Source organism: Salvelinus fontinalis, unplaced genomic scaffold, assembly GCF_029448725.1.
Source record: "Salvelinus fontinalis isolate EN_2023a unplaced genomic scaffold, ASM2944872v1 scaffold_0420, whole genome shotgun sequence".
NCBI lineage: Eukaryota > Metazoa > Chordata > Actinopteri > Salmoniformes > Salmonidae > Salvelinus > Salvelinus fontinalis.
The window spans coordinates 279-129,133 of record NW_026600629.1 but is presented as its reverse complement, the minus strand read 5'-3'; the positions used below and the strand labels follow the sequence as shown (position 1 = coordinate 129,133).

General features: G+C 45.4%; 1 protein-coding gene across 2 annotated transcripts; it reads right to left on the bottom strand.

Annotated features, from left to right (window-relative positions):
- Positions 1-25,825: 25,825 nt before the first annotated feature.
- On the bottom strand, positions 25,826-90,824 carry LOC129845991 (Na(+)/H(+) exchange regulatory cofactor NHE-RF2-like). 2 transcript variants are annotated; one of them, XM_055913982.1, is made up of 7 exons: positions 89,709-90,824; positions 86,935-87,231; positions 86,445-86,489; positions 52,204-52,422; positions 30,054-30,207; positions 29,555-29,673; positions 25,826-29,193 (listed from the first exon to the last, which is right to left on the bottom strand). In XM_055913982.1, the coding sequence occupies exons 1-7, from the start codon at positions 89,913-89,915 to the stop codon at positions 29,026-29,028; spliced, it is 1,209 nt and encodes a 402-aa protein (XP_055769957.1). In that variant the 5' UTR covers positions 89,916-90,824; the 3' UTR covers positions 25,826-29,025. The 2 variants fall into 2 exon arrangements, with proteins under 2 accessions (XP_055769957.1, XP_055769958.1); XM_055913983.1 differs by lacking the exon at positions 86,445-86,489 and having other exon boundaries at positions 89,709-90,819.
- Positions 90,825-128,855: the final 38,031 nt, after the last annotated feature.

The following is a 128,855-nucleotide window of genomic DNA, read 5'->3' as shown; positions in this document are numbered from 1 at the left end:
ACACTGACATTTGGAAAGTTTTAGTTACACACGGAGAGATCAAAGTATTCAATTTGTATTGTTCGGATGACAGGAAACAGTGGGTACACAAACACTACCTGCTAAAACCACAAGTAAGACCAACACTTCAATTACAAGCACTGGGGAACTGGGGTCGCGCACGCACGCACGCACGCACGCACGCACGCACGCACGCACGCACGCACGCACGCACGCACGCACGCACGCACGCACGCACGCACGCACGCACGCACGCACGCACGCACGCACGCACGCACGCACGCACGCACGCACGCACGCACGCACGCACGCACGCACGCACGCACGCACGCACGCACGCACACACACACACACACACACACACACACACACACACACACACACACACACACACACACACACACACAGGAAACTGAGAATAGAAACTGTTGTGGATGACTATGACTTCTGTCTTATTTTATTCATGCTTGAATACAGTCCGAGAAGCATTAATGCACCTGGAGAGGATGAAAGACTTCCCACCTGGTCACACAGCCAGTTGATAGAGAGATAGGAGCGACCAACAGATCCATCAGAATCACAGACAGACATATAAACAGCCCTGATAATGTCAGGCCACAGTTTATTTAGAGAGTCCCAAACAGATGATCTGCAGATGGTTACGGGTAATGGATAGTTAGCTGAAATGTTGCTGACAGTTATTGAACATCTACAAGCCATCTACTTGGGACTATCCAAATGAAGTGTTACCTAATGTCATGCTTCAAATAGGTCCACCAATGCGTAGTATTACAATGGCGTAAACACTAACTGGTTGAACTTTGGCAATACTAAAGTCCATTCTTAGAGATCCAGGCTGGGGTAATTGTCCCAGTGATCCTCCCCAGTGCCCCCTCTCCTCTCCTGGGATCAGACATACAGGCTGTGGCCCCAGGGCGGCAGAACTTAACCACTGTGAACATGGAGGTAAACTTACAGTGTTCACATGTGTGCTAAGTCCTGCCGCCGCGCAACCAGGTGTGTGTGTGTATATATAAACGTTTGTTCACACACCTTTATTCCCATTAGATCCAGGTTGCATACTTCATGCCGGCCATTGGAAATCCCTGGCAATGTGATTCAGTCTTTAGTCTTAAAAATCACTCTACCAGGAATTCCCCTGGCCGGCAGCATGGTTGACTAGACGTGAGGCGTTTGTGGTGGAGGTGTGTGTCTGTGTCCATGGTAACTTATGGTAAAGGTGTAGGTCCATGGCACACTAAGACGTGCTTTCCTAAAAGACACCAGATGAAAACCCACAGATAGTTTCTGTATAAGTCCATGAAGGTGTTGTTCTGGATCTTTCCCTGGTCCCTCCTTTCATACTGTCTACAACTCCAGCCAGCTCAGTGTGTGTGTGTGTGTCTGTGTGTCTGTGTGTCTGTGTGTCTGTGTGTCTGTGTGTCTGTGTGTCTGTGTGTCTGTGTGTGTGTGTGTGTGTCTGTGTGTCTGTGTGTCTGTGTGTCTGTGTGTCTGTGTGTCTGTGTGTCTGTGTGTCTGTGTGTCTGTGTGTCTGTGTGTCTGTGTGTGTGTGTGTGTGTGTGTGTGTGTGTGTGTGTGCCTGGTTGTGTCTGTGTGTCTGTGTGTCTGTGTGTCTGTGTGTGTGTGTGTGTGTGTCTGTGTGTCTGTGTGTCTGTGTGTCTGTGTGTCTGTGTGTCTGTGTGTGTGTGTGTCTGTGTGTCTGTGTGTGTGTGTGTCTGTGTGTCTGTGTGTCTGTGTGTCTGTGTGTCTGTGTGTGTGTGTGTGTGTGTGTGTGTGTGTGTGCCTGATTGTGTCTGTGTGTCTGTGTGTCTGTGTGTCTGTGTGTGTGTGTGTGTGTGTGTGTGTGTGTCTGTGTGTCTGTGTGTCTGTGTGTCTGTGTGTCTGTGTGTCTGTGTGTCTGTGTGTGTGTGTGCCTGGTTGTGTGTGTGTGTGTTTCTTCAGCACTGTCATATCTTCGTCATTCACAGGTCATTGTTGATACCTTTTTCAGCAGTGTGTTGCGGCTTCTTGAAGACCCAGCTTCCTGTGGACTCTTAAAAATAGCTTTTCAATTATAGTGTAGAGAATTAGGTCAGAAGGAATTATAGCCAAGTGGCACTCCCATTAAGACGTTATACAGTACCCCCTGTGCCCCTCTCTCTGTCACTCCCATTAAGACGTTATACAGTACACCCTGTGCCACTCTCTCTGTCACTCCCATTAAGATGTTATACAGTACCCTCTGTGCCCCTCTCTCTGTCACTCCCATTAAGATGTTATACAGTACCCCCTGTGCCCCTCTCTCTGTCACTCCCATTAAGATGTTATACAGTACACCCTGTGCCCCTCTCTCTGTCACTCCCACTAAGATGTTATACAGTACCCCCTGTGCCCCTCTCTCTGTCACTCCCATTAAGACGTTATACAGTACCCTCTGTGCCCCTCTCTCTGTCACTCCCATTAAGATGTTATACAGTACCCTCTGTGCCCCTCTCTCTGTCACTCCCATTAAGATGTTATACAGTACCCCCTGTGCCCCTCTCTGTCACTCCCATTAAGACGTTATACAGTACGCTCTGTGCCCCTCTCTCTGTCACTCCCATTAAGACGTTATACAGTACCCTCTGTGCCCCTCTCTCTGTCACTCCCATTAAGACGTTATACAGTACGCTCTGTGCCCCTCTCTCTGTCACTCCCATTAAGACGTTATACAGTACGCTCTGTGCCCCTCTCTCTGTCACTCCCATTAAGACGTTATACAGTACCCTCTGTGCCCCTCTCTCTGTCACTCCCATTAAGACGTTATACAGTACCCTCTGTGCCCCTCTCTGTCACTCCAATTAAGATGTTATACAGTACCCTCTGTGCCCCTCTCTCTGTCACTCCCATTAAGACGTTATACAGTACACCCTGTGCCCCTCTCTCTGTCACTCCCATTAAGACGTTATACAGTACCCTCTGTGCCCCTCCCTCTGTCACTCCCATTAAGATGTTATACAGTCCCCTCTGTGCCCCTCTCTCTGTCACTCCCATTAAGACGTTATACAGTACCCTCTGTGCCCCTCTCTCTGTCACTCCCATTAAGACGTTATACAGTACCCTCTGTGCCCCTCTCTCTGTCACTCCCATTAAGACGTTATACAGTACCCTCTGTGCCCCTCTCTCTGTCACTCCCATTAAGATGTTATACAGTACCCTCTGTGCCCCTCTCTCTGTCACTCCCATTAAGATGTTATACAGTACCCTCTGTGCCCCTCTCTCTGTCACTCCCATTAAGACGTTATACAGTACCCTCTGTGCCCCTCTCTGTCACTCCCATTAAGACGTTATACAGTACGCCCTGTGCCCCTCTCTGTCACTCCCATTAAGACGTTATACAGTACCCTCTGTGCCCCTCTCTGTCACTCCCATTAAGACGTTATACAGTACGCCCTGTGCCCCTCTGTCACTCCCATTAAGACGTTATACAGTACCCTCTGTGCCCCTCTCTGTCACTCCCATTAAGACGTTATACAGTACGCCCTGTGCCCCTCTCTGTCACTCCCATTAAGACGTTATACAGTACCCTCTCTGCCCCTCTCTGTCACTCCCATTAAGATGTTATACAGTATGCCCTGTATAACTGCTGTGCCCCTGACTGGGGAAACTGACTCAGTGTACAGTGGCGCTGCTCTTAACTCCTAACTCGGCCCCAACCAAACCTCATAGTGGATCTGAACCTAACTCTGCCCTAACCATACCTCACCATGGACAGGACTACTCCTAACTCTGCCCTAACCATACCTCACCATGGACAGGACTACTCCTAACTCTGCCCTAACCATACCTAACCATGGACAGGACTACTCCTAACTCTGCCCTAACCATACCTCACCATGGACAGGACTACTCCTAACTCTGCCCTAACCATACCTCACCATGGACAGGACTACTCCTAACTCTGCCCTAACCATACCTCACCATGGACAGGACTACTCCTAACTCTGCCCTAATCATACCTCACCATGGACAGGACTACTCCTAACTCTGCCCTAATCATACCTCACCATGGACAGGACTACTCCTAACTCTGCCCTAACCATACCTCACCATGGACAGGACTACTCCTAACTCTGCCCTAACCATACCTCACCATGGACAGGACTACTCCTAACTCTGCCCTAACCATACCTCACCATGGACAGGACTACTCCTAACTCTGCCCTAACCATACCTCACCATGGACAGGACTACTCCTAACTCTGCCCTAACCATACCTCACCATGGACAGGACTACTCCTAACTCTGCCCTAATCATACCTCACCATGGACAGGACTACTCCTAACTCTGCCCTAACCATACCTCACCATGGACAGGACTACTCCTAACTTTGCCCCAACCAAACCTCACAGGAGCTGGGGTTTTGTCCTAACTCTGCCCCAACCAAACCTCACAGGAGCTGGGGTTTTGTCCTAACTCTGCCCCAACTAAACCTTACAGGAGCTGGGGTTTTGTCCTAACTCTGCCCCAACCAAACCTCACAGGAGCTGGGGTTTTGTCCTAACTCTGCCCCAACTAAACCTCACAGGAGCTGGGGTTTTGTCCTAACTCTGCCCCAACTAAACCTCACAGGAGCTGGGGTTTTGTCCTAACTCTGCCCCAGCAAAACCTCACAGGAGCTGGGTTCTTCCTCTGCCACAGTGAATGACACATCAAGACTGAGTTTGGTACATCCAGTACTACCAAAGTGCTATATTTAACCATTACCTAATGGACGGATATCAATTTTAGAGAGCTGTTTTATTCTAGTCTAGTGATTCTGGATCACACCATATGAGTCAGTATTAGAGCACATTTTGGGGGGAATTCCAGGCCATAAATAAGTTAGTCTGGTGTCTGTCATGTGTCTGTACACAAGGCCTGCCGTGCCGTGCCAGCCAAGGTACACCCGTGTTAGCATCGCTAATGCTAACATGCTATATAACTGTCGTCTGTATAGGCAGAGGCTAATGCTAGCTGTAGCACTGAAAGCTGTAAAGTTTCTAATACAATTTTACCAAGCTGGATCTGTGAATGAAGAGTAGTGTCAGACTATAATTAGCTAATGTAGTGTGTCATTGATGTCTAACAGACCGTCGGTTTTAACACAAACCAAAGATAATAAACAGTGAAATAAACACTCAGTACAAAATGTGTTCACAGCTCACTTGATTGTGTCCAAAATATTGATATACAGTCACTATTTATGTCTAAATGTAACTTGTATGTATTTGGACTACCTGAAGTAAATGGTCCCTCGGAGATAAGATTCCACAGAGAAAAAGATTCTATATTCCATACCTAGTCACGCTATGAACTGTGTATATAGCAGCCCTATGAGTGCTCACTGTTAGCTAATGCTAACAAACATCTCTGTGTAGCCTGCAGGTTGGCATGCTGCTAACTTTAACAAACGTATCTCTATTATCTCTGGGTAGCCTACAGACAGACCAGCCCAGCATGCTAATAATATCTCTTGATAGGACAGACTAGCCCTATGACTGCTTCCCTCTTTACCTACTGTATTTATTTATTAATTTATTTTGCTCCTTTGCACCCCATTATTTCTGTCTATACTTTGCACTTTCTTCCAATGCAAACCAACCATTCCAGTGTTTTTTTTTAGTTTTTATTTTACTTGCTGTGTTGTACTCACTTCGCCTCCATGGCCTTTTTATATTTTTATTTATTTATACATATATCTGTTTGCCTTCACCTCCCTTATCTCACCTCACTTGCTCACATTGTATATAGACTTATTTTTTTTCACTGTATTATTGACTATATGTTTGTTTTTACTCCATGTGTAACTATGGGTTGTTGTATGTGTTGAACTGCTTTGCTTTATCTTGGCCAGGTCGCAATTGTAAATGAGAACGTGTTCTCAATTTCCCTACCTGGTTAAATAAAGGTTAAATAAAAAAAATAAAAAAAATAAAAAAAATGCTAACAAACGTCTCTCGCTCTCTCTGTGCTGGTGCATAACAGCCCTATGAGTACATGCTAATGCTAACAAACATCTCTCGTTCTCTCTGTACTGGTGCATAAAATCCATATTAGTACATGCTAATGCTAACAAACATCTCTCGTTCTCTCTGTACTGGTGCATAACAGCCCTATTAGTACATGCTAATGCTAACAAACATCTCTCGTTCTCTCTGTACTGGTGCATAACAGCCCTATTAGTACATGCTAATGCTAACAAACATCTCTCGTTCTCTCTGTACTGGTGCATAACAGCCCTATTAGTACATGCTAATGCTAACAAACATCTCTCGTTCTCTCTGTACTGGTGCATAACAGCCCTATTAGTACATGCTAATGCTAACAAACATCTCTCATTCTCTCTGTACTGGTGCATAACAGCCCTATTAGTACATGCTAATGCTAACAAACATCTCTCGTTCTCTCTGTACTGGTGCATAACAGCCCTATTAGTACATGCTAATGCTAACAAACATCTCTCATTCTCTCTGTACTGGTGCATAACAGCCCTATTAGTACATGCTAATGCTAACAAACATCTCTCGTTCTCTCTGTACTGGTGCATAACAGCCCTATTAGTACATGCTAATGCTAACAAACATCTCTCGTTCTCTCTGTACTGGTTCATAACAGCCCTATTAGTACATGCTAATGCTAACAAACATCTCTCATTCTTTCTGTACTGGTGCATAACAGCCCTATTAGTACATGCTAATGCTAACAAACATCTCTCGTTCTCTCTGTACTGGTGCATAACAGCCCTATTAGTACATGCTAATGCTAACAAACATCTCTCGTTCTCTCTGTATTGGTGCATAACAGCCCCATGAGTACATGATAATGCTAACAAGCTTCTCTCTTTCTGACCAAAACCTGGGTTGCTCTGCCAAACCAATGTTCTGTCCCACCACTGCTTCTCTCTGTGGGTCAATTAACCAATCAAAGCTTGATTAACAGCTCAGGACTAGACGTGATAGGGTGGCTGCTGGGAAGAAACCGAGCAACTAGAAGCTGTATGTCATTCTTCTCTCTCTAGCTCTGGCTCTCCCTGCTTACAGTATGGAGTGTGACTGACTTCAATTTGGGGACAGATTCAATTACCTGCTGAGTTATCATTTTTGCATCATTGAGGGCCACTGTTATTGGTTCACATGTCAGTGGACACAGGGATGCTGCAAGTTGATTTAGAGAAATACTCAATTTTCTTCACAATTTAGGCTACAGTATGTCTAGCCTTTTATCATTGAGTTGTATCTGATGTCTTTTAGTGCATCTATGCTTCTAACTGTATGAGTTACATGTGAATAACTTTGCCTTCAAGACAGTTTCATGTTCATAATATTTACTAAAGCTTTAGTCTCCCGGAGACAGAAGGTCATTCAAGGTCTTTGTCAGTGCCCTTATAAGAAAGACCATAACTGAAACTCTTCTCTGGCAGAATATCAGCCAGTTACGCTTTGTACCCATTTGTCCTTTCATCTCCTAGCTGGATATCTCTCTCTCGCTCTCCCCATCTTTTCCATTGGCGCCTTCTTTTCCCCTTTCCCCATTCTAACCCCCAGCCGTTAGTACCTATGAGCTCATTCCTTCCCTCTTCTCCTCTTAATGACAGCATGGCTGGTGACGCACGCCGCTCTGCCGCCTCACCTCAAACACTTATTCAAAGGATAGACGGCTAATATCTCTCACTGCTTTCCCCCTCTCTTTCATTCTGAGTCAACGAGTTTTTGGCTAATTCTCAACTAATCATCATTTGGTAATTTGTGAATCCCGAGCGAAGCGGAGAATTGGAGGAAAATGTAATCACTGACTGAGTGATGTTCAGAAGCAGATGTATCCTAGCAATGACAAGCTGTTCCTGTGTGTGTGTGTGTGTGTGTGTGTGTGTGTGTGTGTGTGTGTGTGTGTGTGTGTGTGTGTGTGTGTGTGTGTGTGTGTGTGTGTGTGTGTGTGTGTGTATATGGAAAAGAGAGTATAGGGTGTGTGTGTGCGTGTTTCTCTATGTGTAGACGTGGACTCCTCCTGCCACCAATCTCCCTGTTCTCAGATATTTGGGTAGTGTGTGTGAGTTGAGCAGTAGCATTTACACAGCCGTTTACACAAGGGCATAACATGCTAAGTGGAAAACACCGTGTGAAGACAGCTGGATCTCAATGTGTGTTGTCTCAACACATATCTTTTCCCTGTGTGCCTATCCAAGCAGCCTCACACACACACACACGCACACACACACACACACACACACACACACACACACACACACACACACACACACACACACACACACACACACACACACACACACACACACACACACACACACACACACACACACACACACACACACACACACACACACACACACACACACACACACACACACACACACACACACACACACACACACACACACACACACACACGCTGCTGAATACACTTCAGAGTACAATGCACACACAGTATGCATATAATCAATATGCAAACAGCATTTGTTCACAATGTCCTTTAGAGCAAACACAGTGAGGTGTTAGCAGCACTCTGACCTTAGCGACTCATAAAAGGAGAACAGAATCCAAAGCGATACTGTAGCAGCCTGACATCATACTCAACTTGGTGGTGTGAACTGGCTCCCAAAGCCTAATACAGAACCAACTGGACCAACCATACCACTGGGGTCTACTTTCACCAAAGTGTAATACTGTGTTTTTACAGACTACAGCATACTGTACATCGGTGGAGGCTGCTGAGGGGAGGCTCATAATAAAGTCTGGAATGGAGTGAATGCTCCGTCCTCCCATCAACAGCCTCCACTGCTGTACATAGACAGATAAATATAGACTGTAACATAATGTCTAGTTCAATTTTGAAAATATTTGGATATTTCTATGTGTTACTATGGAAAACTACTGTATTCCCATGATCTTATGATGCTCAATACTGTAAATAGGCAGGGATCAGGGGTGTTGCTAAGATGACATCACAACAAAATGGATGAGGCCTACCGTAAATGACCATGAATCCTCTTAAGCCTTTCAATCAGTCCTTCAATCAAGAGAGCTGAAGTAGTGTGTGTGACACAGCGGAATCACTGTGTGGCACACTCGCTTTAACCTAGTTCTATAGACCTACACACCTTGATACACTACCACACCCGTTCCTTTGTGTGTGCTTGCCTCCATTTCCTCCCAGTAAGTGTGTGTGTGTGTGTGTGTGTTTGCATGCGTGTGAGGGCATAGTTAGTGCTGATTCCGTGACATTCAATGACATTCACAGAAAGATGTCAATGTCATTGTTATGTCTAACAGCGGTAACAGAATCAAAGCCAATTCAAAGTTCACTGGAAGTCGAACCAACAATCAAGGGAACACGTCACATGCGGTACATTAGTATGAAAATAAAAAGTATTTCCAGACAAAAAGCTCGATGGCTGTACCAGCCCAGAACCCAGCCCAGCTCAGCCCGGCCAATCCTTCTCTCCCTTCAGCCCAGCGGCCGTAACCCTACCCTGGTCCTTATTCCCTGCCAAACCCCACCACCACCGTGCTTCGCCATGGACGCCCACGCCGCCTTACACACACACACACACACACACATACACACACATACATACATACACACACACATACACACACACACACACACACACAGACTCCCCAAATTAGACACCCCAAACACCAGGCCTCGCTCCAGACCCTAATCTTCTACTTCTCCTCTCCCTCTTCCACCTTCCTGTCCGGCACCTCTTCTCTTTCTCCTCGCCCTCTTCCACCTTCCTGTCCGGCACCTCTTCTCTTTCTCCTCGCCCACTTCCACCACCCTCTCCTCTCTCTCCCTTCCTTCCATCTATTTTTCTCCTCTTCATCACCATCCGCCCTTCCAACTTTCCATCCCTCTGCTCCTCCACCCCTCCATCCCTCTGCTCCTCCACCCCTCTCCCCAATGTCCGGTGACACTTGCTGCCTTAATGAGCACAGTGTGAGAGGATAAATGATCACCTCCCCACCACTCCCTCTGCCTGGAGGTCTAGGACTGGAGGCCCAGTTAGCTCCAGTAGAGACCCATGCTGAGAGCCCCAGAGAGAGGGAGCCAGATAGCCAGAGACAGACATCCTGGCTGGCTAAACCCTTGACTAGAACCGTGATCTGTATAATTCCCTTTCATGGAGGTTCTCTCCTCTCTGGGCCGCTGTAGCAGACTTACAGGACTTCTGAACAATGACAGGAATGTTCAGAGCTCTCCTCTCTCTCCCCCTCTCTCTCCCTCTCTCTCTGTCTGCTCCACGTCCTTCTCTCGCCTGCTTTTCCAACAAACTTTTTATGACATCCGCTGTGCTCTGTCTCTCAGCCCCCAACTAACTCAGGGCTGGTTGACAGACGTAGACAGACAGACGGACGGATAGGCAGACAGTCTTACAAAAAGAGAGAGCGAGAGACAGACTAACAGATATACAGACAGACAGATAGATAGACGGACAGACATATGGACAGACTAGACAGACTGTCACAGACAATGAAACCATTTACAGCATGACCTTTGGGTGGATGTTCACATTGGCGGCAGAGATTACTCTTAGATCAGGGCGATATCTCGCATATCCAAACGACACTGGAGTAGCAGATCCAGATAAAGATATCCACCGGTCACCAGAAAAAGTAAAAAGCCTGATCCACAGGTTGTTGTACAAACAGCTGGTGAAAAGTGAAGGGGTTCCCTCCCCTGTTAGGAACAGACATCTAGGCCTACATCCTCACTTAAAAAACTAAACAGTCGTCAATAATCCAGTAAGACCATTATCTGGGGCAATGGTGAAAATAAGAACATCCTATGTGATAGAAGATATAAGTGTTACATACCTGAGAGGAGACTGTTTGCCTCTCTCTCACTCTCTCACTCTCTTTCTCTCCCAGAGAATGAGTTGAACTTCAAGGTTGCAGTGTCTCTCATTCTCTCTCTGTTCTGTCTCTCCCCCAGAGCAGACAGTGTGTGTGAGTGCGTGTGTGTCTGGGAGCCAGACGGGTTGAGTGAGTTGGGCAGCCCAGCCCCAGCCATTGAGGGGATTCCTTTTTGTAAACGTCAAAGCTTGGGTCCACCCCTTCCCCACATCGCTGTAACACACAGGAAAGGGGGCAGGGAGGCAATTAGCTGTAATGCTTGTAATAAAGGGGCAATGCTATTTCACCAAGACTTAGCCTGGGGCTGAGAGGATAACATTTTATGGGGTGTTCATTGTGTAATGTCTTGGCCCATGCTGTTTTAGGTTTTCTTTGCAATGGAAATCATTGACTTATGCTCTTCATTTTGTGTTACTGCATCAGTAACAGATTATGCTTGAGGTGGAACACTATGAACCAAAGTCCACAAATTCAATAAGCCTCTTTCTGTTGTTTTTTTTAAACATTTTTTTTAATTACACTTTTTTCCTCCCCAATTTTGTGGTGTCCAATTGGTAGTTACAGTCTTGTCTCATCGCTGCAATTCCCGTACGGACCTGAAAGAGGCGAAGGTCGAGAGCCATGCGTCCTCCAAAACACAACCCAACCAAGCCTCACTGCTTCTTGACACAATGCCCACTTAACCCGAAAGCCAATTAAGTTTGATTCTATCATGTGTTTCCACTTTCTGTTATTGTTGTGAAGCGACAGGTGCTCGTTTAGATGTTTTATCTTTATGAGTCCTCATGGCTCTGTGAGGCTCAGTGGTTGGTAACTCTTGGGGGGGCGGGGAGGGAAGGAGAGGGCCTGTGTGGTTTGGTCCGCACCTGTCCAGTGTTGACACAGCCTCCCTCCCTGCCTCCTCCTTCCTCTCCTCACCCACAGGTAAGACGCGCCTCTGAGAGAGGCTATTAGAGACTTTACGACTTTCCTTACTCTCTCTCCTCCTCCCTCCATCCACTCCTCCCCTACCGCCACAAGTCTCAGGGTGGGTACTGTGTGAGGAAAGAGCCTTACTTAGATGACCACGCCCCAGTAAGCACAGTGTGTACGTTACACATTCCTCACACACACACGCTCACACACACATATACACACACATGGGTTGTTTCTAAGCAACACTAACAAAGGCATATGCAATGATTCTTACAGTAAGGCAGATGATAACAGAGATATATTTGTCTTGAAATGGGACTTTTGGATGACATTACAGTTGACGAATTTGATAGTGTTCATGGATTTGTGTGGATTTGTTATGTTGTCATAGAACTTCTTTTGAATTGTGGGAAGTGTGTATTGTCTGTGTATGTCAGTAATAATGTGTATCTGTGTGTGTGTGTGTGTGTGTGTGTGTGTGTGTGTGTGTGTGTGTGTGTGTGTGTGTGTGTGTGTGTGTGTGTGTGTGTGTGTGTGTGTGTGTGTGTGTGTGTGTGTGTGTGCGTGTGTGTGTGTGTGCATGTGTGAGTGTATGTGTGTAAGACCTGTCTGAAAAAAACTTGTTGCGTGCGTGAGTGCGTCAGGGTCAGATGGGCTGAATTTGTCTGTAATGTCTCCCTGATACTGAATCAGTGATGTGTCTCAGCACTAAGAAGGCTCCTCTGTCGTAGCATATGAAATGTCATGGTCTAGACAGAAAAGTCATCATGTGAGTCCTAATATAGAATGCAGAGCTATAATCTAGAACAAAGTAGAGTGTGAGTGTGTCCTTGAGGGTCCAGGTTCACAGTGCAAGGTGCATGCATGGGATTGTGTGCTCAATGTGTGAGTCCGTGTGTGTGTCTGTGGTGTGTATGTGTGTAAAGGGTAGGGGGGTCATAAAGGAATGCCTGTTTTGCAACATGTAGGGGTCGTAGTTCAGTGTAATGAATGTGGACGTTATGTTACTGTACATGTTCACTCTGGGTCAGTTTGCACCTTCAGCTCAGAGTTTATTGAGAGAAATGTGTAACACATGATTCTTATGTGTGCGGTATGTGTGTCAGACCTGGGTTAAAATGTGTATTAGATTATTTGTTAGTTAAATACTATTTTTTTTGTGTATTTGAGCATTTTTAAATAATGTGGCCTGAATCAACTTCTTCTATTGGAAATATTTAAAGTATTTTCAAATAATTTCCTATAAATAGCTTACTTATTTTAAGTGCCTTTTTCAAATACCTGGGTTAAATGCATGGGTATGTAATAAGTGTATTTTAGTATTTTCAAATGCATTCCAATACTTTCCAAGTGTATTTCCAAGTACTTTCCAAAATTAAAATACTTATCTTTTCGAATCTGACTTTGAAATTAATGTGAGAGTAATTGTCTGGTGTGTGTGTGTGTGTGTGTGTGTGTGTGTGTGTGTGTGTGTGTGTGTGTGTGTGCATGTGTGTGTGTGTGTGTGTGAGGTAGTCATGTGAAGTGTCAGAGTCAGTGTGTCTCAGACAGTGAGTCACACAACTATAAGTGACTCTAAACTCAGCCCCGGGATACGAAGAAAAAAAGATCCCGTTTGGTTGTCATGACAGCAGGGATCTAATTATACAAGCATTCCAGAGAGGAAATAGGTCTTCCTCTGAGAGAATGGAGAGAGACCGTCCCTCCACTGGACCGAACTACAACCTGACTCCACTCCCTCATCTCTCACTCACTCTACACTGGGAATACACTGAGAATCAGTGAGGATGGGACCCAGATCTGTATGTGTTTCAGCAAACTTCTTTGAAGGCTTTACTAGACTGGTTCCAGATGTGAATGCATGCTTTCACCAACTTCCTCTGACTACCGTTGTCATGCAGAGGACTAATTGGCTAAAGCCCACACAGTGGCCTCCATCATTCTTAAATGGAAGAAGTGGCCCAGCCAGAGCCCGGACTTGAACCAGATCGAACATCTCTGGATAGACCTGAAAATAGCTGTGCAGCAATGCTCCCCATCCAACCTGACAGAGCATGAGAGGATCTGCAGAGAAGAATGGGAGAAACTCCCCAAATACAGGTGTGCCAAGCTTGTAGCGTCATACCCAAGAAGACTGGGGGCTGTGATTGCTGCGAAAGGTGTTTAAAAAAGTACAGAGTAAAGGGTCTGAATATTTATGTAAATGTGATATTTCCGTTTTTATTCTTAATAAATTAGCACAAATTTCTAAAAACCTGTTTTGCTTTGTCATTATGTGGTATTGTGTGTAGACTGATGAGGATTTTTTTAGAATAAGGTTGTAACGTAACAAAATGTGGGGTCTGAATCCTAAGGCACTGTATAGACCCAGACCAGACCCAGACAAGACCCAGAACAGAACCAGACCTGGGCACTTGGGGTCACAGTCTCTGTTCCCCTGGTACTACGTCAACAGAATGCTGTCCAGGCTCAGTGCAGGGTAGTAAAGTCAAGACCATCATGCCTCTCTCAGCCAGTCACTGAGGTCCAGATTGGGTCCCCTCAGCCAGTCACTGAGGTCCAGATTGGTTCCCCTCAGCCAGTCACTGAGGTCCAGATTGGGTCTAGTTAGCCAGTCACTGAGGTCCAGATTGGGTCCATTCAGCCAGTCACTGAGGGACAGATTGTGTCTACTCAGCCAGTCACTGAGGCCCAGATTGGCTCTAGTTAGCCAGTCACTGAGGGCCAGATTGGGTCCAGTTAGCCAGTCACTGAGGGCCAGATTGGGTCCAGTTAGCCAGTCACTGAGGGCCAGATTGGTCCAGTTAGCCAGTCACTGAGGGACAGATTGTGTCTACTCAGCCAGTCACTGAGGGCCAGATTGGGTCCAGTTAGCCAGTCACTGAGGGCCAGATTGGGTCCAGCTAGCCAGTCACTGAGGGCCAGATTGGGTCCAGCTAGCCAGTCACTGAGGGCCAGATTGGGTCCAGTTAGCCAGTCACTGAGGGCCAGATTGGGTCCAGTTAGCCAGTCACTGAGGGCCAGATTGGGTCCACTTGACTTTGGTGGGTAATGAGGTTGTCCTAATTTTCTCTCTTTTTGTTTCTTTCACTCACTTTATTTCTCTCCCTTCAACCTCTTTCCTTCTCTCTCTCTCTCTCACTCTATTTCTTTCTCTCTCCCTCGCCCTCTTTCGCTCACACTTTCTTTCTTTACCTCTTTCCCCCTCTTTCTTTCTCATTTCTCTCTCTCCCTCTTTTTGTCTTCTCTCGCTCTGGTATTTATGTGTTGGCAGTCGCCATGGAGACAAGACACACAAACATTGCAGCAGAGCAGAGACAGGAAGTGCTGTGGAACCACAATGACGTCACTGCGGCTCGGTGCTCGCTCTCCACTCACCGCTCCCCGGCCAGTACGCATGCTATTATCGTTAATGCTACTGAGACCGCACAGTTTTTGCCTCATTATTATTAGCATCACTTTTCAGCTGTGTCTGTCTTACTCTCTTTCATTTTCACCACGTTAGCTACATTTGTGTGAGGAAAACAGACTTGTAGACTGGCTCCTGACGGTACCCCCCTGTCCACTCCGTTTGTGGTGTCTGGGAGTTGAGTGTTGGTGGACGTGTTGAAAAGTCTCAAGGAGTTTTAATATTGAAATAAAATGGGGTCCACAGTTGCCTTGTGGTATTTGGCAGTCTAATATCTGTCTTGTGTTGTTAACTTGTTAGCAGAAGCATGTGTCCCTGATGAAAAGTGGGGTGTGTGTGTCCCTTATTGCACAGTGTTACATCAGACTGGTGGTCCTTCTGTACTGTAAGCACATCATTCATTTTCTTTCTCTTTTAGCGGAGGCCTAGCCTAAATATACCCTGGAAAACCCCTTGAGAAGAGACCGCCCTCTACCCCTTCACTGGCTAAATATATCCTGCCATAACCACCTTTCTCTCCTTCATCCCCTCTTTTCTCTCCCTCATCTCCCCTTTTCTCTCCCTCATCCCTCTTTTCTCTCCCTTATCCCCCCTTTTCTCTCCCTCATCCCCCTTTTCTCTTCCTTATCCCCCCTTTTCTCTCCCTCATCACCCTTTTCTCCCCCTCACCCCCCTTTTTTCTCTCCCTCTCTCAATCTTTCTGCCCCCTCTCCTTTCATCTCTTCCCCTCCATCCTCCTTCCCCCTCTCCTCTCTGACCCTCTCCCCTCTCCTCTCTCCTCCCCCCCTCCTCTCTCTGCCTCCCCCTCTCCCCTCTCCGCCTTCTCCCTCTCCTCTCTCTGCCTCCCCCCTCTCCCCTCTCTCTGTCCTTCCTCCATCTTTCTCCTTCCCTTTTTTAAAAATATTTCTCTTTCTTTCTCTATCCTGCTCCCCCTCTCCTCTCTCATTTATCCCTCACCCTTTCTCTGTCTCCTTCTCTACTTAGTTAGTTAATATCTGTAATTAAATGATATTGACTCCTGTCCCTCTGATAAGGGCTTCTCCACCCAGTCCCGAGACACACACACACACTGCATGTTATGAACACTGCACAGACTAATCTCAGCTCACTAATAGAGACACTGTGGTGTGGATGTTCCAGAGATGAGGTCATGTTGGGAATGATTAGAGAAGCTATTCTCTGTCTAGTCTAGTTATTCTATTTCTATGTTGACTACTCCAGCAGAGCTTAACAACACACTGGGAGGGGAGGGTGATGATGATGATGATGATGATGATGATGATGATGATGATGATGATGATGATGATGATGATGACAACTTTAATGATGATAGTGATGGTGATGATATGGTCATTTAGCTGAAGACTTTATATAAAGTTTGTATGTATTTTTCAAACAACACGTATTTTGTTATTTGTGGAAACCATATCCATGACCCTATGAGAATCAAACCCACAACTGTAGTGTTGCAGGCCGTGGTGAAACGGCAGTGACGCTGATGAAAAGGAAGGAAATGAAATGTGTTGTATTGAATGTATTGCAGTGGTATCCTAGTGAACTGACGGAGTTAATTGTAAAACTGTGTGGGCGTGAGTAAACTGTTGAGGTAAGGGGGGAAGTCTGTGTTCTGTTCCTCCATTCAACTGTCTGAGGTCATCTGTAATGACACAAGCCCAGTGACTTCCTCTTGTTCATTAATCAAATAGCTCTTGCAAGGTCTCTCTATCACACACACATACGAGCGTGCCACGCGCATACGCAGGCATCTGTGCAAGTAAATAGGCACACACACGCACACGCACACACATTATCTCTCTGTGTCCCTCACACACTATTTTTTCTCTCATGATCCCACATTCTCGCTCTCTCTTTCTCCCCCTCCCTCCACCTCTCTCTGTGTTAAAATCCATGTATTATTCCTCATTGCCCACTGACCTCCCACTCCAGTCAGAAGTCTTTGCTGTAACAATGTCAGTCCTGCATGGACAACCCCATGTTAATAGAATTGTCTGCTTTACCATTTCCATGATATACAACAGATGGATGGCAGGCCACACAGAACAAACAGTTGCACACTCTGTATGACATATTTACATTTCAATTAGCCTCCTGATCTAATGGACCATATGGTAGAACATGTAATGCCATCTTGCCGATGCCATACTGACTGGGCTAGAAGACTATTTATAGGGCCAAAATAGGAGTTTTTGGTGGTCAGGTCACATGGTCAGGAAATAGTAAAGACTTATAGCCATGCATGGCCTGCTATCTCATTGGCTGTCCTGCGAAGCAGTTGTATAGCATATATTAGCATCAGTTGAGGAGTCGGGGACACTCTGAGTAAAATGTATGATGTTCAGTGTTGAGTACTTGAGTATATCACTGCTTTTATAATAGTGTAAAAACAGGAGATGTATGTCACTGGAGGGAACAGGACAGAACAGAGCAGGGCTTACAAGGGCAGTATCCAGATTTCCATACCATTCCTGTACCATATTGTGGTATACGGGGCGCCATATTACAAGGGGCGCCATTTCTTTCAAACATAAAAAAGGACTCTATTTTATTTAGATTTTTATGCTAACAAATGCTATCAAATTACTAGTGAATTCCTATAGCTGACGCTAGCTAAATGCTAACTAGCGCAAGCAGACATAAACTAAATGCATGGATAGACAACCCAGCCCATAAAGTTATACAACTATCTCAAAAGGTTACTCACACCTGATCCAGCAGGGGATTGATTGTCTCTGCTGTAAACAAGAAGCTTGATCTTGCAAGCTAGCCTCCTATAGCGAGCAAGTTAGCAAACCAAATGCATAGCTGGAGCTCTGAGCTGGAGAAAATGTATTTGGTACATCTTAGATAGTTAACTAAGATACAGTGCCTTCATAAAGTGTTCATACGCCTTGACTTAATCCATATCTTTTTTTTACAGCCTGAATTCAAAATGGATAAAACACACTTTATCAAAATGTATTGATAATGAAATACAAAATAGCTTATTTACATAACTTTTCACAACCATGAGTCAATACATGTTAGAATCCCCTTTGGCAGCGATTACAGCTGTGAGTCTTTCTGGGTAATTCTCTAAGAGCTTTGCACACCTGGATTGTATATATTATTTGCTCATTATTCTTAAAAAAATTATTCAAGCTCTGTCAAGTTTATTTGTTTAACATTGCTAGACAGCCATTTTCAAGTCTTGCCACAGATTTTCAAGACAATTTAAGTCAAAACTGTAAGTCAAAACTCAGGAACATTCAATGGCGTCTTGGTAAACAATATTTGGCCTGGTGTTTTAGATGATTGTCCTGCTGAAAGGTAAATTTGTCTCCCAGTGTCTGTTGGAAAGCAGACTTAACCAGGTTTTTCTCTAGGATTTTGCCTGTGCTTAGTTAAGTTAAGAAAATATTGACTAAATAAACTACAGTAAAAAATGAAGAATAAAAAAGTAACACAGGGGGTGCCGGTACCGAGTCAATGTGCGGGGGTACAGGTTAGTCTAGGTATTTGTACATGTAGGTAGGGGTAAAGTGACTATGCATAGATAATAAACAGCGAGTAGCAGCAGTGTAAAAACAAAAGGGGACTTAAAGTTAATTTCTTTGCCACAATTTTTGCAGTTTTACTTTAGTGTCTAATTCCAATGCATGTTTTGGAATATTTTTATTATTTACAGGCTTCCTTCGTTTCTTTTTGTATCTGCCTGCATCTTTGTAGTGACTGGGTGTACTGCTACACCATCCAAAGTGTAATTAATAACTTCACCATGCTCAAAGGAATATTCAATGTCAATTTTTGTTTTGCTTTACCCATCTACCAATAGGTGCACTTTTTCGCGAGGCATTGGAAAACCTCCCTGGTCTTTGTGGTTGTGGAATCTTTGTTTGAAATTCACTGCTCGACTGAGGGCTAACATACCGTGTGTGTGTATAATAGATGAAATGAATTAAATGGTAGTACCGTGTGACCTCCATCACAATCTCCACTCTCTCTCATAGACATGTGAAACTCTCTCTTTCCCCCTGAGATGTACTGAGCCACTCTTCCAGAGGTACAGCAGCCAAAACACACATCAACTCTGTCTCGCCGGGCCAGCTCTGCTCTCCATAGGCCCTATGTATAAACCTCAGCCTACACAAGCCCTTCAGAATAAACACAAGAGATGATGATGTTTATGTGTGTGTGTGTGTGTGTGTGTGCACCGGGCTCCTCTGCTCAAACAACACGCCGTGGGAAAAGAAACACATCCAAAAAGGACAAAGGATATCAAAATGACAGTGTCTAATGCCTCTCTTTAACTCTACCACTCTTACCACACAGCCCTTCATAGAGTAGAACGTTTAAAAGATCTATTACATAGATTATGGTGTACATCTCTGTATAGGTGTGTAGGCGTAGGACTGTCTATATGATGAAGCACTGTCTATACAGCAGGGGCATTCAACTCTTAACTATGAGGTCTGGAGCGTCTGGTTTCCTGTTCTACCTGATAATTAATTGCACACACCTGGTGTCCCAGGTCTAAATCAGTCCCTGATTAGAGGGGAACAATGAAAAGAAGGAGTGGAACTGCCTTGTAGGTCCAGAGTTGAGTTTGATGGGTCTATAGGATAAAAGCAGAAACCTGTCTTTTATATAGATGATGGTGTTCATCTCTTGGTGTGTAGGTGTAGGACTATCCCTAACTAGAATGAAACACTGCCTAAATGATGACAAAAGCAGATACCACTCTATTATATAGATTAGGATAGGTCAATATGAACAGAAAAGGCTGTAAAAAAATACATGTAATTGTTGTTTATCAGGTTGATCTTAAACTCAAAATATAATTTGCATTGAACCTTTAATTTAGTTGAAAAAATCATTATTTTATTTGAAAACATAAATGTCACAATGATTACCACCCCTTCACTTAGTACATGTAGTAGTGTGAACCCTCCCTCTGCCAAGATAACAGCTCTGAGTCGTCTATAATGTTAGACGAGGTGGGAGAATACACCCTCCCTCTGCCAAGATAACAGCTCTGAGTCGTCTCCTCTAACATTAGATGTGGGAGAACACACCCTCCCTTTGCCAAGATAACAGCTCTGAGTCGTCTCCTCTAACGTTAGATGAGGTGGGAGAACACACCCTCCCTTTGCCAAGATAACTGCTCTGAGTTGTCTATAATGTTAGACGAGGTGGGAGAACACACCCTCCCTCTGCCAAGATAACAGCTCTGAGTTGTCTATAATGTTAGACGAGGTGGGAGAACACACCCTCCCTTTGCCAGATAACAGCTCTGAGTCGTCTCCTCTAACGTTAGATGAGGTGGGAGAACACACCCTCCCTCTGCCAAGATAACAGCTCTGAGTCATCTATAATGTTAGACGAGGTGGGAGAACCCTCCCTCTGCCAAGATAACAGCTCTGAGTCGTCTCCTATAATGTTAGACGAGGTGGGAGAACACACCCTCCCTCTGCCAAGATAACAGCTCTGAGTCGTCTATAATGTTAGACGAGGTGGGAGAACACACCCTCCCTCTGCCAAGATAACAGCTCTGAGTCGTCTATAATGTTAGACGAGGTGGGAGAACACACCCTCCCTCTGCCAAGATAACAGCTCTGAGTCGTCTCCTCTAACATTAGATGTGGGAGAACACACCCTCCCTCTGCCAAGATAACAGCTCTGAGTCATCTATAATGTTAGACGAGGTGGGAGAACCCTCCCTCTGCCAAGATAACAGCTCTGAGTCGTCTCCTATAATGTTAGACGAGGTGGGAGAACACACCCTCCCTCTGCCAAGATAACAGCTCTGAGTCGTCTCCTATAATGTTAGACGAGGTGGGAGAACACACCCTCCCTCTGCCAAGATAACAGCTCTGAGTCGTCTCCGATAATGTTAGATGAGGTGGGAGAATACATAGGAAGGGATTTGAGACCATTCCTCCATACAGAAACTCCAAGAGTCCAAGAGTCCTTGGTCCTTGCTTGTGGACTCTCCTCTTCAGCTCACCCCACAGGTTTTCAATGGGGTTTAGGTCAGGGGACTGGGATGGCATTGCAAAATCTTGATTCTATGGTCAGTGAACCATTTTCATGTGGATTTGGAGGTATGTGTTGGATTGTTGTCCTGCCGGAAGATCCAGCGACGACACAGCTTTAGCCTTCTGGTAGAGGCAGACAGGTTTTGGCCTAAAATCTCCTGGTACTTGAAGAGTCCATGATGCAAGGTATCCTAACAAGGTTTCCAGGGCCTTTGTTAGTAAAACAGCCTCACAACATCACTTATCCACCACCATACTTCACAGTGGGGATTAGGTTATTTTCTACATGACCATGGATCTTTTTACACCAAACCCACCTCTGGTGTTTCTTGCCAAAAAGCTCTATTTTAGTCTCATCAGACCATAGAACCTGCTTCCAATCAAAGTTCCAATGACATTTAACAAACTCCAGGCGCTTGTGGTTTGGTGACAGCAGAGGCTTTCTTCTGACAAACCTTCCAAATTACTTGGTGGCATGAAGGTGGCGTCTAATTGTAGTTTTGGAGACTTGGTGACCCCAAGATGAAACCAACTTCTGCAATTCTCCAAATATGAACCATCCTTCTCACTGTTCGTGTTGGCAAAACACACTTGTGTCCTCTTCCAGGCAGGTTCATCACAGCTCCAGTTGTTTAACATTTCTTAATTATTGCCCTAATAGTGGAGATGGGTATTTTCAGGAGTGTAGCTATCTTTTTATAGGCATTGCCTGATTTGTGAAGGTCAGCAACCTTTTGTATAATTTCATTTGTGTGTTCTCTGGCCTTTCCCATGTTGAAGGATGACTAAGGGAGTTTAGCCTGTGTGTCACCACATATTTATTCCCCAGTGAAACAGGAAGTCATGGATGACCACTTAAGAGTTGCCATAGAATCAGATCAACTTTAAAAAGTCAAATATTATTCGGAATATACATCAATTAGATTTTGTTCATAAGAATTTCTAGGGGTGCCAGTAATTGTGACACGCATGTTTATGAATGAAGTCATTTTTTCTTGATGATTTTTTTTCTTTAAACAATTTTAACTCAATTAAAGGTTAGAAGCATATTATATTTTGAGTGTAAGATCAAGCTGACAAACAACAATGACATTTTTTCACAGCCTTTTTTGTTCATATTTACCTAGGGTGACAATAATTCAGGAGGGAACTGTATATGTGTATGCATATGGGACAATCCCTAAAGGCAGTGCTTCCCAACTCCAGTCCTCCAGTATCCCCAACAGTACACATTTTTGTTGTAGCCTCGGACAAACTCATCTGATTCAACTCGTTGAGGGCTTGATGATTAGTTGACAAGATGGATCAGGTGTGCTTGTCTGAGGCTACAAACAAATGTGCACTGTTGGGGGTACTGGAGGACTGGAGTTGGGAATCACTGCCTTAAGTCAACTGTAGGATTAGTCAGCTAAGCCAAGGTGTGCACTAACAGGGTGTGTTCATTTCCGCCCTGACTCCCTGGTAAAGTGTGCCCCTGGGAAGAGGTATGTGCCCATGCCCTCTTCCAACCTCTCCCTCTCCTCCCCTCCCTCCCTCCACATTTGTCTGCTTGTGGTTCCACTCTCTTCTCTCTACTCCCTTCTTTTGTATTTCTCTCTGCATGTCTCTCTTTTTAATCGTTCAGCGCTTCTCTCTCTTTCTTTTTCATAGTCAGACTTACTTATTCCCTCTCCTCTTCATTCATGCTCCTTTCTCCTTCTCTCTCTCTACTCTCTCTGTGTGCATGTTAGTGTAGTTGTCCTTATTTGGCTCCACAGTGAGTTGGAGTGCATGTGAGTGTGTCTGTGTGTCTGTAGTTCCTCCGTGTGTGTTTCCTCCTGACTGTGACTCATCGCTCGGCTGACTCACGCGCCGCTAACAAAAACACACAGTCACCATGGCTACGGAGACTCCCGCCTCCTCTTCCCCCTTACTCTCCCCCTCCTCTACCCGTGTGCTTCCGTGGCTCGGCTCCGGTTTCTCCTCTTGGGCACAGCTGCCCTACTGGCACTACTGGGGCCCTACTCCAACCTGGGCAGGAGAGGAGAGGAAGGGAGGGATAAATGGAGGAATGGGGGAGAGAGAAATAGAGGCAAAGAGTGAGAAAGTCAGGAGAGAGATGTTCTTGAAGAGAGAGTGAGTGTGTGAGAGCACAATAGAGGCAGAGAGAGAAAGAAAAAGACAGACAGACACATAGGGAAGGAGAGCAATCACCCATCAAAACCCAACAACAATGAGAGTTTAAACATGCCTGCATAGACAGGGACAGACTGAATAGAAGAGAGGCTAAACATGCCTGTATAGACAGAGTGAATAGAAATGATCACCTGTGGATCCTTTATCCGTTTTTACTGCTCTGATAAATTGCTGCCGGCTTTGAACTTGTCCATCCTTTGATGTTGCCTGGCTTCACATCGAGAACGTAGTCAGTCTCCACCAGTGCCTCTGGGGGGTTTAATGTGTCCTCGTGTGGCATCTCATTACCACAAAGACCAGGTATGGCACTGGATGTACCGGGCTACTCACACACACACACACACACACACACGTTGGCAGGCAAGCATGCATGCGTGTACACACACACACACACACACACACACACACACACACACACACACACCACACACACACACACACACACACACACACACACACACACACACACACACACACACACACACACACAGCCTAGTTTGCACTGTTGCCGTTGCTCCACCTAGCTAACTGAATGTGTATTGTTGTCTTTCTGAGTGTTACTGTACAGTTGTTAGTGAACAGCTGAGGTAAATGTAGATAAGCCTAACTGTATGTGGCCAGAGAATGTCTTTTTAGTGGTTTCAATGTCTGTAACTCCGATGGTTCTGCTGATATAGGGATGTTATGAAAATGCTGCCCAATTCTTGAGGTTAGGATTTACAAAGTCAACATAACATCTTAGTAATCTCTTAGACACAGCCCACGTCTTGTCTATTTGTTGACCTGACTCTGGAAAGACGTCACCACCTCCACATCCATTTCAGACACAGCCTCAACAATGACACAATAGGTACACATGTACATGTCATCACTGTACTCCTACAACAGGGCCGTATTCACTAGGCACCAAATGGAGGGGCAGCAGGTAGCCTAGCGGTTAAGAGCGCTGGGCAATTAACCAAAAGGTCGCTGGTTCGAATCCCCGAGACGACTAGGTGAAAAATCTGTTGATGTGCCCTTGAGCAAGGCACTTAACCCTAATTGCTTCTGTAAGTCTCTCTAAATAAGCGTGTCTGCTAAATGACAAATACAAGGAAAATGGCCTGAACAGGGAGAGATTTGTTCAATTAGAAATGCTCCTTTTTGTTTTCAGTTTCAAAACATTCTGCTACTGTGTGTCCTAATGAATTTGACCCATGTAACCATGTCATCACTGTGTTCTCACTGTCTGACCGTTAACTTGACCAGTCGTAGACCTCTGACCTATGCATGACTGGCTTTCTGGGAAAGCGTAGGAGGACACACAGACTCTAGGCACCAGTCAGTCAGAGTGTCTCTGCTGAGTCTAGTACAAACAGGCTGGGAAGCTCTGAATGCCAGACTGCTGAGTCTAGTACAAACAGGCTGGGAAGCTCTGAATGCCAGACTGCTGAGTCTAGTACAAACAGGCTGGGAAGCTCTGAATGCCAGACTGCTGAGTATAGTACAAACAGGCTGGGAAGCTCGGAATGCCAGACTGCTGAGTCTAGTACAAACAGGCTGGGAAGCTCTGAATGCCAGACTGCTGAGTCTAGTACAAACAGGCTGGGAAGCTCTGAATGTCAGTGTGCTGAGTCTAGTACAAACAGGCTGGGAAGCTCTGAATGCCAGGCTGCTGAGTCTAGTACAAACAGGCTGGGAAGCTCTGAATGCCAGGCTGCTGAGTCTAGTACAAACAGGCTGGGAAGCTCTGAATGCCAGACTGCTGAGTCTAGTACAAACAGGCTGGGAAGCTCTGAATGCCAGTCTGCTGAAGCACCGTAGTAGACAATAAAGGACACACAATCTATAATGAGACTCTTCAGACTTGACTGAACACACACACACACAGATAGACAGACACACACACACAAACTCCTCCAAAACACACACTCTGGACCTCTGCGTGACCTCTAACGGGCCTGAGTACTCACGGCAGCTGGAGGCACAAGAGAATTCTGGAAACAGAGTGTAACTGTATGCCAACACTCACATAATCCTTAGGGATCGAGGGGGACAGACAGAGAGAGAGAGAGAGAGAGAAGGAGGACCGGGACAATAGGGAGGGAGAAAGAGGGGGACAGAGAGAGAGAGAGAGAGAAGGAGAAGGAGGACCGGGAAAATAGGGAGGGAGAAAGAGGGGGACAGAAAGAGAGAGAACGAGAAGGAGGACCGGGACAATAGGGAGGGAGATAGAGGGGGGAAGACCTTGAGAGAGACAAACGGAGAGAGAAGAGGAGGAGTTACTCTGAGAACTCCTGGATCACAGCTGTGGGAAGATTAGCTCATTGAACAGATGACCCCCCCTCCCCCACTAGTATCAGAGACAAGACAACAGACTTACAGAAGAAGAAGGGATGACACTGAGATGATGTCATATAGTCCAGAAGGAGATTGTCACACTTTATTGAAAAAATACAACCTGCCATATATATACCGTAGGGAGGCAGGTAGCCTAGTGGTTAAGAGCATTGGGCCAGTAACCGATAGGTCGCTGGTTTGAATCTCCAAACCGACTAGGTGAAAAATCTGTCAACAAACTTTTGAGCAAGGCACTTAACCCCAAATTGCTCCTTTAAGTCGCTTTGGATAAGAGCGTCTGCCAAATGACTAAAATGTGAATCTACATGGGTCATACACCATTCTGCTCAGGGTTTAACGGTCAGCTCATCATATGGACCAATAGTCAAAACCCTTATGCAAACACATTGGTGCTAGATCACAAATGGAAACCAGAGAAATAAAAACTGTTTTCTGTACTATTATGTGTAATAGTAATGACAATATGCTTATTAACCAAAAATTAATTGTGCAATATATGAAAACAGATCAGACATTTCTCTCCGTCCTAAGTGTGGTGTGGGCGCAGCATAGCACAGCTGACCCTGGCCTGTACCTCAGACCTAGCCCAACCAGGGACCCGCATTTCAGATCCTACCACAATATGAACCTCCAGGGGGGACCTGGGCCCGTATTCAGAAAGCATCTCAGAGTAGGAGTGCTGAACTAGTATCAGGTCCCTCCTGTCCATATAATCTTATTAATTATGATCTAAAAGACAAAACTGATCCTAGATCGGCACTATACGGACCCTGGGTGAATAGTAACAATGGATGACACAGAGACAAACTTTCCCTTCTATCTCCCTTCACCCCCGTATGAGATGTAGCAGTGGTTTGGTCTGGGGAGTGTTCTCTTTGTGTAGATCCTACCACAATATGAACGACCCGGGGGGACCTGAGATTACTATCCGTAACAGTGGATGACACACACACAGTAAGATAAACTTGACCTTCACCCCCTTATGAGGCGTGACAGTGGTTTGGTCTGGGGTCCGTCTGTGTCTGTGCGCAGGACAGCTGTCCCCATGCTATCCTATGCTAGGACTAATCTCCTGTAAGTCCTGTGGCTCCCCTGGTCTCATTCATTAGAGCATCTCTCAGTCTGACCTCCAGGATAGGCCTCTCCCACACACCCACTGGGCAGGCCCACTGATCAGAGCCCCTAGCCCCATAACTCAGAGTAGCCTGGTCCGAGATCGGTTTGTGCTGTCTTACCAACTCCTATGGCTATTGTTGTGTGACGCCTCTTGATAATGACCATAGGAGTTGGCAATACTGCACAAACAGATTTGCGACCAGGCTATACTCACATACCAAAGCCCCTGATACCACAGCCGGTCCACCATCCACAGCATTCAGGCATGTTGTACAAAAATAACTGTGTCCTTCCCTTCTGAAGTGCAACAGAAAGACAGCCCAGTCTGGAGTAGCTGATACTATGTCAGTCTGTCATCACTGTACCACAACATGAGCATAACATTACCACAACATCACATCAACACTGAATGATGTAAGCTTTCTTTGATACTCTGGGCTCACTTTCAATCCCGTACAATATCCATCTTGGTATTTCATACATTATTTGTATCTATACTTTTACATATAAAGGTGTTCGGCTCAGTGATGGAGATGCTCATAACAAGTAATACAGCATTATGGATGCTCATACTGTAGCAAGTAATAAAACATTATACATGCTCTTAGCAAGTAATATAGCATTATATTTGCTCATAACAAGTAATAAAGCATTATACACGCTCATAGCAAGTAATAAAGCATTATGGATGCTCATACTGTAGCAAGTAATAAAACATTATAGATGCTCTTAGCAAGTAATATAGCATTATATTTGCTCATAACAAGTAATAAAGCATTATACATGCTCATAGCAAGTAATAAAGCATTATGTTTGCTCATAACAGGTAATAAAGCATGATAGATACTCATAACTAGTAATAACACATGATACCTGCAGGCTTTACGTAAATGTTACAAGGTGTTACATAGATCTCATACATCTTTAAAGTGGTCATATCATCCCCAGACTATCTTCTCCTTCTATGGTACTTTCATGTCCCGATCCTCATACATCTCGGAGCAGTGCACTGTAGTGGCTTCATGTTGCTGTGTGTCTTATTAGCACCCCCTGGTGTACTAGACAGGCAGTGTAAAAAACTCAATGCTTGATCTATTCACTCTATTCACTCTATTCACTCTGTTGAACTAAAACTGCCTTAGAATGAGTGAAGCAGGCCTATAGGCTAGAGAATCATAGGGGGCTTGTGTGTGTGCATGTATGCATGCATTTAGTCAATGTAGCTTAAATGCTATCATATTGAGAGGGATGGATGGAGTAAGGCTTTTGATTGTCTATGCATTGTTAACACCATCTATGAATACCAGTTCATATCCAACATAGGGAGCAAAGTGGAAATGTTATGACATTATGAGAAAACAGGTGTTTTGATACAAACAGAGATGATACAGAAGCAATGCTATTTAGCCTCCAGTTTGTGCTTTTCCTGGTGAGTGAATCCTTGAAGTCTGAGGCGCATCGATCACACAATAAAATCACAGGAGGATCATGGGAGGAAAAGTTTTATCCATCTTTGGGCGTACGTTCCTTCTCTTACAGGGTCAAAACAAACCCCAATGTTTAAGATCGGGTCACAGTGTTCACAAACATCTCACATAGTCCATATTCCCCATACTCCTTATAGCTGGGCTGGCTAACACCTATTATGGTGCTTTTCTACTTTCTAAATACAAAAATAAGTGCCTCCTCTCTCCAGAGCAGTCCTCAGAGGAAGTGGGAGTTAGTGGTAGAAGAGGAGGGACATCGGATGGTTTAGGGAAAGAGCGATGATGACGGGAGGATTCAGAAGAAGCTGCTAATCTTGAGCCTCTTATTCCAGTCCAGTCCAGCAGACAAGTTCAGTCCAGCAGACAAGCTCTCTCTGAGGTGGGATGAGGGTATAGAGAAGGGTGGAAGAAGGGAGGATTGAAGGAGGGGTAAAGGATGAGATGCCCATCATTCCATCCCGTCCATTTTGGAAGCAGGGGGGAGTGGGTGTTGGATTGCCAACGTTCAAAGAACAACATTCTATCTGCGTATTCTCTTCTGTTGGATTGGGTGGTAGTGGTGGTGGGGTAACGGGTAGGGATGTTGAAGGTAAGTTTCAGAAATGTCAAATTCGACAGTCTTTCTGCTTCTCTCATTGGGTGGCAGAAAAGTTCAGAAGTTGCTGAAGAGCTGGTGTTTTTTGTCCCAGTCCATCTGAGGGGCTCTCTTCTTGGCTCTCTTAGCGTGGGCCTTCTCTTTGGCCTCAGCCGCTGTGGGACTCAGGAGCAGGCCCATCTCAGCAAAGGGGTCCATCAGACGGCTCGCCTCGTCCTCTCCCAGCTAGATACAAAGACAGACAGACAGACAGAGATAGATTAATATCGGAGACGACTTGGTAGTTATAGTGTGGGTTGACATACACACGCATGGCAGGGTTGAGGTTTATTCAATTTCAATTCAGTCAATTCAGGAAGTAAACGGGAATTCCAATTCTTCTAATTTGCTCAATGATTTGGAATTGGTCAAATGTGGGAATGGTAAAATTGGTAGACCTCAGTTTACTTCCTGAATTGAATGAATTGAAATAGAACCCTGATGTGTAATTCTGATAATATCTGTGTTAATGTGATATATGTGTTATACGAAATAACAAGAGGTTGTGTACTGTACGCTCCAATACACACACACACACACGTCTCACCTGCAGGCTGTTGTCTGGACTGCTCAGGTCAGAGTGGTGTGACTGGATGGAGCGGCTGGTGAAGCTTCCGTTGATCTGAGGACTGGGGGAGCCGTTGGATATGGACGGACCGTCATAGTCTGGGAAAGAAGGGACAGAATTACTCTCTATGTACAGATCTAGGATCAGCTTCTCCACCCTTTCCTCCCCCCAATCCTAACCTTAACCATTAGTGGGGGAAATGCAAAACTGATCCACCCTACGGGCAACTTCACCCAACACCCAGAATTACAGGCTCAGATTTTCAGTTATCTGATGCTGGTTTTGATGAACTACCCCGTAACATTTCACTATAGATTAGGATCATCAACACCATTACTGCCTTCTCAATATGCAACTGTAAAATGTAGATGTACAATTAGACTAGAGACTTGTCCTGAGCTGTACCTTTGGCGTGGTTTATAAGAGTACACTTTAAATAAATATTCTGTTTTCCAGATCAACAAGTGTGTAGGCCTACCTTTGACGTGGCTGGCCAACGGGGTGACGCCCATCTTCTTAAAGTGATGGTCTGTGTCAGGGTCCACCACCAGCAGCCTGGTCTCATCTCCTCCTCTCTTTATGAAGGCCACGACCTCCGCATGACGCATGCCCTCCACGTTCACCCCATTCACCTGAAAGGAGAGAAGGGAGAGAAAGGGGAAGAAAGGGTGTTATGGGTCAGTGATGTCAGATGTCTCCATCTATACTGTTGTCTGTGATTCTGTGATCTGGCCTCGTCACTGTCTCAATGTTTCAATGTCTGAAAGACCTTCAGGGCTGTCTGGTTGTGAATATGGATACAGTAGGAAAGAAACAGTGAAAACTCTAGATCCTGCTGCTGGTTCAGACAGGAACAACTAAGTATCCAAAACAAGTTCTAAAAAAGCACACTAGTGATGTTGGTCAGTCGGTCATCTGTCATTACTGGTGAGCAGACTTTACACTGGTTGATTTCTGATACGTCCACACTGGACCAGTGCAGCAGGTCACCAGTCTCAATCCAACAACAGCCTCTTTACCTGATCCAGCATTTTAGGACATTCACAACTGTCCAAAACCATGGTATAGCCTAAACTAAAATACTTATTTATTCAGACAAGGATCAACGGAATATGCGAACCGTTACTTGATCCAAACAGTAGAGGGTGCTATGCACCAAAACGATAATTTTCCACTGGACTCAATGAAGAGAGGACAAAACCTGTGAGGAATCAGACACACATTTTTGCAAGATGGTGCATAGAGAGAGAGAATATTCTGCATTCCTTCCTCAATGACGTACAAGCTGAACAGAATACCTTTACATTCCATACCCCATTACAACAAGGATGGAACGAGCATGTAAGCTAATGGGCTCTAACAGTATAACATCATTTATTTGTTTCCTTTTCAAACACTTTGTTTCTCTCTCTTTGGTCATAGTAAACCCTCTTTTATTGGTTCGGCAACTTGTGAATTCAGCTGGAAAAGAGTGGGGGGGGGGGGGGGGGGGGTGAGGAGAGAAAGAAAAGAGAGGGGAGCGATAGGTTCTGAAAGGTGAGAAGAAGCCCGCACACCTACACCCCAGTCACTAACACATCAACACGTTTCTGTCAGAGAGTTTCTCCCTGTGACTTTCCACAGACTCCTGTATATTCCATGAACTCTATTCAGCTAGTACTGTAGCTTTGCACGGTGCTGCCTGCCTTAATGTTGGTACACCATCAAATATTGATGCCTAGCTTCTGCTGAACCAATAGTGTGGGTTTCAGGTATCAGTGTCCTGAGGGGGATTTTGTTTTAAAATTCAGTAACGCTGCTACTTATGAAGTGAGGGCAGTAGGAGGTGGTTGTGACACAGACTGGTCTAATACACTGTAACAACATGGCTAGATACCAGACTGGTCTAATACACTGTAACAACACGGCTAGATACCAGACTGGTCTAATACACTGTAACAGCACGGCTAAATACCAGACTGGTCTAATACACTGTAACAGCACGGCTAGATACCAGACTGGTCTAATACACTGTAACAACACGGCTAGATACCAGACTGGTCTAATACACTGTAACAACACGGCTAGATACCAGACTGGTCTAATACACTGTAACAGCCCGGCTAGATACCAGACTGGTCTAATACACTGTAACAGCACGGCTAAATACCAGACTGGTCTAATACACTGTAACAGCACGGCTAGATACCAGACTGGTCTAATACACTGTAACAACACGGCTAGATACCAGACTGGTCTAATACACTGTAACAACACGGCTAGATACCAGACTGGTCTAATACACTGTAACAGCACGGCTAGATACCAGACTGGTCTAATACACTGTAACAGCACGGCTAGGTACCAGACTGGTCTAATACACTGTAACAGCACGGCTAGATACCAGACTGGTCTAATACACTGTAACAGCACGGCTAGATACCAGACTGGACTAATACACTGTAACAACACGGCTAGATACCAGACTGGTCTAATACACTGTAACAGCACGGCTAGATACCAGACTGGTCTAATACACTGTAACAGCACGGCTAGATACCAGACTGGTCTAATACACTGTAACAACACGGCTAGATACCAGACTGGTCTAATACACTGTAACAGCACGGCTAGATACCAGACTGGTCTAATACACTGTAACAGCACGGCTAGATACCAGACTGGTCTAATACACTGTAACAACACGGCTAGATACCAGACTGGTCTAATACACTGTAACAGCACGGCTAGATACCAGACTGGTCTAATACACTGTAACAGCCCGGCTAGATACCAGACTGGTCGAATACACTGTAACAGCCCGGCTAGATACCAGACTGGTCTAATACACTGTAACAGCACGGCTAGATACCAGACTGGTCTAATACACTGTAACAGCACGGCTAGATACCAGACTGGTCTAATACACTGTAACAGCACGGCTAGATACCAGACTGGTCTAATACACTGTAACAGCCCGGCTAGATACCAGACTGGCCTAATACACTAACAGCACGGCTAGATACCAGACTGGTCTAATACACTGTAACAGCACGGCTAGATACCAGACTGGTCTAATACACTGTAACAGCACGGCTAGATACCAGACTGGTCTAATACACAGTAACAGCACGGCTAGATACCAGACTGGTCTAATACACTTTAACAGCACGGCTAGATAGCAGACTGGTATAATACACTGTAACAACACGGCTAGATACCAGACTGGTCGAATACACTGTAACAACACGGCTAGATACCAGACTGGTCTAATACACTGTAACAGCACGGCTAGATACCAGACTGGTCTAATACACTGTAACAACACGGCTAGATACCAGACTGGTCTAATACACTGTAACAACACGGCTAGATACCAGACTGGTTTAATACACTGTAACAACACGGCTAGATACCAGACTGGTCTAATACACTGTAACAGCCCGGCTAGATACCAGACTGGTCTAATACACTGTAACAGCCCGGCTAGATACCAGACTGGTCTAATACACTGTAACAGCACGGCTAGATACCAGACTGGTCTAATACACTGTAACAGCACGGCTAGATACCAGACTGGTCTAATACACAGTAACAACACGGCTAGATACCAGACTGGTCTAATACACTTTAACAGCACGGCTAGATAGCAGACTGGTCTAATACACTGTAACAACACGGCTAGATACCAGACTGGTCTAATACACTGTAACAGCACGGCTAGATACCAGACTGGTCTAATACACTGTAACAACACGGCTAGATACCAGACTGGTCTAATACACTGTAACAGCACGGCTAGATACCAGACTGGTCTAATACACTGTAACAGCACGGCTAGATACCAGACTGGTCTAATACACTGTAACAACACGGCTAGATACCAGACTGGTCTAATACACTGTAACAACACGGCTAGATACCAGACTGGTCTAATACACTGTAACAACACGGCTAGATACCAGACTGGTCTAATACACTGTAACAACACGGCTAGATACCAGACTGGTCTAATACACTGTAACAGCACGGCTAGATACCAGACTGGTCTAATACACTGTAACAGCACGGCTAGATACCAGACTGGTCTAATACACTGTAACAGCACGGCTAGATACCAGACTGGTCTAATACACTGTAACAGCACGGCTAGATACCAGACTGGTCTAATACACTGTAACAGCACGGCTAGATACCAGACTGGTCTAATACACTGTAACAGCACGGCTAGATACCAGACTGGTCTAATACACTGTAACAGCACGGCTAGATACCAGACTGGTCTAATACACTGTAACAACACGGCTAGATACCCGCCTACTCACTCCTAACTGTTACATAGGAAATGTAAAAGTCCAGTGAGTGCATGTTAAGGCTAGGGAGAGACTAGGAGAAGGAGGGAAAGAGAGACAGAGAAAGGGAGGAAGGAATGTGTAAAGCCAAGAGAAGTTGAGTGTGTGTGTGATAGAGAGAAAAATAGAAAAAAAAGAGCATGAAAGAAAGCGAGAGAGTGAGAGTTAAGCAGTGATAAAGTTACAGTGCAGAAACACATCTCTATCTATTCTTTCTTTCTTTCTCTCGCTCTCTCTCTCCCTCTCTGTCTCTCCATCTCTGTCTGTCTCTCTCTCGCCATTAGAGTAGGTGTCAGAACATAAGGCTCAGTGGAGTCATCACACACTAATTGGTAGAGAATTGTCTCATCATACCAGCCCTAGTGCATGAGGAGGAACAAGCCCACTTTGTATTGGGCTAGGAGAGCAGGTGTTGTGTCATGTTCCATAGCAGCAGCAATCCTTCACAATCCAACAAAACAATCCAGCCCACTCAAGCTAATTAATAGGGCCCTTGTTCATTAGACGACTCCCACACAATACAACAGTCAGCGTAGTGCTAGTGGGCCAAACCTGTTTTTCATTGGAATACAGTGCTGTTTGAATGCTTTACAGAGCAGTCGATTTTCAAGGTACTATCATAATCGTCAGTGTTTGCTTAGGTTGCACACCCTGGAATGTTTCCAATGGTTTACCTGAGTGAGTGTGAGTGTGAGTGTGAGAGAGAGAATATGAGTCTTCACCTTACTAACGAGCTGCTGACAGATGGACCAAGCAGTGCACCGTGCCACACAGTTGCTTGGTCAGAGACATCCTCCATTAGCCACAGAGAATAACACACACATAATCATCCTCTAGTCAACCGCTGAGCCCACACACCTGCCTGGGGTTACCTAGGCCAAACCCCCGGGGCTCTGCCTGCAGTTTCAGCAGGTACAGTGACCTAGCCACTTAGCACTAATCCAGCTAGAACTAACAGACACAGCTTCAAAACCAATGACTGAGTGACACAGGGCTTCACTGACTACAGTTTACTGACACTGACTGTATAGGGGAAACTGCATAAGGTAAAAGTAGTCCTTAAACCTTAACCCCAGATCTAGGACCAGATCAGCCTACTCCTGATCCTAACCTAAATGATTATAGGCAGTGATGTAAAGTCACTACATGACCAAAAGTATGTGGTCACCTGCTCATTGAACATTTCATTCTAAAATCATGGGCATTAATATGTAGTTGGTTCTTCCTTTGCTGCTATAACAGCCTCCACTCTTCTGGAAAGGCTTTCCACTAGATGTTGGAACATTGCTTTGGGGACTTGCTTCCATTCAGCCACAAGAGTGTTAGTGAGGTAAGGCACTGATGTTGGGCGATTAGGCCTGGCTCGCAATCGGCACTCCAATTCATCCAAAAGGTGTTCGATGGGGTTGAGGTCAGGGTTCTGTACAGGCCAGTCAAGTTCTTCCACACTGATCTTGACAAACCATTTCTGTATGGACCTCGCTTTGTGCACTGGGGCATTGCCATGCTGAAACAGGAAAGGGCCTTCCCCAAACTGTTGCCACAAAGTTGGGAGCCCAGAATCGTTTAGAATAAGAGGCATAGCCCGAACCATGAAAAACAGCCCCAGACCATTATTCCCCCTCCACCAAACGTTACAGTTGGCACTATGCATTGGGGCAGGTAGTGTATTCCTGTCATCTGCCAAACCCAGATTCGTCCATCAGACTGCCAGGTGGTGAAGTGTGATTCATCACTCCAGAGAACGCGTTTCCACTGCTCCAGAGTCCAATGGTGGCGAGCTTTACACCATTCCAGCTGACGCTTGGCATTGCGCATGGTGATCTTAGGCTTGTGTGCGGCTGCTCGGCCATGGAAACTAATTTTTATGAAGCTCCCGACGAACAGTTCTTGTGTTGATGTTGCTTCCAGAGGCAGTTTGGAACTCGGTAGTGAGTGTTGCAACCAATGATAAATGATTTTTACGCACCACACACGTAAGCTCACAGAACGGGACCGCCGAGTGCTGATGTGGCCTACCACTTCGTGGCTGAGCTGTTGTTGCTCATAGACATTTCCACTTCATAATAACAGCCCCTACAGTTGACCGGGGCAGCTCTAGAAAGGCAGAAATTTGACGAACTGACTTGTTGGAAAGGTGGCATCCTATGATGCTGCCACGTTGAAGGTCACTGAGCTCTCCAATAAGGCCATTCTACTGCCAATGTTTCTCTAGGGAGATTGCATGGCTGTGTGCTCGATTTTATACACCTGTCAGCAACGGGTGTGGCTTAAATAGCCAAATCCAATCATTTGAAGAGGTGTCCACATACTTTTGAATATATAGTGTACTTAAGTAAAAATACTTTAAAGTACTACTTAATTTTCCTCCACTGTATGCCTAAAGAAAATGATTTACTTTTTACTGAAAACATTTTCTCTGACACCCAAAAGTAGTCATTACATTTTGAATGCTTAGCAGGAAGGAAAATGGTCCAATTCACACACTTATCAAGAGAACATCCCTGGTCATCCCTACTGCCTCTGATCTGGCGGACTCACTAAACACACGTTCTTCGTTTGTAAATGATGCCTGAGTGTTGGAGTGTGCCCCTGGTTATCCGTACATTTAAAAACAAGAAACTCGTGCCATCTGGTTTGCTTAATATAAGGAATGTGAAATGATTTATACTTTTACTTTTGATACTTAAGTATATTTAAAACCAAATTGTTTTTTACTTTAACTCAAGTATTTTACTGGGTGACTTTCACTTTTACATATTTTCTATCAAGGTATCTTTAATTTTACTCAAGTATGACAATTGGGTACTTTTTCCACCACTGATTATAGGGACGCTGAATCAGTGGGTAGGGAGTAACTTCACTTAGCGCTAATCTAGCTAACAGACAGGGTTTCAATGACTATAGACGAACCACTGAGCTGAAACTGGACACCCAGACTGTGTTCATTAGAAATCCCTTTCACTTGGTCCTGTCAAAACACAGCTGATACTGTTGAGCCCCATTCATACAGGAAGGGAGAAGGCCAAGGCTCTTAACTGTGTTGTGTTCAGAAGAGGACACCAATACAGGTTCTTGATCTACAAATACCTTTTTGAATATGATGTGGTGGAATGTCACAGATGGTTGCTGAATGCTGCTTTGCAGACATATTGTGGAAGGTAATGCATAGACGTAGAATGAGATTCTATTGTTATGAATTGAAGAGCACAGTAGAGACAGACAGTACTGTTTTGTCTCGGGTATTTGGGCTCTCTGAGTGCTTACAGCATCTAAGCAGTGGGGAGGGGAGTCCGTGGAATGTCCTACAGTACTGCATTGAACTATACCCTGTATTAACCCAATGGAGTCCATTGTATTTACTGTCCTGTGTAGTCATCTGTCTCTGTCTCTCTCTCTCTGGGCGTGTGTGTATTCAGGTTCAGGGCAGGGTATCTTAGTCAATTACATTTCAATTAAAGGGGCTTTATTGGGAACTGGACCTTTTTTGGAATACCATTATTTTTGTCTTACAGAGATTTACTGTCAGGGCCCTGGTCTCACAGAATCTGTGCAGAAGATCTAGGTCTCTCTGTCTCTCTCTCTGGATGTGTGTCTTCAGGTTCAGGGCAGGGACTCTTTAGTCTCTATATAAACATGATAAAACCTATTTATGGACTTTAGAGCATATGGACAGGGAGTGACCTGGCCTGTTATTGTCATCTAACAGACACAGGAAGCTAGCTCCCATAGCTACAGTTCTCACTCACTGTCTCCTGTTGCTGGACAGACAGAGGGACATCAAAGCATTGAAAGCAACTCCTCCCTCTAGTGCCAGTGTGTGTGCAGCCGTGCGTGTTATTCATACTGTATGGGCAGGACTGGAATGGTATAGCCGTCCGTGTTATTCATACTGTATGGGCAGGACTGGAATGGTATAGCCGTCCGTGTTATTCATACTGTATGGGCAGGACTGGAATGGTATAGCCGTCCGTGTTATTCATACTGTATGGGCAGGACTGGAATGGTATAGCCGTCCGTGTTATTCATACTGTATGGGCAGGACTGGAATGGTATAGCCGTCCGTGTTATTCATACTGTATGGGCAGGACTGGAATGGTATAGCCGTCCGTGTTATTCATACTGTATGGGCAGGACTGGAATGGTATAGCCGTCCGTGTTATTCATACTGTATGGGCAGGACTGGAATGGTATAGCCGTCCGTGTTATTCATACTGTATGGGCAGGACTGGAATGGTATAGCCGTCCGTGTTATTCATACTGTATGGGCAGGACTGGAATGGTATAGCCGTCCGTGTTATTCATACTGTATGGGCAGGACTGGAATGGTATAGCCGTCCGTGTTATTCATACTGTATGGGCAGGACTGGAATGGTATAGCCGTCCGTGTTATTCATACTGTATGGGCAGGACTGGAATGGTATAGCCGTCCGTGTTATTCATACTGTATGGGCAGGACTGGAATGGTATAGCCGTCCGTGTTATTCATACTGTATGGGCAGGACTGGAATGGTATAGCCGTCCGTGTTATTCATACTGTATGGGCAGGACTGGAATGGTATAGCCGTCCGTGTTATTCATACTGTATGGGCAGGACTGGAATGGTATAGCCGTCCGTGTTATTCATACTGTATGGGCAGGACTGGAATGGTATAGCCGTCCGTGTTATTCATACTGTATGGGCAGGACTGGAATGGTATAGCCGTCCGTGTTATTCATACTGTATGGGCAGGACTGGAATGGTATAGCCGTCCGTGTTATTCATACTGTATGGGCAGGACTGGAATGGTATAGCCGTCCGTGTTATTCATACTGTATGGGCAGGACTGGAATGGTATAGCCGTCCGTGTTATTCATACTGTATGGGCAGGACTGGAATGGTATAGCCGTCCGTGTTATTCATACTGTATGGGCAGGACTGGAATGGTATAGCCGTCCGTGTTATTCATACTGTATGGGCAGGACTGGAATGGTATAGCCGTCCGTGTTATTCATACTGTATGGGCAGGACTGGAATGGTATAGCCGTCCGTGTTATTCATACTGTATGGGCAGGACTGGAATGGTATAGCCGTCCGTGTTATTCATACTGTATGGGCAGGACTGGAATGGTATAGCCGTCCGTGTTATTCATACTGTATGGGCAGGACTGGAATGGTATAGCCGTCCGTGTTATTCATACTGTATGGGCAGGACTGGAATGGTATAGCCGTCCGTGTTATTCATACTGTATGGGCAGGACTGGAATGGTATAGCCGTCCGTGTTATTCATACTGTATGGGCAGGACTGGAATGGTATAGCCGTCCGTGTTATTCATACTGTATGGGCAGGACTGGAATGGTATAGCCGTCCGTGTTATTCATACTGTATGGGCAGGACTGGAATGGTATAGCCGTCCGTGTTATTCATACTGTATGGGCAGGACTGGAATGGTATAGCCGTCCGTGTTATTCATACTGTATGGGCAGGACTGGAATGGTATAGCCGTCCGTGTTATTCATACTGTATGGGCAGGACTGGAATGGTATAGCCGTCCGTGTTATTCATACTGTATGGGCAGGACTGGAATGGTATAGCCGTCCGTGTTATTCATACTGTATGGGCAGGACTGGAATGGTATAGCCGTCCGTGTTATTCATACTGTATGGGCAGGACTGGAATGGTATAGCCGTCCGTGTTATTCATACTGTATGGGCAGGACTGGAATGGTATAGCCGTCCGTGTTATTCATACTGTATGGGCAGGACTGGAATGGTATAGCCGTCCGTGTTATTCATACTGTATGGGCAGGACTGGAATGGTATAGCCGTCCGTGTTATTCATACTGTATGGGCAGGACTGGAATGGTATAGCCGTCCGTGTTATTCATACTGTATGGGCAGGACTGGAATGGTATAGCCGTCCGTGTTATTCATACTGTATGGGCAGGACTGGAATGGTATAGCCGTCCGTGTTATTCATACTGTATGGGCAGGACTGGAATGGTATAGCCGTCCGTGTTATTCATACTGTATGGGCAGGACTGGAATGGTATAGCCGTCCGTGTTATTCATACTGTATGGGCAGGACTGGAATGGTATAGCCGTCCGTGTTATTCATACTGTATGGGCAGGACTGGAATGGTATAGCCGTCCGTGTTATTCATACTGTATGGGCAGGACTGGAATGGTATAGCCGTCCGTGTTATTCATACTGTATGGGCAGGACTGGAATGGTATAGCCGTCCGTGTTATTCATACTGTATGGGCAGGACTGGAATGGTATAGCCGTCCGTGTTATTCATACTGTATGGGCAGGACTGGAATGGTATAGCCGTCCGTGTTATTCATACTGTATGGGCAGGACTGGAATGGTATAGCCGTCCGTGTTATTCATACTGTATGGGCAGGACTGGAATGGTATAGCCGTCCGTGTTATTCATACTGTATGGGCAGGACTGGAATGGTATAGCCGTCCGTGTTATTCATACTGTATGGGCAGGACTGGAATGGTATAGCCGTCCGTGTTATTCATACTGTATGGGCAGGACTGGAATGGTATAGCCGTCCGTGTTATTCATACTGTATGGGCAGGACTGGAATGGTATAGCCGTCCGTGTTATTCATACTGTATGGGCAGGACTGGAATGGTATAGCCGTCCGTGTTATTCATACTGTATGGGCAGGACTGGAATGGTATAGCCGTCCGTGTTATTCATACTGTATGGGCAGGACTGGAATGGTATAGCCGTCCGTGTTATTCATACTGTATGGGCAGGACTGGAATGGTATAGCCGTCCGTGTTATTCATACTGTATGGGCAGGACTGGAATGGTATAGCCGTCCGTGTTATTCATACTGTATGGGCAGGACTGGAATGGTATAGCCGTCCGTGTTATTCATACTGTATGGGCAGGACTGGAATGGTATAGCCGTCCGTGTTATTCATACTGTATGGGCAGGACTGGAATGGTATAGCCGTCCGTGTTATTCATACTGTATGGGCAGGACTGGAATGGTATAGCCGTCCGTGTTATTCATACTGTATGGGCAGGACTGGAATGGTATAGCCGTCCGTGTTATTCATACTGTATGGGCAGGACTGGAATGGTATAGCCGTCCGTGTTATTCATACTGTATGGGCAGGACTGGAATGGTATAGCCGTCCGTGTTATTCATACTGTATGGGCAGGACTGGAATGGTATAGCCGTCCGTGTTATTCATACTGTATGGGCAGGACTGGAATGGTATAGCCGTCCGTGTTATTCATACTGTATGGGCAGGACTGGAATGGTATAGCCGTCCGTGTTATTCATACTGTATGGGCAGGACTGGAATGGTATAGCCGTCCGTGTTATTCATACTGTATGGGCAGGACTGGAATGGTATAGCCGTCCGTGTTATTCATACTGTATGGGCAGGACTGGAATGGTATAGCCGTCCGTGTTATTCATACTGTATGGGCAGGACTGGAATGGTATAGCCGTCCGTGTTATTCATACTGTATGGGCAGGACTGGAATGGTATAGCCGTCCGTGTTATTCATACTGTATGGGCAGGACTGGAATGGTATAGCCGTCCGTGTTATTCATACTGTATGGGCAGGACTGGAATGGTATAGCCGTCCGTGTTATTCATACTGTATGGGCAGGACTGGAATGGTATAGCCGTCCGTGTTATTCATACTGTATGGGCAGGACTGGAATGGTATAGCCGTCCGTGTTATTCATACTGTATGGGCAGGACTGGAATGGTATAGCCGTCCGTGTTATTCATACTGTATGGGCAGGACTGGAATGGTATAGCCGTCCGTGTTATTCATACTGTATGGGCAGGACTGGAATGGTATAGCCGTCCGTGTTATTCATACTGTATGGGCAGGACTGGAATGGTATAGCCGTCCGTGTTATTCATACTGTATGGGCAGGACTGGAATGGTATAGCCGTCCGTGTTATTCATACTGTATGGGCAGGACTGGAATGGTATAGCCGTCCGTGTTATTCATACTGTATGGGCAGGACTGGAATGGTATAGCCGTCCGTGTTATTCATACTGTATGGGCAGGACTGGAATGGTATAGCCGTCCGTGTTATTCATACTGTATGGGCAGGACTGGAATGGTATAGCCGTCCGTGTTATTCATACTGTATGGGCAGGACTGGAATGGTATAGCCGTCCGTGTTATTCATACTGTATGGGCAGGACTGGAATGGTATAGCCGTCCGTGTTATTCATACTGTATGGGCAGGACTGGAATGGTATAGCCGTCCGTGTTATTCATACTGTATGGGCAGGACTGGAATGGTATAGCCGTCCGTGTTATTCATACTGTATGGGCAGGACTGGAATGGTATAGCCGTCCGTGTTATTCATACTGTATGGGCAGGACTGGAATGGTATAGCCGTCCGTGTTATTCATACTGTATGGGCAGGACTGGAATGGTATAGCCGTCCGTGTTATTCATACTGTATGGGCAGGACTGGAATGGTATAGCCGTCCGTGTTATTCATACTGTATGGGCAGGACTGGAATGGTATAGCCGTCCGTGTTATTCATACTGTATGGGCAGGACTGGAATGGTATAGCCGTCCGTGTTATTCATACTGTATGGGCAGGACTGGAATGGTATAGCCGTCCGTGTTATTCATACTGTATGGGCAGGACTGGAATGGTATAGCCGTCCGTGTTATTCATACTGTATGGGCAGGACTGGAATGGTATAGCCGTCCGTGTTATTCATACTGTATGGGCAGGACTGGAATGGTATAGCCGTCCGTGTTATTCATACTGTATGGGCAGGACTGGAATGGTATAGCCGTCCGTGTTATTCATACTGTATGGGCAGGACTGGAATGGTATAGCCGTCCGTGTTATTCATACTGTATGGGCAGGACTGGAATGGTATAGCCGTCCGTGTTATTCATACTGTATGGGCAGGACTGGAATGGTATAGCCGTCCGTGTTATTCATACTGTATGGGCAGGACTGGAATGGTATAGCCGTCCGTGTTATTCATACTGTATGGGCAGGACTGGAATGGTATAGCCGTCCGTGTTATTCATACTGTATGGGCAGGACTGGAATGGTATAGCCGTCCGTGTTATTCATACTGTATGGGCAGGACTGGAATGGTATAGCCGTCCGTGTTATTCATACTGTATGGGCAGGACTGGAATGGTATAGCCGTCCGTGTTATTCATACTGTATGGGCAGGACTGGAATGGTATAGCCGTCCGTGTTATTCATACTGTATGGGCAGGACTGGAATGGTATAGCCGTCCGTGTTATTCATACTGTATGGGCAGGACTGGAATGGTATAGCCGTCCGTGTTATTCATACTGTATGGGCAGGACTGGAATGGTATAGCCGTCCGTGTTATTCATACTGTATGGGCAGGACTGGAATGGTATAGCCGTCCGTGTTATTCATACTGTATGGGCAGGACTGGAATGGTATAGCCGTCCGTGTTATTCATACTGTATGGGCAGGACTGGAATGGTATAGCCGTCCGTGTTATTCATACTGTATGGGCAGGACTGGAATGGTATAGCCGTCCGTGTTATTCATACTGTATGGGCAGGACTGGAATGGTATAGCCGTCCGTGTTATTCATACTGTATGGGCAGGACTGGAATGGTATAGCCGTCCGTGTTATTCATACTGTATGGGCAGGACTGGAATGGTATAGCCGTCCGTGTTATTCATACTGTATGGGCAGGACTGGAATGGTATAGCCGTCCGTGTTATTCATACTGTATGGGCAGGACTGGAATGGTATAGCCGTCCGTGTTATTCATACTGTATGGGCAGGACTGGAATGGTATAGCCGTCCGTGTTATTCATACTGTATGGGCAGGACTGGAATGGTATAGCCGTCCGTGTTATTCATACTGTATGGGCAGGACTGGAATGGTATAGCCGTCCGTGTTATTCATACTGTATGGGCAGGACTGGAATGGTATAGCCGTCCGTGTTATTCATACTGTATGGGCAGGACTGGAATGGTATAGCCGTCCGTGTTATTCATACTGTATGGGCAGGACTGGAATGGTATAGCCGTCCGTGTTATTCATACTGTATGGGCAGGACTGGAATGGTATAGCCGTCCGTGTTATTCATACTGTATGGGCAGGACTGGAATGGTATAGCCGTCCGTGTTATTCATACTGTATGGGCAGGACTGGAATGGTATAGCCGTCCGTGTTATTCATACTGTATGGGCAGGACTGGAATGGTATAGCCGTCCGTGTTATTCATACTGTATGGGCAGGACTGGAATGGTATAGCCGTCCGTGTTATTCATACTGTATGGGCAGGACTGGAATGGTATAGCCGTCCGTGTTATTCATACTGTATGGGCAGGACTGGAATGGTATAGCCGTCCGTGTTATTCATACTGTATGGGCAGGACTGGAATGGTATAGCCGTCCGTGTTATTCATACTGTATGGGCAGGACTGGAATGGTATAGCCGTCCGTGTTATTCATACTGTATGGGCAGGACTGGAATGGTATAGCCGTCCGTGTTATTCATACTGTATGGGCAGGACTGGAATGGTATAGCCGTCCGTGTTATTCATACTGTATGGGCAGGACTGGAATGGTATAGCCGTCCGTGTTATTCATACTGTATGGGCAGGACTGGAATGGTATAGCCGTCCGTGTTATTCATACTGTATGGGCAGGACTGGAATGGTATAGCCGTCCGTGTTATTCATACTGTATGGGCAGGACTGGAATGGTATAGCCGTCCGTGTTATTCATACTGTATGGGCAGGACTGGAATGGTATAGCCGTCCGTGTTATTCATACTGTATGGGCAGGACTGGAATGGTATAGCCGTCCGTGTTATTCATACTGTATGGGCAGGACTGGAATGGTATAGCCGTCCGTGTTATTCATACTGTATGGGCAGGACTGGAATGGTATAGCCGTCCGTGTTATTCATACTGTATGGGCAGGACTGGAATGGTATAGCCGTCCGTGTTATTCATACTGTATGGGCAGGACTGGAATGGTATAGCCGTCCGTGTTATTCATACTGTATGGGCAGGACTGGAATGGTATAGCCGTCCGTGTTATTCATACTGTATGGGCAGGACTGGAATGGTATAGCCGTCCGTGTTATTCATACTGTATGGGCAGGACTGGAATGGTATAGCCGTCCGTGTTATTCATACTGTATGGGCAGGACTGGAATGGTATAGCCGTCCGTGTTATTCATACTGTATGGGCAGGACTGGAATGGTATAGCCGTCCGTGTTATTCATACTGTATGGGCAGGACTGGAATGGTATAGCCGTCCGTGTTATTCATACTGTATGGGCAGGACTGGAATGGTATAGCCGTCCGTGTTATTCATACTGTATGGGCAGGACTGGAATGGTATAGCCGTCCGTGTTATTCATACTGTATGGGCAGGACTGGAATGGTATAGCCGTCCGTGTTATTCATACTGTATGGGCAGGACTGGAATGGTATAGCCGTCCGTGTTATTCATACTGTATGGGCAGGACTGGAATGGTATAGCCGTCCGTGTTATTCATACTGTATGGGCAGGACTGGAATGGTATAGCCGTCCGTGTTATTCATACTGTATGGGCAGGACTGGAATGGTATAGCCGTCCGTGTTATTCATACTGTATGGGCAGGACTGGAATGGTATAGCCGTCCGTGTTATTCATACTGTATGGGCAGGACTGGAATGGTATAGCCGTCCGTGTTATTCATACTGTATGGGCAGGACTGGAATGGTATAGCCGTCCGTGTTATTCATACTGTATGGGCAGGACTGGAATGGTATAGCCGTCCGTGTTATTCATACTGTATGGGCAGGACTGGAATGGTATAGCCGTCCGTGTTATTCATACTGTATGGGCAGGACTGGAATGGTATAGCCGTCCGTGTTATTCATACTGTATGGGCAGGACTGGAATGGTATAGCCGTCCGTGTTATTCATACTGTATGGGCAGGACTGGAATGGTATAGCCGTCCGTGTTATTCATACTGTATGGGCAGGACTGGAATGGTATAGCCGTCCGTGTTATTCATACTGTATGGGCAGGACTGGAATGGTATAGCCGTCCGTGTTATTCATACTGTATGGGCAGGACTGGAATGGTATAGCCGTCCGTGTTATTCATACTGTATGGGCAGGACTGGAATGGTATAGCCGTCCGTGTTATTCATACTGTATGGGCAGGACTGGAATGGTATAGCCGTCCGTGTTATTCATACTGTATGGGCAGGACTGGAATGGTATAGCCGTCCGTGTTATTCATACTGTATGGGCAGGACTGGAATGGTATAGCCGTCCGTGTTATTCATACTGTATGGGCAGGACTGGAATGGTATAGCCGTCCGTGTTATTCATACTGTATGGGCAGGACTGGAATGGTATAGCCGTCCGTGTTATTCATACTGTATGGGCAGGACTGGAATGGTATAGCCGTCCGTGTTATTCATACTGTATGGGCAGGACTGGAATGGTATAGCCGTCCGTGTTATTCATACTGTATGGGCAGGACTGGAATGGTATAGCCGTCCGTGTTATTCATACTGTATGGGCAGGACTGGAATGGTATAGCCGTCCGTGTTATTCATACTGTATGGGCAGGACTGGAATGGTATAGCCGTCCGTGTTATTCATACTGTATGGGCAGGACTGGAATGGTATAGCCGTCCGTGTTATTCATACTGTATGGGCAGGACTGGAATGGTATAGCCGTCCGTGTTATTCATACTGTATGGGCAGGACTGGAATGGTATAGCCGTCCGTGTTATTCATACTGTATGGGCAGGACTGGAATGGTATAGCCGTCCGTGTTATTCATACTGTATGGGCAGGACTGGAATGGTATAGCCGTCCGTGTTATTCATACTGTATGGGCAGGACTGGAATGGTATAGCCGTCCGTGTTATTCATACTGTATGGGCAGGACTGGAATGGTATAGCCGTCCGTGTTATTCATACTGTATGGGCAGGACTGGAATGGTATAGCCGTCCGTGTTATTCATACTGTATGGGCAGGACTGGAATGGTATAGCCGTCCGTGTTATTCATACTGTATGGGCAGGACTGGAATGGTATAGCCGTCCGTGTTATTCATACTGTATGGGCAGGACTGGAATGGTATAGCCGTCCGTGTTATTCATACTGTATGGGCAGGACTGGAATGGTATAGCCGTCCGTGTTATTCATACTGTATGGGCAGGACTGGAATGGTATAGCCGTCCGTGTTATTCATACTGTATGGGCAGGACTGGAATGGTATAGCCGTCCGTGTTATTCATACTGTATGGGCAGGACTGGAATGGTATAGCCGTCCGTGTTATTCATACTGTATGGGCAGGACTGGAATGGTATAGCCGTCCGTGTTATTCATACTGTATGGGCAGGACTGGAATGGTATAGCCGTCCGTGTTATTCATACTGTATGGGCAGGACTGGAATGGTATAGCCGTCCGTGTTATTCATACTGTATGGGCAGGACTGGAATGGTATAGCCGTCCGTGTTATTCATACTGTATGGGCAGGACTGGAATGGTATAGCCGTCCGTGTTATTCATACTGTATGGGCAGGACTGGAATGGTATAGCCGTCCGTGTTATTCATACTGTATGGGCAGGACTGGAATGGTATAGCCGTCCGTGTTATTCATACTGTATGGGCAGGACTGGAATGGTATAGCCGTCCGTGTTATTCATACTGTATGGGCAGGACTGGAATGGTATAGCCGTCCGTGTTATTCATACTGTATGGGCAGGACTGGAATGGTATAGCCGTCCGTGTTATTCATACTGTATGGGCAGGACTGGAATGGTATAGCCGTCCGTGTTATTCATACTGTATGGGCAGGACTGGAATGGTATAGCCGTCCGTGTTATTCATACTGTATGGGCAGGACTGGAATGGTATAGCCGTCCGTGTTATTCATACTGTATGGGCAGGACTGGAATGGTATAGCCGTCCGTGTTATTCATACTGTATGGGCAGGACTGGAATGGTATAGCCGTCCGTGTTATTCATACTGTATGGGCAGGACTGGAATGGTATAGCCGTCCGTGTTATTCATACTGTATGGGCAGGACTGGAATGGTATAGCCGTCCGTGTTATTCATACTGTATGGGCAGGACTGGAATGGTATAGCCGTCCGTGTTATTCATACTGTATGGGCAGGACTGGAATGGTATAGCCGTCCGTGTTATTCATACTGTATGGGCAGGACTGGAATGGTATAGCCGTCCGTGTTATTCATACTGTATGGGCAGGACTGGAATGGTATAGCCGTCCGTGTTATTCATACTGTATGGGCAGGACTGGAATGGTATAGCCGTCCGTGTTATTCATACTGTATGGGCAGGACTGGAATGGTATAGCCGTCCGTGTTATTCATACTGTATGGGCAGGACTGGAATGGTATAGCCGTCCGTGTTATTCATACTGTATGGGCAGGACTGGAATGGTATAGCCGTCCGTGTTATTCATACTGTATGGGCAGGACTGGAATGGTATAGCCGTCCGTGTTATTCATACTGTATGGGCAGGACTGGAATGGTATAGCCGTCCGTGTTATTCATACTGTATGGGCAGGACTAGAATGGTATAGCCGTCCGTGTTATTCATACTGTATGGGCAGGCCTAGAATGGTATAGCCGTGTGTGTTATTCATACTGTATGGGCAGGACTGGAATGGTATAGCCGTCCGTGTTATTCATACTGTATGGGCAGGACTGGAATGGTATAGCCGTCCGTGTTATTCATACTGTATGGGCAGGACTGGAATGGTATAGCCGTCCGTGTTATTCATACTGTATGGGCAGGACTGGAATGGTATAGCCGTCCGTGTTATTCATACTGTATGGGCAGGACTGGAATGGTATAGCCGTCCGTGTTATTCATACTGTATGGGCAGGACTGGAATGGTATAGCCGTCCGTGTTATTCATACTGTATGGGCAGGACTGGAATGGTATAGCCGTCCGTGTTATTCATACTGTATGGGCAGGACTGGAATGGTATAGCCGTCCGTGTTATTCATACTGTATGGGCAGGACTGGTATGGTATAGCCGTCCGTGTTATTCATACTGTATGGGCAGGACTGGAATGGTATAGCCGTCCGTGTTATTCATACTGTATGGGCAGGACTGGAATGGTATAGCCGTGCGTGTTATTCATACTGTATGGGCAGGACTGGAATGGTATAGCCGTCCGTGTTATTCATACTGTATGGGCAGGACTGGAATGGTATAGCCGTGCGTGTTATTCATACTGTATGGGCAGGACTGGAATGGTATAGCCGTCCGTGTTATTCATGCTGTATGGGCAGGACTGGAATGGTATAGCCGTCCGTGTTATTCATGCTGTATGGGCAGGACTGGAATGGTATAGCCGTCCGTGTTATTCATGCTGTATGGGCAGGACTGGAATGGTATAGCCGTCCGTGTTATTCATACTGTATGGGCAGGACTGGAATGGTATAGCCGTCCGTGTTATTCATACTGTATGGGCAGGACTGGAATGGTATAGCCGTCCGTGTTATTCATACTGTATGGGCAGGACTGGAATGGTATAGCCGTCCGTGTTATTCATACTGTATGGGCAGGACTGGAATGGTATAGCCGTCCGTGTTATTCATACTGTATGGGCAGGACTGGAATGGTATAGCCGTCCGTGTTATTCATACTGTATGGGCAGGACTGGAATGGTATAGCCGTCCGTGTTATTCATACTGTATGGGCAGGACTGGAATGGTATAGCCGTCCGTGTTATTCATACTGTATGGGCAGGACTGGAATGGTATAGCCGTCCGTGTTATTCATACTGTATGGGCAGGACTGGAATGGTATAGCCGTCCGTGTTATTCATACTGTATGGGCAGGACTGGAATGGTATAGCCGTCCGTGTTATTCATACTGTATGGGCAGGACTGGAATGGTATAGCCGTCCGTGTTATTCATACTGTATGGGCAGGACTGGAATGGTATAGCCGTCCGTGTTATTCATACTGTATGGGCAGGACTGGAATGGTATAGCCGTCCGTGTTATTCATACTGTATGGGCAGGACTGGAATGGTATAGCCGTCCGTGTTATTCATACTGTATGGGCAGGACTGGAATGGTATAGCCGTCCGTGTTATTCATACTGTATGGGCAGGACTGGAATGGTATAGCCGTCCGTGTTATTCATACTGTATGGGCAGGACTGGAATGGTATAGCCGTCCGTGTTATTCATACTGTATGGGCAGGACTGGAATGGTATAGCCGTCCGTGTTATTCATACTGTATGGGCAGGACTGGAATGGTATAGCCGTCCGTGTTATTCATACTGTATGGGCAGGACTGGAAGGGTATAGCCGTCCGTGTTATTCATACTGTATGGGCAGGACTGGAATGGTATAGCCGTCCGTGTTATTCATACTGTATGGGCAGGACTGGAATGGTATAGCCGTCCGTGTTATTCATACTGTATGGGCAGGACTGGAATGGTATAGCCGTCCGTGTTATTCATACTGTATGGGCAGGACTGGAATGGTATAGCCGTCCGTGTTATTCATACTGTATGGGCAGGACTGGAATGGTATAGCCGTCCGTGTTATTTATACTGTATGGGCAGGACTGGAATGGTATAGCCGTCCGTGTTATTCATACTGTATGGGCAGGACTGGAATGGTATAGCCGTCCGTGTTATTCATACTGTATGGGCAGGACTGGAATGGTATAGCCGTCCGTGTTATTCATACTGTATGGGCAGGACTGGAATGGTATAGCCGTGCGTGTGTGTGTATCTCTCTTTGACCCTGTTGGGGTCTACTGTATCCAACTGCTCTGCCTGCCAAATTACACTTTGTTTTCACTGTTTCCAGCCTTGTGTTTTCACCACAACGCTGTGGTAACGTCATGGTAATGGTACGAGCCAGGTTAGGTTCAGTTAAACTAAGCTAGATTCCGTTTGGCTCTGTGTGACTTTCATTTGACCCTGTGTTTTTGATGCGGTGTATTTTACGTCCTGTCTGACTCTGTATTTGGCTCTGTCTGACCCTGTATTTGACCCTGTTTTGGCCCTGTGTGGCCTTGTTAGGCCCTGATGTACTGCTCTGGGGTCACGGCTCATGGGAATGTGTCTGGGGGTCTGATTGAGAGGGTGTATGGTGAGCAGGATCAGTATGTTCCACACGTCTGCTTTTCCCCTGTCTGTCTCCTTCTATCCCTCTATCTCTGACCCTCTGCTATCCCTTCATCCCTTCTTTCTCCCACACATTCAGGCCTCATATGTTTCTCTCCCGTCTGTATCCTGCTTTCAGACTGATGAACAATCTCTCCCCACTATCAGCCTGTCCTCCTTAATCTCAACTCAAACATGTGAGAGATGAGGCCGGGGTCCGGGCCGTGTTATAGCAGTGGTATCGTTAGAGGGGTTAAACTAGGCACATGTGGACCTGCACACGCATGACGGATGAGCATTGAGACTGCTGCCACACGACGTCACCCCTGTGTACACGCACACTGATAAGCACAAACCCAAACATTCACAAGCAAGCACACATACATTTGCATTAACATAGGGGAGTAAAAGGCCTCTTAGGGTCTCACTCTGTATCCCTTATCTCAGACACATGTTCAATCACCCCACTCCCTCTCTCTCTCGGACATGTTCTATAAACCCCCTTAATTAGGGTGTTCCAACCCCATTTCTCAAAGCCCACCTCATTAGGGTCTCATTAGGACCATTGTAAACTAGCTGATTGGAGTCTGTCTCCTTCTCTCTCACCACTTGTCTAAAGTTTACAAACCAAGCCTCTACTGGTCCATAGTTCCCTGATTATTAAGACATCAGACTCCCTCCTCCCTCTCACACCAATCCCCTGCACCTCTAACCTCCTCTTGGACTAGCCCTTCTTCCCGGTCTCCTCCTCATAAACCTGTCCTCCTCACCTTCATGAAAAATAAACCCCTTCATGGAGCTCCACAGTCCCTCACCCGTCTTCTTCAGTCTCTAACCACTTGCCCTCTTTCGACACCCATCCTCCCCTCCTCCACCCATCTCCCCTCCTCCACCCATCCTCCCCTCCTCCACCCATCCCCCTCTCCTCTCCCCTCCTCCACCCATCCTCCTCTCCTCTCCCCTCCTCCACCCATCCTCCCCTCCTCCACCCATCCCCCTCTCCTCTCCCCTCCTCCACCCATCCCCATCCCCCCTCCTCCACCCATCCCCCTCTCCTCCCCCCTCCTCCACCCATCCCCCTCTCCTCTCCCCTCCTCCACCCATCCTCCTCTCCTAACCCCTCCTCCACCCATCCTCTCTCTCCTCACCTCTATGAGTCTGTCCTGTGGTCTGAGCCCGGCGTGGTCAGCTGGAGACCCAGGGTCCAGGGAGCGGATGTACTGGCCCGGCCGGGACTTCTCACTGTGCAGGTTGAAGCCGTAGCCAGTCTCGGCCCGCACCAGGTGGCACAGCCTGGGAAACAGCTCCGATGGGTCCACTGGTGGCCGCGCCACATCGGCATGGGCATTAACATGGGCCAGAGCCTCCTGTAGTGAACAGAGAGAAAGATACACAATATCATCTACAGTCTAGTCATATACACTACTGAGTACTCAAAGAAGTATTGTCAAATTTAAGTGCAGAAAGAAGAAGTTTGGATCCCTCCAATAGTCTTGCTTGTTTGTGTTCTCTACCAAACAAACACAGGGAAATGAAATGTGCCTTCTGCTTGATCCCAACCCCTACCTATCTACTGTATATCCCGTTCAACTTGAGTCAGAGAAGCAGAACAGATTGAAGATACGACCCCTACCTATCTACTGTATATCCTGTTCAACTTGAGTCAGAGAAGCAGAACAGATTGAAGATACGACCCCTACCTATCTACTGTATATCCTGTTCAACTTGAGTCAGAAGCAGAACAGATTGAAGATACGACCCCTACCTATCTACTGTATACCCCGTTCAACTTGAGTCAGAGAAGCAGAACAGATTGAAGATACGACCCCTACCTATCTACTGTATACCCCGTTCAACTTGAGTCAGAGAAGCAGAACAGATTGAAGATACGACCCCTACCTATCTACTGTATATCCTGTTCAACTTGAGTCAGAAGCAGAACAGATTGAAGATACAACCCCTACCTATCTACTGTATATCCCGTTCAACTTGAGTCAGAGAAGCAGAACAGATTGAAGATACGACCCCTACCTATCTACTGTATATCCTGTTCAACTTGAGTCAGAGAAGCAGAACAGATTGAAGATACGACCCCTACCTATCTACTGTATATCCTGTTCAACTTGAGTCAGAGAAGCAGAACAGATTGAAGATACGACCCCTACCTATCTACTGTATATCCTGTTCAACTTGAGTCAGAAGCAGAACAGATTGAAGATACGACCCCTACCTATCTACTGTATATCCTGTTCAACTTGAGTCAGAGAAGCAGAACAGATTGAAGATACGACCCCTACCTATCTACTGTATATCCTGTTCAACTTGAGTCAGAGAAGCAGACCAGATTGAAGATACGACCCCTACCTATCTACTGTATATCCTGTTCAACTTGAGTCAGAAGCAGAACAGATTGAAGATACGACCCCTGCCTATCTACTGTATATCCTGTTCAACTTGAGTCAGAGAAGCAGAGCAGATTGAAGATACGACCCCTACCTATCTACTGTATATCCTGTTCAACTTGAGTCAGAGAAGCAGAACAGATTGAAGATACGACCCCTACCTATCTACTGTATATCCTGTTCAACTTGAGTCAGAGAAGCAGAACAGATTGAAGATACCTACACGTATTATGTACAACACCAGCACATGTACTAAGGCCATATGAGCAGAGAGAGAAATCCTCCATGACAGATCATCCTGATGTTATTACAGTAAGATGACTGTCAAAGAAATAAAACAGGAATGTTCATATGTAGGCCTGCATCTCCTTAACACTGCTAGCCTATCAGTGGAAAAAACATTCAGCAGGTTCTCTATACTGAGTCTATAGTTGTCATGTAAATGATTTGGACTTTAAGTATAGAAAGACAATCTCCAACTCAAAGACCTTCACCTTGTATAAGACTAACTCACCCCAACACCACATCATAACACTCACCTCAACCTCAACCACACATAACAACTGATTATCAGGAAAGTGATATGCAATCTTAGATAAAAGGGTCTCAAACAGGTTCTTTGGCTGTACCCATAGGAGACTGTTTGGTTCCAGGAGAAGCCTTTTTGGTTCCAGGTAGAGCCCTTTTGTGTTTAATGTAGAACCCTTGGTGGAAAGGGTTCTACATGAAACCCAAAAGGGTTCTACCTGGAACCAAAAAAGGTTATCCTATGGAAACAGCTGAAGAACCCTTTTAGGTTCTAGATAGAAAAAAAGATGCTAAGACTGTAGACTACACTGTACATGGGAATTGAGGTAAATGTTGTGTTGAGTATCTGTGTAAAAGGTCACAATGAGCATCTAGGTTCATTCACTAACAATACGTGTCACTGGTGTCAGAGTAATTGTTATTAATGACATGGTGTAACCTCACCTCCACTGTTGGGTGATAAGGAGTTGTTAGGGAGTGGTAAAGGGGGTGTAGGGGGTCTGGGCTAACCCCCATATGGCACCTTATCCCTCAAACACCCAATGAAGAACACATACCTGACACACGCTATCAGTGTGTGTGTGTGTACTATCACACAATATCTGCATTATACATCGCCTGTCATCAGACAATACATCCAGTCCTGCCAAGGTATTTTTAGCAGACAGACACACAGGGTGTGGTGCACTATGTTGGCTCATATGGAGGGAAAACAACAATGGTCAGCCACTCACTGGGCATAGAGGGAGAGAAGGAGGGAGGGATGGAAGGAGTAAGCAGATGTATGGATGTCAATTTTAGAAGTATTACGAGGTAGATATCTAATAGGGGAGGGAAAATCTGTTTTAATACTTACTAAATCTCTTCTGTCTCTGTCTGTCTCTCTCTGTCTCTCTCACACACACACACCAAAATATAGAACATGGCCCATTTCATGGACAGAATTCCATTAAAATTGCTTAAACCAACAGTGTTCTGGGAAGGAGGCCCTAAGAAAGTCACCCAGGCCTGGTGTGGAGTACAATGGAATGATTCACACTGATTTCATTCAAATGAATTCTTATTGGAGGAGAAGCAGGAAGTGACCGCAAGGCCAGGAGGAAGGGGTGGGGCTTAATACAGAGCGGTCACTTAGCTATTAGCACCCAGGGATCTGTCCTGGATCCACATAGAGATGGAGGAGGGAGGGAGGGGGAAAGTGAGATTGAGAGAAAGAGAGGAAAGAGGGAGAGAGGTATAGAGATGAAGAGAAAAAGTTAAGGAGAAGAAAGAGAAAGAGAGGTTGTGTGTGTATGAAAGAAGAAACGAGAGAGTGAGAGAGAGAGTGAGTTCTGGAAGGTCTGAGAGTAAGATAAACAGTGTGAACAGCCCTGCTGGTAGACATTAGCGGGGGGAGACGGCCGTCCCTGCCAAGCCAACCTCTGACTGCCTCTAGATGCCCGTCCACACAGCACTAACCACTCCCTGGAGGGTGGCCCATGTCATCGTCCCTCTGTACGTGTGTGTGTCTTCCTCTTTCTATGCCAAAGGCCCCCTCCGCTCTACCTTAGCCAGCACCGTCTGTGATGGCCAATCTAGGCTGAGGTGCAGCGAAACGGGATACGTCTTATTAAAGAGTGGTGATTGGTTAAGGCTTGGAGGAAAAACAATGCATCAGTTAACAAGAAGGGACTTGGAAGATATGAGAAGCCTTCTGAGGATCTGTCCAAGCCAAGTGGTCATAACAACTCTGACAATACTGTATATCTAAATGGGATTTCTCTATTTCTGCAAGCCAGATGGCAATGATCAAATGTCAGTACACCAACAGTCGTTCATGTGATTGTTTTCTCCTGTTTCTGAAGGGCAAGATAACATATATTAAAGGAAAGGAGGAAAAACGGAGGAGAAGTAAACAAAGGAAAATAATCAATGTTATGACACGATCATTATGAGACATGTATGTTATGACACGATCATTATGAGACGATGTATGTTATGACACGATCAATATGAGACGAAGTATGTTATGACACGATCATTATGAGACGAAGTATGTTATGACACGATCATTGAGACGATGTGAGACATGTATGTTATGACACAATCATTATGAGACGAAGTATGTTATGACACAATCATTATGAGACGAAGTATGTTATGACACGATCATTATGAGACAAAGTATGTTATGACACGATCATTATGAGACGATGTATGTCATAAAACGATCATTATGAGAAGATGTATTCTTTGACACAATCATTATGAGACGATGTATGTTATGACATGATCATTATGAGACGATGTATGCGCATACCTTACCATTAATTGGGGGTTCCGCTAGCGGAACGTTTCGACAACATCCGGTGAAATTGCAGAGTGCAAAATTCCCCCAAAATTATTTGAAATATTGAACTTTCATACAATCACAAGTGCAATACACCAAATTAAAGCTTAACTTCTTGTTAATCCACCCACCATGTCAGATTTAAAAAAGGCTTCACAGCGAAAGCTAACCATGCGATTATCTGAGGACAGCACCCCATCATTCAAACACATGACAATCATATTTCAACCCGCCAGGCGCGACACAAAACTCAGAAATAACGCTATAATTCATGCCTTACCTTTGAAGATCTTCTTCTGTTGGCACTCAAATGTTCCATAAACATCACAAATGGTCCTTTTGTTCAAACAAAACAGTCCACTTGGCTCTACACCCAGAAAGGAGAGGGCTACTTCTTCTTTTCTCAATGGAAAAAACATCAACCAATTTCTAAAGACTTGACATCTAGTGGAAGCCCTAGGAACTGCAACCAAGTGCATCATAAATCTAGATTCACTTAGAAACCAATTGAAAACAGTCACCTCAAAAAAAAGATTCCCAGGATGGTTTGTCCTTGGGGTTTCGCCTGCCAAATAAGTTCTGTTATACTCACAGACATACATTTAACAGTTTTAGAAACTTTAGAGTGTTTTCTATCCAAATCTACCAATTATATGCTGAGTAGCAGGCAGTTTACTTTGGGCACACTTTTCATCCGGACGTGAAAATACCACCCCCTAGCCCAAAGAGGTTTTAAAGAAGTGGTTGTTACATGTGGTGTACTGCACTGAGCTTGGTGTTACAACATCTTTCAGTTATAGTCACTCTCACACCTGTGACGGGTGTGGAGGGACTGGTTAGTTGAGCTGACAGCCAGCAGATATAGAGAATATAAATCACATCACTGCCAAATATGGCCGCCCTCCAGGCTTCACTCCTCCAACTCCACTTGGCAACAGTGTGGGAGTTTTGGAGCCAACTGGGAACAAGAATAAGAGGTATTTCCTATCTAGGTTAATGATGATATCTGGAATTATGGATGCATATAAAGTCAGTGTACATGTGGTAGTTTCATTTCCTACTAGATTAGTTATTTTTCAGGTGGGGTTAGGCAGTTTTCAACCTCCACCCCTATTTGTGAGGGAAAAATGGACTATTCCAACGTCAGTGGCTTTTAGATATTTTGATGAGAAACAGAACAAAATCGAGTTTTTGCTTTTCCCCTTCTGTCGGCAAACAAGCCTATAATCAGGAAATCACTTCAGGGTGAGAACTCCATCCTTGTTTTGGAAAATCGAGTGTTCTGTTTAGGAACTTTGTACAGAATGACATTCTCCACTCCCATTCCAATATGTGTGAGCTACGTTTCTGTTCTGAACACGGCCATTGGAAACTAACAGGCATAAATCCTAATGATTCCTAAAGGAAAATCCAAACAGAATATTTTCCACCTTCATGATATCCATACAACATAGTCAGACTGAGTGCAGGGCTTTTCCTGGTCAAGTCACATTGTCAGGAAACAGTATGCACTGTAAGTAGGGTCAGGAGTTTTCCTGACCATATGACCTGACCAGGAAGAACTCAAAGTCCTGGTATTAGAATAGAACTAGGCCCTGGTATTAGAATAGAACTAGGTCCTGGTATTAGGATACAACTAGGTCCTGGTATTAGGATAGAACTAGGCTCTGGTATTAGTATAGAACTAGGTCCTGGTATTAGAATAGAACTAGCCCCTGGCATTAGGATAGAACTAGGCCCTGGCATTAGGATAGAACTAGGCCCTGGTATTAGGATAGAACTAGGCCCTGGTATTAGAATAGAACTAGGTCCTGGTATTAGGATATTCCCTGGTATTAGAATAGAACTAGGCCCTGGTATTAGGATATTCCCTGGTATTAGAATAGAACTAGGCCCTGGTATTAGAATAGAACTAGGTCCTGGTATTAGAATAGAACTAGGTCCTGGTATTAGAATAGAACTAGGTCCTGGTATTAGAATAGAACTAGGTCCTGGTATTAGAATAGAACTAGGTCCTGGTATTAGAATAGAACTAGGTCCTGGTATTAGGATAGAACTAGGCCCTGGTATTAGAATAGAACTAGGTCCTGGTATTAGAATAGAACTAGGTCCTGGTATTAGGATAGAACTAGGTCCTGGTATTAGGATAGAACTAGGTCCTGGTATTAGGATTGAACTAGGTCCTGGTATTAGGATAGAACTCCTAGGGAAAAACTCCTGACACCTGCTCTAGTACCTACTGTCTGGTCTCTCTCACGACATGCATTCCTTCCATTTTCTGTCTGTCTGTCTGTCTGTCTGTCTGTCTGTCTGTCTGTCTGTCTGTCTGTCTGTCTGTCTGTCTGATGTGTGTGTCTCTGTTTGTATGAGGCCCCCAGTCCTGTACAGTATGTGTGTTTGTACAGTATGTGGTGTGTCTGTACAGTATGTGGTGTGTGTGTGTACAGTATGTGGTGTGTGTGTCTATACGGTGTGTGTGTGTCTGTACAGTATGTGGTGTGTGTGTGTACAGTATGTGGTGTGTGTGTCTATACGGTGTGTGTGTGTCTGTACAGTATGTGGTGTGTGTGTGTACAGTATGTGGTGTGTGTGTCTATACGGTGTGTGTGTCTGTACAGTATGTGGTGTGTCTGTACGGTGTCTGTACAGTATGTGGTGTGTGTGTATGTACGGTGTGTGTGTGTGTGTGTGTGTGTGTGTGTATGTACAGTGGGTGTGTGTGTGTCTGTACAGTATGTGGTGTGTGTGTGTGTACTGTATGTGGTGTGTGTGTGTGTACAGTATGTGGTGTGTGTGTATACGGTGTGTGTGTGTCTGTACAGTATGTGGTGTGTCTGTACGGTGTGTGTGTGTCTGTACAGTATGTGGGGTGTGTGTGTGTGTACGGTGTGTGTGTGTGTGTGTACATGTAACAGTATAACTTTAAACCGTCCCCTCGCCCCGACCCGGGCGCGAACCAGGGACCCTCTGCACACATCGACAACAGTCACCCACGAAGCAGCGTTACCCATCGCTCCACAAAAGCCACGGCTCTTGCAAAGCAAGGGGCAACACTACTTAAAGTCTCAGAGCAAGTGACGTAACTGATTGAAATGCTACTAGCGCGTACCCGCTAACTAGCTAGCCATTTCACATCCGTTACACTCACCCCCCTTTCAACCTCCTCCTTTTTCCGCAGCAACCAGTGATCCGGGTCAACAGCATCAATGTAACAGTATAACTTTAAACCGTCCCCTCGCCCCGACACGGGCGCGAGCCAGGGACCCTCTGCACACATCAACAACAGTCACCCACAAAGCAGCGTTACCCATCGCTCCACAAAAGCCACGGCCCTTGCAAAGCAAGGGGCAACACTACTTAAGTCTCAGAGCAAGTGACGTAACTGATTGAAATGCTACTAGCGCGCACCCGCTAACTAGCTAGCCATTTCACATCCGTTACATACAGTATGTGGTGTGTGTGTCTGTACAGTATGTGGTGTGTGTGTCTGTACAGTATGTGGTGTGTGTGTGTACAGTCAGTGGTGTGTGTGTGAGTAAGATTATGATGGAGCATGTGTCAATGTGTGTGTGTTTTCTCAAATGTGACCACTGGCTGTGTACGTGTGTGTGTGTGTGTGTGTTTGTGGTTGATGAAATTAGATCGCCGCTGTTGTTGAATTATTCACTAAGAGACTGCTGGGATAGTTGGATCATGACCACTGTTAACCCCGTCACTACCAAGGATCATTGACTCTCTGTCTAGTACCACTACTCAGGACGGTGCCAGCCAGTGTGTGTGTGTGTGAAGTGAATGTGTGTGTGTTCCTGTGTGTGTGAATGTGGTGTATCATAAGTGTGTGTGTGTGTGTGTGTGGACGTGTTTAACTATACTTGTGGGGACCAGAAGAAGGACCAGAAGTCCCCACAAGAATAGTAAACAAATTTGACCAACTGGACAGAGTTTGTTGGTCCCCACAAGGTCAAATGCTATTTCTAGGGGGTTAAGGTTAGAATTAGTGTCAGGGTTAGAATTAGGTTTGCGGTTAGGAGCTAGGGTTAGTTTTAGGGTTAGTTTTTGGGTTAAGGTTAGGTTATCGGGTTAATGTTAGGGTTAGGGTAAGGGTACAGGTTAGGGTTAGGTTTAGGGTTAGGTGTAAGGAAAAATAGGATATTGAATGGGACTGAATTGTGTCCCCACAAGGTCAGTTTTACAAGACTGTGTGTGTTTGTGTGCGCATGCGTGTGTGTGGTGATGCTTTGTCTGTAACCTAGTAGGGGAATCCCTAATGTGTGTGTGTGTGTTGTCATCAAAGTATTCAGCTGTATGATTTCCCTTAGGGGATTAATGTTACCCCAATATCCTCTGGAGAAGAGGATCACATTTCTTATGAGCCCTAAAGGTTACAGTGTGTCCTGAAAACCATAAACACCTTCATTGGGACGGACCGGCTCATAGTAATGGCTGGAACGGAATTAATGGAACGGTCTCCGACAGATCAAACACATGGCTTTACTATGAGCCGTCCTCCCCTAAGTAGCCCCCTGTGATACACACATACTGTATATGGAAACATTTGAGTAAAGCGGAAAACAGGCTGAGCAAGCAGAGCGAGGCTGTGGAAAGGACGGGACAAGCTGTATGCTAGCAGGATAGTCCATATCTCCAATCATCTTTGCTGATAGCGATGTTGTGTTTCCATTAGTGGATGAATTGGTCTAATGTACCATGGTAAAGCCTCAACACTTCGCTACCTCTTCCAGTTGAAATAAGTGAGACGCGTTGTAATTGAGTGAGGCATCAAAGCGGAGAACCCGCCCTCCCGGCTCCGGTTAGGTCATTATAATTCAAAACCATGCATTCTAAAATAAATCACACAGACGCCTCGCACACTCACCTTTAAGCCATAAGAGTCCAAAGAAATACCAAAAATGTAATATGAGATTTCCTAAGATTATTCCTGAATGTCAAGCTTGTCATTGTACTTTCCATGGCAAGTATTCCTGCTCAAGTAAAACTGGAGAAAGGGTTGTAACATTTTCTGTAAAGACACTAACTGCACAGGATAGTACAGAACACGTTACAACCCCTAGTGACATCATGGCAAGCTAATCATCATAGAGTGAACGTGCCCTCAGCAGTAGCACATTGCTGATGTCATGAGTACAAGGTATTGTCATGGTGACAGTAGTGTAACCAACACGGCCAGTTTAACTGATATCGACGGGTCTCACCTTGGGGGTGTGGCCTTCAGGTAAAGGGTCAGATAAGAGGTCATCAACGGGTCAACAGTTAGTAGTTTTCAAAATCAGACACAATCTCATTAGGTGTTAAAAGCAATTACAGGATAACCACAACACAAAGTCTATTCATATCTGTGCGGCTATGCATTAACATGACATTATGTGTAACTATAGTCATGGGCCTAAACAAAACTAGTCATCATAATGAGGGTAGTTTGGTAAGGCCAGTCTGAAATAGCAAAATTGCTGTATCTCTGAGATTCTGTGCATAGATGTTCTGTCCTCAAATAGAGAATGTGTGTGTGTGTCTGTCACACACAGTTCTCCCATTGCTGAATCTGAGGGGAGGGAGAAAGAGAAAGAGAGGAGAGAGAGAAAGAGAAAGAGTAAGAGAGGAGAGAGAGAAAGAGAGGAGAGAGAGAAAGGAGAAGAAGAAGAAAGGAGAGACAGAGGTCAGGCAGCTAATTGTTTTTTCCCACTGGCTGTATTACGTAATAACCCCCTGTATTACTGAGGCAGCGGTGTGTGTGTGTGTTACTGAGGCAGCGGTGTGTGTGTGTGTGTTACTGAGGCAGCGGTGTGTGTGTGTATTACTGAGGCAGCGGTGTGTGTGTGTATTACTGAGGCAGCGGTGTGTGTGTGTATTACTGAGGCAGCGGTGTGTGTGTGTGTATTACTGAGGCAGCGGTGTGTGTGTGTGTATTACTGAGGCAGCGGTGTGTGTGTGTGTATTACTGAGGCAGCGGTGTGTGTGTGTATTACTGAGGCAGCGGTGTGTGTGTGTATTACTGAGGCAACGGTGTGTGTGTGTGTGTTACTGAGGCAACGGTGTGTGTGTGTATTACTGAGGCAACGGTGTGTGTGTGTATTACTGAGGCAGCGGTGTGCGTGTGTGTATTACTGAGGCAGCGGTGTGCGTGTGTGTATTACTGAGGCAGCGGTGTGTGTGTGTATTACTGAGGCAGCGGTGTGTGTGTGTGTATTACTGAGGCAGCGGTGTGTGTGTGTGTATTACTGAGGCAGCGGTGTGTGTGTGTATTACTGAGGCAACGGTTGCCCTAGAGCACACAAAAAACGATACATACCTCGGCCTAAACATCAGCGCCACAGGTGACTTCCACAAAGCTGTGAACGAGCTGAGAGATAAGGCAAGGGCTTCTATGCCATCAAAAGGAACATAAAATGTGACATACGTACCAATTAGGATCTGGCAAAAAATACTTGAATCAGTTATAGGATCCATTGCCCTTCATGGTTGTGAGGTCTGAGGTTCGCTCACCAACCAAGAATTCACAGAAATAGGAATAACACCAAATCCTCAGTGTACAAGGTAAAACACCAAATAATGCATGCAGAGCAGAATTAGGCCGATACCTGCTAATTATCAAAATTGAGAAAAGAGACTTTCTATTCTACAACCACCTAAAAGGAAGCGATTTCCAAACTTTCCATAACAAAACGCCATCCCCTACAGAGAGATGAACCTGGAGAAGAGGCCCCTAAGCAAGCTGGTCCTGGGACTCTGTTCACAAACAGACCCCACAGAGCCCCAGGACAGCAACACAATTAGACCCAACCAAATCATGAGAAAACAAAAATATAATTACTTGACACACTGGAAAGAATTTGCAAAAAAACAGAGCAACTAGAATGCTATTTGGCCCTAAACAGAGAGTATACAGTGGCAGAACACCTGACCACTGTGACTGACCCAAACTTAAGGAAATCTTTGACTATGTACAGACTCCGTGAGCATTGCCTTGCTATTAAGAAAGGCCGCCGTAGGCAGACCTGCCTCTCAAGAGAAGACAGGCTATGTGCACAATGCCCACAAAATGAGGTGGAAACTGAGCTGCACTTCCTAACCTCCTGCCAAATGTATGACCATATTAGAGACACATATTTTCCTCAGATTACACAGACCCACAAAGAATTTGAAAACAAATTTTGATAAACTCCCATATTTATTAGGTGAAATACCAGTGTGCCATTACAGCAGCAAGGTTTGTGACCTGTTGCCACAAGAGAAGGACAACCAGTGAAGAACAAACACCATTGTAAATATAACCTATATTTATGTTAATTTATTTTCCCTTTTGTACTTTAACAATTAGCACATCATTACAACACTGTATATAAACATAATGACATTTGAAATATCTTTATTCTTTTGGAACTTTTGTAAGTGTAATGTTTACTGTAAATGTTTTATTATTATTATTATCTATTTTTTTTATTATTATTATCTATTATTATCTATTTCACTTGCTTTGGCAATGAAAACATACGTTTCCCATGCCAATAAAGCCCTTGAATTGAAATTGAATTGAGACAGAGCGACAGAGAGAGTGAGGCAGACAGATGGACAGAGAGACAGAGACCAGGGAGGCTGAGGATAAAGCGAGAGCAGAAAGACTGGATGATAGGGTCAGAGAGAGACATCAAGAGAGAGAGGAAAGTAATAGAACATGTAGTAATAGAACATGTCGCAATAGAACATGTAGCAATAGAACATGTAGTAATAGAACATGCAATAGAACATGCAATAGAACATGTCGTAATAGAACATGCAATAGAACATGTCCTAATAGAACATGTCGCAATAGAACATGTCGCAATAGAACATGTCGCAATAGAACATGTCGCAATAGAACATGTAGCAATAGAACATGTAGCAATAGAACATGTAGCAATAGAACATGTAGCAATAGAACATGTAGCAATAGAACATGTAGCAATAGAACATGTAGCAATAGAACATGTAGTAATAGAACATGTAGTAATAGAACATGCAGCAATAGAACATGCAGCAATAGAACATGTAGCAATAGAACATGTAGTAATAGAACATGCAGCAATAGAACATCCAGTAATAGAACATGTAGCAATAGAACATATAGTAATAGAACATGTAATAGAACATGCAGCAATAGAACATGCAGCAATAGAACATGCAGCAATAGAACATGCAGCAATAGAACATGTAGTAATAGAACATGCAGTAATAGAACATGTAGTAATAGAACATGTAGTAATAGAACATATAGTAATAGAACATGTAGTAATAGAACATGTAGTAATAGAACATGTAGTAATAGAACATGCAGTAATAGAACATGTAGTAATAGAACATATAGCAATAGAACATGCAGGAATAGAACATGCAGTAATAGAACATGTAGTAATAGAACATGTAGTAATAGAACATATAGTAATAGAACATGTAGTAATAGAACATGTAGTAATAGAACATGTAGTAATAGAACATGCAGCAATAGAACATGCAGTAATAGAACATGTAGTAATAGAACATGTAGTAATAGAACATGCAGTAATAGAACATGTAGTAATAGAACATGTAGTAATAGAACATGTAGTAATAGAACATGCAGCAATAGAACATGCAGTAATAGAACATGTAGTAATAGAACATGCAGTAATAGAACATGTAGTAATAGAACATGTAGTAATAGAACATGTAGTAATAGAACATATAGCAATAGAACATGTAGTAATAGAACATGTAGTAATAGAACATGTAGTAATAGAACATGCAGCAATAGAACATGCAGTAATAGAACATGCAGCAATAGAACATGCAGTAATAGAACATGTAGTAATAGAACATGTAGTAATAGAACATGCAGCAATAGAACATGCAGTAATAGAACATATAGTAATAGAACATGTAGTAATAGAACATGTAGTAATAGAACATGTAGTAATAGAACATGTAGTAATAGAACATGTAGTAATAGAACATGCAGCAATAGAACATATAGTAATAGAACATGTAGTAATAGAACATGTAGTAATAGAACATGTAGTAATAGAACATGTAGTAATAGAACATGTAGTAATAGAACATGTAGTAATAGAACATGCAGTAATAGAACATATAGTAATAGAACATGTAGTAATAGAACATGTAGTAATAGAACATGTAGTAATAGAACATGCAGCAATAGAACATGCAGTAATAGAACATGCAGCAATAGAACATGCAGTAATAGAACATGTAGTAATAGAACATGTAGTAATAGAACATATAGCAATAGAACATGTAGTAATAGAACATGCAGTAATAGAACATGCAGCAATAGAACATGCAGTAATAGAACATGTAGTAATAGAACATGCAGTAATAGAACATGCAGTAATAGAACATGTAGTAATAGAACATGTAGTAATAGAACATGCAGTAATAGAACATGCAGTAATAGAACATGTAGTAATAGAACATGCAGTAATAGAACATGCAGTAATAGAACATGTAGTAATAGAACATGTAGTAATAGAACATGCAGTAATAGAACATGCAGCAATAGAACATGCAGTAATAGAACATGTAGTAATAGAACATGCAGTAATAGAACATGCAGTAATAGAACATGCAGCAATAGATAAGAAGAAGAGGGAATGAGTGGTTGTCTTATTAGATTCCAGATATGGTTATGTTGTTACTACATTATTTATACCACCACAGTGATATATTCTCCTGAACCTTATCATTATGTGAAGGTCCTAACGGTTTTTCACTAACACGGATAGCTGGCAGGGAAAGAAAGACAGTATGTGTGTGTGTGTGTGTGTGTGTGTGTGTGTGTTATAATGTATTCTCCAAACACCTTCAGCCAAACTGTCACATGGTTTTGACTTTACAGTTGTCAACATGTGAACAGTCAGAGGAACTAGCTGAGTGTAATGTTCAGCAGTAGATGAATGATTTAAATGAGACTAATACAACTGATATGGCATTGCCCACTATCGCTACACACACACACACACACACACACACACACACACACACACACACACACACACACACACACACACACACACACACACACACACACACACACACACACACACACACACACACACACACGGCTTTGGTTCCAAGTACACTGTATCTTATTTCTGTGCAAAACAATCATGTTCACAAAAACAAGACAGGGTCAGACAGGTCAACCGGCGAACGCCAGACAATATTGTGATGGCAGCACATCTTATTCTTGTCAAAGCATGTCACCTGTTCAGCTTGGAAAGGCTCCAATCCCCAGTGATCTGGGAGACAGGGCTGCTGAAGCACAACAGAACACACGACTATAGAAACCCAGCCCAGCATCACACGCTAGCTAATTAACATGTTCTTTCTAGCTTGGTGGCTTTCTAGGACAGCAGCGCAGGGAGTCAGGGACACCTCTCTATGGTTGGATCAACTGGGAGCAACTAGGTACAGGGTAGGAGTCACATTCAACTCCATTAGGACATGTTCATTAAAATATCTCAATGAGAGAGAGAGAGAGATCCTCTGTTAGTCATGCAGATATGTTCCACCTCACTGAAATACTGGACCATGTTGCTGCATTCTCTCTCCCTCCTCAGTTATCTTTCCCCGTTATTCTCCATCTTCTTAATTTTCTCTCTTCACCACCACTCCACTCCCTCTCTCTTCCATTCACTCTTTCCTCCACACTCCCTCACTCCCCAGTTCCCTCTCTCTCTCTCCTCAGGTGCATGCTGATCACAGCCTTCTAAAACCCCTATAAGACAGACGGACAGACAGTCAGGAAGTCTGCACCGTGACCAATCACAACCAGGAGGATCCACGAGTCCCACAGTGCATCAGTCCATCAAACTTTGTTTATACAGTGCTTCTTTACAACACAGAACTAAAGGATAATGAACAGCAGACTGAGGAAAGGAGAAGAAAGAAGTCGTTGTGACCCAGCTAGGAGATAACACCAGGGTTGCATTCATAAGGACCAGCAACTGAAAATGTTTTAAAACTTTTTGCAGCAGAAAATAAACATTCGCGTTTCTCATTGGACAAAGTACATGTAGTTCATCACCGTTTCATTCTGTTTTCTTCCATTTGGTTAATAATGACCCTATGCCCCGTTTATTTGTTTCCTCAATGTCTCTTAAAGCCAATTGGAGGACAGCTAGGGCTTGATTCAATCTGTACATCTGCATTGTAGCACAGAACATTTGCATTGTAGCACAGTTGAATTTTAAAGGTAATTTCCGATTGAGCCGACATATGCAGCATTTTACCGCGAATGCAATCTCCGCTAATGTGGAAACATTGCTTTTCAATGTGAATCGTGCTATAACTCTGATCTTCTGCGCTACATATTGAATCGACCCCCTAGTAACCTTTCAGACACAGCCATTTAGCATTGAATAGATTTGACCATTTAAAACAAATCTAAGTAGCTAATCTTGGCATGCTGGGATGGAATATTCCATTGCTAACCATAATGGTGGGTTCATTCAGTTTCCTGTAGAATAACAATATCAGAGCTTGTATTCAAAAAGCATCTCAGGAGTGATGATCTAGGATCAGGTCCCCCCTGTTCCTATAATCTTATTCATTATGATCAAAAAAGGCAAAACAGTTCCAGACGGATTCTGAAAAATCGGTCAATTTCTGTGCATTCTATGTCTGACTCAACCAGTCATCAGTGTTACCATAGATATCTGAGACACAGCGGCCATCTTGAATACAAGAGGTTTGTTTGGAGGTCCTTATTTCCAAGAAATCCAAAGGCAGTAACTGACAAACTGACAAAACAAGCAGCTATGGACAGAGAGACAAGGTGTTGTCTCACTACGTAATCAGTGACTTACACATTGTCATCTTCCTGTCATTCTAGACACAGACAGACAGACAGACAGACAGACAGACAGACAGACAGACAGACAGACAGACTGACTGACTGATTGACTTTCTTTCTTTCTTTCTTTCTTTCTTTCTTTCTTTCTTTCAAGTTCATTGTGGATTACAGTTGGGGGCTAAAAGACTGCATGCATTTCTGTTCGTAAATCAAGCTAAACCATTGCCAGACTTGTAAACTATCAGATCTCCCTCAGCATCAGACTGCATGGAGATGACCTTGATATGAATATCATGTAACTGAAAACAGCCATATTGGGTTGACTAATTTTCTGTTTTTCTGTTTGGATTCCTCACTCTGTTGGAAAACTAACAGCTGGCTAAGACCTTTACCCTGGATTTATTTCCACCCATTTGTCTTTCTGTCTGTTTCTCTCTGTCTCAATATCTCTCTCTTTCTGTCTGTTTCTCCCTGTCTCAATATCTCTCTCTTTCTGTCTGTCTCAATAACTCAAATCTTCTGTATTTTTGTCTCGGTCTCAATATCTCTCTCTCTTTCCATCTAGCTCTCATTTCCCATCTATTTCCCTCTGTCTCAATATCTCTAATTTTCCAAATTTTTCTCTTGGCCTCAATATCTCACTCTTTCGCTTTATCTCTCATTCATTTTCAATGTCTCTCCATTTGAACTCCTCTCTCAACTACCTACTTTCTCTCCCCTGCCTCTTTCGTTCCCTCAACTCTAGTGTTATGATGTGTGTCACACAGGCAGCTCCACACCCATGTTATCAGTTTGGAGCAGCCACCCCTCTGCTGTGTGTGTGTGTGTGTGTGTGTGTGTGTGTGTGTGTGTGTGTGTGTGTGTGTGTGTGTGTGTGTTTTAGAGTGGGTGGGAGCAGACTGGGCCCTCTGAGGGGTGTTGGGTGACGAGGGGTGACACGTGACCTCGAAGAGACACAAGCACACCCCGGGAGGCCCCCAGATGACAACATCGGTCCTATGACAGCTGGGGACAGAAACCCTGGTTTGTGTGTGTGTGTAAGAGGCGAGAGCACCAACACCCCCTGCCAAGAAACATGAGGCCCAACAGCATGTACACTGATGGTAACTGAGAGGGAGTGATTGTGTGTGTGTGAAAGAGACAGCGAGAGAAAGATAGAGTGGGAGAAAAAAGAAAGAGTGGGTGAAAGAGAGAGAAAGTATATAGAGGGATAGATAGCGAGGAGGATAGATACCATCTACACCACTAATGTGTTAATCCAAATCCAAATTTACCTTTTCAATTAAAATCTGACAATCCAACCAGCATGGTTCAGTTTTAATCAAAGCATTCTTTCTTTCACAATAATATGACACCATGAATTTCAGGCAGTGCTTCCCAAAAATACATCTCAAAAAGCATGTTGAATCAATTAGGTTGAATTCCTCTCTGCGTCCACAATGTCCTCCCATCCACATTGCATTGGGGCCCATGTAATTCATGCATGTCACCTGAACGCCCCATGAGTTAATCCCTGAGTTTGGGAGCAGCTGAGTGTCTGTAGCATTCCAAAGCATTCCCACTCATCCATGGGGATAAAGAGCATTATTCCCATCCCATTTATCACAGTCCATGTACAAAACATCATTCCAATTTATCCCAGTCCAGTCCACACCCCGACACAGGAATTCAAAGCCTGATTCCAATCTGATCCAGCCCCCTCCACATTCCCTGGAACCCACAGAGGGATGGCTGGATCCATAGCATTTCCACTCATCCATAGGGATACAAAGCATTACTTCAATCTATCCCAGTACATACCTAAAGCGTAATTCTGGTCTGAACTCCACAGTCTCGTAGCCCTTTCCTGCAGTCAAATGATGAAATCGCCCTCTAGTGGCCCCATGGGTGGAATGTGATTAATATTTTTAATAACTTCATAATTAATACACTTTTTCTTTTACAGCTGAAACCCCGGTGTTTATGTGAAACGTTTTAATTACATGTCAGTCTTCTGTGACGTATATAAAGTGTAATATTGGGATGCAAACTATATCTGACATGGTACAGGTGTCTTTTTTTCCTTAAGCTTATAACCATGGTGTATACTTTGGTTTCAAAGTCGATTTGTTTAAGACTACCAAGAAACACTCTGTGTGACTTTGATGTAGCCCACTGCAGTAAAAGGTTAAATGCAGAAAGGGATTGCTGGAATCACACTGATCCCGAAGCTCCATCTGTGGGCTGAGACAATGGGATCCAGAGAAACTGATCCAAGATCAGAGCTGATGATATATAGGATCAATGTCTCTCCCTGTTTGGCTGTACTATAAGCAGCTGCGAGGCAGTGAGTATGATTTAATTGGTAATGGGGGTTTAACAGAGATGGAGGTTGGGAGATGGTGAAATTAAGAGGTTGAATGTGTGGAAAAGAGTGTGTGTGGTGGATGTTTGTATTTAACCCTTATTTTAGTTGTATTAAAAAAAGATCAGATAAGTTGACTGGGAAATTATTCTCATTTACAGCAACGACCTGGGCAACAGTTACAGGGGAAAGGGGGAGGGATTAATGAGTCAATTGGAAGCTGGGGATGATTAGGTGTCCATGACGTTATGAGGACCAGACAGGATATTTAGCCAGGACACTGGGGTTACTGTATGTTGGAGGGCATGCTTGTAGGGTGAGTAGGGTTTAAGAGGAGAGGTGCTTGATGGAGCAAGTAGTACAGCTGTATGGATCTCATTACAAAGACCTGTCAACTACAACTGAACAATAGATTCTCTCTCCCTCTCTTTCATAATTACAATAATAGCACAATCTATTTTAAGTGCCTTTCACAACACCTAAGAGCACGGTACATCAGAAACAGTCAAATACAACAATTCTCATCTCTCTCTCTCTCTGACTCGCTCTCTCATTCCCTCTATCCTTCCATCCATCTCTCTCTCTGCGGTTCCCACAGTTAGGTTATGATGAGTGGGCAGCAGTGTATCGATCCCTTCCTGGTTAGAAGAACCTACGCATTATTCTGAGAGCTTTATTGTTACATCACTATTATGTGTGTGTGTGTGTGTGTGAGAGAGAGCCTGTGTGTGGTTAGCAAACATACCTCTAAACTACATAGCTGTGTGTGTCTGTGCTGTGGGATCCATTCCTAATCACCAGGGCAGACCAGAGCATAGAGGGGTAGGGGGGTGTTGAGCAACCATCTCCCCTGATGTGTGCCAAAGGCCACACAAAACCTAAACATTCAACATTTCAACACAGTGTATGTTTGTGTGTGTGTCTGTTGGGTTAACAGGGGGAATGACCCCGGTGCCGGCCATGCAGTCATGCCTGGAGAGATAACAGAGGGAAGACACGTCTGTATTCACACACACACACACACCCCAACGGGCCAAATTCCACCCACACTCCCCCTAAACCCCTCCCCCCAACCAGCTCCAACTCCAGGCATTCCTCAGCCCTAGCCCCAGGCCCCCCTACCCCCCTTGGCCCCTCCAGACGCCCACATCTGGACATAACACAGCTGGCTTTCAGCAGGGACTGGGGAAGAGGGGGCTGGAGAGGAGACTGGAGTGGAGATGGAGGGAAGAACAGAAGAGATGGGGGAGAAGGTGTATAGCACTGGGACTGATAAACACTGGGTTACTGGCGTTCATGTTTTAGAAAGAAATAGGACACATTGCTTTGCCATGACTCACCATTACCACAGTACAGATGAGGAAACACTACATTATTCCATATGGGACATGATTATATATCTATAGCCTTCTTTTTGGGTGGAAGAGAGTCACTGAGCGATTAGGTAAAGGTGAGACATGAGATCAGTCTCAGTGGTTCAGTGACAGCCTACAGACCATAGCCTGTATTCACAAATAGTCTCAGAGTGCTGATCTAGGATCAGGTCCCACCTCTCCATATAAATACATATACTAGGATCTAAAAGCAAAAAAAAACTGATTTCAGATCAGCACTCTTACTCTGAGACACTTAGTGAATATGGGCCCAGGAGATGAGTGTTTTAACCCAGCCGCTTTGTGCTTTCAGCTCTCTTCTCAGCTGAGTGGCTCCAGACTCCAGAAGACTCCTGTACTGTGTCCCTCTCGAGTGGAGCCGACCCCAGTCATCTTTATCCCATTACTGAGAACTGACGTGAGACAGACTGAGACCCAATGTGAGACAGCAAAGAGCCAGATGATACTTTACACAAGTTCTCACACAGAGAAAAACTGGCAGAAAACTACCCACACAATTACATCAAAACAATGAGGCAAGACAAAAACAACATTAGCAAAATCCCTTTGCAGATGGAGAGATGAGAAATGTGGGAATTGGAGAAAAGAAAGAGAAGAGGTGAAAGAAGGGATTTATGAAGTTCATATGATCCAGAACAACCTGTTGTGCTTCAACAGATAAAAGAGAGAAGTGTGTGTGTCATCATTGTACTCTACAACTGTATTTACAAAGCAGTTGTCCACTGGATCCATTAGTCATGGATCCTCTATCTGCTTTATAGCTGGCACCCAAGAACACATCCTCTAACACACAACTCTCTCTCTTATCTCTTCCCTCTCTCGTTCTCTCACCTCCTTCCTCTTACTGCTTCAGTCTTTTTCTCTCTCCTTCAACACAACACTCTTTCACTCTACTCCAGCTCTCTATCATTATTCTCTCCCTCCCTCCCTGCCTTGTATCTGTGTTTATTCAATCCTAACCTCTGACCTTGACCCTAACCCCACACCATGTTCTCTACATCCATTTATTCCCACGCAGATTCTCTTCCACTGCTGCACCAGCAGCCCTGCAGAGGAGGACCGAGGAGGACACATGAATATGGATCAGATTCCCATCTTAAGCTCCATCATTTCCTACTGAGGTATCATGCAGTGATATGGTATCATGTAGTGAGAACTAGGGATGAGACTTGGAAATGATTTCACTATTCTTATAATATCCTGATTTTTCCCCCTTGGTAAATCTGGATAGTTGAAGTACATGAGTGGGGACTTGCGCGACTCAGGAGAGGTGGTCCACGGTGCTTGTTGTTTCAGCAGATAGATGGGGGAGGGGTGCTAGAGGAGAAGGGGCTGGTGTGTCTGACATAGAGAGAGAGAGATCATCCTATCTGCTCGTGTGTTTCTTGACTGCATCAAATCGATATAAAGAAACTAGCTAAGTACACAAGCCAGTTAGCTAGCTAGCAAGGCTAATTGATGTTTTCTGCTGCGCTCCCCGCGTCCTTGTCTACAACAACTCCAGTCATATTAAACAACAGTCTCCCTGTTGGTTGATCATTGTAGCCCACTCCTTCTCATTTAGCCAACTTCATTCTGTAATTCTAATTCCATTCAGCATTATTAGAAATCTCCCACTTCACTTGGAGCCTCACTGTGGTGCTGCTTTGATTAACGACGATAACAAGCTACGCGTGAAAAACTGTCAGAAAACCGTTGCTTTATTAAAATGTCTGTCCTTGTATGTAGCAATGTCATAGATAATTGAATTAGATTTTAGACAAAGCCTTTTCATTAAAATCGGCCTATCTTTTTAATATATATATTTTTTATACTCTCCCGGGTAATTGAATACTGAAGTCCGTTTGGATATTGGAATAACCGTGCCCATCCCTGGTAAGGACTGACAGCTAGCTGCAGATTGTAGCTATTCGTTGTTTATTCTCTGTTTGTGGTGTTTAGTCTCTCTGTTAGTGTTTAGATTCAGATCAGTGTCTGTTTGACCTCACCATCACCTGATACACACGTACATATACACCCACACGCACACGCACACACACACACACATATACACACACACACACACATTACGACACACACACATACACACATATTAGGACACACACACTTATTAGGACCACCCCCCGGGTTGTTTATATATACAGATGTGAGAGGTAGAGAAGAGCAGATGTTTCCAGTTAGGCCTTCCTTCATAAAGCCTCAACATGATGTTGTAATGCAGGAGGAGGGTTGTGTGTGTGTGTGTCTGGGTCTCTACGCTGCAAGAAGAACATCCAAGCTTATGAGGGAGTAGGTCAATCACTAGTCTAACCCTGCCCTGGTCCAGACACACGCTTCAGACTGGAGAGTGTGTCAGTGTGTTCTGACACAGTGGATGGCGACACCTGGAGAGATACTAGCACCTATTCAACCAATTGCATATGACCGTACCAGTATACAACTCACATAGGGCACGAGTACAGCACACAAACACACACAGGTGATTGCACTAAGCTAATGTTACTTTACAGACACTGGGAAAATGGAAGTGGGGTACATACGGTAACTGTCCACTTGGCAAAGACTGCTTGAATCACATCATTTACACAACAAAAAATGATCAATGTGATGAAGTTGAATCAACTGATTGGATTTGCAAAAAGTCATCAACATAAGGGAATGTTGTATTTTCTTCAGCCAACTTTTAACCTAAATCCAATGACATGGTGAATTGTTTTGTTGCTTTCACGTTGAATTCACGTTAGTTGACACTCAACCAAAAGGTAACTAAAAACTAGACGTTGAACTGACGTCTGTGCCCAGTGGGGGAATGAAATCACTGGAGACATAAGCAACGACCTCAATCCCACAGAAACAAGTGGATTTACCAAAAGCTCAGAGGATTTGACAGTAAACAACTTACTCTGTTCTGTCAACTACATCAAGACTTAGACACCAGTACAGAGTCTGACTGGGGAGAGAGGAGGGGGACAGAGAGGGAGGGAGAGTCTCCAAAAGGCATTAGGGGTTGCACAAAAAGATGCCCAATTTTCACAGCAACTCACAGTTCAGAGAGAAAATCACCAGTACAGAGTCTGACAGAAGAACAACAAAACCCTCACAGTGTGTGTTCTGACAGAGAACGCTATGCCCAGCTGTGGCTAGGGGTTTCTGGGTCAATATGGCTTCAAAACCAGCAGAAGCAGTGTCGTAAACTCAACAGAAAATCCCTGGCCTCAACCACTGTGGGAAGAATAGCCACATCAACGCCACATCAATAGCAACATGTCCCTGGCTGGCCTCATAATCATCACTGAACTAACAGCAGCAGACGTAGGGACTTTGAAGACAGGGCAGTTTGTCAGTGTTTCCACCTCACCAGGTTCCACCATGTCTTCCTCACCAGGTTCCACCATGTCTTCCTCACCAGGTTCCACCATGTCTTCCTCACTAGGTTCCACCATGTCTTCCTCACTAGGTTCCACCATGTCTTCCTCACTAGGTTCCACCATGTCTCCCTCACTAGGTTCCACCATGTCTTCATCACTAGGTTCCACCATGTCTTCCTCACTAGGTTCCACCATGTCTTCCTCACCAGGTTCCACCATGTCTTCCTCACCAGGTTCCACCATGTCTTCCTCACCAGGTTCCACCATGTCTTCCTCACCAGGTTCCACCATGTCTTCCTCACCAGGTTCCACCATGTCTTCCTCAATAGGTTCCACCATGTCTTCCTCAATAGGTTCCACCATGTCTTCCTCAATAGGTTCCACCATGTCATCCTCACTAGGTTCCACCATGTCATCCTCACCAGGTTCCACCATGTCTTCCTCACTAGGTTCCACCATGTCTTCCTCAATAGGTTCCGCCATGTCTTCCTCACTAGGTTCCACCATGTCTTCCTCATCAGGTTCCGCCATGTCTTCCTCACCAGGTTCCACCATGGGTTCAGTATTAGGTATATATATACAGTCTTAGTATTAAGAGTGGATGGGAAAGGGTGTATGTGCGTGCTTGTGCATGTGTGGGTGAAGAGGTTGTTTATCAGGCGGATGTGAAAAGGCTCCTGGTCAGCTTCTACCCCCAAGCCACAAGACTGCTGAACAGTTCATCAAATGGCCACCCAAACTATTTACATTGACCCCCTTATTTGAGTCATATTTCTTTGCACTGAGTCTCTCGCACAGGCTCGATGTATACCCACTGGATGCTAACCACACACCGAAACATACTACACTGACACTCCAACACACACACACACACACACACACACACACACACACACACACACACACACACACACACACACACACACACACACACACACACACACACACACACACACACACACACACACACACTTGCATATTGACGCCACACACATACATTCACATTTCTCACATACGGTGCTGCTACTCTCTGTTTATTATCTATGCATAGTCACTTTACCCCCACCTACATATTACCTCAACTACCTGGACTAACCTGTACCCCTGCTCATTGACTCAGTACCGATACCCCCTGTAAATAGCCTCGTTATTGTTATTTCATTGGGTTACCTTTAGTTTATTTAGCAAATTGTTTTCTTTTACTCTGGATTGTTGGTTAAGGGCTCGTAAGTAAGCATTTCACGGTAAAGTTTACACCTGTTGTATTCAGCACAAGTAACAAATAAAATTGTATTTGCTTTGAAGATGTTAAGAGGTGCTTGTGAACATTACTGTGTGTGTGTGTGTTAGCGGTGTGCGGGACAGCTGTTTGTTCACCCGCCTGCAATTGCTAATAAAACATCGTCAACTGCCCAACTATATGTGAAAGTCTGAGGCCAGCACCCGACCCCAAACATAGAGCATGTGGCTACAGTCCCATACTTTTTGATAGGGGGGCAGGACTGTTTTTTTTAAATAATTGAGATATTATGTTTCTGCTTATAATTTTCTATATTTTGTCTATAATTATATACACATAGCTTCTCTCATATGTTGCCCTAGATGACTAAATAAACACTTGCTCAACAGAATAATGTAATAGATCGATAGAATGAGTGCTTCAATCTAGTTGACGTCAGTAAAGTTCTCTCTGTCATCTTCCTTCGCGGAGCAAAGACATTTAGTGACTGGGGAGAAAATGCAGTAACACAAAGAAACAGAAAGATTTTCTGTGAAAAGATGTCCAGATGACATCAGTCTGACCGATTGTCAGGAAATAGAAAGCTGTGAAAACAAACCGATGAGTTTCTGATCAGATTTCAGTTCTGATTGGATGCATATTTTATGTGGCCGAAATACTATCACATTTTATGATGCTGATGAAGACAGCACCTCTACAGACGGTATCTAACTGCGCATTTGCTTTCTCTCTCAAGACGCTGAAAGAAAGAAATCCTATTTCTCCAGTCCTGTTCCCAAGTCCAAATTGTGCCTACATTTGGTGTATGATTTTACTGCAAGAAATGCTTAATTCTGCAGGAGTTAATAATAAAGCTATTTGAGAGGTTATAGACCTACAGTCAGCGTCCAGATTTCAGTTTCCAGTTAACCCATCTAAACAGTAGGCTACAGTTCCCTTGACATGCCACAGGCCTATTTGAAGTCTGTCTTGTGACCATCGAATTTGCATAGTGTCTCAGAATCATCACACATAACAACAATATTTAATGACACGAAACCCGCCCGCCCCGTGGATATAACATCGGGGCAAGCGGGTTATGAGTCAACCCACATATCACTAGTGTGTGTGTCTCTTTCTCTGTGTGTGTGTGTCTCTGTCTCTGTGTGTGTCTCTGTGTTTGTGTGTCTCTGTCTCTGTGTGTGTGTCTCTCTGTCTGTGTGTGTGTGTCTCTCTGTCTGTCTGTGTGTGTCTCTCTGTCTGTCTGTCTGTGTGTGTGTGTGTGTGTGTGTGTGTGGGTGTGTGCGCGACACAGATATGGAGGTCAACAAGTTTTTTTTTTTTACCTGTTTCCCCCCAACACGTACACACTCTACTGACGTCATAATGAGTGGCGCCAACCCCCACACAACCAAGTGACATAATAGTTTTGCTTGATGCCAACACAGTAAGGTGATATAACTGTGAATGAGCACGCACACAGACACAGTCCTAATGATGTCACACACCTGTTCTCAACCACCAGCACCACAGACGCATGAGAAGAGTAGTGTGTGTGTGTGTGTGTGTGTGTGTGTGTGTGTGTGTGTGTGTGTGTGTGTGTGTGTGTGTGTGTGTGTGTGTGTGTGTGTGTGTGTGTGTCTGTCTGGCTGAGGCTGCTCTGTGTGATGCTGTGAGAAAGTGACACCTGACACTTTATCACGGGTGCTGGTGACAATACAAGACTAAGCCCCGCCTCTTCTGGAGAAGGTGAGAGAGGGGGGTGTGTTTGTGTGACTGGGTAAGTGTTAAGGTGATAGCTGCTGACTAAGCTGTGTGGAAAGGTAAGGGATACATCCTCATGACCACATGGTTCCGTTTTCATTTCCTTCGCCATTTCACTGGCAAGTTAAAACCTACTCATTCATCCAATGGTAAGGTCTGATTGGCAAGTGTGTGAATCGATTTTTTTATTGTTGATTTCACTTTTGTTTATTATCTATTCCACCTGCTTTAAAAAGAAAAGTCAGTTAAGAACAAATTTGCCGCCCTATGGGATTCCCAATCACAGCTGGATATGACACAGCCTTTTGATCGAACCAGGGACTGTGGTGACGCCTCTTGCACCGAGATGCAGTGCCTTAGACCTTTGCGCCACTTGGGAGCCCCCATTTGCTTTGGCAAATCTAAACAATAAAGCCCTCAAATTGAATTGAAATTGAGAGAGAAAGAGAGAGAGGCAAACAAAAGATGAAACTGTTTCATTCGATAATGACACAATCTTCTCTCGTCGCCCCTCTCGTCGCCCCTCTGTTTGGGTGTTCTGTTTCCTTGATTTCTTTGATTATGTCTCAGGAAGCTGTTAGCCGCTGTTAGGCCCTGGAGTGAGTCTCTTTACACCAGTCTATATATATACACCTGGAGGAAATAGTCTTGGCTAGGTTAGACAGAGCAGCCTACTGTAATATCTAGACCCCTGTCAGTGTGTGTGTGCGTGCGTGTGTGTCTCTCTTTCTCTCTCTTTGTGTGCGTGTGTGAGTGCTTGTGTTTGTGTGGAGAGCAGCCTTCAGATATACCCACACCCCCTGTTAATTAAGCAATAAGGCCAGAGGAGGTGTGTTATATGGCCAATATACCACGGCTAAGGGATGTTCTTATGCAACGCAATGCGGAGTGCCTGAATACAGACCTTAGCCATGGTATATTGGCCATAATATACCACAAACCCCCAAGGTGCCTTATTGCTATTATAAACTGGTTACCAACGTAATTTGAGTTGTAAAAACAAATGTTTTGTCCTACCCGTGGTACACGGTCTGATGTATCACGGCTGTCAGCCAATCAGCATTCAGGACTCAAACCTCCCAGTTTATAATATGTGTTATATAACTGTCCCACTCCCTCTGCAGCTCCAGTCATTGTCCTCAGTAGGATTCTATTAAAGTCGTTAAATAAGACTTTTTAGAAAGCTGGACACGACTCACATTACTGTATAGGTAATCCTGCTGTGCTTATGGATGAAAATGAGAAAACGTTCTCCTTCCTGTTTTGAGTTTTATGTCCACCACTATTTACATATGTACATAATATTACATCCCTCCCTCCCTCCCTCCCTCTACTCTAGCTCTCTCTCTCGCTACAGACACACAGTCAGTACAGCTACAGTCACACAGTTAGTACAACTACAGTCACACAGTCAGTATAGTCACACAGTCACACAGTCAGTGCAGCTACAGTCACTCAATCAGTACAGCTACAGTCAGCACAGCTACAGTCACTCAGTCAGTACAGCTACAGTCACACAGTCAGTACAGCTACAGTCACACAGTCAGTACAGCTACAGTCACACAGTCAGTACAGCCACAGTCACACAGTCAGTACAGCTACAGTCACACAGTCAGTGCAGCTACAGTCACTCAGTCAGTGCAGCTACAGTCACTCAGTCAGTGCAGCTACAGTCACTCAGTCAGTGCAGCTACAGTCACTCAGTCAGTGCAGCTACAGTCACACAGTCAGTACAGCTACAGTCAGCGCAGATACAGTCACACAGTCAGTGCAGCTACAGTCACACCGTCAGTACAGCTACAGTCACATCGTCAGTACAGCTACAGTCACACAGTCAGTACAGCTACAGTCACACAGTCAGTACAGCTACAGTCACACAGTCAGTACAGCTACAGTCACTCAGTCAGTGCAGCTACAGTCACACAGTCAGTACAGCTACAGTCACACAGTCAGTACAGCTACAATCACACAGTCAGTACAGCTACAGTCACACAGTCAGTACAGCTACAGTCACACAGTCAATACAGCTACAGTCACACAGTCAATACAGCTACAGTTAGTACAGCTACAGTCACTCAGTCAGTACAGCTACAGTCAGCACAGTTAGTACAGCTACAGTCACACAGTCAGTACAGCTACAGTCACACAGTCAGTAAAGCTACAGTCACACAGTCAGTACAGCTACAGTCACACAGTCAATACAGCTACAGTCACACAGTCAATACAGCTACAGTCACACAGTCAATACAGCTACAGTTATTACAGCTACAGTCACACAGTCAATACAGCTACAGTTATTACAGCTACAGTCACACAGTCAGTACAGCTACAGTCAGCGCAGCTACAGTCACACAGTCAGTGGAGTTACAGTCACACAGTCAGTACAGCTACAGTCAGCGCAGCTACAGTCACACAGTCAGTGGAGTTACAGTCACTCAGTCAGAACAGCTACAATCACTCATTCAGTACAGCTACAGTACAGTCACTCATTCAGTACAGCTACAGTACAGTCACACTGTTAGTACAGCTACAGTACAGTCACACTGTTAGTACAGCTACAGTCCCACAGCCAGTACAGTCACCCAGTCAGTACAGCTACAGTCCCACAGCCAGTACAGTCACTCAGTCAGTACAGCTACAGTCACTCAGACAGTACAGCTACAGCTACAGTCACTCAGACAGTACAGCTACAGTACAGTCACACTGTCAGTACAGCTACAGTCCCACAGCCAGTACAGTCACCCAGTCAGTACAGCTACAGTCCCACAGCCAGTACAGTCACACTGTCAGTACAGCTACAGTCCCACAGCCAGTACAGTCACTCAGTCAGTACAGCTACAGTCACTCAGACAGTACAGCTACAGTTACACAGTCAGTACAGCTACAGTCACACAGTCAGTACAGCTAGTCACACAGTCAGTACAGCCTGACATCAGTTGGTTCTGAGTCAATCTCTTCTTCTGGACTCTCTTAGCTGTCTCTCAAATCTACAGGAGTGTAAACAGTAGAGGAATGCAGGGAAACAGAAGATGAAGGGAGATAAAACCCAGAAAACCCCAGTGAGAATCGTATAACTTCTACACACACAGACGCACCGATGCAAAAGGTGGCACGTGGACATACAGACAAGCATGCATACACCCACTTACACAGGCAGTAATACACACACACACACACACGCACACGCACACACACACGCACACGCACACGCACACACACACACACACACACACACACACACACACACACACACACACACACACACACACACACACACACACATTAGGTCAATGTGTTAGTGATTATGGTTGGTGACAGGGGGTCTGTGGAGGCGCTGCCTGCACTACTTTCCAGCCTCAGAACAGACTGGGCTGCAGACTGGAGCCTAATACCCCAGCTCCTCCCTCGACTCCTCCCCCCAGGAAGTCCTGGAATTCAAGGTAACCCTAGGAGTCTGGCTGCCCTGACAACACTTACTGTAGCTAACTGGGCTCACTGCATACACAGTAGAGAGGAGAGGAAAAGAGAGGTCCGTTCGTGTTCTAGATAACTGAGTAGCCAAAACAGTCACATCTAAAACTGTGGTTGAGTAGCCATCCTGTGAAAGACTGAGCAGCTGCCCTGCTACAGAGCCCCTCCCTCCCTGTCCCCCATCCATCCAGCTGGTCAGACGTTTATACGTCTGTTTTACGGACCACAGCGGAGGCCAAGGCGGGAAAACAGACGTGTGTGGGAGACAGGGTGTGAGACAGACGGCTGGTACTGACAGCTAGGAGGGACGTTCCAGTCGTACCCCCCCCCCCCCCCCCCCCCCCGCTCACTCTACGTCAGCCTCTGGAGTCTGCAACGGAAGTTACTGATGCATGGCCCATGTTTTATATTGCATATCTAGACTGAAATCCATCTCTTATAAAACATGGACTCTCAGTTGGGACACACAGAGTACAGGCATTGGGGTCAGCTAAAGGCTGCAGACCGGATACTGTCCCCTTATTATTTTATAATGAGTCCTGGCCACCAGCTATACTATATCAACAAATAAATACATTATTTTAGCTCTGTGGATTAGAGTGGACACACGCATGCACGCACATATCACACAAACACACTATGATCCCTTTGTGATGAAACAGGAAATATCTCCTCCTCGTCCACCCAATGCTTGTTACACATTACCATAGGCATGTCCAGCTGCAGGACCCTAGTCCTACGTGAGAGTGTGTGTGTGCGTGCCGTGCATACATGAGTGTGTGTGTGTGTGTGTGTGTGTGTGTGTGCGTGCCGTGCATACATGAGTGTGTGTGTGTGTGTGTGTGTGTGTGTGTGCGTGCCATGCATACATGAGTGTGTGTGTGTACGTGCCGTGCATACATGAGTGTGTGTGTGTGCGTGCATACATGAGTGTGTGTGTGTGCGTGCATACATGAGAGTGTGTGTGTGCGTGCCGTGCATACATGAGAGTGTGAGGGTGCGTGCCGTGCATACATGAGTGTGTGTGTGTGTGCGTGCATACATGAGAGTGTGTGTGTGCGTGCCGTGCATACATGAGAGTGTGAGTGTGCGTGCGTGCCGTGCATACATGAGTGTGTGTGTGTGTGTGTGTGCCGTGCATACATGAGAGTGTGAGTGTGCGTGCGTGCCGTGCATACATGAGTGTGTGTGTGTGCCGTGCATACATGAGAGTGTGAGTGTGCGTGCCGTGCATACATGAGAGTGTGAGCGTGTGTGCCGTGCATACATGAGAGTGTGAGCGTGTGTGCCGTGCATTCATGAGAGTGTGTGTGTGTGTGTGCCGTGCATACATGAGTGTGAGTGTGCGTGCCGTGCATACATGAGAGTGTGTGTGTGTGTGCATGCATACATGAGAGTGTGAGTGTGCGTGCCGTGCATACATGAGTGTGTGTGTGTGTGTGCATGCATACATGAGAGTGTGAGCGTGCGTGCCGTGCATACATGAGAGTGTGAGTGTGCGTGCCGTGCATACATGAGAGTGTGAGTGTGCGTGCCGTGCATACATGAGAGTGTGTGTGTGTGTGCATGCATACATGAGAGTGTGAGTGTGCGTGCCGTGCATACATGAGTGTGTGTGTGTGTGTGCATGCATACATGAGAGTGTGAGCGTGCGTGCCGTGCATACATGAGAGTGTGAGTGTGCGTGCCGTGCATACATGAGAGTGTGAGTGTGCGTGCCGTGCATACATGAGTGTGAGTGTGCGTGCCGTGCATACATGAGTGTGAGTGTGCGTGCCGTGCATACATGAGTGTGAGCGTGCGTGCCGTGCATACATGAGAGTGTGTGTGTGTGCATGCATACATGAGAGTGTGAGCGTGCGTGCCGTGCATACATGAGTGTGAGTGTGTGCGTGCCGTGCATACATGAGAGTGTGAGCGTGCGTGCCGTGCATACATGAGAGTGTGTGTGTGTGTGTGCCGTGCATACATGAGAGTGTGAGTGTGTGTGTGTGCCGTGCATACATGAGAGTGTGAGTGTGTGTGTGTGCCGTGCATACATGAGAGTGTGTGTGTGTGTGTGTGCCGTGCATACATGAGAGTGTGTGTGTGTGTGTGCCGTGCATACATGAGAGTGTGTGTGTGTGTGTGCCGTGCATACATGAGAGTGTGTGTGTGTGTGTGCCGTGCATACATGAGAGTGTGTGTGTGTGTGTGCCGTGCATACATGAGAGTGTGAGTGTGCGTGCCGTGCATACATGAGAGTGTGAGCGTGCGTGCCGTGCATACATGAGAGTGTGAGTGTGCGTGCCGTGCATACATGAGTGTGTGTGTGTGTGTGCATGCATACATGAGAGTGTGAGTGTGCGTGCCGTGCATACATGAGAGTGTGAGTGTGCGTGCCGTGCATACATGAGAGTGTGAGCGTGCGTGCCGTGCATACATGAGAGTGTGTGTGCATGCATACATGAGTGTGAGCGTGCGTGCCGTGCATACATGAGAGTGTGTGTGTGTGCATGCATACATGAGAGTGTGAGCGTGCGTGCCGTGCATACATGAGAGTGTGAGTGTGCGTGCCGTGCATACATGAGAGTGTGAGCGTGCGTGCCGTGCATACATGAGAGTGTGTGTGCGTGCCGTGCATACATGAGAGTGTGAGCGTGCGTGCCGTGCATACATGAGAGTGTGTGTGCGTGCCGTGCATACATGAGAGTGTGAGTGTGCGTGCCGTGCATACATGAGAGTGTGAGCGTGCGTGCCGTGCATACATGAGAGTGTGAGCGTGCGTGCCGTGCATACATGAGAGTGTGTGTGCGTGCCGTGCATTCATGAGAGTGTGAGCGTGCGTGCCGTGCATACATGAGAGTGTGTGTGCGTGCCGTGCATACATGAGAGTGTGAGTGTGCGTGCCGTGCATACATGAGAGTGTGAGCGTGCGTGCCGTGCATACATGAGAGTGTGTGTGTGCGTGCCGTGCATACATGAGTGTGAGCGTGCGTGCCGTGCATACATGAGAGTGTGTGTGTGCGTGCCGTGCATACATGAGTGTGAGCGTGCGTGCCGTGCATACATGAGTGTGAGCGTGCGTGCCGTGCATACATGAGAGTGTGTGTGTGCGTGCCGTGCATACATGAGAGTGTGAGTGTGCGTGCCGTGCATACATGAGAGTGTGTGTGTGTCCTCCAGACATCCACACTACCCTACACTGGCCCACTGACTGGCTGTTGTGCAGGGTTTCCCAAACTCAGTCCTTTCCTCTCCTCTCCTTTCCTCCTCTCCCACTTGGAAAGGATTTGTTTCTGGGATCTCTGTGTATTTTATGTTCTCTTCAGGCAAGCTTGGGCAGAGAGAGACTGAGAGAGAGAGAGGGAGGGGTGTGTGTGGGGGGGGGGGAGAGAGAGAGAGAGAGATACATTTCCTGAGCTTAGTTAGGCCTTCTGGCCCCTCAGGCTGCTGGGATTTCTCTCCACGGCTCACAAAGCGATCACAGCTGAGCAAAGGCTAAACACACACACACACACACTGCACTGCACGCACACATACACCACACGCACCACAGCCCCCCCCCACCCCACCCACACACACACACACACACACTGATTGGCCTTGTCAGTGCTTATGTAGAAATAAGGGTTCTGCATCGTGCACCAATTGGCAAGACGAGCGTAAGTGAAAACACATGTTCTGTTGAATGCATGAAACAGAAGCAGAGAAGCCTCATCTTGCAGATGAAAACTAAAGCAGAGTAGATTGTCAGGAAGACAGGGACCCAACGGAAATGTTTTCCAAATCAACATGCAATACTTGAACTAGATTTGAGAAAACAAACTGTTTTCAGCCCAGGGCTATAAGCCAGGGCTATCATATTTCAGACATCTGCACATATAACCATTCACTAGAACATGTTCACCCAAGGGTCCCTATTCATAAAGCCTTACAGAGTAGGAGTGCTGATCTAGGATCGGGTCCCCCTGTCCATCCATCTTATTTATTGTTATTTATTTATTATGATCTAAAACACTAAACTGATCCTAGCTCAGCACTTCTACTCTGAGGTCTACTGTAATACTGTGTGGATAGTAGTTTCTACAGCCACAGGATGTCACTGAGGTACTTGGCACAGGGAGAATTGCTGCATTGTCCATTAGGTCAGAATCATAACCACTGTGATGTAATGACCCTTGACCTTTGAGTGCCTTTCTGACCACTACAACTACAAGAAGTCTGGAACCAATCCTGCCATCTGACACACACACACACGCACACACACACACACACACACACACACACACTCACGCACGCACGCACGCACGCACGCACGCACACACACACACATTGTTACTACTGTGTGTTGACAGGTCTTGGACAGGGCTCCCCTCAAATAGAGGACAGGTCTAATCTAGGCCATCAGATCAGGTTGGAGCTCAGTCAGCCAGCTCGAAAAACAAGACCCAGGTAATTAGATCTCAGCGGATATAGGACAGAGTCATCCTTAGACACAGATCTAAGGTCAATTTATATGTCTTCCCCTAATAGTGGAGGTTATGATTTGGGGAAGATACACTGACCCTAGATCTGTGACTAAAGGCAATCAGATGTTATACATCTTGCTTCTCTGGCTGCTACAGCGAGAGAATGCTGACCCACATTCAAATACCAGCACACTGTGACAGCAGGGTACTGAGCAGATAGCAGATAGCAGTTTTGGTTTAGCTACTCTTGAGCTAACCTTGAACTCGATCTTACCTGGAACCCACAGGGTGAAAGCAAGAGAGGAAGACCCAATAACACCTGGAGGGGTGACACAGAACAAGACATGAAGAAAGTGGGGTTGACTTAGCAACACCTTGAAGGAATGGTGCAGGACAGAAGAGTTTGGAAGAGATTGGAAGCGTGTAATTCCATAAGGAATTGAAAGTCCTAAGTAAGTACTGTATGTTCTCTCGAACATCCCCTAACTTTAGCCATAATCCCCAAAATACCATCCCCTGATCCAGGAGCCTTCAGTCCATATCTGATGTGCAATATGAGTGCAGGATTTTGTTCCAGCCCTGCACTAAGTCAAGAACACAGCCCGACTCCAGTGTAAAAAGCATTTATCTATGTCAGCTGGTGGTCTCTGGTGTGTGTTTGTGCATGTGGAAGCTTTTGTTCCAGCGCAGCACTAACCCACTAACCCACCACAACAGCTCTACAGAGTAAACATCCATTGAGTCTCAACCGAGGGGGTACGCACCTTCTTGGCGGCCCGCGACGGAGACCTTCGCGTGGGCTTGGGTACCTCTCTGGTCAGGGTGGCGGGCAGCTTGGACACGGAGCCGTTCTCTCTCTTGGCCGCGGGTGAGGAGGCCGAGGGCGAGGAGGGGGGCGGTGAGGCTGGGGGTGAGTCAGGGGACACAGAGGTGGGTCCCCCCAGACGGACAGCCATCTCCTCGGTGCAGACGAGGCGCAGGCTGCGGAGGTACTCGTCTGTCTCCCGGTCTACCACCAGCAGCCTGGTCTCATGCTCCACCGCCTTGATCCTCTGCACCACCTGTGGGGAGAGGGAGATCATTATTGCACATCATTATAACATTGTACATAGCCATAATATGACATTTGAAATGTGTATATTCCTTTGAAACTTGTGTGTTACTGTTCATTTTTTTATTGTATATATTACTCTATTGTTTATTATCTATTTCACTTGCTTTGTGTCACGACTTCAACCGAGGCAGGCTCTCCTTCCCGTTCGGGTGGCGCTCGGCGGTCGTCGTCACCGGCCTACTAGCTGCCACTGACTCTTTTTCCTCCCCCTCCTTATGTGTTTATTTGTATCACCTGGGTTTAGGTCATTGGTAATTAGTGTGGCTTTATTAGTCAGCCAGCCCGTACGCTTCTTTGTGCGGGATTGTTCGTTTGTAGCTTTGGATTTCGGGGAGTGGTTTATGTATTGTGGACTGGGTTTGTCTCCCTTGTTTTTGGACAGTTGTTTATGACACCCAGTAAGTCCGTGTTGGACATTTTGTTTGCCAGTTGGGCATTAAAGAATCAACGTATTGAATCTCTGCTGTTCCTGCGTCTGACTTCACACCCCCCGACACCCAGGTCGTTACACTTTGGCAATATAAACATATGTTTCCCATGCCAATAAAGCCCTTTGAATGGAACAGAGGATGAAAGCGTAAGATAGGGAGAGAAAGAGAATGAGAGTAATAACATGATAATTGACATGATAAGGAAGTAGTGAACTACAGGGACTAGGGGGTGATGGGAGACAGAAACACAACACTCTCTACAGTATCTGGACCCTACATCATGTCAGCCTCTTTATTGAAGTGTCTAAAGTGGGTCTCCCTTGTCCCAGACATCCCAGTCTGTCTCCGCCAGTGATGACTTACTGCTGAGTGGCATGGGGTAAGGGACTAGGGAGGAAGGGTTTGGGATGTAAACACAACGAGGACGTCTGGAACTCTGGAGATTTATACAACAGTTGGTTATGAGGTCCAGATTGATTGCATACCCATTGGAGTACACGTGACTAACCAGGTTTTGATCCCAGGTCTCCTGCATGGGCGCCACAAGACTATGTTAGCCCACTGAGCTAAAGTCTATAAGTATTAGGTCTTATAAAGGTCTCAGACAAGGTCTCAGGCTAGGTTCCTCATCATGCGAGTGTGGCTCACCGAACCAACGTGTTACACATTTACAGTGCAGGGCTTACTATATGTCTCATCCTGGGTCACAATGTCAGAGGTGATACACGCTGACATGCAACTAACATGATGACAGCCATTTCAGACATCCTGCATCACTGGAATAGATTGGCTCCACTTCAATCTCATGCCCGCTATGTCTGCTTTAGGTGTGTTTGTCTCATCTTCAGGCTGCCATTGCCCATCAGAGATACACCACAGCCATTCACTAAGAACTCAGATCACTATCAACACAGCAGTGTGAGTGTGTGTGTGTGTGGTGTGTGTGATCAGGCAGTCTCAGCAGCTGATGATAGGGAGATGTGTGATGTCTCCAGTAACTTCTGAAAGGAAGTCTAGACTGTCTGCTTATTCTCACAGACCATAGAATATTCTAGACTAAACAACTTGGTTAGAGTGCCATGTAACCATGCACTGTGTCTTACAGTGTCTAGTCGTAAAAAAGTGGATATTTTAACCTGGAAAAGTTGTTAAGGGTTTTGGTATGATTTCTATTATGCCACTCCATGGGGTAATACTGAGTTTTTTAGGGGAGCTAAAGTAATGGTGTATTTTGGTATTGTCCATTGTTGTATACTATGATTATTTTATACAGGTATAATAAGCTTATGAAACCATATGAATGGTGTCGTGAATAAGTATCAAATCAAATGTCAAGTGCTCCTTCAACGTTTTGAACGCCAATGGATGCTCACCCCTCCGAGTAGCTCACCCCTCCGTGTCCTTCTCTGTCTGTCACTTTCATGACAATATCATTACTGAAACACTAGGCTCATAACATCTATTTAACCCTTATTTTACCAGGTAAGTTGACTGAGAACACGTTCTCATTTACAGCAACGACCTGGGGAATAGTTACAGGGGTGAGGAGGGGGGATGAATGAGCCAATTGTAAACTGGGGATGATTAGGTGGCCATGATGGTTTGAGGGCCAGATTGGGAACTTTGCCAGGACACCGGGGTAAACACCTCTACTCTTACGATAAGTGTCATGGGATCTTTAGTGACCACAGAGAGTCGGGACACCTGTTTAACGTCCCATCCGAAAGACAGCACCCTACACAGGGCAATGTCCCCAATTACTGCCCTGTGGCATTTTCTTTAGACCAGAAGAAAGGGTGCCTCCTACTGGCCCTCCAACACCACTTGCAGCAGCATCTGGTCTCCCATCCAGGGACTGACCAGGACCAACACTGCTTAGCTTCAGAAGCAAGCCAGCAGTGGTATACTGCTGGCGCATATTAAACATGTCGATGTAGTCCACTGACAGAGAAAATCGGATGGAGTTGGACAGTTCGTGATGTGCTATACTCACTTGATGGTGCGTATCTTTCTCCACATTTCCCCTGTTCACCTCAATGACACGGTCCCCCGGGCGCAGACCCGAAGCTTCGGCTGACGACGCGGGCTCAACTTTGCGAATGTACTGGCCGTTCTTCCCCTTCTCACCGTGCAAGTGAAACCCATACCCGTTCTCACTCTTTGTCATGATACAAAGCCGTGGTTTCAGTTCGCTGGCCATTTCTCCTGCAGTCCAGGACTTTAAACCTGTTTCGTTCTTGAATATGGTTAGCAAAGCAGAAAAAAAGTAATACAATAATGACCCAACAGAGCGCAGAGCGAAACTTTCACTCTACATGTAAAACACCATCCTCTTCATATGCGTAATTTGTTCCAAAAGTTGCTCTGCAGGTTCTTCACACACAAAAACGCTCCAAACACAAGAAAACACTCCGTATTAAAAATTACATTCCAGCATTGAACTTCACGTGTAATAAAGGCAAACTCCTCCTAAAAATAGCCTAAATTATCGACCCAGGCGAACGTATTGCTTGGTGGAGCCAAGATATCTGCTAGCCGTATCGTCTCTCCAAAAACGAGTGAATTATTGTTGTTGGCGGCGCAGCGTCCTCAATCCCTCCAACTGCCCATCCTGAGGACTGATGAAGCGAGAGACCCCCCGTGCAACATGCTGCACCAGGAAAGAGCAACAGGCACTAACTAACCCCTCTCTCGACCTCCATCCATAACAACCGGTTGGGGAATAAGGATTCAATTACAACACAAGCCGCGTTTCCAGATAATTGGATAGGGCACTCGTTTGGTGCGTAATAGCACCGCCCTCGCTAGAAATCAACGAGTTTTGACTGGGGCTGTCATTACCAGAGCGCAGCTCTTGAAGAGTGGTCTAAGATGGGGGCCTTTCTCACTGAGTAGCCTAATCAAGCGAATGCTGTGGAAATGCTGCCGTTTAGCACGGGATGGTGATCCAGGTACGAGGACTCCGCATGTAATCGACCAATCAGTGTGCTCGCTGGGTGTCTCAAGTATCCAAAATGGCGACTTCACCAAAAATAGTTGGGAGGTTGTTTTGTTGTGTAGGAAAGGACTCAATTGTATCATGTTGACAACACAATGATTTATTGTCATTACATTCAGGTAAATAACGATTTATTTTTAACATGACCCCTCTAGCACCATTACGCATGGCATACAATTACGCATACCGTTCATGTTACAATGGTGCCCCTAAGTGGTCAAATTACGAAATACATGTAAAAAGGGTATGAAAAGTGATAGTAGTATCATTTTTTTTGTGTGTGGTGGTTGTGGGGGGGATTTGTGGGAACTAGTGAACAAGTGTACACTTCAGGAGAAGGGAGATGTTATTGGAACGCACCCTATCACACACTCACTACGGAGTAGCACAAGCTGAACTGCAACAGAAGGGGGAGCCCGTCTGGCCTGCATGGTCACAGCCAAACTAGTGAGAGGAGCACTAATACAGGAAGACATAGGGGGGCAGCAGAGGAGTGTCTTTACAGCTCTGGGGTGAAGTTTCCCCTAGACACTGATCTTGGGTCAGTTTTGCATTTTCCCCACTATGGTTAGGATTGGGGTAGGGTCAGCTGATACCCTACTCTGTCTTTTCTAAGGCCAAGGAGGTTGTATATACGGATATATTATGCTGTTGCTGTCTATACATAGAAACAGCAGGTGGCAGCAGAGGAATGTATTTGCAGAGGCCACGAAGTATATACCTTATGTTACTCTACAATACAGGTATGATACATGATCAAGAGATAGAAATAGAATTCCCGATTCTATGTCCAGTGCACCAGTATGTCTCATTGACTTGAACGGGGATGCCGGTTCTAGCAATTCTATTTCTATTTAGCCTACTTTATTTTGTTTTGTGTTTGATTTATTTGACAATTCAAAAACACAATACAACCACAAATGTAGATACAATGCATTTAAAAACTTTTGAGAATAACACAAAAAATGTAAAAAACCCATTCTGATACAGTATATTCACATACTGTATTTACAGTATATGCTTACGTTGTTGTCTCTTTGTAACTTGCAAATAAAGAACGTCGCACACTCCATATATAAACTCCCAGTCATTTATTGGGTAAATCACCAACGCTTCGGCATTAGTGTCATCCCAGGATATTAGTGTCTCTTCTTGGAGGATCTGTACGTCAGTCAGGGAACCAGATCACTTTCTGCAAGACGTTACTCTGACAGAAAGAACACAATCCATCCATCCAGGCTCTACAGTCGTGGCCAAACGTTTTGAGAGTGACACAAATATTAATTTTCACAAAGTCTGCTGCCTCAGTTTGTATGGTGGCAATTTGCATATACTCCAGAATGTTATGAGGAGTGATCAGATGAATTGCAATTAATTGCAAAGTCCCTCTTTGCCATGCAAATGAACTGAATCCCCCAAAACATCCCCACTGCATTTCAGCCCTGCCACAAAAGGACCAGCTGACATCATGTCAGTGATTCTCTCGTTAACACAGGTGTGAGTGTTGACGAGGACAAGGCTGGAGATCACTCTGTCATGCTGATTGAGTTCGAACAACAGACTGGAAGCTTCAAAAGGAGGGTGGTGCTTGGAATCATTGTTCTTCCTCTGTCAACCATGGTTGCCTGCAAGGAAACACGTGCCGTCATCATTGCTTTGAACAAAAAGAGCTTCACAGGCAAGGATATTGCTGCCAGTAAGATTGCACCTAAATCAACCATTTATCAGATCATCAAGAACTTCCAGGAGAGTGGTTCAATTGTTGTGAAGAAGGCTTCAGGGTGCGCAAGAAAGTCCAGCAAGCGCCAGGACCGTCTCCTAAAGTTGATTCAGCTGCGGGATCGGAGCACAACCGTACAGAGCTTGCTCAGGAATGGCAGCAGGCAGGTGTGAGTGCATCTGCACGCAAAGTGAGGTGAAGACTTTTGGAGGATGGCCTGTTGTCAAGAAGGGCAGCAAAGAAGCCACTTCTCTCCAGGAAAAACATCAGGGACAGACTGATATTCTGCAAAAGGTACAGGGATTGGACTGTTGAGGACTAGAGTAAAGCCATTTTCTCTGATGAATCCTTTAACGATTGTTTGGGGCATCCGGAAAAAAGCTTGTCCGGAGAAGACAAGGTGAGCGCTACCATCAGTCCTGTGTCATGCCAACAGTAAAGCATCCTGAGACCAATCATGTGTGGGGTTGCTTCTCAGCCAAGGGAGTGGGCTCACTCACAATTTTGCCTAAGAACACAGCCATGAATAAAGAATGGTACCAACACATCCTCCAAGAGCAACTTCTCCCAACCATCCAGGAACAGTTTGGTGATGAACAATGCCTTTTCCAGCATGAGGGAGCACCTTGCCATAAGGCAAAAGTGATAACTAAGTGGCTTGGGTAACAAAACATCGATATGTTGGGTCCATGGCCAGACCTTAATCTCATAGAGAACTTGTGGTCAATCCTCAAGAGGCGGGTGGACAAACAAAACCCTACAAATTCGGACAAACTCCAAGCATTGATTATGCAAGAATGGGCTGCCATCAGTCAGGATGTGGCCAATAAGTTAATTGACAGCATGCCAGGGCGGATTGCAGAGGTCTTGAAAAAGAAGGGTCAACACTGCAAATATTGACTCTTTGCATCAACTTCATGTAATTGTCAATAAAAGCCGTTGACACTTATGAAATGCTTGGAATTATACTTCAGTATTCCATAGTAACATCTGACAAAAATATCTAAAGACACTGAAGCAGCAAACTTTGTGGAAATTAATATTTGTGTAATTAATATCTTTTGGCCACGACTGTACAGTATGAATGGCTCTATGTCACTCCTCCTCTGTTCTTCTCCTACTCCTCTCTCTCTCTGTATCTGTCTGTCTCTCTTTCTCTCTTGCTCTCTCTCTCTCTCTCTCTCTCTCTCTCTCTCTCTCTCTCTCTCTCTCTCTCTCTCTCTCTCTCTCTCTCTCTCTGTATCTGTCTGTCTCTGTCTCTCTCTGTGTCACGGCCGTCAAAAGAAGTGGACCAAGGCGCAGCGTGGTGAGCGTACATTCTCTTTTTATTAGAAAAGACGCCGAACAAAACAATAAGCACTACAAAACAAACCGTGAAGCTAAAGGCTATGTGCCATAAACAAAGTCAACTTCCCACAAATACAGGTGGGAAAAAGGGCTACCTATGTATGGTTCTCAATCAGAGACAACGATAGACAGCTGTTCCTGATTGAGAACCCTACCCGGCCCAAACATAGAAATACAAATAATAGAACATAGAATACCCACCCCAACTCACACCCTGACCAAACCAAAATAGAGACATGAAAAGGATCTCTAAGGTCAGGGCGTGACACTCTGTATCTGTCTGTCTGTCTGTCTCTCTCTCTCTCTCTCTCTGTATCTGCCTGTCTCTATCTCTCTGTGTATCTCTCTGTCTCTCTCTATCTGTCTGTCTGTCTGTCTCTTTCTTTTTCTCTCTCTGTATCTGTCTGTCTCTCTTTCTCTCTCTGTATCTGTCTGTCTCTCTCTTTCTCTCTCTGTATCTGTCTGTCTCTCTCTGTCTCTCTCTGTATCTGTCTGTCTCTCTCTTTCTCTCTGTATCTGTCTCCATCTTTCTCTCTCTGTATCTGTCTGTCTCTCTCTGTATCTGTCTGTCTCTCTTTCTCTCTCTGTATCTGTCTGTCTCTCTCTTTCTCGCTCTCTCTGTATCTAACGGTCTCCCTCTTTCTCTCTCTGTATCTGTCTGTCTCTCTCTCTATCTGTCTGTCTGTCTCTCCCTTTCTTTTTCTCTTTCTGTATCTGTCTGTCTCTCTTTCGCTCTCTGTATCTGTCTGTCTCTCTCTTTCTCTCTCTGTATCTGTCTGTCTCTCTTTCTCTCTGTATCTGTCTGTCTCTCTCTCTTTCTCTCTCTCTCTCTGTATCTAACTGTCTCCCTCTTTTTCTCTCTCTGTATCTGTCTGTCTCTCTTTCTCTCTGTATCTGTCTGTCTCTCTCTCTCTTTCTCTATCTGTCTGTCTGTCTCTCTTTCTTTTTCTCTCTCTGTATCTGTCTGTCTCTCTTTCTCGTTCTGTATCTGTCTCTCTCTCTCTTTCTCTCTCTGTATCTAACTGTCTCCCTCTTTCTCTCTCTGTATCTGTCTGTCTCTCTTTCTCTCTGTATCTGTCTGTCTCTCTCTCTCTTTCTCTATCTGTCTGTCTGTCTCTCTTTCTTTTTCTCTCTCTGTATCTGTCTGTCTCTCTCTTTCTCTCTGTATCTGTCTGTCTCTCTCTGTTTCTCTCTGTATCTGTCTGTCTCTCTCTTTCTCTCTGTATCTATCTGTCTCCCTCTTTCTCTCTCTGTATCTGTCTGTCTCTCTCTTTCTCTGTATCTGTCTGTGTCTCTCTCTTTCTCTCTGTATCTGTCTCTCTCTCTTTCTCTCTCTGTATCTGTCTGTCTGTCTCTCTCTTTCTCTCTCTTTATGTCTGTCTTTCTCTTTCTCTCTCTGTATCTGTCTGTCTCTCCCGTTCTCTCTCTCTCTGTATCTGTCTGTTTCTCTCTTTCTCTGTATCTGTCTGTCTCTCTCTCTTTCTCTGTATCTGTCAGTCTTTCTTTCTTTCTCTGTATCTGTCTGTCTCTCTCTTTCTCTCTCTGTATCTGTCTGTCTCTCTCTTTCTCTCTCTGTATTTGTCTGTCTTTCTCTTTCTCTCGGTATCTGTCTGTCTCTCTCTTTCTCTCTCCGTATCTGTCTGTCTTTCTCTCTATCTCTCCATCAATCATTTCAAATTTTAATCTAAACCCCATTTACTTTCTCAGAATTTTTCAGTTCCTCCAAAAAGATAGAGCGAGCGAGAGAAAAAGGAAGTAAGAAAGAAAGGAAAGAGAGGAGAGAAACAGGCCTTTCGGCGATGCATTGAGTTGTATATCTCTCCATCTTTCATTTTCTCACTCCCCCTCTCATCTATCATTCCCTGTCGTTAGTTATTCTGCTTTAGTTGCAGTCCTGGAGGTGGATAAGGGAGAGAGAATGGAAGAAAGAGGAGAGGGGGAGTAAGGAGAGGTGACTCAAAGTTTTAAGCTAAGAAAACCTTTAATGAGTGCTGTCAGTGTTAAGTTGTAAGTAGCAGGAAGTTGTGAAGTGAAATGCAATGATGGTTGTTTCTGCCTTCCCTTGGATCTACTAGTTGCACATGAGATAATGATTCTAAAGGCCTGGTCCAAATCAAACCCTTTTCCCTGTGTACTGCACTAGTCCATGTGGACTTGAAGGTATACATAGATACCATATACACTGCGTTTGTAGTTGGTATAAAGTTGATATAAATCAGTTTTAACTAGCTAACTAAGTAACAAACTAAGTATCAAATGAACGAATTAACTAACTAACTGGTTTATCCACCTTTTCCTCAAATGGAATTATTCACTAAACAGGAAATGACCACTTCCTGTCCCAGTTTGCCACCTCATCCCTTTTCCTACATGAACCATAATGGATGACCCAGTTTGCCACCTCATCCCTTTTCCTACATGAACCATAATGGATGACCCAGTTTGCCACCTCATCCCTCTTCCTACATTAACCATAATGGATGTCCCAGTTTGCCACCTCATCCCTTTTCCTACATTAACCATAATGGATGTCCCAGTTTGCCACCTCATCCCTCTTCCTACATGAACCATAGTGGATGTCCCAGTTTGCCACCTCATCCCTCTTCTTACATGAACCATAATGGATGTCCCAGTTTGCCACCTCATCCCTCTTCCTACATTAACCATAATGGATGTCCCAGTTTGCCACCTCATCCCTCTTCCTACATTAACCATAATGGATGTCCCAGTTTGTCACCTCATCCCTATTCCTACATTAACCATAATGGATGTCCCAGTTTGTCACCTTATCCCTCTTCCTACATTAACCATAATGGATGTCCTAGTTTGTCACCTCATCCCTCTTCCTACATTAACCATAATGGATGTCCCAGTTTGCCACCTCATCCCTCTTCCTACATTAACCATAATGGATGTCCCAGTTTGCCACCTCATCCCTCTTCCTACATTAACCATAATGGATGTCCCAGTTTGCCACCTCATCCCTCTTCCTACATTAACCATAATGGATGTCCCAGTTTGCCACCTCATCCCTCTTCTTACATGAACCATAATGGATGTCCCAGTTTGCCACCTCATCCCTCTTCCTACATGAACCATAATGGATGTCCCAGTTTGCCACCTTATCCCTCTTCCTACATGAACCATAATGGATGTCCCAGTTTGCCACCTCATCCCTCTTCCTACATTAACCATAATGGATGTCCCAGTTTGCTCCTCATCCCTCTTCCTGCATGAACCATAATGGATGTCCCAGTTTGCCACCTCATCCCTCTTCCTACATGAACCATAATGGATGTCCCAGTTTGTCACCTCATCCCTCTTCCTACATTAACCACAATGGATGTCCCAGTTTGCCACCTCATCCCTCTTCCTACATTAACCATAATGGATGTCCCAGTTTGTCACCTCATCCCTCTTCCTGCATGAACCATAATGGATGTCCCAGTTTGCCACCTCATCCCTCTTCCTACATTAACCATAATGGATGTCCCAGTTTGCCACCTCATCCCTCTTCCTACATTAAACATAATGGATGTCCCAGTCTAAAAAGGGCACACAAATCAAATCCACTTTATTTCAATCTGGCCATCGGAACACAATAAACCATTAAGCCCAGAGGATTGTTCCGGCAGACCTTTCAAATAAAATAGCAATTTCCAGGCAATTGCCACTCAGGCCAGCGTCGTGGTGGGGGCGTAAATAGATATGTCTGCAATACCACAATTGTTTTCCTTTCTGTCTTATTCATGATTTAATTATTTTTTTTGTCTTTTCACAATGCAAACACACCTTTGGCGAGAATCCTTCTGTTCTGTTCCGTTTTACATTTTGTATCAGCCATAATCATAATTTCCTCTGAGCTGAGGTCCTGCAAATTGTGTGTAACAGGTAGAGAGTTCTATGCCTAATGCACTAGACAGCTGATGACTAAGACCCTATAGACTAAGTGCAGAGCTCAAGGGCTGCAGACAAGACCAAAACACATTCATGAATTCAGCTGGGAAACACTGAGGATCCGTAGACACTGCAGCTTTAGAGGACTGGAGGGAGGAAGGGAGAGAGAGGAGGGAGGGAGAGAAAGTTGAGAGGAGAGGGAGCCAAGGAGGATGAAAACGAGAGAAAGGTGAGAGAGAGATCGAGGAAAAATTAAAAGGGAGAGTTATGAGTCGGCTTTAATCACCCTTTATTTATCTCTTAACCTTTTATCTCTCCCTTTCTCTTTTACTCTCCTTCTGTCTGTTCCTCATACCTCACGTTCTGCTTTCCGTGTCTACATCTCCTCCACTCACCTTCTAATCTCTCGCTCTCTCTGTCTCTCTCTCTCTGTCTCTGTCTCTTTCTCCCTCTCCCTCTCCCTCTCTTGCTTTCGGCTTCTGTCTCAATTCAATTCAATATCTCTATATGAGGCGGTGTGATAGGAAGACTCCAGCCACCCAATCCATAGGCTGTTCTCTCTGCTTCCTCACGACAAGCGGTGTTGCTGCATCAAGTCTGAAAGCCGTAAACCCTCTCATGAAAAATAAAGATTGAGTGAGCGAGCAACAATAAACCTTACTTTTATTATTAGTGGATATGAAATGGAGCATTCAGTTTTACCATTGAAAAGATGTTTTCCTGAAGACCTCTGTCTTTTTTAGTGACATTGGTGGACTTTTATAGAGGCAAGCAGGTCGATAGGGATGGTAGAAGAGAAGTGATGGTGGGAGGAAGGCAGTCTGGGAATTGACAGGATAGGGATTACCATGTGGTGTAAATCACTGTCCGTCACTTGGCTAGTGGAGGATATTCGCCCCTCGCCACAATGTAGCAATTCCATTCAGTTAAAACCAATAGCAGCTGATATCCATATACTGTACCAGGATTCTGGCCATGACTTTATCTTGACCACAAAAAACAACAGCTGTGGTTTGCTCTGTAAAATATTCTCTGTGAACACATGGCAATTCCCTCTGGCTATACAGAGCCATCAGAGTATTGCTGCGTCATACACATTCACGCTGGAAACACTGCCTTCTCACTCTCCAAATGGAAAAGTGTAGGTACTGGTATAGCGCTACTGGGGATGGTGAGAACAGCAAGTAAGACCAACACTTCAATTACAAGCACTGGGGAACTGGGGTCACACACACACACACACACACACACACACACACACACACACACACACACACACACACACACACACACACACACACACACACACACACACACACACACACACACACACACACACACACACACACACACACACACACACACACACACACACACACACACACACACACACACACACACACACACACACACACAATCATTTGCTCACACACACACATAACATGCACACACATTTATAGTGAATCTACACACGGGCACACACACACTCATATTTACATATCTCCCTCTACCCCTCCAGTATCCCTGCACATTGTAAATATGCTATTGGAACTGACCCTGTATATAGCTTCTTACTTTCTCGTGTTCTTCTTGTTGTCATTTCTTGTGTGTTTTTGTTCTACCGTATGTTATTTGTAGTGCTAAACTGTTATTTGTAGTGCTAAACTGTTATTTGTAGTGCTAAACTGTTATTTGTAGTGCTAAACTGTTATTTGTAGTGCTAAACTGTTATTTGTAGTGCTAAACTGTTATTTGTAGTGCTAAACTGTTATTTGTAGTGCTAAACTGTTATTTGTAGTGCTAAACTGTTATTTGTAGTGCTAAACTGTTATTTGTAGTGCTAAACTGTTATTTGTAGTGCTAAACTGTTATTTGTAGTGCTAAACTGTTATTTGTAGTGCTAGACTGTTATTTGTAGTGCTAGACTGTTATTTGTAGTGCTAAACTGTTATTTGTAGTGCTAAACTGTTATTTGTAGTGCTAAACTGTTATTTGTAGTGCTAAACTGTTATTTGTAGTGCTAAACTGTTATTTGTAGTGCTAAACTGTTATTTGTAGTGCTAAACTGTTATTTGTAGTGCTAAACTGTTATTTGTAGTGCTAAACTGTTATTTGTAGTGCTAAACTGCTAAACTGTTGTTTACTGCATCGTTGGGTTTGGAGCAAGACATTCCACTGTATTGTGCACGTGACATTCAAACTGAAAACTAGAAACATATGATAAGCAAAAAGTTTGTGAGTTTCAATCATATCTATCATTTCGTCTCAGTAGTCTTTTACCAACCTACAACCAAGACAGCTTGTCTAAGACAACTCAGAAATGCTTATTAATGCATTTTTACATAATTCTGAAAGAAATAAACAATTATTCTTTGCAGTGGGGACGGCAGGAACAGTCTATACACCTCTGCATGACCAAGAAAAATCAGAGAGGCAGCTTGACATTCTGGAAAGCGACCTGTAATTCTGCATCGGAACAATAAACCATTAAACCCAGAGGATTGTTCCAGCAGACCTTTCAAATAAAATAGCAATTTCCAGGCAATTGCCACTCAGGCCAGCGTCGTGGTGGGGGCGTAAATACACTGCTCAAAAAAATAAAGGGAACACTAAAATAACACATCCTAGATCTGAATGAATGAAATATTCTTATTAAATACTTTTTCTTTACATAGTTGAATGTGCTGACAACAAAATCACACAAAAATTATCAATGGAAATCAAATTTATCAACCCATGGAGGTCTGGATTTGGAGTCACACTAAAAATTAAAGTGGAAAACGAAGATATTAAAAACAATTTAGTCCAATCAACGTAAGTTAAATATGATGTGGCTGTCCATGGTTTGGATTTCTGTATATATGTGTGTGTGTGTGTGTGTGTGTGTGTGTGTGTGTGTGTGTGTGTGTGTGTGTGTGTGTGTGTGTGTGTGTGTGTGTGTGTGTGTGTGTGTGTGTGTGTGTGTGTGTGTGTGTGTGTGTGTAAGTAGAAAAAACATGTTAACTCACCCTACTTGTAGAGAAACACCATGCCATCCTCCTATGACTCTGTCATGTTGTTGTCCTAGGCTACCTGGCAAAAATGCTTGCTCACTCTCCTAATTACCTTTCATGGGCAACGAAGCGCCAGGCCAGCTAGTTAACATTAGCATACTACATCTAGCCACACTTCCATCCTCTCAGGCCATGGGCACAATGTATGCATTTATGGTTGGATCAGAATGAATCATTGGCCAGTACGGAGGATTAAGTAAAACCACAAGTCCAAATCCAATCTGGCTTTATTGACACTCTCTTCTGGTGCGCAAGAACCATTCATAGCTGAGCTCACTCTATTTAGCTCAACGCTGATTGGCTATGATTTTAAATGTTTTTATCAAGGGTGACCAAATGCTCGCTGGCTTCCCTTACATTCAATGCTACAGGCTGCAACAATGTCATCCACTTTCTGACCAGACAGCATCAGACAGATGGGCTACACACACTGAGACAGAGGGGCATTTTGTATTTCACTCAGATGCTTTCTGTGGTGAGATACGTTCAGCCTCTTGCAAATTGAAGGAAATGTACGAAACACAAAGAGAAGAAAGATACATTATTTAGTCTATTTTTTTCTAGGTATATTTTTGGGCTTCCCTTGGCATCCATGAATACACGCCACTGGATATGCATAAAACACATTCCAATTTGCACAATTTGCATATTAATACATACTTGTACATGTGTGAAATTGGACAAATGTAATTACCCACCAAATTATTACTATTATTATGCACACACACATGCACACCTACACAGACAGACAGTCTGTAATATGTAATAATATTACTAAATAACCCCTTGATAAATAGTCATTGATAATACAACTGTAAGATCGACTAGGCCTTCGGAATAGGAGAAAAGATGTAGGCCTACATACACAAATGTGCATGAAAATGCACTTTATTGGTGAGGAGGGAAACGCAAATGATTGTCAGCAATTTACTCAAGTGATCACTGTGTGTGACTGGAACCATCATTACTGTAAGGTATGCATGAGAGAGAGATGGGTGAGAGGGGGGAGTGAGAGAAAGGGTGGAGAGAGAGAGGGAGAGAGAGAGGCGGAGAAAGAGAGTAGGGGGGAAAGGGGGACAGAGAGAGAGAGAGGAGAGAGAGAGGGGGAGAGAGAGCACGATAAGAAGAGAGAGAGAGGGGAGGAGGGAGAGAGAGGGGGGAGTGAGAGGGGGGACAGAGAGCGGGAGAAGAAAGAGAGAGAGGGGAGGGGGGAGAGAGACAGGTGGGAGATAGAGGGGGGGGAGAGAGGCGGAGAAAGAGAGTAGGGGGGAAAGGGGGACAGAGAGAGAGAGAGGAGAGAGAGAGGGGGACAGAGAGCGGGAGAAGAAAGAGAGAGAGGGGAGGGGGGAGAGAGAGGGGGGAGTGAGAGGGGGGAGAGAGAGCGGGAGAAGAAAGAGAGAGAGGGGAGGGGGGAGAGAGACAGGTGGGAGATAGAGGGGGGGGAGAGCGTGAGAAGAAGAGAGAGAGAGGGGAGGGGAGACAGGGGGGAGAGAGGGTGAGAGAGAAGTGCATGTGCTCTGTTTCCCTGACAGAGAGAAAGAGTGACACATTATCAGGTCACAGTAGACCAGCAGAGTGCTGTTCTATGACTCTCTTCCTCCCTCGTTCCCCCACTCCACTTCCACAGCATCATCCCTCGTTCCCACCATCTACCTCCACAGTGTCATCCCTCATTCCCTCATTTCACCTCCGCAGCATCATCCCATTACAGGAGGAAGAGAAGTGGAGATGTTTTGGCTTCCAGGGGTGGAAAAAAGGAGTTTTGCGAATGGAGATAATTCCTGATAATCCCGATGCTCCTTGGTTCTGGCTGGGTTCTTGTTATTGTGGAGGCAGACTGTAACAGAGGGTGACGTTCTGATGTTATGAATACATGTATGAATATCCAGTATTTATTTGTATTCATTATTTGCTCCTCTATGGGAATGGTGACATTGGTCATTTGTCAACATGACAGCAGGTTTACAGCAGATGTGAATAATTAAAACTCTCCTCGACGTCCCCTTCTCAGCCCTACAATCTTCTGAGCATGTTCTCACATGCTTAACATTACATCTGACATTGATTTATGGAGAGAGAGAGAGAAAGGGGGGAGAGAGAGAGAAGGGGGGGGGGAGCGAGAGAGAGACAGTGATGGAGAGAGATGCTGTAACTGATTGATGGATAAATATAAATATCTAAGCAGCCTAATTGATGGTGATTTTACTTTAAGGTATACATGAGAGGGGGGGAGAGAAGTGTGTGTGTTCTGTTTCCCTGACAGAGAGAAAGAGTGACACATTATCAGGTCACAGTAGACCAGCAGAGTGCTGTTCTATGACTCTCTTCCTCCCTCGTTCCCCCACTCCACCTCCACAGCATCCTCCCTCGTTCCCCCACTCCACCTCCACAGCATCATGCCTCGTTCCCCCACTCCACCTCCACAGCATCATCCCTCGTTCCACCACTCCACCTCCACAGCATCATCCCTCGTTCCCATCATCCACCTCCACGGTGTCATCCCTCGTTCCTCCACTCCACCTCTACAGCATCATCCCTCGTTCTTCCCCTCTACCTCCAGTGTCATCCCTCGTTCCCTCCTTCCACCTCCACAGAGTCCTTTCTTGTTCCCTCCTTCCACCTCCACAGAGTCCTTTCTTGTTCCCTCCCTCCACCTCCACATAGTCCTTCCACGTCCCCTTCCTCCACCTCCACAGAGTCCTTCCTCATTCCATCCCTCCACCTCCACATAGTCTTCCACGTTCCCTTCCTCCACCTCCACAGAGTCCTTCCTCGTTCCCTCCCTACACCTCTACATATTCCTTCCACATTCCCTTCCTCCACCTCCACAGAGTCCTTCCTCGTTTCCTCCCTCCACCTCCACAGAGTCCTTCCTCGTTCCCTCCCTCCACCTCTACATAGTCCTTCCACGTTCCCTTCCTCCACCTCCACAGAGTCCTTCCTCGTTTCCTCCCTCCACTTCTACATAGTCCTTCCACGTTTCCTCCCTCCACCTCCACAGAGTCCTTCCTCGTTCCCTCCCTCCACCTCCACAGAGTCCTTCCTCGTTCCCTCCCTCCACCTCCACATAGTCCTTCCACGTTCCCTTCCTCCACCTCCACAGAGTCCTTCCTCGTTCCCTTCCTCCACCTCCACAGAGTCCTTCCTCGTTCCCTCCCTCCACCTCTACATAGTCCTTCCACGTTCCCTTCCTCCACCTCCACAGAGTCCTTCCTCGTTCCCTTCCTCCACCTCCACAGAGTCCTTCCACGTTCCCTTCCTCCACCTCCACAGAGTCCTTCCTCGTTTCCTCCCTCCACTTCTACATAGTCCTTCCACGTTCCCTTCCTCCACCTCCACAGAGTCCTTCCTCGTTTCCTCCCTCCACTTCTACATAGTCCTTCCACGTTCCCTTCCTCCACCTCCACAGAGTCCTTCCCCGTTTCCTCCCTCCACCTCCACATGGTCCTTCCACGTTCCCTTCCTCCACCTCCACAGAGTCCTTCCACGTTCCCTTCCTCCACCTCCACAGCGTCATCCCTCACCTTATCCTCCTCACAGTCCGTGGGAGACAAGTTTCCCTCCTCTTCCCTCCTCTCACAGTTGTTATCAAATCTGTCCATTTCTAAAATCTTTGACATCCAAGACCGTCAAGAAGGGAGGAGAAGCACTGTCAAAGTTTACAATGGAGGTGCTATCTTCCAACTGCAGTATGAAAAATATACATTTTAAAAGAAGCTGACAGAGAGAGAGAGGACTGGTAACAAGAAGAATGTGCCTCAATTCTTTCACAAATACAGAGGTGTCTGGAGTCAGAGGGCCAAAATAGAGAAACTGCTATGTTTAATGCAAAACCCCATTCACACAGATAACCCACTAACACATTCTACAACACAGCCAGTATGCCTGTAGAACCCACTAACACATTCTACAACACAGCCAGTATGCCTGTAGAACCCACTAACACATTCTACAAACCCAGCCAGTATGCCTGTAGAACTCTGTAACATAGTGTACAAACCCAGCCAGTATGCCTGTAGAACTCTGTAACATAGTGTACAAACCCAGCCAGTATGCCTGCGGGACTCTGTAACATAATGTACAAACCCAGCAAGTATGCCTGTAGAACTCTGTAACATAGCGTACAAACCCAGCCAGTATGCCTGTAGAACTCTGTAACATAGTGTACAAACCCAGCCAGTATGCCTGCGGGACTCTGTAACATAATGTACAAACCCAGCAAGTATGCCTGTAGAACTCTGTAACATAGCGTACAAACCCAGCCAGTATGCCTGTAGAACTCTGTAACATAGTGTACAAACCCAGCCAGTATGCCTGCAGGACTCTGTAACATAGTGTACAAACCCAGCCAGTATGCCTGCAGGACTCTGTAACATAGTCTACAAACCCAGCCAGTATGCCTGTAGAACTCTGTAACATAGCGTACAAACCCAGCCAGTATGCCTGCAGGACTCTGTAACATAGTCTACAAACCCAGCCAGTATGCCTGTAGAACTCTGTAACATAGCGTACAAACCCAGCCAGTATGCCTGCAGGACTCTGTAACATAGTCTACAAACCCAGCCAGTATGCCTGTAGAACTCTGTAACATAGTGTACAAACCCAGCCAGTATGCCTGTAGAACTCTGTAACATAGTGTACAAACCCAGCCAGTATGCCTGTAGAACTCTGTAACATAGTGTACAAACCCAGCAAGTATGCCTGCAGGACTCTGTAACATAGTGTACAAACCCAGCCAGTATGCCTGCAGGACTCTGTAACATAGTGTACAAACCCAGCAAGTATGCCTGCAGGACTCTGTAACATAGTGTACAAACCCAGCCAGTATGCCTGTAGAACTCTGTAACATAGTCTACAAACCCAGCCAGTATGCCTGCAGGACTCTGTAACATAATGTACAAACCCAGCAAGTATGCCTGCAGGACTCTGTAACATAGTGTACAAACCCAGCCAGTATGCCTGTAGAACTCTGTAACATAGTGTACAAACCCAGCCAGTATGCCTGCGGGACTCTGTAACATAATGTACAAACCCAGCAAGTATGCCTGTAGAACTCTGTAACATAGTGTACAAACCCAGCCAGTATGCCTGCAGGACTCTGTAACATAGTGTACAAACCCAGCCAGTATGCCTGCAGGACTCTGTAACATAGTGTACAAACCCAGCCAGTATGCCTGCAGGACTCTGTAACATAGTGTACAAACCCAGCCAGTATGCCTGCAGGACTCTGTAACATAGTGTATAAACCCAGCCAGTATGCCTGTAGAACTCTGTAACATAGTGTACAAACCCAGCCAGTATGTCTGTAGAACTCTGTAACATAGCGTACAAACCCAGCCAGTATGCCTGCAGGACTCTGTAACATAGTGTACAAACCCAGCCAGTATGCCTGTAGAACTCTGTAACATAGCGTACAAACCCAGCCAGTATGCCTGCAGGACTCTGTAACATAGCGTACAAACCCAGCCAGTATGCCTGCAGGACTCTGTAACATAGTGTACAAACCCAGCCAGTATGCCTGCAGGACTCTGTAACATAGCGTACAAACCCAGCCAGTATGCCTGCAGGACTCTGTAGAGGTGTGTGGGATGAATGGACGTCACTACAGTCAGTATTGAGGTCAGAACTACAGGAAACAAGCATATAAATAGATGAGAGCTGTCATACACCTGATGAGTGCTGCTGACGCCAGTCCTGACTGCTGTTGTGTGTGTCCTACCTGGACACTGTATGTGGCTGTGTGGGACACAGTGTGTAGGAGTTAGTGTGGGGTAAAGTGGATAGTACTGTGTCACCTGTGTGTGTGTTGGTGTGGGTGTTTTTGTGTGTCTGTGTGCCTCTGAGACACAGAATACATTTTAATGTGTGTATGTGAATGTTTCAGTGTGTATATTGTGCAGTTTGTGCATCAGTTATGACTGTTTCAGTGTGTATGTTGTGCAGTTTGTGCATTAGTTATGACTGTTTCAGTGTGTATATTGTGCAGTTTGCATCAGTTATGACTGTTTCTGATCCTAGATCTGTAACTTCACACTGAAGTGTTAGAGAACAGAATGCCCGATGTCAACAAACACAGGAATGAGTAATGCCACTAAATGAGAAACAAACTGTGTACTTAGTGTGTCACTCTACTTTCATACTTAGTGTGTCACTCTGGAAGACCTCTGAGATCCGACCAGTTCCAAAGGCGGAGCTGAATTACTATCGTCCTGTGGCGCTAACATCAGTCGTTGTGAGCATTTGATACTCCCACGTCTCAGGTCTCATGTAGACAGAGTCCTTGACCCAATGCAGTTTGCATACAGGAAGAACAGATGGTGGATGAAGTCCTGACGGTGTTGCACAGTGCCGTGACACACCTGGAGAGACCTCACCCTTACATGCACATCCTTTTCCTGGACTTCTCCTTTGCTTTTAACTGCATGCAGCCTCACCTTGTCTGTGACAAACTCTCCCACCAGGCGGGGTCCACCTGGTGGACCAGCCTTACCTTGTGGATGCTGGACTTCCTGCCGAACAGGGGGCTGTCAAGTTGTTATAAAGGGATCGGGAGACAGGCGCAGGAATGCGTAATAGTTTTTTTATTGTACCCAAATTACGGCGTGCCGTGTAAAGGCACAGGGACAAAGACCAAACAAACACTATACAAAAACACAGAGTTGAAACCCAAACAAAGGAGCGAGGAGTACCTTGAATAAATAACACACGTGCACAATGATTAACTCACGGGACGAGACCCGTAATCATCTACGCAATCCACAAGGACACGAAAGCCAAAACAGGACTAGTAACAATAATCAACAGCCAAATGGAAACCAAAGGGCACACTTGTACAAGTACTAATCAGTGGGAATAGGGGACAGGTGTGTGTAATGAAAGTTCCGGAGGTATCCGTGACAGGGGCAGTATGTCATGTGCAACAACACAACATCCCTTCTGTGTTCATCTCCTGAAACACAATTGAATGACCTGAGAGGCTCCGACAGGGACTACTTGGAAATTAAATATGCAGATGACACCGCCCTTGTCGACCTCTCAGATGACACACTGCGTTTCCAAACAGAAGTAAACATGATTCATGACTGGCACAATAACCTACCAGCTCTCAAAGTCTCAAGTTGTTCCAAACATCACATTTCTAAGTATTTAGGGTTAAGGTTAGGCCATTTGTTTAACTCCAAATGGTTAAGGTTTGGGATAAGCTTAAAACAAAAATATCAAAACAACTTTGTATTGCTGGATTTGCACTTGCAACCTTTAGAATGGAGGCAGAACTTACACCATCCCCATCCACAATGTCCTAGCAGAACTTACACCATCCCCATCCACAATGTCCTAGCAGAACTTACACCATCCCCATCTCTATCCACAATGTCCTAGCAGAACTGACACCATCCCCATCTCTATCCCCAATGTCCTAGCAGAACTTACACCATCCCCATCCCCAATGTCCTAGCAGAACTTACACCATCCCCATCCCTATCCACAATGTCCTAGCAGAACTTACACCATCCCCATCCCCAATGTCCTAGCAGAACTTACACCATCCCCATCCCTATCCACAATGTCCTAGCAGAACTGACACCATCCCCATCTCTATCCCCAATGTCCTAGCAGAACTTACACCATCCCCATCCCCAATGTCCTAGCAGAACTTACACCATCCCCATCCCTATCCACAATGTCCTAGCAGAACGTACACCATCCCCATCCCCAATGTCCTAGCAGAACATACACCATCCCCATCCCTATCCACAATGTCCTAGCAGAACGTACACCATCCCCATCCCCAAGGTCCTAGCAGAACTTACACCATTCCCATCCCCAATGTCCTAGCAGAACTTACACCATCCCCATCCCTATCCACAATGTCCTAGCAGAACTTACACCATCCCCATCCCCAATGTCCTAGCAGAACGTACACCATCCCCATCCCCATCCACAATGTCCTAGCATAACTTACACCATCCCCATCTCTATCCACAATGTCCTAGCAGAACTTACACCATCCCCATCCCCAATGTCCTTGCAGAACTGACACCATCCCCATCCCCATCCCCAATGTCCTAGCAGAACTTACACCATCCCCATCTCTATCCACAATGTCCTAGCAGAACTTACACCATCCCCATCCCTATCCACAATGTCCTAGCAGGACTTACACCATCCCCATCTCTATCCACAATGTCCTAGCAGAACTTACACCATCCCTATCCACATTGTCCTAGCAGAACTTACACCATCCCCATCCCTATCCACAATGTCCTAGCAGAACTTACACCATCCCCATCCCTATCCACAATGTCCTAGCAGAACTTACACCATCCCCATCTCTATCAACAATGTCCTAACAGAACTTACACCATCCCCATCCCCAATGTCCTAGCAGAACTTACACCATCCCCATCCACAATGTCCTAGCAGAACTTACACCATCCCCATCCCTATCCACAATGTCCTAGCATAACTTACACCATCCCTATCCACAATGTCCTAGCAGAACTTACACCATCCCCATCTCTATCCACAATGTCCTAGCAGAACTTACACCATCCCCATCCCCATCCGCAATGTCCTAGAAGAACTGAGACCATCCCCATCTCTATCCCCAATGTCCTAGCAGAACTTACACCATCCCCATCCCCAATGTCCTAGCAGAACTTACACCATCCCCATCCCTATCCACAATGTCCTAGCAGAACTGACACCATCCCCATCTCTATCCCAAATGTCCTAGCAGAACTTACACCATCCCCATCCCCAATGTCCTAGCAGAACTTACACCATCCCCATCCCTATCCACAATGTCCTAGCAGAACGTACACCATCCCCATCCCCAAGGTCCTAGCAGAACTTATACCATTCCCATCCCCAATGTCCTAGCAGAACTTACACCATCCCCATCCCTATCGAAAATGTCCTAGCAGAACTTACACCATCCCCATCCCCAATGTCCTAGCAGAACGTACACCATCTCCATCCCCATCCACAATGTCCTAGCATAACTTACACCATCCCCATCTCTATCCACAATGTCCTAGCAGAACGTACACCATCCCCATCCCCAATGTCCTAGAAGAACTGACACCATCCCCATCCTCATCCCCAATGTCCTAGCAGAACTTACACCATCCCCATCACTATCCACAATGTCCTAGCAGAACTTACACCATCCCCATCCCTATCCACAATGTCCTAGCAGAACTTACACCCTCCCTATCCACAATGTCCTAGCAGAACTTACACCATCCCCATCCCTATCCACAATGTCCTAGCAGAACTTACACCATCCCCATCCCTATCCACAATGTCCTAGCAGAACTTACACCATCCCCATCTCTATCAACAATGTCCTAGCAGAACTTACACCATCCCCATCCCCAATGTCCTAGCAGAACTTACACCATCCCTATCCACAATGTTCTAGCAGAACTTACACCATCCCCATCTCTATCCACAATGTTCTAGCAGAACTTACACCATCCCCATCTCTATCCACAATGTCCTAGCAGAACTTACACCATCCCTATCCACAATGTCCTAGCAGAACTTACACCATCCCCATCTCTATCCACAATGTCCTAGCAGAACTTACACCATCCCCATCCCTATCCCCAATGTCCTGGCAGAACGTACACCATCCCCATCCCCATCCACAATGTCCTAGCATAACTTACACCATCCCCATCTCTATCCACAATGTCCTAGCAGAACTTACACCATCCCCATCCCCAATGTCCTAGCAGAACTGACACCATCCCCATCCCCATCCCCAATGTCCTAGCAGAACTTACACCATCCCCATCTCTATCCACAATGTCCTAGCAGAACTTACACCATCCCCATCCCTATCCACAATGTCCTAGCAGGACTTACACCATCCCCATCTCTATCCACAATCTCCTAGCAGAACTTACACCATCCCCATCCGTATCCACAATGTCCTAGCAGAACTTACACCATCCCCATCCCTATCCACAATGTCCTAGCAGAACTTACACCATCCCCATCCACAATGTCCTAGCAGAACTTACACCATCCCCATCCCTATCCACAATGTCCTAGCATAACTTACACCATCCCTATCCACAATGTCCTAGCAGAACTTACACCATCCCCATCTCTATCCACAATGTCCTAGCAGAACTTACACCATCCCCATCCCCATCCGCAATGTCCTAGAAGAACTGACACCATCCCCATCTCTATCCCCAATGTCCTAGCAGAACTTACACCATCCCCATCCCCAATGTCCTAGCAGAACTTACACCATCCCCATCCCTATCCACAATGTCCTAGCAGAACTGACACCATCCCCATCTCTATCCCAAATGTCCTAGCAGAACTTACACCATCCCCATCCCCAATGTCCTAGCAGAACTTACACCATCCCCATCCCTATCCACAATGTCCTAGCAGAACGTACACCATCCCCATCCCCAAGGTCCTAGCAGAACTTATACCATTCCCATCCCCAATGTCCTAGCAGAACTTACACCATCCCCATCCCCATCCACAATGTCCTAGCATAACTTACACCATCCCCATCTCTATCCACAATGTCCTAGCAGAACGTACACCATCCCCATCCCCAATGTCCTAGCAGAACTGACACCATCCCCATCCTCATCCCCAATGTCCTAGCAGAACTTACACCATCCCCATCACTATCCACAATGTCCTAGCAGAACTTACACCATCCCCATCCCTATCCACAATGTCCTAGCAGAACTTACACCCTCCCTATCCACAATGTCCTAGCAGAACTTACACCATCCCCATCCCTATCCACAATGTCCTAGCAGAACTTACACCATCCCCATCCCTATCCACAATGTCCTAGCAGAACTTACACCATCCCCATCTCTATCAACAATGTCCTAGCAGAACTTACACCATCCCCATCCCCAATGTCCTAGCAGAACTTACACCATCCCCATCCACAATGTCCTAGCAGAACTTACACCATCCCCATTACTATCCACAATGTCCTAGCAGAACTTACACCATCCCCATCCCTATCCACAATGTCCTAGCAGAACTTACACCATCCCTATCCACAATGTCCTAGCAGAACTTACACCATCCCCATCTCTATCCACAATGTCCTAGCAGAACTTACACCATCCCCATCCCTATCCACAATGTCCTAGCAGAACTTACACCATCCCCATCCCCAATGTCCTAGCAGAACTTACACAATCCCCATCCCTATCCCCAATGTCCTAGCAGAACATACACCATCCCCATCCCCATCCACAATGTCCTAGCAGAACTTACACCATCCCCATCCCTATCCACAATGTCCTAGCAGAACTTACACCATCCCCATCCCCAATGTCCTAGCAGAACTTACACCATCCCCATCCCCAATGTCCTAGCAGAACTTACACCATCCCCATCCCCAATGTCCTAGCATAACTTACACCATTCTCATCCCCAATGTCCTAGCAGAACTTACACCATCCCCATCCCCAATGTCCTAGCAGAACTTACACCATCCCCATCCCCAATGTCCTAGCAGAACTTACACCATCCCCATCCCCAATGTCCTAGCAGACCTGACACCATCCCCATCCCCAATGTCCTAGCAGAAGATACACCATCCCCATCCCCAAAGTCCTAGCAGAACGTACACCATCCCCATCCACAGTGTCCTAGCATAACTTATACTATCCCCATCCCCAATGTCCTAGCAGAACTTACACCATCCCCATCTCTATCCACAATGTCCTAGCAGAACTTACACCATCCCCATCCACAATGTTCTAGCAGAACTTACACCATCCCCATCTCTATCCACAATGTCCTAGCAGAACTTACACCATCCCCATCCCCAATGTCCTAGCATAACTTACACCATCCCCATCCCCAATGTCCTAGCAGAACTTACACCATCCCCATCCCTATCCCCAATGTCCTAGCAGAACTTACACCATCCCCATCCCTATCCACAATGTCCTAGCAGAACTTACACCATCCCCATCCCCAATGTCCTAGCAGAACTTACACCATCCCCATCCCCAATGTCCTAGCAGAACTGACACCATCCCCATCCCCAATGTCCTAGCAGAACTTACAGCATCCCCATCCCTATCCATAATTATCTAGCAGAACTTACACCATCCCAATCTCTATCAACAATGTCCAAGCAGAACTTACACCATCCCCATCTCTATCAACAATGTCCTAGCAGAACTTACACCATCCCCATCCCTATCCACAATGTCCTAATAGAACTTACACCATCCCTATCGACAATGTCCTAGCAGAACTTACACCATCCCTATCCACAATGTCCTAGCAGAACTTACACCATCCCCATCCCCAATGTCCTAGCAGAACTTACACCATCCCCATCCCTATCCACAATGTTCCAGTAGAACTTACACCATCCCCATCTCTATCCACAATGTTCTAGCAGAACTTACACCATCCCCATCTCTATCCACAATGTCCTAGCAGAACTTACACCATCCCCATCCCTATCCACAATGTTCTAGCAGAACTTACACCATCCCCATCTCTATCCACAATGTTCTAGCAGAACTTACACCATCCCCATCTCTATCCACAATGTCCTAGCAGAACTTACACCATCCCCATCCCTATCCACAATGTCCTAGCAGAACTTACACCATCCCCATCTCTATCAACAATGTCCTAGCAGAACTGACACCATCCCCATCTCTATCCACAATGTCCTAGCAGAACTTACACCATCCCCATCCCGATCCACAATGTCCTAGCAGAACTTACACCATCCCCATCCCCATACACAATGTCCTAGCAGAACTTACACCATCCCCATCCCTATCCACAATGTCCTAGCAGAACTTACACCATCCCCATCCCCAATGTCCTAGCAGAACTTACACCATCCCCATCCCTATCCACAATGTCCTAGCAGAACGTACACCATCCCCATAAACAGTGTCCTAGCATAACTTACACCATCCCCATCCCCAATGTCCTAGCAGAACTTACACCATCCCCATCCCCAATGTCCTAGCAGAACTTACACCATCCCCATCCCCAATGTCCTAGCAGAACATACACAATCCCCATCCCTATCCACAATGTCCTAGCAGAACTTACACCATTCCCATCCCCATCCACAATGTCCTAGCAGAACTTACATCATCCCCATCCCTATCCACAATGTCCTTAATAGAACTTACACCATCCCCATCCCCAATGTCCTAGCAGAACTTACACCATCCCCATCCCTAATGTCCTAGCAGAACTTACACCATCCCCATCCCTATCCACAATGTCCTAGCAGAACATACACCATCCCCATCCACAGTGTCCTAGCATAACTTACACCATCCCCATCCCCAATGTCCTAGCAGAACTTACACCATCTCCATCTCTATCCACAATGTCCTAGCAGAACTTACACCATTCCCATCCCCATCCACAATGTCCTAGCAGAACTTACACCATCCCCATCTCTATCCACAATGTCCTAGCAGAACTTACACCATCCCCATCTCTATCCCCAATGTCCTAATAGAACTTACACCATCCCTATCCACAATGTCCTAGCAGAACTTACACCATCCCTATCCACAATGTCCTAGCAGAACTTACACCATCCCAATCTCTATCAACAATGTCCAAGCAGAACTTACACCATCCCCATCTCTATCAACAATGTCCTAGCAGAACTTACACCATCCCCATCCCTATCCACAATGTCCTAATAGAACTTACACCATCCCTATCGACAATGTCCTAGCAGAACTTACACCATCCCTATCCACAATGTCCTAGCAGAACTTACACCATCCCCATCCCCAATGTCCTAGCAGAACTTACACCATCCCCATCCCTATCCACAATGTCCTAGCAGAACTTACACCCTCCCTATCCACAATGTCCTAGCAGAACTTACACCATCCCCATCCCTATCCACAATGTTCCAGCAGAACTTACACCATCCCCATCTCTATCCACAATGTTCTAGCAGAACTTACACCATCCCCATCCCTATCCACAATGTCCTAGCAGAACTTACACCATCCCCATCCCTATCCACAATGTTCTAGCAGAACTTACACCATCCCCATCTCTATCCACAATGTTCTAGCAGAACTTACACCATCCCCATCTCTATCCACAATGTCCTAGCAGAACTTACACCATCCCCATCCCTATCCACAATGTCCTAGCAGAACTTACACCATCCCCATCTCTATCCACAATGTCCTAGCAGAACTGACACCATCCCCATCTCTATCAACAATGTCCTAGCAGAACTTACACCATCCCCATCCCTATCCACAATGTTCCAGCAGAACTTACACCATCCCCATCTCTATCCACAATGTTCTAGCAGAACTTACACCATCCCCATCCCTATCCACAATGTCCTAGCAGAACTTACACCATCCCCATCCCTATCCACAATGTTCTAGCAGAACTTACACCATCCCCATCTCTATCCACAATGTTCTAGCAGAACTTACACCATCCCCATCTCTATCCACAATGTCCTAGCAGAACTTACACCATCCCCATCCCTATCCACAATGTCCTAGCAGAACTTACACCATCCCCATCTCTATCAACAATGTCCTAGCAGAACTGACACCATCCCCATCTCTATCCACAATGTCCTAGCAGAACTTACACCATCCCCATCCCGATCCACAATGTCCTAGCAGAACTTACACCATCCCCATCCCCATACACAATGTCCTAGCAGAACTTACACCATCCCCATCCCTATCCACAATGTCCTAGCAGAACTTACACCATCCCCATCCCCAATGTCCTAGCAGAACTTACACCATCCCCATCCCTATCCACAATGTCCTAGCAGAACGTACACCATCCCCATAAACAGTGTCTTAGCATAACTTACACCATCCCCATCCCCAATGTCCTAGCAGAACTTACACCATCCCCATCCCCAATGTCCTAGCAGAACTTACACCATCCCCATCCCCAATGTCCTAGCAGAACATACACAATCCCCATCCCTATCCACAATGTCCTAGCAGAACTTACATCATCCCCATCCCTATCCACAATGTCCTTAATAGAACTTACACCATCCCCATCCCCAATGTCCTAGCAGAACTTACACCATCCCCATCCCTAATGTCCTAGCAGAACTTACACCATCCCCATCCCTATCCACAATGTCCTAGCAGAACATACACCATCCCCATCCACAGTGTCCTAGCATAACTTACACCATCCCCATCCCCAATGTCCTAGCAGAACTTACACCATCCCCATCTCTATCCACAATGTCCTAGCAGAACTTACACCATTCCCATCCCCATCCACAATGTCCTAGAAGAACTTACACCATCCCCATCTCTATCCACAATGTCCTAGCAGAACTTACACCATCCCTATCTCTATCCCCAATGTCCTAATAGAACTTACACCATCCCTATCCACAATGTCCTTGCAGAACTTACACCATTCCTATCCACAATGTCCTAGCAGAACTTACACCATCCCCATCTCTATCAAAAATGTCCTAGCAGAACTTACACCATCCCCATCTCTATCAACAATGTCCTAGCAGAACTTACACCATCCCCATCCCTATCCACAATGTCCTAATAGAACTTACACCATCCCTATCCACAATGTCCTAGCAGAACTTACACCATCCCTATCCACAATGTCCTAGCAGAACTTACACCATCCCCATCTCTATCAACAATGTCCTAGCAGAACTTACACCATCCCCATCTCTATCCACAATGTCCTAGCAGAACTTACACCATCCCCATCTCTATCCACAATGTAATAGCAGATCTTACACCATCCCCATCCCCATACACAATGTCCTAGCAGAACTGACACCATCCCCATCTCTATCCCCAATGTAATAGCAGAACTTACACCATCCCCATCCCGATACACAATGTCCTAGCAGTACTTACACCATCCCCATCCCTATCCACAATGTCCTATTAGAACTTACACCATCCCCATCCCAAATGTCCTAGCAGAACTTACACCATCCCCATCCCTATCCACAATGTCCTAGCAGAACGTACACCATCCCCATAAACAGTGTCCTAGCATAACTTACACCATCCCCATCCCCAATGTCCTAGCAGAACTTACACCATCCCCATCCCCAATGTCCTAGCAGAACATACACAATCCCCATCCCTATCCACAATGTCCTAGCAGAACTTACATCATCCCCATCCCTATCCACAATGTCCTTAATAGAACTTACACCATCCCCATCCCCAATGTCCTAGCAGAACTTACACCATTCCCATCCCTAATGTCCTAGCAGAACTTACACCATCCCCATCCCTATCCACAATGTCCTAGCAGAACATACACCATCCCCATCCACAGTGTCCTAGCATAACTTACACCATCCCCATCCCCAATGTCCTAGCAGAACTTACACCATCCCCATCTCTATCCACAATGTCCTAGCAGAACTTACACCATTCCCATCCCCACCCACAATGTCCTAGCAGAACTTACACCATCCCCATCCCTAATGTCCTAGCAGAACTTACACCATCCCCATCCCTATCCACAATGTCCTAGCAGAACATACACCATCCCCATCCACAGTGTCCTAGCATAACTTACACCATCCCCATCCCCAATGTCCTAGCAGAACTTACACCATCCCCATCTCTATCCACAATGTCCTAGCAGAACTTACACCATTCCCATCCCCATCCACAATGTCCTAGCAGAACTTACACCATTCCCATCCCCATCCACAATGTCCTAGCAGAACTTACACCATTCCCATCCCCATCCACAATGTCCTAGCAGAACTTACACCATCCCCATCTCTATCCACAATGTCCTAGCAGAACTTACACCATCCCCATCCCCATCCACAATGTCCTAGCAGAACTTACACCATTCCCATCCCCATCCACAATGTCCTAGCAGAACTTACACCATCCCCATCTCTATCCACAATGTCCTAGCAGAACTTACACCATCCCCATCTCTATCCCCAATGTCCTAATAGAACTTACACCATCCCTATCCACAATGTCCTAGCAGAACTTACACCATCCCTATCCACAATGTCCTAGCAGAACTTACACCATCCCCATCTCTATCAAAAATGTCCTAGCAGAACTTACACCATCCCCATCTCTATCAACAATGTCCTAGCAGAACTTACACCATCCCCATCCCTATCCACAATGTCCTAATAGAACTTACACCATCCCTATCCACAATGTCCTAGCAGAACTTACACCATCCCTATCCACAATGTCCTAGCAGAACTTACACCATCCCCATCTCTATCAAAAATGTCCTAGCAGAACTTACACCAACCCCATCTCTATCAAAAATGTCCTAGCAGAACTTACACCATCCCCATCTCTATCAAAAATGTTCTAGCAGAACTTACACCATCCCCATCTCTATCCACAATGTCCTAGCAGAACTTACACCAACCCCATCCCCAATGTCCTAGCAGAACTTACACCATCCCCATCCCTATCCACAATGTTCTAGCAGAACTTACACCATCCCCATCCCCATCCCCAATGTCCTAGCAGAACTTACACCATCCCCATCCCTATCCACAATGTTCTAGCAGAACTTACACCATCCCCATCCCTATCCACAATGTTCTAGCAGAACTTACACAATCCCCATCTCTATCAACAATGTCCTAGCAGAACTTACACCATCCCCATCTCTATCCACAATGTCCTAGCATAACTTACACCATCCCCATCCCTATCCACAATGTTCTAGCAGAACTTACACCATCCCCATCTCTTTCCACAATGTCCTAGTAGAACTTACACCATCCCCATCCCTATCCACAATGTCCTAGCAGAACTTACACCATCCCCATCTCTATCAACAATGTCCTAGCAGAACTTACACCATCCCCATCTCTATCCACAATGTCCTAGCAGAACTTACACCATCCCCATCCCTATCAACAATGTCCTAGCAGAACTTACACCATCCCCATCCCTATCCACAATGTTCTAGCAGAACTTACACCATCCCCATCTCTTTCCCTATCCACAATGTCCTAGCAGAACTTACACCATCCCCATCCCCATCCCTATCCACAATGTCCTAGCAGAACTTTCACAATCCCCATCCCCAATGTCCAATTTCCTAGCAGAACGTACACCATCCCCATCCCCAATGTCCTAGCAGAACTGACACCATCCCCATCCCCAATGTTCCAGCAGAACTTACACCATCCCCATCCCTATCCACAATGTCCTAGCAGAACTGACACCATCCCCATCCCCAATGTCCTAGCAGAACTTACACCATCCCCATCCCTATCCACAATGTCCTAGCAGAACTTACACCATCCCCATCCCCATTGTCCTAGCAGAACTTACACCATCCCTATCCACAATGTCCTAGCAGAACTTACACCATCCCCATCCCCAATGTCCTAGCAGAACTTACACCATCCCCATCTCTATCCACAATGTCCTAGCAGAACTTACACCATCCCCATCTCTATCAACAATGTCCTAGCAGAACTTACACCATCCCCATCCCTATCCACAATGTTCTAGCAGAACTTACACCATCCCCATCTCTATCCACAATGTCCTAGCAGAACTTACACCATCCCCATCCCTATCCACAATGTCCTAGCAGAACTTACACCATCCCCATCCCTATCCACAATGTCCTAGCAGAACTTACACCATCCCCATCTCTATCCACAATGTCCTAGCAGAACTTAAACCATCCCCATCCCTATCAACAATGTCCTAGCGGAACTTACACCATCCCCATCCCTATCCACAATGTTTTAGCAGAACTTACACCATCCCCATCCCCATCCCTATCCACAATGTCCTAGCAGAACTTACACAATCCCCATCCCCAATGTCCAATTTCCTAGCAGAACGTACACCATCCCCATCCCCAATGTCCTAGCAGAACTGACACCATCCCCATCCCCAATGTTCCAGCAGAACTTACACCATCCCCATCCCTATCCACAATGTCCTAGCAGAACTGACACCATCCCCATCCCCAATGTCCTAGCAGAACTTACACCATCCCCAACCCTATCCACAATGCCCTAGCAGAACTTACACCATCCCCATCTCTATCCACAATGTCCTAGCAGAACTTAAACCATCCCCATCCCTATCAACAATGTCCTAGCGGAACTTACACCATCCCCATCCCTATCCACAATGTTTTAGCAGAACTTACACCATCCCCATCCCCATCCCTATCCACAATGTCCTAGCAGAACTTACACAATCCCCATCCCCAATGTCCAATTTCCTAGCAGAACGTACACCATCCCCATCCCCAATGTCCTAGCAGAACTGACACCATCCCCATCCCCAATGTTCCAGCAGAACTTACACCATCCCCATCCCTATCCACAATGTCCTAGCAGAACTGACACCATCCCCATCCCCAATGTCCTAGCAGAACTTACACCATCCCCAACCCTATCCACAATGCCCTAGCAGATCTTACACCATCCCCATCCCCAATGTCCTAGTAGAACTTACACCATCCCTATCCACAATGTTCTAGCAGAACTTACACCATCCCCATCCCCAATGTCCTAGCAGAACTTACACCATCCCCATCCCCAATGTCCTAGCAGAACTTACACCATCCCTATCCACAATGTTCTAGCAGAACTTACACCATCCCCATCTCTATCCACAATGTAATAGCAGAACTTACACCATCCCCATCTCTATCCACAATGTCCTAGCAGAACTTACACCATCTCCATCCCTATCAACAATGTCCAAGCAGAACTGACACCATCCCCATCTCTGTCAACAATGTCCTAGCAGAACCAAATCCTACTTGTGGCCAGTTTCCACATCATCTTCCGACGTCCTCAGACATGGATGGACGTCAAACACTGACTTGTATCATGGGTGACCTGGGTGGCAATAACAACTATGTCAAACTCACAAGAACTGCTCATTGATTTCTGGTGGAAGGCAGCGGACAGCACACTCTCTTTTAATGCCAACACCCAGAACATCAATAAAAAATTCCAACAGCGACTACTACACCTGTCATATAAGAGTGTGTTGACTTTCTGTGTCCTGGCCTGGTATGCTGGACTTTCAGTGGCTAATATGGGTATCCTCAGGAGGACTGTAAACCTGGGGTCCAAGCTCTGTGGATTGCAGTGCAGGGGGCTTCAGGGCCTCTATGATAGACAAGGACAAGCACATCATAAAGGACCCTACACACAATCTTACCCAATGTTCTGAGCTGCTGGCCTCCGGAAGGAGATTAGGGGTCCCACTGTTCAGCAAGAATAGGAACAGGGCAAGTTTCAATCCATCAGCCATCAGGCAGCTGAACAGTGGGACATAGGACAGATGTAGGATGCTGAACAGTGGGACATAGGAAAGATGTAGGATGCTGAACAGTGGGACATAGGACAGATGTAGGATGCTGAACAGTGGGACGTAGGAAAGATGTAGGATGCTGAACAGTGGGGCATAGGACAGATGTAGGATGCTGAACAGTGGGACATAGGAAAGATGTAGGATGCTGAACAGTGAGACATAGGACAGATGTAGGATGCTGAACAGTGGGACATAGGACAGATGTAGGATGCTGAACAGTGGGACATAGGACAGATGTAGGATGCTGAACAGTGGGACATAGGACAGATGTAGGATGCTGAACAGTGGGACATAGACAGATGTAGGATGCTGAACAGTGGAACATAGGACAGATGTAGGATGCTGAACAGTGGGACATAGGACAGATGTAGGATGCTGAACAGTGGGACATAGGACAGATGTAGGATGCTGAACAGTGGGACATAGGACAGATGTAGGATGCTGAACAGTGGGACATAGACAGATGTAGGATGCTGAACAGTGGGACATAAGTTTGAGTTTGAGTTTATTTTATTTTTACAGGGACAGTGCACATTAATCAACGTTTCAGTAAAAGTGCCGGTTTTAGCCAGCCGGCTAATTTTCAACCCCAGTCCCTGGGCAGGTTATTAAAAACAATTACAATATAGACAATAGTAACATAGAACAAGACATAGCATACAGACATAGCAACATAGGACAAGCAAGACGTAGCATACAGGCAGAGCAACATAGAACAAAAAGCAACAAGACAAAATTCATAAAAGCAACAAAGTGTTTCCACACCTCACAAGTTACAGACAACAGACATGGAAAGCGGCAACACACAGCTAGGGACCATGTTCACAAATCTGATTGACCTTTAGCCATGTCTTCAAGCATTTTGTGAAAGTGTGATATGTGGTGCAGTTATGTGTGTCTGATGGCAGTGTATTCCAGACATGGGAAGCTCTCACAGAAAAAGCGGATTTACTAAAGGTGCTTTTCCTTAGGGGAACTACACAGTCACCTCTCATGGCAGACCTTGTGGATCTGCTGCCATATGTTTGGGTTTTATGTTTAACAAAAATACTGAGTGGAGGGGGAGCCAAGCCATTTAGAATCTTGAATACAAGACATGCATCAGTGTACTGCACAAGATTTTCCCAACTCAGGAGCTCATGCTTTCTGAGGATGTGACAGTGATGATGGCTATTGGGCTTCCTATCAAGCACTTTGAGAGCCTGTTTGTAGACAGACTGAATAGGTCTTACTGTTGTACAGCAAGCTTGGGCCCAACTAGTCAAGCAGCATGTTAAGTGGGGGAGTATCATAGATTTGAAGTACAGTTTTGCTACCTCTGTAGTCAAACAATGTCGTATAAATTAGAAATTAGCTAGGTTGAATTTGGTTATTTGAATTACCTTTTTCACATGCTTTTTAAAAGAGAGGTTGGAATCAAGTATGATGCCAAGGTACTTAAAATCAGATACCACCTGGAGCTTCTCCCCTGACACATAGACATCTGGCTCAGTAGTATCTGTTGCCCTCTTTGTGAAGAACATGCAAACAGTTTTTTTCACATTGAGATGCAAACACGAGTCACTGAGCCACTTTGTAACCTGGACCATTACAGTAGTGAGTTCTTGTGCAGCTTGTTGTTTGCTCTTTGCATGCACATATATCACTGTATCATCTGCATACATTTGAACTTCAGACCCAGTACAGACAGAAGGCAGATCATTAATGTACAGGCTGAACAGGAGGGGCCCCAGTATTGACCCTTGGGGCACACCCACATCATAGCTAAGAGTGGGCGACAGCTCATTGCTCACTCTGACACACTGAGTTCTGCCTTCAAGGTATGATTTCATCCATCTCAAGGCATCGGGGAAAAGTTGAATTTGGACAATTTTGTGATGAGAATCTCATGGTTAACAGTATCAAAATCCTTCCTTAGGTCCAGAAACACAGCCCCAACAACGCCCCCTTTGTCCATCTTGGACTTCACATTTTCCAGAAGAAAGCAGTTAGCCGTTTCTGTGGAGTGTTTCGCTCTGAAGCCAAACTGCATGGAATGTAATGTGAAGGGGCTGTTGTTGAGGTGGGCAATCAGTTGTTCTGCTACACACTTTTCAACAACCTTTGACACCACAGGTAGTATACTAATGGGCCTGTAGTTACTCACGTCAGCAGGGTCGCCTGATTTAAAGATGGCCGTTATTATGGCCGACTTCCATACCCTTGGAAACACCCCGAGACCAATAGATGTGTTGGTGACCTTAGTAATGGGGCCAATGAGTGACTCTTTGTAGTTTTTAAGAAAGGTAGAGTCCATCCCAAACACATCTTTGGCTTTAGAGTTCTTTAGTGAGCTAATCACCTTGTCCACCTTTGACTCAGAAACCTCCCTTATGATGAAGACAGGTTGAGCATCATTTACTAGGACTGAGCCCAAGAAACCAGTGGAGGGGTTCTGTGTCAGTACCCTGACAGAGTCAATAAAGTAGGAATTGAAGGCTATTGCTATTTCGACTGCATCCTGTGTTAGATTGTTATTCACCATGATTTCTAGTCTTTTTGTAGTGTTACTATGGTCTTTCCCTGTTAACTTTTTTAGATTCTCCCAGATCAGTTTAGAATTTCCCTTTGCTTCACCAATTATGTTAATAAAAAAGTTTGCCTTGGCCTGTCTGATTTCTTTCTTCACCTTATTTCTCAACATGGTAAACCTACGTCTGTCATGCTCTAATTTGGATCTTAGGGCTATTTTTAGATAACAATCTCGTTCTTTCATCAATTTCCAGATTTCTCCATTTAGCCAAGGAAGAGTGCTCTTTTGGCCAGGTTTGGATTTGATTTTCTTTAGGAAACCATTTAATGTAGTCTGGATTGTGGATAGAAAAACTTGACTATCAGCTTCCACGTCTGCATAGGACAAGAGATCATTCCAGTTAATTCCCTTAATTGCGTTTTCAAAATAGCTTAATTCACTCTTAGGTATTCTTAGTTGATCAGGCTTTCTAACTGTAGAGAGGTTAAACCTGCTCTTAGACAGCTTTCTGGCTATAAGTGTCAGATTATGATCAGATAGCCCAGTAACCATATTGAATGATTTAGTCACTCTCTCTGGTTTATTACTGAACACCAAATCAATCTGTGTTTTAGAGCAATAAGTCACCCTGGTTGGCCCTTTAACTAGCTGTGTAAGGTCAAAGGTATTAGTGATCCGTTTGAGGGTTTTCCTACAACACTTGTCTCCATAATTAATGTTAAAATCTCCCATTAAGATGACCTCTTTCCCAAAATCACATTCCCTAAGCATGTTATTAAACTGATCAAAAAACACACTTTTGGTGGAAGGTGGCCTATACAAGACAGATGTAGGATGCTGAACAGTGGAACGTATGACAGATGTAGGATGCTGAACAGTGGGACATAGGACAGATGTAGGATGCTGAACAGTGGGACATAGGACAGATGTAGAATGCTGAACAGTGGGACATAGGACAGATGTAGGATGCTGAACAGTGGGACATAGGACAGATGTAGAATGCTGAACAGTGGGACATATGACAGATGTAGGATGCTGAACAGTGGGACATAGACAGATGTAGGATGCTGAACAGTGGGACATAGGACAGATGTAGGATGCTGAACAGTGGGACGTAGGAAAGATGTAGGATGCTGAACAGTGGGACATAGGACAGATGTAGGATGCTGAACAGTGGGACATAGACAGATGTAGGATGCTGAACAGTGGGACATAGGAAAGATGTAGGATGCTGAACAGTGGGACATAGGACAGATGTAGGATGCTGAACAGTGGGACATAGGACAGATGTAGGATGCTGAACAGTGGGACATAGGACAGATGTAGGATGCTGAACAGTGGGACATAGGACAGATGTAGGATGCTGAACAGTGGGACATAGGACAGATGTAGGATGCTGAACAGTGGGACATAGGACAGATGTAGGATGCTGAACAGTGGGACATAGGACAGATGTAGGATGCTGAACAGTGGGACATAGACAGATGTAGGATGCTGAACAGTGGAACATAGGACAGATGTAGGATGCTGAACAGTGGGACGTAGGAAAGATGTAGGATGCTGAACAGTGGGACATAGGACAGATGTAGGATGCTGAACAGTGGGACATAGACAGATGTAGGATGCTGAACAGTGGGACATAGGAAAGATGTAGGATGCTGAACAGTGGGACATAGGACAGATGTAGGATGCTGAACAGTGGGACATAGGACAGATGTAGGATGCTGAACAGTGGGACATAGGACAGATGTAGGATGCTGAACAGTGGGACATAGACAGATGTAGGATGCTGAACAGTGGAACATAGGACAGATGTAGGATGCTGAACAGTGGGACGTAGGACAGATGTAGGATGCTGAACAGTGGGACATAGGACAGATGTAGGATGCTGAACAGTGGGACATAGGACAGATGTAGGATGCTGAACAGTGGGACATAGACAGATGTAGGATGCTGAACAGTGGGACATAAGTTTGAGTTTGAGTTTATTTTATTTTTACAGGGACAGTGCACATTAATCAACGTTTCAGTAAAAGTGCCGGTTTTAGCCAGCCGGCTAATTTTCAACCCCAGTCCCTGGGCAGGTTATTAAAAACAATTACAATATAGACAATAGTAACATAGAACAAGACATAGCATACAGACATAGCAACATAGGACAAGCAAGACGTAGCATACAGGCAGAGCAACATAGAACAAAAAGCAGCAAGACAAAATTCATAAAAGCAACAAAGTGTTTCCACACCTCACAAGTTACAGACAACAGACATGGAAAGCGGCAACACACAGCTAGGGACCATGTTCACAAATCTGATTGACCTTTAGCCATGTCTTCAAGCATTTTGTGAAAGTGTGATATGTGGTGCAGTTATGTGTGTCTGATGGCAGTGTATTCCAGACATGGGAAGCTCTCACAGAAAAAGCGGATTTACTAAAGGTGCTTTTCCTTAGGGGAACTACACAGTCACCTCTCATGGCAGACCTTGTGGATCTGCTGCCATATGTTTGGGTTTTATGTTTAACAAAAATACTGAGTGGAGGGGGAGCCAAGCCATTTAGAATCTTGAATACAAGACATGCATCAGTGTACTGCACAAGATTTTCCCAACTCAGGAGCTCATGCTTTCTGAGGATGTGACAGTGATGATGGCTATTGGGCTTCCTATCAAGCACTTTGAGAGCCTGTTTGTAGACAGACTGAATAGGTCTTACTGTTGTACAGCAAGCTTGGGCCCAACTAGTCAAGCAGCATGTTAAGTGGGGGAGTATCATAGATTTGAAGTACAGTTTTGCTACCTCTGTAGTCAAACAATGTCGTATAAATTGGAAATTAGCTAGGTTGAATTTGGTTATTTGAATTACCTTTTTCACATGCTTTTTAAAAGAGAGGTTGGAATCAAGTATGATGCCAAGGTACTTAAAATCAGATACCACCTGGAGCTTCTCCCCTGACACATAGACATCTGGCTCAGTAGTATCTGTTGCCCTCTTTGTGAAGAACATGCAAACAGTTTTTTTCACATTGAGATGCAAACACGAGTCACTGAGCCACTTTGTAACCTGGACCATTACAGTAGTGAGTTCTTGTGCAGCTTTTTGTTTGCTCTTTGCATGCACATATATCACTGTATCATCTGCATACATTTGAACTTCAGACCCAGTACAGACAGAAGGCAGATCATTAATGTACAGGCTGAACAGGAGGGGCCCCAGTATTGACCCTTGGGGCACACCCACATCATAGCTAAGAGTGGGCGACAGCTCATTGCTCACTCTGACACACTGAGTTCTGCCTTCAAGGTATGATTTCATCCATCTCAAGGCATCGGGGAAAAGTTGAATTTGGACAATTTTGTGATGAGAATCTCATGGTTAACAGTATCAAAATCCTTCCTTAGGTCCAGAAACACAGCCCCAACAACGCCCCCTTTGTCCATCTTGGACTTCACATTTTCCAGAAGAAAGCAGTTAGCCGTTTCTGTGGAGTGTTTCGCTCTGAAGCCAAACTGCATGGAATGTAATGTGAAGGGGCTGTTGTTGAGGTGGGCAATCAGTTGTTCTGCTACACACTTTTCAACAACCTTTGACACCACAGGTAGTATACTAATGGGCCTGTAGTTACTCACGTCAGCAGGGTCGCCTGATTTAAAGATGGCCGTTATTATGGCCGACTTCCATACCCTTGGAAACACCCCGAGACCAATAGATGTGTTGGTGACCTTAGTAATGGGGCCAATGAGTGACTCTTTGTAGTTTTTAAGAAAGGTAGAGTCCATCCCAAACACATCTTTGGCTTTAGAGTTCTTTAGTGAGCTAATCACCTTGTCCACCTTTGACTCAGAAACCTCCCTTATGATGAAGACAGGTTGAGCATCATTTACTAGGACTGAGCCCAAGAAACCAGTGGAGGGGTTCTGTGTCAGTACCCTGACAGAGTCAATAAAGTAGGAATTGAAGGCTATTGCTATTTCGACTGCATCCTGTGTTAGATTGTTATTCACCATGATTTCTAGTCTTTTTGTAGTGTTACTATGGTCTTTCCCTGTTAACATTTTTAGATTCTCCCAGATCAGTTTATAATTTCCCTTTGCTTCACCAATTATGTTAATAAAAAAGTTTGCCTTGGCCTGTCTGATTTCTTTCTTCACCTTATTTCTCAACATGGTAAACCTACGTCTGTCATCCTCTAATTTGGATCTTAGGGCTATTTTTAGATAACAATCTCGTTCTTTCATCAATTTCCAGATTTCTCCATTTAGCCAAGGAAGAGTGCTCTTTTGGCCAGGTTTGGATTTGATTTTCTTTAGGAAACCATTTAATGTAGTCTGGATTGTGGATAGAAAAACTTGACTATCAGCTTCCACGTCTGCATAGGACAAGAGATCATTCCAGTTAATTCCCTTAATTGCGTTTTCAAAATAGCTTAATTCACTCTTAGGTATTCTTAGTTGATCAGGCTTTCTAACTGTAGAGAGGTTAAACCTGCTCTTAGACAGCTTTCTGGCTATAAGTGTCAGATTATGATCAGATAGCCCAGTAACCATATTGAATGATTTAGTCACTCTCTCTGGTTTATTACTGAACACCAAATCAATCTGTGTTTTAGAGCAATAAGTCACCCTGGTTGGCCCTTTAACTAGCTGTGTAAGGTCAAAGGTATTAGTGATCCGTTTGAGGGTTTTCCTACAACACTTGTCTCCATAATTAATGTTAAAATCTCCCATTAAGATGACCTCTTTCCCAAAATCACATTCCCTAAGCATGTTATTAAACTGATCAAAAAACACACTTTTGGTGGAAGGTGGCCTATACAAGACAGATGTAGGATGCTGAACAGTGGAACGTAGGACAGATGTAGGATGCTGAACAGTGGGACATAGGACAGATGTAGGATGCTGAACAGTGGGACATAGGACAGATGTAGAATGCTGAACAGTGGGACATAGGACAGATGTAGGATGCTGAACAGTGGGACATAGGACAGATGTAGAATGCTGAACAGTGGGACATATGACAGATGTAGGATGCTGAACAGTGGGACATGGACAGATGTAGGATGCTGAACAGTGGGACATAGGACAGATGTAGGATGCTGAACAGTGGGACGTAGGAAAGATGTAGGATGCTGAACAGTGGGACATAGGACAGATGTAGGATGCTGAACAGTGGGACATAGACAGATGTAGGATGCTGAACAGTGGGACATAGGAAAGATGTAGGATGCTGAACAGTGGGACATAGGAC

What these genes read in the sequence shown, in the direction of transcription:
- LOC129845991 (XM_055913982.1), bottom strand. Translation starts at nt 89,915, where the DNA reads ATGGCCAGCGAACTGAAACCACGGCTTTGTATCATGACAAAGAGTGAG. An exon ending in CGTCGCGGGCCGCCAAGAAG is followed by an intron (nt 86,490 to 86,934) that starts GTGCGTACCCCC and finishes TCACCCCTCCAG; the next exon opens with GTGTTATTGGGTCTTCCTCT. An exon ending in GTTGGCCAGCCACGTCAAAG is followed by an intron (nt 29,674 to 30,053) that starts GTAGGCCTACAC and finishes CTTCTTTCCCAG; the next exon opens with ACTATGACGGTCCGTCCATA.